The sequence below is a fragment of the Callospermophilus lateralis genome, chromosome 12 (genome assembly GCF_048772815.1).
Source record: "Callospermophilus lateralis isolate mCalLat2 chromosome 12, mCalLat2.hap1, whole genome shotgun sequence".
In the NCBI taxonomy this organism is placed as follows: Eukaryota; Metazoa; Chordata; class Mammalia; order Rodentia; family Sciuridae; genus Callospermophilus; species Callospermophilus lateralis.
The window spans coordinates 58,672,842-58,817,020 of NC_135316.1; the positions used below are offsets into that span (position 1 = coordinate 58,672,842).

General features: G+C 36.3%; 2 pseudogenes; both read left to right on the top strand.

The window, feature by feature from the left end:
- Positions 1-18,209: 18,209 nt before the first annotated feature.
- On the top strand, positions 18,210-118,893 carry LOC143411400 (ER membrane protein complex subunit 4 pseudogene; annotated as a pseudogene).
- Positions 118,894-128,664: 9,771 nt separating this feature from the next.
- On the top strand, positions 128,665-129,642 carry LOC143411401 (aldehyde dehydrogenase, mitochondrial pseudogene; annotated as a pseudogene).
- The last annotated feature ends 14,537 nt before the right edge of the window (positions 129,643-144,179 follow it).

Below are 144,179 nucleotides of genomic sequence, written 5' to 3' on the forward strand. Positions count from 1 at the left end.
TTTCTTGCAGTGTGAATCTGAGATATTACAGTTTCTTCCCTATATTTTTGTAGTACCCGTGCAGATTGTCTATATCTCACCTTGATGTTGAGCTTCCTGACCCTGCTGGTGTCCCTCAATGAATGCTACTGCATCGTGGGTCTAGGTCCTGCATAAGTTGGAGTGGGTGGATCTGGGCCTCTGGGCTTGACCTCCCAGGTTAGTCTGCTGGTTGGAAGGGGCAGTCCTGTGCCAAAGGCTAGGCTCTGGTGGTGTCTGCCCAGCAGGGAAAGGGGTAGACCAGGCCTGCTGTGTGCCTGGGCCCCATAGAGGCCAGTGTGGATGGGTCTGTTGTCACAATTCTTATTGTATAGAGCACAATTTTTCATATCTTTGTATACTTTGTATACAAATTATATTCACACCAATTCGTGTCTTCATACATGTACTTTGCATAATAATGATCATCACATCATTTCTAACCCCATGCACCCTCTCTTCCCCTCCAACCCATCTGCCCTATCTAGAGTTCATCTATTCCTCCCATGCTTCTGCTCCCTATTCCACTATGAATCAGTCTCTTTATATCAAGAAAACATTCAGCATTTAGTTTTTTGGGATTGACTAACTTCACTTAGCATTATCTTCTCTAGCTCCATCCATTTACCTGCAAATGAGATGATTTTATTCCCTTTTATTGCTGAGTAATATTTCATTGTGTATATATGCCACATTTTTTTATACATTCATCTATTTAAGGGCATCCAGGTTGGTTCCACAGTTTAGCTATTATGAATTGTGCTGCTATAAACATTGATGTGGCTGTGTCCCTGTAGTATGCAATTGGATCCATTGTCCACTATATTAACAGAGGTAGAGAATATTTTGTTCGAATCCTTCACTACCTTTCTGCTATAGAAAAACACTTAACCTTCCCTTTGCCATATGACTTTGCTAAATTTATAATTTAGTAAATTATAAACAATCCAATGTGACTTGACTATATTACTTGCTTTAGCCAATGGCACATTGATAGATGCAATGTGAACTTCAAACATGCTTACATAGTTTGATTTGTCTCCTATTATATCTGTCATCATGATGAGAAAATGATGCACCAATAATCTATCATTCCAGAATGGCACATGTGGAGCAGAACCAAATTCAACCAATAATCTAGAGTCAAGCCCAGCAGGATCCCAGCCCTCAACAGATTCATGCACCACAAAAATAAATGTATATTGTTATGAACTTGTAACAGCTCAGAAGATATTTTGAAAATTAATTGCTAAAACCATTTATTGTTGCAATAGCTGACAAATATACACAATGTTCCAGAATTAAAATTAATAAATCACACTAGAAAATACCTGTTAAAAATGTATAATTTCCAAACAAACAAGTGAATTATGTAGAAACAATCCTATTTTCCAACTACATGGCCTAAAATCTCAAGTAATTCATTGTTTACATATTTTTTATCTTATATGTATTTTTTAAATTTTATATACTTTTCATTTTCAGAAAAGAATGCAAATGTCAAAGAAAACCAGAGGAAAAAATTTCCTTTAAATTCTTCAGTTAGGCCACAAATAAAAATTGGCTGAAAACATTTCATTCTGTCCTGTTCTAAAGCTTTAGATTGAAAACTAAACTATTTTCTCAAAACTAGTCAACCTTTTATGAAAAATGACAGATTACTATAGAAAATGTGTTTTAATTGTTTTGATAATAGTTGTGAGGATAATATGGTTTAGTATAGGGATAAAGATGAAAAGTAGTCATTTACTCTGTCTAGTAACTCACTGAGACAATTTTCATCTCAAGAAAATCTAAAATCTAATAAGTTAATGCACTGACACATCTAAAATAACCAATTTAATCATTTTAGACAATTCAATAATCAATGAGAAATTCTGCAAGATAAAATATGTAGTAGGAAACAGTACTGAATGTTAAAGCAATTAAAATGTTCAGATCATAGATTAATCACAACTTCTTAGCACCAGAAAAAGAAAGAAATAAGACTCCTCTGTCTTTACCATGTCTCCAGGCCTAAAAGCACAAAGATCCAGAACTTCCTAGTGATCTTCATAGTAAGTCTCCCAATTGCCAGATAGGAACCAAACCATTAGGCAATTTAAAGGACATTATCTAGTTCTTCTCAAATCATGAGTGCCTTTCCTATTCAGAGCACTTTTTCTGGAATCAACTCTTATAGAGTCTAGAAACCTATATTTTTCTTCACTCTTCATTTCCTCTGACCCCTTTTGGTCTCAAGAAAATCTACCCAACTCCCCAGAGACACTCATTCCCTTTGATTTATCTTTAAAATACATTTTCCTTTTATTTATTTATTTTTGACAATAGATCTAACAGTCCATTAGACCCAGTGCAAGATTAAAGGCAAGAATAATTCTGCCGCTGTTGCAAAGAAAAAAAAAAAGACAGTATTTAAATTTCTAAGTTAAAATAGTCTGACCCTCCATATCATGCCAGAGGTGTTTGGGTTCACTTAAATCACATAGCAACATAAGAGATATGTATCTTCATACATATCTTGTCCTTCAAAGACATGGATAATCAAAGAAGTTAAATAAATTGTCCAAATTTACACAAGTAGTAGATGGTGATCCTAGAATTTGAGCCATGTATTTTTCTTTAATAAGAGCCCATGTAAGTCAATCCACTTTTTTATGGGTAAAGAAAATGAGGCTAGAAGGAGAAGGTCAACAGTTGGGATATAACCTATCTTTTTACCTCAAGGATACCTAAGGATTTGGTCCTTGATTAAATCATCACTGTTAAGGCGACACCAAAGAGAGGAATTCCCTGAACTGAGACGGTCTGCACTCACCCACTGTCCTCTTGTGACCACATGTATCAGAAGTGAGGATCGTCTGACACATTTGCAAGTTGTGCCTTGAAGATACAAGACCTCCATTATGTTATTCCAGCCTCTCTTAAAGCTAAGTAACCATGGCAATAGGTAAGCGTTATATTATCTTGTGAGTTTGATTGTCAATATTAATCCAACACCATATGACTGGTCAAGAACAGTGGATTTTGCAAAGGCTAGAGAGACTGATGGTGTGACACTGTTAGTTCACTGCAGAATTTTGATGAAAATACAGCCTCATACCTTCTAATTCAATGTACTCTTTGCTACACTGCTACTATCCAGTATATCAACCTCAAATTAATTCAAAGCTAAAATGCATGCATTTTTACTATGTAATTTTATATCTATATCCATATCTTATTTGACCTCCAAGATCTATGTCAACTCAAACACATTTTAAGAGGATTTCACAAAATATTCTGTAATGCATATATCATTCTCTTCTTTGTGATATTCCAAACAACAGATCTTTATATGAGGCTTTTTTATACTTATCTTCTGACTTAAATTGTTTCCTACTTATTTCACATGTTTTTCTGCCTTTCCCTGCCAATTAGATGATGAAGAGTTCAAGGACAATAAATATATTTCTTTACCACTTTGAAAATCATGCAGCTCAGAACTCAGCATAGCAATAACTTAATAGGGACTTCTTGAATAAATGAAACACAATCAAGATTTTAAATTTGTAGTAGAATATGTTCAGACATTCAAAATTCAAAAAAAATTAATTGAAATTCAGTAATATAATAGGCCTAATTAAATTAAATTCTTGTTAGAAATTTTATCAAGTAGAAATACTTCACACTAAGAAGAAAATCCTGCACCTCCATTAAAAAAACTTATTAGATACATGAGCCAAAAGATACGGTCCTATCATCACTGTCGATTTCCAAAGAATATTAATTTCAGTTTGGCTAAGCATTGTCATATGATGAAGTTTAGAAATCATTTTTCTCCAAAACTATTGTATCATTTTCTTCCCTAGCTTTTTGGGTGAAGCTGAACTCAAGAAGTTCATTTCTGTTTAACTAATGGCACAGCCATTGCAGGACAAACTCTTCTTTACTTGCAGGTAGCACTACTACACAACACTGTAGTAGGGTTTGCTAAAGCAACAAATTCTGAGAAGCAAGCACTAAGAACATTAATTTCCAAAGCATTTCTTAAAACAGTAGGATTTTTTCCCATTTTAAATAGAATATGACAGATTTTTTTCTTCCTTTCAAGTAAGCTATCATTATTTACTGTGAGGCTAAATTTTTAGCTAAGAAAATCTCTTACTTCATTCCTTAAAGATGATCTTCAGCATCAGGGTGATTATTATGAAAAAAAAAAAAAACATGCTGTCTAAGTATCCTTACCAGTACCAGGCGGCCTGATCAATTTTTCTAATGATTCTTCATAATTTCCAGCACTGAATCCATTTGTAATCTAAAGAGAAATTGGCTAGAAAACAGAAATTACTGCATTTCTTTAAGAGTTCTAATATATAAAGTCACACCAAAGCAATAACATAATTTAACTGCATTAAAGGAAATTACTGAAATTGCCTCCATTTGCTACTCTAGAAGTATTGGGAAAGATGAAACTTGCATATTATGTCTGTAACCTACATTTTTTTTATACAGGAAATGGGAAAAGAACATTCTCTACAAATGGTATTTATAACAATCATTTGAACAAATGGTAAAGGATTCTTCTGGGAAAATTAATTGAATAAATATAGGTGAATCTCTTAATTGAAAAATCGAAGTACAGTAAAATCAAATTAGAAAGATTAAATTTCTAATGCATTGAGCAACTTAGAAGAGTATTTCTCAAAAGTATTTCAAAAGATACTTGTACCATCATCTCGTGATATGCTTGTGAAAAATTGGAAATGATTAAGAGAGGAAACTAAACAGAAAAATTCTGTTAAAAACAGAAAATTATAAAAACAAGGAAAACAATCCCATTCACAAGAACATCAAAAAGCATAAAATACTTAGGAATAAACTAAGAAGGTGAAAAATTTTGAGTACTGAAAACTAAAATATTGATAAAAGAAATTCATCATGATATAAACAAAAGTAAAGACATTCCATTTTCATGTATTAGGAGGCTTAATGTTGTTAAAATGTTCATACTACTCAAAGTAATCTGCAAATTTGATGTAAAATCTATCAAAATAAAAATGCTATTTTTTATAGAAATAGAAAAAAAAACCAATACAGACAGATCTACAGACAAGTGGAACAAAATGGAAGGCCCCCAAATAAATCCATATATATTTCATTGGTTGATCTTCTACAAGAGTACCAAGAATACACAATGAGGAAATGATAGTCTCTTCAACAACTGGTTTTGGGAAAATGGATACCCATATGCAAAATAAATTAAAGATTTTAATGTAATATTGGAAAATATAAAACTCCAAGAAGAATATGTAAAAGAAATTCGACAGGATATGTCTGGATGATGACATATATTTTATCACCAAAATCGCTGTCAACGTAAGTAAAAATTGACAAAATGCAATTCCGTCAACTAAAATCTTCTAAACAGCAAAGAAAACAATTAAAAAACTTAAAAGACAATCTATAAAATGGGAGATAATAGTTTTAAACCACTTATCTGACAATGGACTAAAATATATAAGGAACTCCTGCAATTCAGTAGCAAAAACATTAATAACCAGTTTTAACCTGGGCTAAGGATTTGAATACACATTTTTTTCAAATAAGAAAGACAAATGGTCAACACAGATTTATTTGTTTTAAATGCTCAACATCACTATCAGGAAAAAACAAATGAAAACCATAATAAAATATCTCACATCTATCAGGATGGTTATTCTGAAGAAAATAAGACACTATTGGGAAATATGTGGAGAAATTAGAACCACTGAACACTGTTGGTAAAAATGTAAAACAGTGCATTTATTTTGAAAAACAGTATGGAGATTAAAAGAGTGCTACCATGTAATGTAACAATTTTACTTTCTGAGTATTAATTTAAAGAAATTGAAATAAGGATCCTGAAGAGATATTAACAATTTTATGTCATTGTAACACCATTCACAATAGCAAAGATATGAAAATAACCCAAATATCTACCATCATATGAATTGATAAAGAAAAATGCAGTATATACATAAAATGGAATACTATTTAGCCTTTAAAATCAGGGTATTCTGCCACATGCAACAGCATGGATGAAACTTGAGCACACCATGCTAAGTGAAATGTGTCAGTCATAGGAAAACAAATATAGCATGATTCTATTAATATAAAGTATCCAATATGGTCAAATGTGTAGAATCAAAAAGTGGAATAATATTACCAAGGGAGATTTGCTGTACAACATTGTAGCTATAAACAATAATGTATTATATACTAAAATTTTGTTAGGGTACATCTCATGTTAAATCTTCTATTATAAAATTAATTATTATTTTTTTAATTAATTTTTATTGTTGGTTGTTCAAAACATTACATAGTTCTTGATATATCATATTTCACGCTTTGATTTAAGTGGGATATGAACTCCCATTTTTACCCCGTATACAGATTGCAGAATCACATCAGTTGCACATCCATTGATTTACATATTGCCATACTAGTGTCTGTTGTATTCTGCTGCCTTTCCTATCCTCTACTATCCCCCCTGCCCCCCTCCCCTCCCCTCTTCTCTCTCTACCCCCTCTACTGTAATTCATTTCTCCCCCTTATATTTTCCCCCTTTCCCCTCACTTCCTCTTGTATGTAATTTTGTATACCCATGAGGATCTCCTTCCATTTCCATGCAATTTCCCTTCTCTCTCCCTTTCCCTCCCACCTCTCATCCCTGTTTAATGTTAATCTTCTTCTCATGCTCTTCGTCCCTACTCTGTTCTTAGTTACTCTCCTTATATCAAAGAAGACATTTGGCATTTGTTTTTAAGGGATTGGCTAGCTTCACTTAGCATAATCTGCTCTAATGCCATCCGTTTCCCTCCAAATTCTATGATTTTGTCATTTTTTAATGCAGAGTAATACTCCATTGTGTATAAATGCCACATTTTTTTTTATCCATTTGTCTATTGAAGGGCATCTAGGTTGGTTCCACAGTCTTGCTATTGTGAATTGTGCTGCTATGAACATGGATGTAGCAGTGTCCCTATAGTGTGCTCTTTTTAGGTCTTTAGGGAATAGACCGAGAAGGGGAATAGCTGGGTCAAATGGTGGTTCCATTCTGAGCTTTCCAAGAAAACTCCATACTGCTTTCCAAATTGGCTGCACCAATTTGCAGTCCCACCAGCAATGTACACGTGAACCCTTTTCCCCACATCCTCGCCAGCACTTGTTGTTGTTTGACTTCCTAATGGCTGCCAATCTTACTGGAGTGAGATGGTATCTTAGGGTGGTTTTGATTTGCATTTCTCTGACTGCTAGAGATGGTGAGCATTTTTTCATGTACTTGTTGATTGATTATATGTCCTCCTCTGAGAAGTGTCTGTTCAGGTCCTTAGCCCATTTGTTGATTGGGTTATTTGTTATCTTATTGTCTAATTTTTTTAGTTCTTTGTATGTTCTGGATATTAGGGCTCTGTCTGAAGTGTGAGGAGTAAAGATTTGTTCCCATGATGTAGGCTCCCTATTTACCTCTCTTATTGTTTCTTTTGCTGAAAAAAAACTTTTTAGTTTGAGTAAGTCCCATTTGTTGATTCTAGTTATTAACACTTGTGCTATGGGTGTCCTATTGAGGAATTTGGAGCCCGACCCCACAGTATGTAGATCATCGCCAACTTTTTCTTCTATCAGATGCCATGTCTCTGATTTGATATCAAGTTCCTTGATCCACTTTGAGTTAACTTTTGTGCATGGCGAGAGAAAGGGATTCAGTTTCATTTTGTTACATATGGATTTCCAGTTTTCCCAACACCATTTGTTGAAGATGCTATCCTTCCTCCATTGCATGCTTTTAGCCCCTTTATCAAATATAAGATAGTTGTAATTTTGTGGATTTGTTTCTGTGTCCTCTATTCTGTACCATTGGTCCACCCGCCTGTTTTGGTACCAGTACCATGCTGTTTTTGTTACTATTGCTCTGTAGTATAGTTTGAAGTCTGGTATCGCTATACCGCCTGATTCACACTTCCTGCTTAGCATTGTTTTTACTATTCTGGGTCTTTTATTTTTCCATATGAATTTCATGATTGCTTTCTCTATTTCTACAAGAAATGCCGTTGGGATTTTGATTGGCATTGCATTAAACCTATAGAGAACTTTTGGTAATATCGCCATTTTGATGATGTTAGTTCTACCTATCCATGAACAGGGTATATTTTTCCATCTTCTAAGATCTTCTTCTATTTCTCTCTTTAGGGTTCTGTAGTTTTCATTGTATAAGTCTTTCACCTCTTTTGTTAGGCTGATTCCCAAGTATTTTATTTTTTTTGAGGATATTGTGAATGGGGTGGTTGTACTCATTTCCATTTCAGAGGATTTGTCGCTGATATACAGGAATGCCTTTGATTTATGCGTGTTGATTTTATATCCTGCCACTTTGCTGAATTCATTTATTAGCTCTAATAGTTTCTTTGTAGACCCTTTTGGGTCTGCTGTTATAGAATCATGTCATCTGTAAATAGTGATAATTTGAGTTCTTCTTTTCCTATTTTTATGCCTTTAATTTCTTTCACCTGTCTAATTGCTCTGGCCAGTGATTCAAGAACTATGTTGAACAGAAGTGGTGAGAGAGGGCATCCCTGTCTTGTTCCAGATTTTAGAGGGAATGCCTTCAGTTTTTCTCCATTCAGAATGATGCTAGCCTGAGGCTTAGCATAGATTGCTTTTACAATATTGAGGTATGTTCCTGTTATCCCTAGTTTTTCTAGAGTTTTGAACATAAAGGGATGCTGTACTTTGTCGAATGCTTTTTCCGCATCTATCGAGATGATCATATGGTTCTTATTTTTAAGCCTATTGATGTGGTGAATAACATTTATTGATTTCCGTATATTGAACCAACCTTGCATCCCAGGGATAAATCCTACCTGATCATGGTGCACAATTTTTTTGATATGTTTTTGTATCCGGTTCGCCAGAATTTTATTGAGGATTTTTGCATCTAGGTTCATTAGAGATATTGGTCTGTAGTTTTCTTTCTTTGAAGTGTCTTTGTCTGGTTTCAGGATCAGGGTGATGTTGGCCTTGTAGAATAAATTTGAAAGTTCTCCCTCTTTTTCTATTTCCTGAAATAGCTTGAAAAATATTGGTATTAGTTCCTCTTTAAAGGTTTTGTAAAACTCTGCTGTATACCCATCCGGTCCTGGGCTTTTCTTAGTTGGTAGTCTTTTGATGGTTTCTTCTATTTCCTCAATTGATATTGGTCTGTTTAGGTTGTCAATATCCTCCTGACTCAATCTGGGAAGGTCATATGACTTAAGAAATTTATCGACGCCTTCACTATCTTCTATTTTATTGGAGTATAAGGATTCAAAATAATTTCTGATAATCTTCTGTATTTCTGAAGTGTCTGTTGTGATATTGCCTTTTTCATCTCGTATGCTAGTAATTTGAGTTCTCTCTCTTCTTCTCTTCGTTAGCGTGGCTAAGGGTCTGTTGATTTTATTTATTTTTTCAAAGAACCAACTTTTAGTTTTGTCAATTTTTTCAATTGTTTCTTTTGTTTCGATTTCATTAATTTCAGCTCTGATTTTCATTATTTCTTGCCTTCTACTTCTTTTGCTGTTGTTTTGCTCTTCTTTTTCTAGGATTTTGAGATGAAGTATTAGATCATTTATTTGTTGTTTTTTTCTTTTTTTAAGGAATGAACTCCAAGCAATAAATTTTCCTCTTAGAACTGCTTTTAATGTGTCCCATAGATGCCGATATGTTGTGTCTGTGTTTTCATTTATCTCTAAGAATTTTTTAATTTCCTCCTTGATGTCTTCTATAATCCATTGATCATTCAGTAACCTATTGTTCATTCTCCAAGTGATGCATGGTTTTTCCTTACTTCTTTTATCGTTGATTTTCAATTTAATTCCATTATGATCAGATAAGATGCATGGTATTATCTCTACTTTTTTATACTGTCTAAGAGTTGCCCTGTGACATAATATATAATCTATTTTTGAGAAGGATCCATGTGCTGCTGAGAAAAAAGTGTAACTGCTTGATCTTGGGTGGTATATTCTATATATGTCAATTAAGTCTAGGTTATTAATTATGTTATTGAGTTCTATAGTTTTCTTATTCAACTTTTGTTTGGAAGATCTGTCCAGTGGTGAGAGAGGTGTGTTGAAGTCTCCCATGATTATTGTATGGTGGTCTATTAGACTCTTGAACTTGAGAAGAGTTTGTTTGATGAACATAGCTGCACCATTGTTTGGGGCATATATGTTTATGATTGTTATGTCTTGTTGGTGTATGGTTCCCTTGAGCAGTATGTAGTGTCCCTCTTTATCCCTTTTGATTAACTTTGGCTTGAAATCTATTTTATTTGATATGAGTATGGACACTCCTGCTTGTTTCCAAAGTCCATATGAGTGATATGATTTTTCTCAACCTTTCACCTTCAGTCTATGTATGTCTTTTCCTATCAAATGCATCTCCTGAAGGCAGCATATTGTTGGGTCTTGTTTTGTGATCCATTCTACTAGCCTGTGTCTCTTAATTGGTGAGTTTAAGCCATTAACATTTAGGGTTATTATTGAGATATGGGTTGTTCTTCCAGCCATATTTGTTTATTTATATTACTAAACATGGTTTGTTTTCCTCTTTGATTATCCCCCCCCTTTACTGTACTACCTTCAGCTGTTGGTTTTCATTGATATTTTCCATTTCCTCTTCCTATAATATTTTGCCGAGGATGTTTTGAAGAGATGGTTTTCTAGCTGCAAATTCTTTTAACTTTTGTTTATCATGGAAGATTTTAATTTCATCTTCCATCCTGAAGCTTAATTTCGCTGGATACACAGTTCTTGGTTGGAACCCATTTTCTTTCAGTGTTTGAAATATGTTATTCCAGGATCTTCTAGCTTTCAGAGTCTGTGTTGAAAGATCAGCTGTTGTCCTGATTGGTTTACCCCTAAATGTAATCTGCTTCCTTTCTCTTGTAGCTTTTAAAATTCTCTCCTTATTCTGTATGTTGGGCATCTTCATTATAATGTGTCTAGGTGTGGATCTCTTATGATTTTGCACATTCGGCGTCCTGTAGGCTTCTAGGATTTGGGATTCTGTCTCATTCTTCAAGTCTGGAAAGTTTTCTCATATTATTTCATTGACTAGATTGCTCATTCCTTTGGTTTGGACCTCTATACCTTCCTGTATCCCAATGACTCTTATGTTTGGTCTCTTTATGTTATCCCATATTTCTTGAATGTTCTGCTCATGGTTTCTTAACAGTTTTGCTGAGCTGTTTATGTTCTTCTCCAGTTGAAATACTTTGTCTTCATTGTCTGATGTTCTATCTTCTAAGTGTTCTACTCTGCTGGTAGTATTCTCAATTGAGTTTTAAGTTGGTTTATTGCTTCCTGCATTTCTAGGATTTCTGTTTGTTTGTTTTTTATAACCTCTATCTCCCTGTATAATTGATCTTTTGCTTCTTGGATTTGTTTATGTAATTCATTGTCAAAGTGGTCGAAGTGGTCTTTCATTGTCTGATTTTGCTGTCTAATGTCTTCCTTGAGACTCCAGATCATCTGAAGCATGTATATCCTGAATTCTTTATCTGACATTCCATCGGCTGCAGATATTACCTCCTCTAAAGTTGAGTTGAACTGCATTGCTTGTGGTCCTTTCTTTCCTTGTCTTTTCATACTGATCGCGTTTCTTTCTGCTTGGTGAAACTGTTGTGTTATTGATCCCCCCCTATATATTTATATTGCTCTTGTATAGTTGCAAAGTCTCCCTCGCAGGCTTTGGCGGTGGTTCTGCCCCTCCTCCAATTGGGGCAATGTGCCTACCACGCCGGCAGGCCGCTGGGCCTGTACTTTCGGTGGGCCTGTTCTTTCGGTAGTCGCAGGTCCACCTACCTTTCAGGCGCGGGCGGCGGCTCAGACCCTCTGCAGGCCGCTGGGCCTGTTCTTCTGATGGGTCACAGGTCTGCCTACCTTGCAGCACGAGGGTCTGCCCCTCCACTGGCCGCTAGGCCTGTTCTGTCTGTCGGTTGCAGGTCTGTCTACCTAGCAGGTGATGGTGGCAGCTCTGCCCCTCCCCCAACCAGGGAGATGTGTCTGGCGGGCCACTGGGCCGGTTTTGTCGGTGGTCACGGTTCCGCCTACCTTGCAGGCGCGTGGAGCAGCTGTGCCCCTACAAGGGTTGCTGGGCCTGACCTGCCGGTGGGTGGCAGGTGCGCCTACCTTGCAGGCGCGGGGGGTGGCTCTGCCGCTCTGCGGATTGCTGTGCCTGTTCTGCTGGTGGGTCGCGGGTCCCATAAAATTAATTATTAATAAATTATCTTAAATTCAGAGTATAAAAAAACTATGTGTAAAGGAAAATCAAAGAAATCCTGCATAATTTAGTGCTGGTACAAATATTTTTATATATCTCAATAGATTATAGAAATGTCCTTATATGACAAACTAGTAAATTTGTTACTGATTATAATGTCAATGTTCTCATTATGTTGAATTCAGTATAGCTCTGTTAAGGAAGGGAAGGAAATATATACTTAATTTATGCCCACTCAGACTGTATAAAAATAAATGTCTGAATGTAAAACAGCAGGCATCAATAATCTTGGAAATAAATGTAAGCAAAACTCATTGTAACAATAGAATATTAGATGTTAGTCTCACCAAGGATACTGCAATAAGGGAGGGGTGTGGTTTTGCTATTATAAGATGTAAATTATTTGATCTTATAATACTCAAGTGTCCTCTAAATTTTAGATAATTAAAATATAAAGCTAATATTAAATATAATATAGAATTATGAAAATAAATAAACTATATATGGTTAAATATCATGATTTTGAGGTATCTTGTTGGAAACTATTTAGTTTCAAAATGTCAATAACCTAAAAAAATCAGTGAAATAGATTTTTCTGTTTGTCCAACAACTTACAAAAAAAAAAAAAAATCAAAAAAGTAATCACAAATATCTTTTTAAGAAACTGAGTAAAAGAGGTATTTTTGGAATCAGTGAGCCTGAATGGTTTTGAAGGAATCAGTAAAATAAGCATGATTATATTTCAGAAAAAATTTGTGGCTACACTTTTTATATAATAAAATGCAAATCAGGACCTCCATTTATTTTTAATCTTGTTTATTTTACATTTATTCCTTTTATAATTTTTAAATATGCTTTAATTAGTTATACATGACAGTAGAATACATTTATATACTTTGATATACATAGATTGGAATATAATCTCTCATTTTTCTGAGTGCACATGTTGTAAAATCACATTGGTCATGCAGTCATATATATATATATATATACATACATAAAAAACAATGTCAGTGTCATTCTACAATCCTTCCTATTCCCATATCCCCCTCCCATTCCCTCCCTTCACTTCCCTCTACCTAATTTATTCTTCTTTAGTACCCCCACTTATTGTGGTATAGCATTTACATATTAAAGAAAGCATTTGGTCTTTGGTTTGGGGGTATTGGCTTATATGGTTAGCATAATATTCTCCAAATCCATCCATTTACCAACAAATGCCATAATTTCATTTTTATTTAAAGCTGCATAATATTACATTGAATATATATTCCACATTTTCTTTAACTATTTATCTATGGAAGGATACCTAGGTTGGTTCCATGGTTTAGCTATTGTAAATTGAGCTGCTATAAACATTGACATGGTTGCATTACTCTAGTATGCTGATTTTAAATCTTTTGGGTATAAACCAAGGAGTGGGATAGCTGGGTCAAAACAATTCCAAATTTTCTGAGGGATATCTATACTGTTTTCCATAGTTTTTGTAACCATTTGCAGTCCCACCAGCAATGTATGAGTGTACCTTTTCCCCCACATCCTCACCAACATTTATTGTTGCCTGTATTCTTGATGATTGCCATTCTGTGTGAAGTGAGATGAAATCTTAGTGTAGTTTTGCTTGGACTTCTCTAATTGCTAGAGATGTTTAATACTTTTTCATGTGTTTGTTGATTGATTTGTATTTCTTCCTATAGCCCATTTATTGATTGGGTTATTTATTTTTATGGTGTTAAGATTTTGAGTTATTTATGTATCTTAGAGATCAATTTACTATTATAGATGCATTTGGTAAAGATTTTCTCCCAATTTGTATGCTCTCTCCTTACATTATTGGTTATTGCCTTTCTGAGAAGAAACTTTTTAATTTTAATCCCATCCCATTTATTGATTCTTGATTTTACTTTTTGCACTTTAGGGGTCTTGTTAAGGAAGTCAGATCCTAGGCTGACATGGTGAAGATTTGGGCCTATTTTTTCTTTATTCTGCACAGGGTCTCTGTTGTAGTGCCTATGTCTTTGATCTACTTTGAGTTGATTTTTTGTGCAGGATGAGAGATAGACATCTAACTTCATTTTGCTACCTATGGGTTTCCAGTTTTGCAGCAACATTTGTTGAATAGCCTATCTTTTCTCCAATGAACGTTTTTGGCACCTTTGTCTAGTATAAGATAACTGTATTTGTGTGGATTTTTCTCTGTGTCTTCTATTCTGCATTGGTCTATATGTCTATTTTGGTGCCAATACCATGCCATTTTTGTTACTATAGCTCTTTAGTATAGTTTGAGGTCTAGTATTGTGATGCCTCCTGCTTCACCTTTCTTGCTAAGGATTGCTTTTGCTATTCTGGGTCTCTTATTTTTCCAAATAAATTTTATGATTTCCTTTTCTATTTCTATGAAGAATGTCATTGGGATTTTAATAGGAATTGCATTAAATCTGTATAACCTTTGGATAGTATGGCCATTTTGACAATATTAATTCTGCCTATCCAGGAGCATGGGAGATTTTTCCATCTTCTGAGATTTTCATCAATTTTTTTCTTTAGTGTTCTGTAGTTTTCATTGTAAAAGTCTTTCACTTATTTTGTTAGATTTCACTTATTTTGTTTGATTCCCAGGATTTTTGTTTGTTCGTTTGTTTTTGTTTTTGTTTTTTGAGGCTATTGTGAATTGTGTAACTTTCCTAATTTCTCTTTCAGTGGATTCATCACTGATGCATTTGATTTATGGGTGTTGACTTTTATATTCTGCTACTTTGCTGAATTAATTTATTAGTTCTAGAAGTTTTCTGGTGCAATTTTTTGATCTTCTACATATAAAATTATGTCATCAGCAAATAGTGATAGTTTGAGTTCTTCTTTAACTGTTTGTATCTCTTTAATTTCTTTCTTCTGTCTAATTGCTCTGGCTAGAGTTTCAAGAATGATGTTGAATAGAAGTGGTGAAAGAGCACATCCTTGTCTTATTCTGGTTTTTAGAGGGAATGCTTTCAATTTTTTTCCATTTAGAATGGTGCTGGCCTTGGGTTTAGCACATATAGCTTTTACAATATTGAGGTATGTTCCTACTATCCCTAGTTTTTCAGGTGTTTTGATCATAAAGGGATGCTGTATTTTGTCAATGCTTTTCTGCATCTATTGAGATGCTCACATAATTCTTGTCTCACCTTTAATGGTGAGACCAATATCAGCAGCACCCAATGAAAACAATATATAGTCTTAGACCTAAGAGCTTCCGTTTAATTTTAAACCTTGAAAATTCACTTATTTTGTTTAAAAATACTACACTCAGTCTTGAGATTTTTCTACAATTGCCTGATTTCACAGTTGTCAGTGGGCCTCAATAGATCAAAAAAGGCTAAACTTGAGAAATTTCCATTCTCAGTAAAGTCTGTCAGGTCAAGAGTAAACATCATCCCTGAAGAAAATTATAGATTTTAAAATCTGCCAGCTGATTACAAAATGTCACAAATGGATTCACTTTGACTTCTGGGGGAATTTATATATAAATATATAATAGAATTTACATTTATATAGAATATATATACGTGTGCATAGGGGGTGTGTATTCTGATCTCTAGGAAGAAAAATACAAATGAATGAGCTCTTTGATTATCTCAGCTTAAAAACTTGAGATATTCCAGGTCTCAAGAAAGGAATTTTCCTAAGTTAAAAACAGAGAGCCAAAAGTTCAACAAAGTAGTGCATAGGGGAGACCTACCTCCCCTATCAGAAGACAACTTACAGATATTTGTAGAAATAAATACAAATCCAGATAAAAATTTCAATTTCTAGCATTCAAAAAGAGATTAACTTCCTTTGAGATAAATCTTAATGAGAAAAGAATTTATCAAAATTTGTGGGATATAATGAAAGCAGTGTTTATAAAGTTGTAGCACTGAATGTATATATGAGAAAAGTAAAAGATATCTAAAATTAAAAGTATAAACTTAGGAAATGAGAAAAAGCAGAGCAAATTAAATTCCAAGTACCATAAGAAAATAAATAATAAAAAGTAGAATAGATATCAGTGGCATCAAAATAGGAAACCAATAGAGAAAAATCAATAAACCCCAAAGTTAGCTCTTTGAAAAGATAAAATAAAACATATGACTAAGTAAAAAGAGAAATAACACAAATTATATCTGAAATGAAAGATTATTGCCAATTTTTTCATTACAAGGATAAAAAAGGAATGCTATGAACAACTCTATACCCATAAATTTGATTTCTGATATAAAAATGAACCTCAATCTTTCAAAACTCATGCAAGAAAAAATAGACAATCTGGCCTACATATATTAAAGAAATTGAATGAATAATTAATTGCCTTCAATTAATTTCATGTTCATGAATAAAAAGATAATAGTTTCAAGATGAAGATCTTCCCAACTGTACTTATAAATTCAATGCTATCTCAATAAAGATCCCAGCAAGTTATTTTGTAGAGATTAGCAAGCTTACTCTAAAGTTTATATGCAAAAATAAAAGAAAATAGCAAGCAGAATGATGAAGAGTAAAGCTATAAGACTGACATTACCTGTCATTATTTAAATATGAGGTGTTAATGCAGAAATCTTTGGAGGTGAAATGATTTTATTGTGAGAATTGACTTGATCAGTCCATACAAGTTTGAATGAACTGATTGAGAGATAACTGGAGGCAGGTGGGGTCACTAGCCTTACAAGAATTCTCTTCCCTATTTACTTTCCCAACTTTCTTTCCGCCTTCCATGAGGTGAGGGTCTTCCTTGTGCCATTATGTTCTGCCTTACCTTAGGCCCAGAGTGATGGAGTAAGCCCACCATGGACTGAGACTCTTGATACCATAAATCAAAATAAACTTTCCCTCTTCTAAGTTGTTTTCTTTGGGTATGTTTGTCATAGCAACACAAAGTTGGCTAAAACAGAAATTGGTATTGAGAAGCAGAGTCATTGCTGTGACTAAACTTACCATGTGGTACAGAAACATTTGCAACTTGTTTGTGGGAACAATTTGAAAAGGTCTAAAAATAAAGGCTGGAGAATATTTAAAATATTTTAAGCAAAGCTTACTGGGTGATTCTGTTGGGAGATCGTAAGACCAGAATGCAGACAGTAAAGATAATGCTGATGAGGTTTCAGAAGGAAATGAGAACTTTATTGGGAACTGGACTTGAAGGCCACTCATCTTATATTCTGGCAAAGAACTTATTTACATTTTGCCCATGAAACTGTGTGAGGCTGATTTAAAAGGTGATAGACAAATTAATCTGGTGGAGAAAATTTCAAGGCAGCACAGTTTTCAGTCAGCGGCATGAATATTGCTGACAGTTTTTAGAAAGCTTTACTGTGAAAAACTGGAACAGAAAACAGAACTAAATAATTTTTTGTTTAATGCAGTTTGTCCAGAAGAGTGCATGTAAAACTAGTGCAAGGTAATGTGTTTGTTGAAGAGATTACAGCCCCAAAAGAGACGCTAAGTAGTTTGCAAACTAAAGTCATCCTCTATAATTCACACTAGCCATATTTCAAATATTCAATAGTCACATTTGGTAAGTGGCTACTGTACTAAGTAACATAGAGACACCATATTGTTATCACTGCAGAAAGTTACCTAAAGGTTCTTTAAAGGTTAAATTAAATTGTCAATCTGACTGGATTCAGAGATGCCAAGCATTAAGAGGCTTCTGGGTGTGTCAATGAGGATGTGTCTAAGAATTATTGGCATGTGGGCTAGTGAACTGGAGTGGAGACCCTCCCAAAGTGTTGGCAGCATCATCCAATTGTTTGGAGACTGGGCTGTAATAAAAGTTGGAAGAACAAAGAGGTAGCAGCAGATGAAAGCTCAATTCTTTTTGAATGGGTCTTTTAATGCTTTTGTGATTGCCTGAGGACGTCAGAGTCTTACTCATTTACTCTTCTAACATGGACTTTGCCAGTGATTTTCCAGGGAGTTCCAAAAGCTTTCAGTCTTGGACTGGGGTAGCAGCTTTGATCACTCTTGTTCTGAGGTTTCAGCATGTTGCACTGCCCAGATACTGGTTCCTCCAGCTGCGGACAGCCATCATGGACTATCCAGCTTCTGTTTATGTAAGTCAATCTAATAAATTCCCTTTCTATAATTAAACCTCCTGTTGATTCTTGTCCTCTAGAGAACCCTAACATATGCTCCCCAAAAATGAATATTCTGAACCCTATGTTGAGACTGACTTTGCATGCTAATACGATATGTTTTTAACAAAAAGTTGATCACAGTGATTCAAAATGCAATTTATATTTATTTTAAACAGGTTCACATGGAGATACACACACATTTGTACATACGATTTTTTTTTTTTTAAATAGGCATAGAACTTTACAACTGCAGGACCTCTCAGATTGAGTGTAAATTGAAGTGAACAGCTCTTATTCATTATCTATGAAAAATATATATTTGTCTGTTAAAAGTGGTTACTAAATTTCCAAATGCTCTACTTTCATATTATTAACCTTGCATTTTAAACAAAGCTTTTAAAATCCAAGTAAAGTAAACTTACAAACCAAATATTTGTAACATATAGTATAAGTTCAGTATAAGTATATATTTATTATAAGTCAAAACAAAGCTCTAGTATGAATAACCATATCATTGGAGAAAAATGAGTCCTCTACAGATTCCCAAAGACAGGAGAACAGGGTTGGAAGAACTGTGGATATACTGGAAATTAATAGATTGTTCTTTAAAAACATCAAAGCAGTATTTATTTGAAGATATTATTATCTATTTTATCCAGAATATTTTTCATTAATATTTCATTTATATAAATCACTTTTAAAAGGACATAAAACAGCCTAAAATTAGAGGACATTTTCAAAAAATATTCCTTTAATAAGCAATATTAGGGGTGATAAAAACAATGGAGCCAGAATGATAATTAATACACAAATAATATAAGCATATGCTAAGATAAATGGTCGTGTCAGAATTAAGGGATGAAGAATATTAACTTTTAACATCAAAATTTTTGACTGCTTCTTGGAAAGCAATCTTGAAAAAAAAATGTTTTTAAGAGACAAAAAGAAGAAGAACAACAACAAAGAAAGGAGGTACAAGTAGGTACATCTGAGGAACACTCTGAAAAAAAAAAATCCTGCTAATATTTTAACCTGCTAAAAGAACATTTCCATGATGCACCATATTACAGATTCCCTTATCCCCATTATTAGCAGCAACACTGATGGCTGTCAAGGACGTATCTACAGCAATGTCTGTCACCCACCTCACCACTCTTTTCTTGTCCCTTCATACCAGGTTTAAAGCCCATGCACCCCATTAGCCTGATCCTACCAAGACAACACTCCCTGAAGAAGGCAACCTCCCCTAGATCACACTTTTCTTTGCTCATGACTCTTGTTATATAAATGTTTAATCATCCTTAGGAGTTTTTTATACAATTGTCTTTAGAGCCATGTTAAAGTGTTGGACACTGGGCAAGGTCCTATAGGATCACTGGAGTATATATTCCTTGCTTGGGTGTGGCTATGGGGCTCTCCAGACTTCATCTGAGGGAACACTGACATGACCCATGGTACCTTACTGAGCCTATTACCCATGATGTTCCCCTCACAAACAGGGTGTAGGTGCTGTGCTCTGTCCTAGGATGCCAAGGGGATTTTCTCCAGGCTCCCTAAGAGTCAGAAAGGAAGATTTGAGCCCTTAGTGCTGCCTCCCAAGTATCAAGACCAAGTTTCAGTGTCTTGGAAGCTATTAACTTGCTATGTGGCAACAGAGAAAATAACTTGAAAGTATCTGGTCATCTGGTCACCCATGTACCCGTGGGTTCCTGAGCTGTGCTTTGTAGTCACCCTTGTTCCTTTAGGGGGATCCAAGCTTACCATGTGGTTACCCTTGTGCTCTCCATGTCCTGAGCTTATCATGTGATCACACATGCATCTTTGTGGGGGGAGGTGCGGAACTTACCATGGACCTTTCCATGGATCACCCTTTTACACTTATAGACTTTAACACTCAAGGACCATATTTCATGTCTCTGATCCCATATCCTGAACATAAGCAATTCCACATTTTAGTGAGTTGTCAGTATCTCTCTGGCTGAATTACCCATTCATTTCACAGTTGTAGTCATAAGTCCTTGAGTCCCAAAATATCTGTGCACCACTTCTCTACCAACGGGTCTCATTGGGACTATCAGAGTATCAGAGCTGAACTATCATCATTGTTATTTTCTTCTTGCACACCAACAGTTTCTATCCATGAACTCAACATAGTGATGGACCCTATGGTATCTACAGACATACCCTTTGTGAATTTGGAAGGAAGAATCATACTGGCTAGCAGGGAAAAGGCCTACAAAAGAAACCAGCATTGAGGATGCTTCAGGACAAGCCATTTTCATAGACAGCAGAGATCTTCTGAGTCCCCAGTGTCTCATAAAGCAGGAGTCCTTAGTCAGACCTGTCTTCAGAAAGAAAAATGTTAACCCACTTTGTGTCTTATTTTTAAAACATGCTCAGAATCCAGTGGGCAACTTGTCCCTGGGAGACACATGTACACAGCCTCCCCTCAAGAGTACAGAGCTATTATAATGGCAGGACATGGGGGACTCAAAGGTCAGGCAGAGTGGAGGCCCTCCAGAGAAGGCTAAAATGGGGCATCCTAAAGGCTCACAAAGTCCTCTCATGAAATCCAAGCAGTGGAGAAGGAAAAACATCAGTCTTCCTCAGGGACAATGAAGCAGAGAGCAGGCCCTGTCTCACCATGCAAGGAATGTAGCTGTCATGGCAAGAAACCATTTCCAGTCCCAGACAGTTAAGACCCAGAGGGAGGTGGGGAGAAAAGCAAAACATTGGTAAGTGACCTCTTGCCCAGAACCAATTTGCATTCACATATTGCCTTATGACCTCCTCCATAGGGAATTTCATCATCATCATGCCATTTCTCAGAAAAAGGCCTTATTCCTATGTGTGGGATTAGAACCTAAACATAAGATTTGAGGGATGTAATTTAACCCCAATACTCACTATTCCTATTTTTTCTATTTTTTTTAATCCAAGGAGTTGAATTCTGTCATGTCATATTTCTACATCAATCCATACAATCTCATGATGTCTTGGTTCTGTTCATCAAGTGCATTCTCTGGGGTTTTTCACACCTATATTCATGGTGCAGTTTGGCCTGTCAATTCTGGTTGCTTTCATTGTTTTATTTATGTACCATCTTTTCCAGTATAACAACTGGGTAACACCAGCCTCATAAAATAAATTGTGATTTGTTCCCTGTTCTTCTACTTCCTGAAAATGACTCTATAGAATTGGTATTAATACTCCTTTAAATGTGTGATAGAACTCTTCAGTGATATCATCTATAACTGAAGACCCTTTTGGAAATTTTCATGTTAGGAACTAATTTGCTTAAGTGATCACTGGACCATCTGATGTCCATGTTCTTGTGACTGTTCATGCTTCTGCACAAATTGGCCTATTTCACCAGATTGTAAAGTTTGTGTATTTAAACTTGTTCAGTTGTGCCGCAGTCTGGCTGGGCACAAATCATGAGCCACTCAAGCAGGAACAAACTTTATTTCTGAACTCCACCAGCACACTTCACACACGCTCCCCAGGAACTCTTCTGGATGCCATGCGGCTCCTCCAGGAATCACCAACCGGAAATCCCTCCTCCCCTCCTCTGGCACTTCCCCAACCAATGCGAACTCTCCAGGAATCCCCGGGAGAACTCCAAAGTAGTGCGAGAACTCCAAAGTAGTGGGCTGAGGCGGACAGTAAAGGTCTAATATACAATTGAATCAATTTAGCATCATCTTAATGGCTTGCCTCTCAACCAATACTATTGGCAAAATGCCAGGGGCCATTCTGACTTGGCTGTGGCTCTCAGCACAGTTGTATGATCCATTTTCTGTTATTCTCTTGAGATAACTGAGGCTTCATACTTTACAACAGCAACAGGTTTATTTGGCTCTCACTGTGCAACTGAGGCCTGCTCCTATTCAAAATGTGTGAAGGTGAATGTCCTGAGGTGCTGGACCAGTGCCAATGACCTCCTGTGAGTTCAGAACTTGCATGGATCCGAACATTCTTACCCACCTAACTGCACATGTGATCAGGAGGCAAAAGGAGGCCATAGGAAGTTGTGGATAAAAGGAGGCCTCAAGAACAGCAGGTATTTGAAGCCCAAAATGGAAAACTCAGCCATAGGGATGGAATCCATAAGTTAGGCGCTACTTGATGGAAGGGACTCAGCATGAAGGGGGTAAGTATTCATATATTTAAATAATTAAGTGAAACAGCCCTTCCTTCTTCTTACCAGTGAGTAATCACACTGCTTACAGGGGGATCATCAACATCTGCTTCTAGGAGCCTCAGCCCAGCCCAGCAGGAAACCTATGCTTCTCAGATACGATTTCTCCAACAGTTGTGATCAGCCCTATCCACAAACCTCAGGGAGGGGCCTAAGACAGGGAGAGGAATTCCTTTTAGAAAAGACTATCAGCTAAAAGTAAACCATGTATACACTGGCTCAAGAGACTCGTTCCCAACTGGTTTAACTGTTCACTCTAGATAAAAATAAGTGAGTCCCCAATAACACTAGCTAAAGGAAAGTGAGTTACCATGCACATTGGCTAAGATGAATGACACCCCATCTACACTGGCTCAAGGTAAGCAAGTCTCTTATTAAACAGGAGATGGAGGCACAGTGGTCCGGGCCTCGGAGAGAGGAGCTGATGGGCTCCATGCCACTCCCTGAGGCCCTGAGCCCTCCTCCCAATTTCTTAACCACACTTTTTTTAATATCTTTGGATATAATTTTTATATCAATTTTATTATAAGGGTTGTTGAGAAATAAATGTACCAAAAAACATCTTTACCATGCCAGAAAGATGGGAGAAAGAACAGAGAAGAGGAGGGCAGGAAAAACAGTCTCTGATATCTCTTGAAGGTGGGAGCAGAGGAGAATCCTGATGTTCAAAAGGATCCACTGGCACCTGAACAGTCCTGAGCAACAGAAACCCGACCAAAACACTACCAACTTTTAAGACTTATGTCAAAGCAACAGTGATCAAGACAATGTGATATCGGTCAAAGTATATATAATTAGTGGGATTGAATACAGAGCCCAGAAGGAGATGTACATAATTATAGTCAAGCCATCTTTGACAAAATGTCAAAGGCAATACAATAGAGCAGAATACAATATTTTCAACAAATGATGATGAAAAAACTGGACATGAACAAACAAAAACCAAAATGAATCTAAATGAAACCTTATATCATTCATAAAATTAAACTCAATGTGGATCATAGAATATATAAACACCCTCAAAAACAAACAAGAAACAAACAACACAATAATTAGTGTGTTGTTTTAAACAGACATTTCACCAAAAGGAAATAAAATCACAGAAAGGAGTTCAACCCAATTACACATTAGGAAAATAAAAATTAAAACCATAGTGAAATACTACTATATGCCTATTAAAATAGTTGAAATTAAAGATATTGAGCATACCAAGTACAGGTTAGGATGTGGAGCAATGAACTGTTGGTTTAAATGTAAAGTGGCACCTCTTTGGAAAATATTTTAGTAGTTTCTTAAAAATTTAAATATATACCTACTAGATTAAATTCCTAGATATTAATTCATGAGAAACTAACTAGAAACAATCCAAATGTGCATTAATAGATGGATAGCTGACAAGTTGTAGTGTAACCAACCAAAGTACTACTCAGGGGGTGTGATATATACAATAGTATGGATAAATTTCAAAAGTAATTATGTTGAATGAAACAAGTCAGAAAACTACAAAGAATATTACTCTATTTATATAAAACTCTAAAAAATGCAAACTAATCTCTAGTGGCAAAAAACATATCAATAATCACTGAGGACTGGAACAAAGCTTATGGTGTTAGGCGTGAGATAGGGGTACTATAAAAGTGTTTGGGGGAAACTTGAAGGTTAGATATATTTCAAAACTTGTTAAATTTACATTTTAAATGTGTGCAATTTACTGTATGTTAATTATACCTCAATAAAGCCATTTTTAAAATGTCACAGAATTGAGTTAGCGTAAAAATAAATACAACTCCAGGAAACCTGCCTTCTTTTCTATCAAATAGTATGGCCTCCCCTGTCGTTTCTTATTATAGCATTTCATTACAGTTCTCGGAAAACAATGTCTACTGAAGCATTCATCCAGAGCTATATGAATACAATAAGTATTTCTCTCCTCACTAATACAAACACTTATTGTACTTTCTTGCTTTTTAAAATTCATACAATATTTGCTCATATAAAAATCATTCATTTTAGATTTACTCTATGAGGGGTGCTGTATTAAAGATTTCAATGTTTTTATTGGTCATGTTCAAATTAAGGATGCCAGAAAATGCCATCACATCACTGTACTAAAACTACAACATTAGAATAGTTACATGGAATTGTTACATGGAATTTTTACACAATTGTTGACTCCATGAAATGTCGACCCCTATCAACTGTTAAGATTTACCGCAATAGCTATTGCTTAGTAAATGCTCAATAAAATCTGTTTAATCATTAATAACTATGTTAATGACATACATAGTTCATCAATTAATAAAAACAGAACAACATGAGATAATTGAAATCAATCTATTGTTTAAATCTTCATAAAAACCCTATGACAGATATTATTAGCCCTGCTTTACAGATGAGAAAATTAAGACACTAAGATCGCACAACTAATGAGTGTCAAAGTCCAGCATCATTCTAGAACACTTGATGTTTAATTAAATGTTTAATTAAACTAAAAATTATTTGTTTCGATTATGCTGGATAATATGCTCTCTGAAAAGCCTGATTTTAAAACTCACTGATTCAATAATTTTCTTTACCTTGGCATGGTTTCCTATAATTATTTCTAACATCAACATTGATCATCTATATCACTCTACCTTGTTTGTTAGTTATTGCCCTAAAAACCAACACTTACCTCCAACCCATTTAAATGTATTTCTTTTAATGGCTTGCAGCATTAATTGGAATCATTCTCTCGATCTTCGTCTTCCTCATCCTAGTTTATACTCACTCCTCTTATCCTCCCTCTCATATTGTCTGCTACTACCTCAAATGCCCCCCATCCACCATTGTTTTCCTTTTTACCTTGGTCTGTATCGTTCCATTCTATCTTTTCTTTCTTTTTATCAATCTTTTGCCTTATCTATCTTCATCTCCCTTTCAGCACTCATATAATGTTATAGCAATTTTACTCTTATAACTAATTATTCAACCTGTTCCAGAACCTACCACAAGTTGATATCTAGGTTAAAAAACAGTAGTGGGAAAAAAACAACTTTTTTTTTTTTTTTACTTTTCATGGAATGAATAGTATGTGACTTGGCTCTGAAGTGATTGCAGTAAATAAGGTTCAGTGACATCTCTCAAAGTGAACTTGATACTGGAATCGACAGAGGTCACACACTGAGTTAAACTCTCAATACTTGGATATTTGCCTAATCTAGGGCTCAAAAGAGAAAGAAGCTCAAGAAATAGTCCCTTGCATAAAAAAACAATAACTAACCTAATAGATGGGTAGACATACAAGCAATATGAAAAAGCAAGAGAATAAATCATCTCAAACAGCCCATAACCTCGTTGAACTCACTCCACTGACATCACAGTGAAGGAAATGATAGAAAAAGAATTAAGAAACTTCATAGTTAAAATGTTCAATGAGCTAAAAGAAGAGGTAAGTAGTGAAATACATACAAAGAACTCAAAAAACATAATACCACATGAATAGAGGGAAAATGCAGGAACTGAAAGATCATTTCAATAAAGAGATTCTGAAAAAGAGTCAAGTTTGGAAATAAAAGATTCAATAAAATCAAATCAAAAGTTCAATAGACTAGATAACTTTGAAGATAGATTCTCAAGCCTCAAAGAAAATATATAATCTTGAAAATAAAATTTACTATAAGGAAAAGATGTTAAGAGACCATGATCAGAATATTTGAGAAATCTGAGGATAACATCAAGAAATCAAACTTAAGAATTATTGGAGTAGATCAAAACTTTAAAATACTAGCTAAAGGGATACACAATCTTTTAAATGAAATAATATTAGAAAAATTTCTAAGCCTGAGCAATTATTTAGAAATTCAAATACAAAGTGCATATAAGAATCCAAATATACAAATCACAGTAGATCTACTGTAACACACAGTATTACAAAAATGTCTGAACACAGAATAAGGATAGAATTCTGAAAGCTGTGAGAGAAAAATGGCTGGTCACATTCAGATGTAAACCAATTTAGATTTCAATTGATTTTTTTAACTCAGACTTTAAAAGCCAGGGGAGCCCAGAATAATATATATGAAGCTCTTAAAGAAAATAGGTGAAAACAAGATTATAATACCAAGCAAAATTAAGTTTCAGAGTTAAAAATTAAAGTAAAAACTTCAATGATAAGCAAACTAAAAAAAAAAACATGCAATACAAAACATACCCAATGCAATATTATATTAATAAGAAATGAAGCCAGGCACAGTGGCACACACCTTTAATCCCAGCAGCTTGGAAGGCTGAGGCAGGAATATTACAAGTTCAAAGCCAGTCTCAGCAACTTAGCAAGGAACTAAGAAACTCAGTGAGACCTTGTCTCTAATTTAAAAAATATATTTAAAAGGACTGGGGATGTGGCTCAGTGGTTGAGCATGCCTGGGTTCAATTCCAAGTTCCAAAATAAGAAAAAGAAATGAAAAATTCAAATGAAAACCAGCATAGAGATACATTATTCTAGAAGAACAGAAAATTAAAGGAGAACCAAATCCGAATTAAGCATCAGAAATGAATCAAAAAGGCAGGAAATAAAATTATATAAGTGGTCTAAATTCTTCAATCAAAAGACATAGACTAGTAGACTGGATTAAAAAACAAGACCTACCAATATGTTGTTGGCAAAAGACTCACTTTATAGGCAAAGATATCCACAGACTGAAGGTGAAAGGATGAAGAAAGGTATGTCATGCAAATTGTACCTATAAATAAGCATGGATAGCTATTCTCAAATGAGACAAAGTGGACTTCAAGCCGAAATTAATCAGAAGAGACAAGAAGGTCACTTCATACTGATTGAGGAAATCATCCAACAAGAAGATATAATAATTAAAAATATTTATGCCCCCCAAAATGATGCATCTACATTCATAAAACAAATTATTCTCAATACTAGGAATGGAATAGACTACAACATAATAATGCTGGGTGTCTTCAACAATTTCTGTCACCACTAGATAGATCATCCAGGTATAAACTAAGATTCCACATATCTAAAAAATACTATTGACCAAATGGACCCAACAGAAATTTATTATTTTATACATTGATAACTGAATTCACCTTCTCAGCACCACTTGGAACATTTTCTAAAACAGATCATATTTGAAGTTACAAAGCAAATCCTAGCAAATACAAAAATTAGAGATAATTCTGTGCATCCTATCAGATGATAAAGGATCGAAATTAGAAACCAATGACAAGATAAAAAATAGAAACCACTCTAACACCTGGAGATTAAATAATATACTTCTGAATGATGAATGGATAGCAGAAGAAATCAGGGGAGAAATAAAAATATTCTTACAATCAATGAGAATAGTGATACAACATATCAAAATCTCTGGAACAGTATGAAGGCAGTTCTAAGAGGAAAAGTTATAGCACTGAGTTTGTACATTAAAAAGTTCAGAATATAATGAATAAATAATATAATATTACACTTGAGACAGTAGGAAAAAAAGAAAAATCCAAAGTCAGTAGAACATAGGAAATAATTAAATCAAAGATGAAATCAATGAAATTGAGGGATAAAACCACAAACGATCAAAGAAACAAAGAGTTGATTTTTTTTTGAAAAAAGAAACAAGATTGATAAACCCTTAGTCAAATTAACCAAGACAAAGGAGATAAGACTCCAATAAAATTAGAGGTGACAATGAAAATATCAACCACAGACACCAACCACAGAAATCCAGAGGATCATCAGAAACTATTTTGAAAATTTATATTCCAATAAGCTAGAAAATCTCAAAGATAATGTCAAATTCCTAGGGACATATCACCTACCCAAATGGAACCATGAGAATATAGAAAACCTAAACAGATTAAAGCAAGTAATGAAATTAAAGCAACTATCAAAAACCTTCCAAGAACAACAGCAGCAAAAGCTAAGGACTGGATGGATTCTCAGTGACATAACCATGTTCTACCAGATATTTAAAGAATAACAAATACCTCCTTCTCAAATTATTCCAAATAACAGAAAAGGAGGCATCACTGCCAAATTCTTTCAATTAAAATGCCAGTATCAACCTGATACCAAAACCAGACAAAGACATATCAAGGAAAGAAAACTTCAGGCCGATATTCTTGATAAATAGATGTGAAAATTCTTAATAAAACATTAGCAAACTATATAGAGAAATAAATAGAAAAGATAGTCTACCATGATCAAGTGGGTTTTATCCAGGAATGGAAGGTTGGTTCAACACATGCAAATCAGTAAATGTAATTCACCATATGAATAGACTTAAGGACAAGAATCACATGATTATCTCAATAGATACAGAAAAAGTATTTGACAAAGTGCAACAACCATTCATGTTTAAAACACTAAAGAAATTAGGGATACAAAGAACTAACTTCAACATTGTAAAGGCTATATATGACAAGCCCAGAGCCAACATCAGACTGAATGGAGAAACTGAAAGTATTTCCTCTAAAAACAGGAACAAGATAAAAATGCCCCCTCTCACCATTCCTATTCAACATAGTTCTCAAAACTCTAGCCAGAGAAATCAGGCAAGAGAGTAAATTAAAGAGATATAGAGGAAAAGAAGAGCTCATATTATTTCAGCTTGCCAATGATATGATCCCATATATAGAAAACCCAAAAAAAAAAATAGCAGACTTATAGAGCTCATAAATAGATTCAGCAAAGTAGCAAAATACAAGATCAAAACTCATAAATCAATCGTGGTTCCTATACTCCAATAACAAACCTGATGAAAAAGAAATTTGGAAAACTATTCCATTCACAATAACCTTAAAAAATACTTGGGAATAAATCTTATAAAGGAGGGCAAGGACCTTTATAATGAAAAGTAGAGACCACAGAAGAAAGAAATTCAAGAAGACCTTAGAAAATGGAAAGACTCCCCATGTTCTTGGAGAGGCAGAATTAATATTGTCAAAATGGCCATATTATCAAAATTGGTATACAGATTCAACGCAATTCCCATAAAAATACCAATGACATTCTTCACAGCCCTCAAAATAGAAATTCTAAAATTCATTTGGAACAATAAGAGACCCAGAATAGCCAAAGCAATTCTGAGCAAGAGTGGTGCTGGCAGCATCAGAGTATCAGACCTTAGAATATACTACAGAATTATAGTCACAAAAACAGCATGGTACTGTCACCAAAACAGACATGAAGACCAATGGAATAGAATAGAATACAGAAATAAACCCGCATAAATATTATTATCTGAAATTATACAAAGATGCCAAAAACATTCATTGGAAAAAAAGATAGACTCTTCAACAAAGGGTACTTGGAAAATTGGAAATCCATATGTAAAAGAATAAAACTTGACCTTTGTTTCTAACCCTGGGCAAACGTCAAGTCAAAGGGGATCAAAGTCCTAGGAATTAGACCAGAAACCCTGCAACTGCTAGAAGAAAATTTAGACCCAACACTTCAACGTGTCAGCTCAGGAACTGACTTCCATGACAAGACTCCTAAAGTACAAGAAGCAAAATAAAAAATCAGTAAGTGGAATGGCATCAAACGAAAAAGATTTTTCATAGCAAAGGAAATGATTAAGAACATGAAGAGAGAGCCTACAGAATGGGAGGAAATTTTTGCCAGCTGCTCCTCAGGGTATTAATATCTAGAATATAATCAAAAAACATAAGACCAAAAAAAAAAACAATCAATGGACAAAAGAACTCAATAGACATTTCTCAAAAGACGAAATACAAATGGACAAAAAATATATGAAAAAATGTTCAACATCTCAAGCAATCAGGGAAATGCAAATCAAAACTCCATGATCTTACATTTCACTCCAGTCAGAATGGCAATTATCAAAAACACAAACAATAATAAGTATTGGTGAGGAAGTACACTCATCCCTTGTTACCGTTCTGGAAAGCAGTATGTAGATTCCTCAAAAAAACTAGAAATGTAATCGTCATATGTCTCAGCTATCCCATTTCTCTGTATATATCCAAAAGATTTAAAATTGGCATACTACAATGAGTCAGTCACATCAATGTTTACAACAGCACAATTTATAGAAGCCAAGATATCTGGAATACCTAGATATCCTTCAACAGTCAAATGGATAAAGAAAATATGGAATAAATATACAATGAAATATTACTCAGCAATAAAGAAGAATGAAATCATGGCATTTGCTATCAAATGGATGGAACTGGAGATGATAATGTTAAGTGAAATAAGCCAGTCCCCAAAAGTGAAAGGTCATATGTTTTGTCTGTTTTGGAAGCCAATTCAAAATAAGGTGAGGGGTGGGGATAAATGGAAAATGGAGGGGATTCTATCAAAATAGAACAAAAAATCAATGGAGTAGATGAAAGGGACTGAGAGGAAGAAAGAAGGGATGGGATAAGGGAAGAACAGCATAATTAGTCTGACCTAACTTTCCTATACACATAAATGAATATGTCACAGTGAATCTCACTACCTATTAAAATACTTGGGAATAAATTTTATGAAGGAGGGCAAGGACCTTTATAATAAAATGTATAGAATACAGAAGAAAGAAATTCAAGAAAACCTTAGAAAATGAAAAGAATTCCCATGTTCTTGGATTGGCAGAATTAATATTGTCAAAATGGCCATATTACCAAAATTATGACACTAAATTATTAAAAAAAATAATTAACTATTAAAAAAGCAACCAATAAGCAGAAAGATCAAAGAGAAGGGAACAGGGTGAGGGAGAAGGAGAGGGATAGAAAAAATATTGAGGATTGATTTGGAGCAAATTGTTGAGATTTTTAGATGAATATTCGTCACTAAGCCAATAATGGAAACTGTGTAGGAGGATTTCTTTTAACTTGCTTCTCTGTCAATTAAGAAAGAGAGGAAAAATGTAGCAAGCAAAATACTAAAAGATGACTTGGGTAAATGCACTCCAGAAAGAGTCTATAAATAATGACAATACAGGTTACTGGCAAGCAATGTTTAGTCACTTATGACACTGTTTATTAACATGTGATTTTTACAGAGTGATTATTTACTAGTCAGAGGTACATATGTTTTGATTTCTACTCTTAGTAAGTGTCCCATGAGAGAAACTGTATTATTCCTAGCAATCCTGAAAAAAAGGGAAACTTTAGTTTCAAAAGAGCAAGGTTTTGTGTTCACTGCTATACTCTTGTCAGAGTCATATAATTCCTTCCTCTTCAATGCCACATGTTTAAATAACAGACTCAATTCATTCTCTCTAGAAAATAAAAACTCCAAAATCTTCATTCAGCCATAACCACTTCCAGCTATTGGTGAAATTATTCTACTTATTTCTCTATTTATGCATGCAGATAAATGACCATATAAATGAGTGGATAAATAACAAAAATATCTTAATTGGAATTATGTCAGGTAAGATATTTAATAAATATCATCAAATTTACTTTCTCTTTAATTTGAACCACAAAGAAACTGAAGCAATTATAATTGCTCAACTTCAATTAAATATTTTTATACAATATTAGATCCTGAAGGATATATTTAAAAACCATAAAGAAGTGTTAGAACTCTACCCTTATTATATGATTCCTGCTAGTGTGCACAGGGGTCATCCCTCTTTTATCTTGAAATATCCCCAAATGGCCTTGACTGTCTCAGTCAAGGGGGTATTGGAAGCAGGCTTTCATAACCTTATGTCTACAGACTTCCCAAAAATCTGTGAGTGGGAAATCATGCATTTATGTCTGTGAATACACAAATTTACATTTTCCCTAGCCATTCAGTGCAATTTAGATTTTCCCTTAATTATAAACTTAGACATAAATCACAATAGTGTTACCATAAGGCGAGACTGTCACTAATAGAAATAACTCACATTTCCATAATATTCTTCTTTCATTTCTTAAAAACAATGCTTCATACTCATTAGTGCTTCATTAACAAAGAAGCACTTAGATTTCTTCAGTAAAAGTTATTTTATACAATTTTGTAACTATATTCAATATAATTATTTTCCCTTGTAAATTTACACGTTTTATTTGATGCATTTTAAAACATCCTAAGAAGGTATATACACAGGCTTCAGCAGCCTGCAAAGGGGTTAAGGTATGAAAAAGGTTAAGAATCTCTGCTTAGAATGCTTTTATCAGTACCAGCCACCAATTCTCTTTACCTGGATTATAGGAAACAGGTTAGATCCCCTCTTGTTTCTGGTAGAAATTGATTAAGAGAAAAGGCACAACAGTCACAATCCCCTAACAGACAAATTCAGAGCTCATCATTTCCAAGGATACAGCTTCTTTATTCTCAATAAAATAAAATCACATTCCACAGACGCCAGATCCCCGTATCACTGGCTTACAGATGGGTTTCCTGCCAGTCAACAAACGCAGCTGCCAGGACTTCTGCTCTGACATTCTGATAAGGTTGTAGTTATGCCTTAGAAAGTAACAACATTCTTAAGGGAAATGATTGTTTCACCATGGCCTTCTGACACTGCCCATATGCAATGAAGTAGTTAAGTCAATCAGATCAGAATCACAGGGTCATTCTACTTTACTTCAGTCAATAATAAGACCACTTACCACCTGCTGTTTTTTATATCTTATGACAGTGGTTCCACCTTGCAATGTTTCTACTTCCATAAGTGATGTATAAAATAGACCTACAATCCTAAAGTAGGTTTGTATGCATTACACATAATCTGTATGTGTGTATTGTTTTTGATGTTTAGAATTTGTATAATTTTAAATATACACATACCCTTTTGTAAAAGATGGAAATGGCAGTGTTGGTTGTATACTAATAGCTAAATATTTATATTTTTAGTATATGTATCAGTCGGTTATTTTCTTTTTCTTTTTTTTTGGGGGGGGGGTGGGGTACCAGGGATTGAACTCAAGGTCACTCAACCATTGAGCCACATCCCCAGCCCTATTTTGTATTTTATTTATAAGCGGGGTCTCCCTGAGTTGCTTAGCGCCTCACTTTGCTGAGGCTGGCTTTGAACTCAAGATCCTCCTTCCTCAGCCCCTGGAGCTGCTGGAATTGGGATCACAGGTGTGTGCCACCACACCCAGCTGTTTTTAGTGGCAAAACTCAATATGTATTCCAATGCAGTGCAAAAACATGACCATAATAAATAGCAAAATTACCACCTACCTTTATTATACTGTGAGAACATGAAACAATAGAAAATATAATCTTCAACATTAAACTGTTTTATTGTTCTTTAAAAGAGTTCAAGCTTTGGTTCTAAATCAGGCTTCACACTTTTATCAGTCTGATATCTCTCTCACCATGTCAAACTGGTTTTGGTTAGCAATATTTCATTAAATCCAAAGAAAAAATCATTTAAAAAAACAATTTCATATATACATGTGTGCATATAACTAGAATTAAGGACTGGTAGATTGCCTAAAGATTTTTATAGACATGAAAATGTGCTTTAACTCAGTGGATGTTTTACTCAAGAAAAGAGGGGAAAAGGTATATATATATATATTCATGTGCCCTAGTTTCAATTTTTTTTTGTTCCTTGCATTACTGGTATTTACTGCTAGTTTGTTTTTGTTTTTTGGTTTTTTGTTTGTTTGTTTGTTTAAACAAACATACACATGCTACTGCTGGCCAGATTCTCATACTTAGGAGCCAAAGGACAGAAGGCAGGAAAACTCCAGAAATGGGATTCAGACTGTCCTCCACATCCTACTCTGCAAAGTACAGACTGTTCATACAATATTAGTTTATTTACTTGTACTCTGGAAGGTACTGCCTTATGCAAAGCTTGCCATGAATATTAATTGAAATAATAAATAAGTAAAATATCTTGCAGAGTAGCTGTCCAGTAAATATTAACTATATTACCACTATATTTAACTATTAAATATTAACTATATTACCACTTGACCCTTTAAATGATATCTTGAGGCATTTTACAGCAGGCATTTTACACTTTAGTCAACCTCCTTAAATAAAAGATCACAAAATAAAACACTCCCAGGTCCTAGAAAAGTGTAAAACAGGACAACAGAACGGTGAAATGAAGAACATGATCCCAGCTACATTCCAACAAATCCTTATCATTAAATAACTCAGTATAGGCTAAAAAGGCAACATTCAGTCTGCTTGGCAAACCAGCTATGGTTGATGAGAGGAGCTCAGGGGAAATGAATTTGTCAGTCATGAAATTTCCCCCTTTGATATGAAAGATCTTCAAAAAAAAAAAAAAATCCCATGACCCAATGTTAGTCTATTGGTATTGTCATTTTTATCTGCATTTTTAATTATTAAACTAACTCAAGTCCAGATGCTAATGAATTTGTTCGGGGTCCACACACATATAGTGCATCAACCCTAGAACAAAGTTCTGCTTCTGTGAACAATATAACCTTTTTTTCTTTTGTGATAGAGTTCTGCATGAGAGAAAAACAAAACAGTAAAAAAAATGAGATACAGGCAGTACAAAGTTTCTACCTTCCTCTAGGTACTTGTCCCCTACCTAGACGCATGAATCTCTCTCATTATCACTGCAGGATAGCAAAACAAAGAGAAAAATTCTCTAGTGGATATTTTCTTTATATTCTTTAACTAAAATAGGAAGTTGTTTTTTTATATTTCTGCCTTAAAAATGTGTATATAACAGTTTTGTTTCTCTTATTCATTATTATCTGCTTTCTTGTGAAGTGGGAGAAGTAAAAATCATGTGTTCAGCCATTTATGACTATTAATGCCACCTAACAAGGGAGTTTAGGTATGTGAAAAGGTTAAATGAACTTGATTCACATACATCTACTCTCTGTGATTGCCATTTGGGGAACATTGAGTTCCTGTAGGAAGGTAAATTTTAAGCAACATTTCTCAAATAGGCCTGGGCCATTTCCTGTGCTGAGTGATTTTACTTAAGATATCTGCCTGGATTTGTGGAAGATGGGAACCAAAGACTGGTGAATATGGACTTCATTAAGGCATGATCATCCTGGACTTAGTAAAGTTTCAGGTTTCTGATCAGCTGAGAGTACTCAGAATTGACAAGGTATGGGGTAAAGGACTCCATGAGGATGGAAATGACAGAGACAGCTTTATATATATTATAGTATTATATATATTCTCTTTAAGATACTAGGCACTTAGTGAGGCTAAGAATATTCCAGAATAGCCAGAAAAGAGAAAAAAGAATATGGGAGATAAAGCCATACCTCTATAGTGAACAGCTTGCCAAATTAGAGGCAGGCATAAAACCTGATAGTGAGTTGGAGATATGAAGCAGATTATCTTAAGTGTTGTGTGTGTGAGGACCACCAACTAACAAACCAACTTGGTACCCCCACAAGTAAGAATTCACTGTAAAGCAGGCACTACCAAAGGAAATCTGGTCCCAGAAGTTAATAGAGTTTCTAGCATCAAGTCTTCAGGCACTGGCTATTCTCAAAGTCAGGTGTTGGGCTAGTTTAATAGTTCTGGGGATTCCACCAGTTTTGGAGGTATAACCCAGCAGGCAGATGCAAGAATAAAGGCTGTGATCTGGCACTCTAGGTATGAGGCATCAAGTGGCAAGCAGATTGTCTGGCAGGATCCAACTTGGAAGGTTAAACTTAATCACGTATCAATACAGAAACCCAGTCACATAAACTGTACAAATGTATCCAGAGACTTTGGTCCAATGAACACAGATCTTTCCAAGATTCATGCAGGCATATTGGTTCCAGGTTTGCAGCTGCTAAATCATTCCCAGTCCCTTTACTATTTACACAGATCTAAGCTTTTTACAAAAAGACTTCTACATATCATCAAAGATGGCAGGGATGGCTCATTGTCCACCAAAGATTCCAATTCCCCCATTCATAATATGTGCCGTACTATGAATAGCTGCTGCCAACAGCAGACGCCAAACCAAGGATCATATTCCTTAGTCATCCTGCTTCAAGTTGTGTCATGTGCATGGCTTTCACTCAGAAGAAGGATGAATGTCATTTCCAGCCAGGTTCTCTAAGAACTGTGCCTTCTCCATCCTCTCATTCTCCATTTGTCAGTTGGATGAAGAGGACTATACAAACCGAGGGGAAAGCTGAGCCACACAATACAGGAAACCTAGCCACCTTATTAATCAGGAGGAAGCTGGCCAATGTCCAGGAACACTAGTATTGAATCATTATGTGAATGAAACATAAACTTCTATCGTGTAAAGCCAGTGAGAGGTGTGCCATCAGAGTCACACATGCAATTAAAATCAGAAAATAAGAAAATTGGGGCAAATGGGAAAATGTGTGAAACAAAACTGAATGTTAGTTTACAAAAATATATGTCTAAGGTTTGTAGTGTTTCCCTCAGATGCAAACAAAACAGATGCTAGAACAAGGTTTACCTGGTTTTAAGTTTCTCACACGGGTCCTCATAAAGAGAAGCCTATGATGTAATGAACCACTAGAGGATGGGTTACAATGTGTGTTTTGGTGTCATGGACTCTGCCTCTGCAAATTACTGACTGAGTAAACTCATTCAGGTTATTTAACCTTTCAAAGCTTCCATTTCCTGAACTGTAAAATGAGGATAAGAAAAATATTTCATAGTATTGTTGTGAGAATGTAATGAGGTGATCCACATAGAGTGGTAAAAAAGTGCAGTCCACACAGTGCTAAATGAGTGTGCTAAATGAAACTGAGCCATCATCAATATTACTATTAAAAAAAACCCTAAATCTGGCTATCAGAAATGATAATGTGTTCTGAATCATAGTATGTTTCTGAAATATCAGAATAAAGAGATCCAGATCCTAACTGACATTGCCTGACACCTGGGAGAGATTAGGAGGTAGGGTGCCAATCAGATGTCACAGCTCAGAGCTGTTCTGTGCCCTGTCAGAAGTTGAGTCTATGCCTCGCCCCCTGTGTATGTGTGGCAGGGTTCCAAGCTCCACCTGGTAGTGCAGATAAGGCTTCTAATGCTTGGTTCCTGCATTACTCAGGATTAACCCAGAGCATGTAAGTTATCAACACTGGACTTGAAAATGAGTGAAATTAGGGAAAACTATGCCTGATACCAATAAATCTTCTGGGACAAGAATTTGAAGTCCTTCAACAATGCAGTTAATCTGCCCACAGAATTACAAAATTATATAAAATTGTGTTATTTCCTAGTCTTTTCATCAGTGCTATGAGCTTTATTTATTATTCTTTTCAAAGAAAATTAGATAGTGTTCTGATGACCTCAAAAAATCCTAACCAGGTACCACAAAGAAAGGAGACATCTAGCCTAGGATACAGTCTCTTCCCACAGACATGTCCCCCGCCCCTCTTAGCCTGGAAGAATTAGACAATGAACCTCACAGCCCCGCCACACACACACACACACACACACACACACACACACACACACAGTCCAACTCTTTCGTCATTCCTCAAAATGTGACTCTGTTCAGCATTTAACTGTCTTCCCTAGAAGAATAAATTGTGCTGCCCTGAAATAAACACTAATCATTTAGTCCACAGAGAAAAGGCAACAAACAACCAAATATCCACCCATCACAAGGAGCTTAAATGAAGCATGGATTTAAGCTGCTCTTATGAGTATAACCCATGATCTTTATTAGAGTTTACTTTGCATAATTACCTCAGGGAACTATGAGAAGCTCAGAGCTGTTTCTGAGTCTTGATTCGTTTTGTGCTGCTGTACCCAAGGAAGTAAATATAAATTGGAGAGTTTTGCCAAGCTGCCTGGATTCTTGAATTATCCCCCACAAAGAGAGATTCGTAGCATCCTGGAATCCTTTGAGTATGTGAGAATATACTAGGAGCCCAAGGAGAAATTAACAGCCTATTTCTCTGCCTTGGAGAAAAATAGAAAGTTGCTGAGGGGGTAGTTAAGATTATGACAGTGAGCATTTATACAGATTTGCTTCCCCAAAGCTAATCTAGAGAATTCAGAACAGTGTCTTTAAAATAAATATTATTTGGAAGAACCACAGGCTGAACAGGGAAAAAAAGGAAGCTGTCTTAAAGGTGGGACTCTGCTACAAATTGTCCTCAGGGTTAGCCACCAAGAATGAGACAGTGCTTTAAGGGCTGAGAAATATATGGGAAATAAAGGAAGGACCTGAAAAAGTGAGAGTTTGAGAAGATAGCAAAGCCAAGAAATCAGAAGCTACTCCCAAATAAAGAGAAAGCCCAAAGAAATGCCCACTTAGCTCTCCCAGGACACAAAGACACATGAGACAAAGCTTTTCCAGTTTTAACTTCTAATAAGAATGCATTTCCAAAACCTAATAGGTTTGGAAACACTAGGAAAAACAAGAGGTTATATCTTAACTCTATGACTTTCAAACTCTTTTACCATGCCACCCTGTTTCTCATATCCGGTATGATTTTTTTTTCATATAATTTTTTCTTAGATCTCTTTATTCAGATTTTCTGAAATTCTCAGCCTAACAATCACGGGTCAAACTGTACCCATGTAGCTTATAGTGAGTGGGACCCAGGATCAAACATATCCCATAGCCATCAAAGAACATTTGTAATTATCTTGAATATATAAAACAGGGGGAAAAAAGTCAGTAAGAAAGTTTCAAGATCTGGATTCCTACATGAATCCCTAGGAATTCCTAAAGTCTAGCCTAATACTATAACTGAGTCACAGATGGTTTGGGGCCATTATTGTGTGTCTGTCTGTTCAAAACCATTTCCTTTACCAAAGCAGGGTTTAACATCTTGGCATTGTTAGAGGATAAGGCAATCTTCAGAAATTCCCTGGGAAGAACAAAACAATTCATTGACATGCAATAACAAATTTGGAGAATTCATATAGCAAATCAACCAATTGCTATGAAACAAAAAGGATGGAGGGGAATGCTGATACATGTGAGCATGAGGGAAAGATAATGATACAGGTAAATATAAGCAATGTGTGAATGAATTGAATAAATGAATGAATGAATGAGATAGGTTTAAATATAAAGAGTTCAAAGAGATACATAAGCCTCCAGTACTAAAACTTCACAGAACAGACACTGAGTGATGCTTAAAACCAAAGGTAAGAGGATAATAGATGATCAGAAAAGGGAGACTAGAAAGTAAATACTGTGCTTGACTAATTCTACTTCCAAAACTTTAATCAATGCAGTAACCACTAGATCTGAAACCATGTGAAATTATTAATATATAATACATACAAAAAACACCTAAATACACACACACATATTATATATACATAAATTGTCTGACTTGCTAAACACTATCCCTCTTCTTATATCTTTTCTGTGTTTGCATAGGTGACATTGTAAATGACTTTGAAAATAACCCTCACTTCCATCTATTGAACATTTTCATTTCTCGGTACGGCTTTCTGAAATCCCTCACATAATTTTCAGATTGATTTTTGGCTGCCCTTACAAAGCCTGCTAAGATTTCCACAACTGTGAATCAGTCAGAGTTATGTGATTAACAGTGCCACCATGACTTTCTAAGTAGCTTCACATTTATTTGTGATTGGGGTCCAAGACCCAAAACATTTCCATGCCCCTGTGTAAAATGTGAACTTAAGGCTTTGCTGTGGTCCTGAATTCTTTCTGCCAGGTTCTTCATTCACTTCTTAAATCTCATTTAAAAACCTTTGTATCCATGCATCACTGTCCTTTCTCTTCATATCTTTCCTCTTTGTTTTTTCATTTGCCCATGCAAATTGTTTTTAGGTATTCTTTGTGTACTAACAGCATAAAGCAAGGTTAAATTATATGGCATTCTTAATGCCATTTCGAAGGTTCACAGCTCTTTTTTGGGTTCTTTATGGCTCTGAACATTCCCCAAAGAAACCTCACAGTGCCCTGCCCCCACAACATTTGGTGGTTCATATTTGGAAGCAATAGTCAGGGTCAAAATCTGTCCTTTCCTACTGAGCACCAATGTTTGAGACCCTGTGACTGTCTAGTTGGATTGACCACTATAATTAGCACATGCTATTCAGCATACCACCCTTTTATACTTGTATGTCCTAAAATAAGCTTCTGCATTATTTTACATTTTTTGGATATCAACATTTATTAACACATTGCCAGTGAATCACTCAATTTAAATTTAAATGCCTTCCCACAATCTATAACCTTGTGATAAAAGATACTGTTTAAAATTTAAAGACATCATGAAAATGGACATTAACTGAAATTCTGTCGACTAACCAATTGAAGAAAAATCTTTCCTTTAAATGGAGAAGAAGAAAAGCAGTGATGTAATTCTTCATAAGAACAGTGTTCTGCTGCAATTTGCTTGAGTGAGAATTTCTAAAAGCCTTGCAGGAAGGCTCACTTTAGAAAAGCAAAATTTCACTAATTTAACAGGCTCACAAGCCCACAGAGACATAATTACATTTTCCCCTCTTCAACTTATAATTTCTTCAGACTCTCAGGTTGCTACAGAAGAGATATAGAGATCTGGCATATCCAAAAATGGGACTCCCATTTGGTACCTTCTGATTTGCTTTTCATTTCCAGCAACAGAAGCCCAGTGTGAGCCAATGGAGCTGATGCCAGAAATTCTATTTCAGTAAAAATCTGGACTATCCTATATGTTCAGTATAATTTTCACTTGATCCAGCATTTAAAAGCCTTTACAGTCATTCAAAAGCAAATTTGCTACAATTTCTGCTATATACCTGGTATATATTTTGATTAAAGATCCTGTGAAGAATCTAGTTTAATAACCACTATAAGTTTCATTTAGAATTGGGCAAAAATATTTCCCAGCTAAAGAAATGTTGCAGTGATTGTATGTTGCTATGCACCATCAAAGTAGTTTTCCTGCTTTCTGGAAACAAAACAACTTGTTCGTTAACCCCATTACCCAGGCAAGGACAAAAAAACTTTTTTTCAGCTGGTTGACGGGATTCAGGTATCTTTGTGCCAACAGAACTCAACGGAACAAAGAAGAGTTGATGAAATTCCACATTTTCTAAGAGGAACCTCAGGCTGTGTGAACCATTTATTTTTTAGTTACAAAAGCTTGTCAAGCTCCAGAAGCTTTAGTACCTTCAAATGGAAAATAAAATTGATACTGTAAGGGCTTAGCCAATTGTGTCTTTTTAAAAATATAAGGGGGTAGACACATTCCACACAGAACAGAGATCAAGTACCCAGGAGTGGAGAAATAGATCAAAAAGAACATTCTGCTTTATAACCATAGGCAATTCTTAATTCCATAGCAAGCCTATATTACCAATCAAAATTTTCCAAATCATGACATTTGGAGGCTGGAAGATATCTCCCAAATATCTCCTGCCTTACTTGAGGTTAGCAAGTATTACACTACTAGATTTAAAAGAAAAAGAAAAGAAAACATAGGATGTACTTTGTGAACTACTTCTGTTATTAAAACCACTCTAGAAGATCAACTAAAGAAACTTTCAGTTTTAAGTGATGTAATTATTCAAAATCCAGTGATATTTAACAGGGAGCCTTAGCCCATTCAGCTTTAAGCCAAAAGCAAAGGATTCTTCATCCAGGCTCCAAGATTAAGGCTGCATCAAATTCATTTCACTCAGACTTTTAACATAAAACTGAAATTTATGAAAAGTTCAACCTGTCACTTTTCAGAATGCTTCCTTATGACCCTGTATTGATGACTGATTGACACAAAGCAGGGAAAAAAGAGGTGCTATATTGAAATTATATACCCTCAAAGAACTAAAATAATAGATCCAGCATATAGTCCATTTTCATGATTTATTACATTATAAGGAAAATGAATATTAATTTCAGTAATTATGGTAACAAAGTAATGAGGTAATTACCTTGTGCTAAGGCCAGATAAAAAAAATTATATATCATTTCATGGAAAGAATGAAAAAGGTATGAATATGTTTCTAAATTATGACCTAGGAAATTAATAAATATAATAAAATAATTTCACCTTCTAGCAACTGATAGAAATAACCAGAGACACAATAGAAATTTAGAAAAATATCCGAATATCTCCTCTATACAATGTGAAAGAAACATTCCTGTGCTGCTCTCAACCACACCTGCACAAACAGATGGTAAATTGCCACCAGGAGCTTGGCTTGGAAAGAAAAGAAAAAGGAAAACCATTTTTTTTTAAGTATCTATTTAAGTGTTTTAGAACATAGCATACATCCTATATCGAAAAAAAAGAACAGGTTTCTTTTTTTAAAGTCAATCTTTTTCGCACTATAAAAGTAGTCCTACTCATAGAAGAAATTTCAAAAAAGTAGAATTTTTCAGAAAAGGAGGAGGAACTTATAATCTCTCTCAAAATTTCACTATTCAACCAAAATATTGCTGTATTTCTTTTTTTTTGGGAACACCCTAGTTTTTTATTGGTTTGCTTATTTTTATCATTTCGACTACATGGAGCTCAATCTTAATTAAGTTCAAAAGTGACGGACACTTACCAAAGTTTGCAGAAGTTGACAGACAAGATAACCTAAAATCTGAAAAAGTACATATATAAGAGGTTTAAAAGATCTATATGTCCATGGTAGATAACACAACTTGGGGGAAAAAAAGAAAAATATTTACTCTGAAAAGTTCTGAAGGCAATACCAATCAGGCATACACACACACACACACACACACACACACACACACACACACACAAAGTCATGTGATTCTTAAAACAAGGATCTATTCTGGGAAATGTGTCATTAGGCAATTTTGTTACCATATGAACAGCATAGAGTATACACAAACCTAGATGGTGTAGCTTATTACAACCCTAGACTGAAGTGATACAGCCTATTGCTCCTAGGCTACACACCTGTTCAGTATTTTCTTAAACAGAATATAGTAGGCAATTGTAACACAATGGTATTTGTGTATCTAAACATGTCCAAACAGGTTTGTTTATACCAGCATTACCAAAAACATATGAGGAATACATTCCACTAAGACATTACAATGTCTTAAAGCTCAGCTTGGATGCAACCTTCTTAATGTTTTATCTTTGCACGATCCATCAGCAGTGTCATTGATCCACGTGAAATCCATTAGCGCATGTCTGTGTTTCACCATTTTATGCCTCCAACACAGCCAAACTTATCCAATGAAATACTCAACATCTTCATTTGGAAATATGCAACGTAATGCAAATACATCTCTAAAATCAAGTTCACTAGCTTTTCCCCAAAACCCAGCACTCAACTCAGGGAGTAGCATCACTATCATTCAGATTATCAAGGCAGAAACTAGATGTTATCTTTATTGGTTTCCCCCTACCTTTAGATCCAATCTACCTTGTCCATTTGATTTCAGCTCTTACATTCTTGCATCTGTGCATGTCCACTCCACTGTTCTATTCCAAGTGATAGGGATAGCATGGTGGTCTCAAAGAAAACTGCTTGGGCTACTGCCACAGCCTTCTGACTGGATTCCAAGACCTCCCTTACCTCTTTATAATTTGTTCTTCTCCATGATAAGAGCTATCTTTATAGAAAACAAATCTGATTGCATCACTTAAAAATTTTCAGTGAACTACCAAGAACCACCAGGTTTTGTCATGTCTGGCCCTGCTTGTCATATTCTTCCCTTGCTGGAATGACAGGCATATTGGACTTCTCTCCAGTCTTCAAGAATCAGTCCTCTGCTGTCATAGAACCTCAGTAAATATTGCTTCCCTATCTGGAATAAGTCTATTCTCCTATCTAGAATAAGCCTGCTCATGTATACACGTGCACAGATGCACCTGTGCCCACACTCAGAAACTAACTTAGTTAACTTCCATTTATGCTAATCCAGTCCTTCCTAAGAGGAGCCTTTCTCAGTGCTCTGGCAAGTTCAAGATGCTTTATTACATACTTTCATCTTGCATGCTCATTTCTTTTATAGCTTTAGTTAAAATATCATTTCTGTGATTTTCTTACTTAATTCTAACTCTCAAATAGGGCTCTGAGCTCCCCAAGGGCAGGACCATGATGATTTTATTCATTTCTTCCTCAGCATTTAGTAAAGTGCCTCATCCAGAGGTAGCACTTCCTAAAGGTTTGTTAAATAAAAAATAACAAAGAATTTACAGTCTTATTGTTGAGATGTTTTCACATAAAAATAGAATGATTTAAAATTTATAAAGCACTTCCCTGGGTATAATCTCATTTAATCTACACAACAACCCATAAGATGAACCGCTAGCAATGTATTACCATGACAAATCTCTGCCCCTTATGCTACAGAGGTTCATCTCAGCTTTCTAGTCCAAGTACAGGTATTTCTGCTTTATGACCAAATATGCTGTATTATTAGTATTTTAGTCAGCTTTCTCACTTCTGTGAGTAAAAGATCTGAACAGAACAATTTTAAGGGAGGAAAAGTTTATTTGGAGGCTTACAGTTTCAGAGGTCTTAGTCCAAAGAAGGCTGGCTCCATTCCTTGGGGTAGAGGTGAGGCAGAACATCTCAGCAGAAGAGCGTGTCAGAGAGAAGCAGCTCACATTAAGATCAGGAAGCAGAGACAGAGAGAGACTCCACTGGCCAGATACAAATATGTACCCCTAAGCTATGCCCCAATTCCCACCTTCTTTAGCCACACCCTTCAACTTCAGTTACCACTCAGTTAACCTCCATCAAGGGATTAATTCAGTGATTGGGTTAAGACTCTTACAACCCAATCATTTCTCCTCTGAACCTTCTTGCGTTGTCTTACACATGAGTTTTGAGGGGACACCACATCTAAACCATAACAGTCAGGGTCCTCCAGAGAAACAGAACCAATAAGGATATATATAAACATAGATACAGATGCAGACATATTGGTAACAAGAAACAGAGATTATAGGAATTGGCTCATGCCATTGTAGAGGCCATGAAGTCCCGTGACATTCTGTTTGCAAGATGGGTAACCAGAGAATCCAGTGGTATAATACAGTTCCAGCCTCAAGGTCTGAAAACAGGAGTGTTAAATGTCTACAGGTAGAAGAGAAGAATGTCCCATCTCAAAGAGAGAGAATTCACCTTTCCTCCACCTTTTTATTCCATATGGGTCTTCAGTGGTTTGCACAATGCCCACACACACTGGGAAGGGTCATCTGCTTTCTCAATTTACCAATTCAAATGCTTATCTCTTCCATAAAGATTATCACAGACACACCATAAAATAATCTTTTATCAGCTACCTGGGAATTCTTTAGTCCAGTCAAGTTAACACAGAAAATTAGCCATCACATATGACTTTATGAAAAATCTCATATGCTTATTGGGAAAACAGGATTATTGTGGCTTCCAGTCAAAATCTATAGGAATCTATAATCAGATGATAAAAAAATCACAATTCTGACAAATGCCCTAGCACAACTAAGCATACACTGGCATTTGTATTTAAAAGCATCCTTCTTATTTCTTTGGGTTTATTAAAGATCTATCTTGAGATACAGATCATTGTAGAATTCACTTCTAATAAAGGCTAATTGTGTAAAAATTTAAAAATCAATCCAAGAAAAATCTGTTTTTATTGTTTTTTAATGTGGGAGAAATGTACTCTTGCTGCTGCTTCCACATTTACAACTTCCCCAGAGGGAATCATATTGTGAAAATCATTCCATTTCTTGAAACCACCAAACTAGAAAGGTAGTTTCTTACAGGAAAGAAAGTCATTTCTGTAGGATTTTCAGCTATGTTCTTAAGGTTTTTCTAGTTTCTAAGACTGAGTCCTCAATAGTAAACAATGTTTATAATGTGATAGTTATAAAATATTAATTTTCTCTGACATAACATAGTACACCCTCCATGTTTTGCTGAACTATACTCCTCCTATTAACAAATTGCATATGAACCAATCCACATTAAAGATACATACATTACAGGAGAACAAACCGTACACTGTTCTTTACATTAACTGTATATCTGAGTTGAATGGAATTGTCAACCTTATTTCATTACTGCAATTTCATTTCATTATTGAAAGTGTATTTCTTAAACTTACTATTTGCAGAATCAAAGAAATTCTTACTCTAACAACTGTGAACCTTGTTTATCAAGATGCTTGATAAACAATAATCATGTACAAACCTTATCAAAAGAGAAAACATCATTTTAAAAAGTTGATATTTTTCCCTCCCAAAGTTGAGTGCTACTTTCTGATAGACACATAACTCAATAAACATAAAACAAACACCATTGGGGTAAGTTTCTCTGGATCACAGATTAAAAGACTCATTTTGATCTTACTGAAATTCATATGCTGGTTTATAAGGACAACATCTTCAAAGTAATATATATTCAAAATCTGAGTCTAACTGGTGTCTTACACTTTGGAGCTGTCACATAGTTGACAAATAAGAAAAATCATACCGAGTAGAACATTTCTCCATGACCACAGTGTTATACATACTAGAGGTCAAAATCTTTTTTGAAACATGTTGTCATATGCTCAGACATTTCACTTGACATATGACTTATCCTTAAAGAAAATGGATGGCATTTTGCTGTGGTTATTCTGTTGAAATTTTGTGAGATATTCTAAAATTAAACCCCTTTTTGTGAGATCTTCTAAAAAGAAAACTTAATTTCCCTAAATTCTTCTTTAAATAAGGTAGATTACAATATATTCCAAAATCAAATATATTTCACTCTTTTAACTACAACATATACAAATTTGCTTAATATTACATATATACAACAATTTATAGAAAATAGCAAGTTTAAAACATTTATGCCTCTCTAGTCAACCACCAAAATACTAATAGAAATATCTAAAACAACAAATTACAATAGTTATCTAACTACAGAGCTTCAAAAACAGTGAAAATATGAAAAAAAAAACACAGATCAAAATTCCATACTCTTGGTGGCTTTGAAAGACATGTAAAGGATAACTGTCAGAATAAAAAAATAAATGAGAGGTGCATATTATTGCACACTTCTTGAAGAAAGAAATGATCTTAAGTGTGAAGCCACAATGACTAATAGAAGGAGCTGACTAGGTAATAAGGGTCTTAACTATACTAAAGATTAATGACAATGGGGGCTGGGGCTAGGGCTCAGTGGTAGCGCACTTGCCTGGCATGTGTGAGGCCCTGGATTTGATTCTTAGCACCACATATAAATAAATAAAGGTCTATCAACAACTAAAAAAAAATTTTTTAAAAAAAGACTAATGACAAGATCTGAGAAAGAGGATGTAAAGGGGCCTCATAGAATAGACACAAATATAAAAATATTAATCTTATATTTGTATATATGTAAATACTCACCAAACTACAAAGTAATAGGATAAAACATCCTGTGGATGTCAGTCATCACATTTTCACTATCATTTCAGTATTTAACCAAGGGGAAAAGGTAAAAGTGGCTGTGGTGGTATGAGCTGAGGCAATAGATGTAATCAACAACATACTTTCTTTTTTTTTAAGAGAGAGAGAGAGAGAGAGGATTTTTTAACATTTATTGTTCAGTTTTCGGTGGACACAACATCTTTATTTTATTTGTACGTGGTGCTGAGGATCGAACCCAGCGCCCCATGCGTGCCAGGCAAGCATGAGCTTGAGCCACATCCCCAGCCCAACAATATACTTTCAATCATCACTCTTCATCACACCTGTGAAGTGCCCTTTTTGCCAACCATAAGGGAAAATGAAGAGACCTCCACAATTATCCAGCTGTCTGCTGACCAGGATTAAATTAGACACCTTTTACCATAGTGCTGGTCTACTTTGCAATAAAAATGCTTTCTACCAACACCACTATGCGTGTGCTTATTAAATGCTTTTATGGCTATGCCATTATTGTTATCCCAGTATTAAATCATTTCAGTTTTTCTTCTAATCAAGAATTACATTTTGTGGCCAAAAACAAGTGAGGTAATGTACTGATGTGACAACTCTAATATTTCCTGTTATTTTTATGTATCATGTAAAACCATGTAATACCACAGAAGAACATACTTCGTGAAGCCTGTTATTGCACAAGATTGTAAGTAACACTTTGCAAAGTTAGGATCCACTTGTCCAGGAGAAGTAGCTATGGTAGATGTTCTGAATCCATAATCATATGGTGTATTTTCTCTTAGAGATAGAATTCATGTGCCTGGAAGAAGCAACAATTCTTACTACATATTATTACAAAAGTTTGCTTCACAACATATACCTTTGGGGTTTACTGGTTTTTCTGTTTTAGTATCAAGGTTGAAGAATGCTCCCAACAGGGATCAAAATTATTGGTTTCACTGAACTTGAAATTGAGACCATCATATTCTCTCATTTATATATGAGAGAAAAAGAGAGGATTACTATAGCATATAGCACAATGACTCTTGATTTTCAAGGAGGGATATTTTATGCTACACAAAGAAAATGGAGAAGTGCATCTCCTTTCTACTAATACTGCCTGGTGATAAAAGGTCATAAGTTAGTACAAGCAGGATTAGCTTATAGTCCTCATGATTAAGATTTGGAGTCACCTCCAGAAGACTTCTACAGTTGAATAATAAACTCAAAAAAGTAACAAGTTATGAAATCAACATATAAAAAAAATCAATGACTTTTCTATAGACCAATAATGAATCCAATGAAAATGATATCAGGAACACAATTCCATTTAAAAACACCTCAAAAAATGGGAATAAATCAACTAAGGAAGTAAAAAACCTCCTTCATAAAAACTCTAGAAGACAAAAGAAAATAATTGAAGATATTAAAAGATGGAAAGATGTCCCATATTCTTGGATATGTAGAATTAATATTGTTAAAGTAACCATATTGCCAAAAGTGTTGTACAGATTCAATGCAATTCCCAGGAAAATACAAAAGACATTCTTCACAGAACTAGAAAATAGAGTTTTAAAGTTCATGTGGACAAATAAAAAGACCCAGAAAAGCCAAAGCAATTCTGAACAACAAGGAAATAAGAACAAGGCTGGAGCATCATAACACCCATCTCAAATTATACCACAAAGTTATCATAAAAAGAAAAATCATCATGGTATTAACATTAAAAAAAAATCAAGGCCCATGGAATAGAAGACACAGAGACAAATCCACATAGATACAGATGTTAATCTTGACAAAGGTTTCAAAAACATACAATGGAGAAAAGATAGCTTTTTTAACAAAAGCTGCTGGGAAAACTGAGTATCCATATGTAAAAGACTGAAATTAGATTCCCACCTCTCACCCTTCACACACACCAAAAAAATCAACTCAAAATGTTTCCAAGACCTAGAAATTAGACTAGAAACTTTGCAATTGCTAGAAGAAAACAAAGGGTCAATCCTAACATGCAGTCACAGTCATGAACTTCCTTAATAAAACTCTTAAAGCAGGAGACAAAATCAAGAATAAATAGGTTGGATGGTGTCAAATTAAAAAGCTTTTTCACAGCAAAACAAACAATTAAGAATGTGAAAAGAGAGCCTATATAACAGTAGTAAATCTTTGCCAACTACTCTTCTGACAGAGAATTAATATCCAGAATATATAAAGAAACCAAAATATACACACATAATCAATCAATAAATAAATGGGCAAATTAACTAAACATTTCTCAAAAGAATAAATGCAAATGGCCAACAAACAGAAAAATGTTATCATTCTTAAGAGTCAGGGAAATGCTAATCAAAACTACTCATAGATTTCATCTCACTCCAATTAGAAAGGCAGTCATTAAGCATATATTAATAAATTGTGGCAAGGATGTGAATAAAAAGGAATATTTATACTTTGGGGCTGCAAATTAATACAACCACTATGGAAATCACTATGGAGGTTCCCCAAAAAACTAGTCATGGAACCATCATATGGCCCAGCTATACTCTCCTTTGTATTTATCCAAGAACTAAAATCAGTATACTATAGCAATACATGCACACCAATGTTTATAGTAGTGCAATTCACAATATTCAAGTTATGGAACCTGAGTATGTACCTGCCAACAGACTATTGGATAAAGAAAATGTGGTATATATACATAATTGAGATCTTCTCAGCTATAAAGAGAAATTGCTGGTAAATAATAGAACTGGAGACCATTGTGCCAACTGAAATAAGTCACTCAGAAAATCAAGAGTTTAATGTTTTCTCTCATATGTGGATGCTGAAGAGACAAAAGGAATTTTAAAAAGGATCTCATGAAAAAAGAAGGGAGAACAATAAAGTAGAGGAAGGAGATCAAGGAGAGAGGAGGAGAGAGGGAAAGGAGTGGTACCAGGAAAGGAAATTGACCTAATTATTCTGTGTGCATACATGAATATATCACAATGAATCCCCACTTTTATAATTATAATGTACCAACTATAAACAAATAAGAGACCAGTAGAGGAAGAGGGACAGGAAGAGTGAGGAGAGGAAAAGTACTGGGGAATAAAATGGAACAAATTATGTTATGTACAGGCATGAATATTTCACAATAAACCCCACTATTATATACAATTATAATGCAATATTAAAAAGTTTTGGAGACCATCTCAATGAATACATTGGGGGAGATTAAAAAATGCAGGAAACTAACTTAGGTGATGACTTTGTAAGAAGAAAGCAATTGAAAGAGTAAAGAAGATATGAATCTTAAATATAACATATATAATAATATAATATAAATAAATTATTTTTTCAAAAAAAGATATCAGATTGTAGAAACTATACTTTTTCCCTTGCCCTTAATATATAAAATATTTGTACTTGTATTAGTAAATTCTTGTCCCTTTCCCCTTATAATTTACAAAAACATATTGTTAGTGACTAACTTACAATTTCATACTTGGGTTATGGAATATCAAAAGAGGATTGTGATTAAACTGGAAAATCAATCAACATTATTCAAAGATGGTACAGTGACGGATAGAATTTTAAGTCTTTCAGAAAAAGATTTCACACATTTGAAGAACAATTGTATCATGCTCGGCAGAACATGTTCTTGATCTTTAGAAAGTTTTTCATTTTTGAAAGTTTACGTTTGAGGACAAGAATCTTGTCATGTTATCCATCATTGTATCCATGATATGCTTAGCCTCATCCCCGCCATAAAGCACGAACTCATAAATATTGAGGGGACATCAGTATGGAACCTACATCATGGGTTGAGGCTAAGGAACTTTTAATAATATTAGACATAGAAGTTCCATTATAAGTAAGAACAGGGGGCTGGGGATGTGGCTCAAGCGGTAGCGCACTCGCCTGGCATGCGTGCGGCCTGGGTTCCATCCTCAGCAACACATACAAACAAAGATGTTGTGTCCGCCAAAAACTAAAAAATAAATATTAAAATTCTCTCTCTCTCTCTCTCTTTAAATAAGTAAGAACAATAATTACTAGTTTCTGCACAAAAACTAAAATCTTTCTAGAATAATTTTTATCATCCATTTCCACAAAACTTTATATTAGCAGTTATTGAAATTTTTAGGCTTTTGTTTAAACAGTAGTTTTTACTGTCCAGTTGACTGCAATAAACATTATAGCGAGTTATCTATTAGTTCATCTGATTGGAAGAGCTACATCAATCCAAATATTAATTAGTACTTTGATAGTTTTAATTACATTTATTACTATAGTTAAAAGAATTTTCAGTAGACTTTATTCAAGCTTATATATTTACACTACTAGTTAACCTTCACTTCTATAACATTATTGACTGACCAAACACAAATATATCACGGAATACATCTAATTCTTTTGCCATTAACAGGTACATCATCCACTCTAGCACTTTAAAATTAATTATTTTTATTTAATTCAAAAGCTGCATTGATTCTACGCTTGTGAATAGCACTTTAACAATGAATGTATCGGCATGACCAGATATCCTGCAAAAAGTACATTTCAAGGCCATCATAAAAGAAAGAGAAACCAGCTAAAAAGCTAATACAATCATACAGATGAGAAATTATGTTAATCTGATCTAAAGTAATGGCAGTTGGATAATGAGAGAGGAAATAAAATGTATTTATGAATCCAAGTTGCTGGGCTACGTGGCCACTTGGACCTGGAGAACAAAAGAAAAGGAGGAGTCTGGAATAACTTCTAGCTGTTAAGTTATTGTAACTATAATGGAGTATGTTTCCACTGAATGAATTTGAGAGGTCAGTTGTACACATACTGTGTTTTAGGTATCAAAATGTTCATAAACCAGTTATATTATAAATAATTCTCTGGACTAGAACTGGGAATTGTTGTTGTCTGGTTACTAATATCTGAAGAAATGAGTTAATATTTACTATTCCCTTCTTCAATGTAGACACACAGCTGTACTGATCCCACCTCAAGATAATGTGGATGCTGGTCCATAATGGGTGGCGGGGGGCATGGAGGAACTTTGGATTGGGCAGAGGGGAGTAGGGGGAGGTGAGGGGAATTGGGGTTGGAAAAGATGGTGAAATGAGATGAACACTATTACCCTAGATACATACATGATTGCACAAATGGTGTGACTCTACATCATGTACAACCACATAAATGAAAATTTGTGCTCCATTTTTTTGTACAATAAATCGAAATGCATTCTGCTGTCATGTATAACTAATTAAAACAACAGCAATAACAACAAAAACAATGAGGGTGAGTCAGAATAGCCCAGCTAGTACTTTGCTCTGGGCTTGAACATGACAGGTTGGTTGTATCATCTGTACCTTCAGGCCTTAAGTAGCTTTTGAGGTGGCATAGAGGGGTTATCAGTGTAAGCCCTGTATCTTCATTTCCCAGCTGCTAAGGGCCCTCCTCTGCTCTGTTATAACCAGTGCTTAAATCTGGGAACTGAATTCAGCTCTAGTTTACACATCTGTTTGGATTAGCCTTCCTCTACCATTCTGCTATTTATTGGATCATGCCACCCACTGCCTCCCCAAGTTCCAGCTTGCTCTATTCCCCAGGCTTTTAGTCTCTGGCTCCCTCTTATGACCACTAATGCTTCCTCAAATCATCTTTCTTTCCAATCTCACATCCAAAGGATTCTGAGTAATATCTCCCTCTGATGGCTTGCCAAGACAGTGTAAAGAGAACCCAGGATGAAATGTTATACAAGGAAGGAAAAAAAGGAGAGGCTCCAAAAACAGAATGGACAATCAAAAGATAAAATGTATTTGACAAAGTAAAAGAAGTCTCAGTCTCTGAAGGGGAAGAAAATCCAGGAGTAATGGAACATAAGGAACTGCCTAAGGTAGAAAACATAGGCTGTGTTCTCTAGGAACTTGGTTATTATTCTTAAAATGTGGAAGACAAATTCCACAACATATATATCATGAAACTGCATGAACTCCACTTATTACAGAGTTCCTCAGAACCCATTCACCATTTCTCTTATTTTGCACTTCTAATAAGCTGATTTTTCATTCCATGTAAAATTATAATGAACAACCAAGACTAAATTGACAATAGTAAATAAAATATTACAATTTGACAGAAGAGAAGAACTAGGGGGAAAAGCAGACATTAGACCTCCAACAGAACAATCCAGCATCACTTAGTATGGATGTGAGCCACTCTAAACAACATTCTGGCAAAGAAATCATTGTATTTCAGCATAATACAGTAAATGAAATTCTCAAGGTGATTCTCGGTTGTCAAGAAAATGCTAAATGATGTTCAATAGGCTCAATTTTAAAGGATTATAAAGTGAAAAAATTTTTCCTGAACTTTTCTTAGAAGTTTTACTCCTTAAAATGTTAGTCTTCAATTACCTAGGAAATGCACGCATACAAAACACGTCATTACCTACCTGTGCCAAGCAAATGAAATTCTACTCAACGCAGCAGAAGAATGGTAACCTGTCATCAAACTCAAAGAGAATAAGACCAAATCAGCATTGGATAATTTGGGGACAAGCCATAAAATACCTTCTGCTTATTATTTTGTTCATTGCTGAATTTTCAGTTCGACTTTTTTTTTTGTACATATGGAGATTTTATTCTCCTAGATAACTTCTTTTTATTGCTATTATGAAAAGTATATCCTATATGGAATTTTAAAACAATGTTCTTCTATGAAATAGTCTTTATATTCTCTGAAGCACAAGCACCAAGTTCATAAATGTGAGTTTCATGAATACTGATTTCTAGGAATTCCTCTGAATTTGCAGATTCCTGACTCACTGTTCTAAATGCTCACCCTCAATGCTAACCACCTAAACCCATCCTCTGGGGCCACTCTAGGCCCTGGTCCCTCATTCCAGAAGAGTGGCTAAAATGCTTCTATCTCAAGTCTATTCCAGTCATGAAAAGGAGAGCAGCGAGAATTAATAACATACAGAATCTATTGTAAGTTTACCTCTTGTTATAGCCCTAAAGAAAAGCTTTCAAAGAGAAAATTTGTATTTGGAAAAAGAAAAAACTCTCATGAAGAAAAGCAAAATGTTTCTGCTTTATTTGTGCAGGATAGGTAAAAGTAAATTGATTATTGATTTTTTTAATGTCTCTGCTTTATAGAAAAGATTTATCTATCTCATATTTAAGATGCACCCACATAAGAGAAGTAGAGCATGCTGAAATTACTGTAACACTCACATGTCAGGACATAGTTTCTTCTAAATAAATTAATCTAAAATATGATAGCTAAGGTTTTTGAGTCATTATGAAATGACTCTGATCTCTCTCTTTAAATACATACAGTCTCCACTCCAGGCTGAATAGTTAAAACTAGCTGGGAGTTGCAACTTACAGAACATTCAAAATGAGTCTTCAGGGTTCTGGGTGCAGCTAAAGAGTTATCCATGGTGAGCATCAGAGAGGGTTGCTGAGCAGAAGTGAAGACAATGGGAGAAAACCAGGGGACACAGTGCACTGGAGAGCCATAAATAGTTCCATTAATATTTTGACCAACAGGTAAAGAGGCTTGCAATCCTGAGCATGTCAGCTTCATCTCTGCCTTCCCTAGATTCCAATCACTTTGGTGCCTACATAAAGCTGTCTAATAAAAAAAGTATTACTGCTAACTTCCTTAACATATTGTGCTTTTCAAGGTTGCCCAGTCACAGTTATGTTCTCCAGTTGCCACTTCTCAAGTGAATTAGTGTATCAGTTACCTCTGTCCCTCCCTGTTTTTTGCCTCTCCTATATCAGTCTCAATATTCTCTAGATGATAATACTGCTTTCCATCAGACTCAAAGAAATGGAATTCTACTTTAAAAGCAGCTCAGATAGTGTTAGGTACTAGTGAATCAATGGAACCAAGGTTTTTAAATTCATAATTGTATAAAATGGAAAAGTGACTACAATCATACAAACTAAATGTTAGGCAATTTACTAGGTGAACAGAAGTCCTTTAGATATACCATTCTCCATGTGGTAGCTGCTAGAAAAAGCACAAAAGGGAAGTATCATACTCATTACTAACCAGGTTGAAACAAAACAATTTGCCTGAATAGTAATACTGAATTTAAACCCTGGCTTGATGTGTACAAATTCTATTTTGGTTTGCTTTTCTACCATGTCATGCTGTACCTGATTCTTCTCCCCTCTCAATAACATTCTGGCTTTAGCCCCTAATATTCTCTAAATTTCTCCAACCATATTCTCAATAAGAGATAATATTTGGAAAATACAAAAAAAAATGTGAGTAACCAATGTTCTCAGCATACAAAATTGGTATTCTAATCTATTCAGTTTTCATATTCTATTTTCTGCATGTATAAATTGTTTTAATATACAAGTAATATGAACAAATTCTTTTTAAAAAAATTGATATCACAGATTAAACTAAAATCTTATTTGAATATAAAAAGAAAACTAAAGCTTTCTTTGGCCATCCCTCCAATAATACTCCCAACCCCAGTTTCTAGGGAATTATGGGTTTGATGTATACCCCTCTAGTCCATTTTTATACTTTTACATAAATACATTGAAATATAATAGTATATTTTGTGGGTGATTCTGAATATAAATATGTCATGGTGAATGCATTAATTTGCAGTTTGCTTTTTCACTGGACAATTCTCCTTCAAGCACTTGCACTCTTTGTTAGGTTTATTCCTAGATATATAGAGTTTGTTGCAATTTTAAATGGAATCCTTTTTTCTATTTCATTTTCTAATAGGTTATTGCCAGAATATGGGAAAGCAATTGATTTTGATATGCTGATCTTATATTCAACAACCTTGCTGTACTCTTTTATTACTTCTGAGAATGCAGTTTTTTTCCTACCTTCTTATGACCTTCAGAAGAACTGGATGCCACCTGTCATTTGTATTCCTGAAAAACAGGTAATTTTATAAAGGTTCTGAAAATATCAAAATTCCACTACAATGAAACTGTGATACCCCATGAGGTTCTTCATAATGGGAATTGGCCTGTCATGCTCTACTGATTTATAACTCTGTCAGATTTTCCACATACTTTGTGACTGCATCTCATATATGCCCACAAGATAATTGCACTTTCTCTTTTTCTGTTTTTTTTTTTTAGTGTCATAGTATAATGTTATAATTGTTCTTTCAAGGGCCAACATCATGTTTAATTCTTCTCTGAGGACAATAGTGATGCTAATAATGATACATACTTTTTAGGGAAATTCTGCATGAGATTTGGGGGGAGAGCAACATTCTTAAGCTAGTGTATTGAAAGTTAATATAGTGTCTCACTATGATTCCCAAGCACAGCAGTATTAAAATAAAAAGAAACACACACACAAAAAGAAATAATCCCTATGGAAGAGAAGTAACACCCTACAAATTGATGATATTTATTAAAACTCTAAATTAAAATGATTTTCATATATCTAAATCTTCATGCCAGTCCTAATTTTCCTTTATATTGTTCCAATAAGGTCCAGTGGGTAGTGACAATATCTACCCATATAAAATGACTCAAGTAAAAATCATAGGCCTAGTTCAGTTGGTCTAATAGTTAATCATCATGAGCTGTGCAGTGGATTCATCAGTGATAATCTTTAGCAACCATACAATGCCCAAAGTTAATACACTAGCCATTCTTTTATTCTCTGTTGATAATCGGTGTAGACATAAAATCTAACAGAAAGTTTGCTAGCTTTTTTAAAATATTTCTTGTCTCTCTTTTTCTTTTTCTTTTCCCCAAAATGGTCTTTCAGGAAGCATTTTGCTAAATCACAAAGAAGAATGAATACCAAAAAAAAAAAAAAAAAATCCCAAACTGATAAAGTTTTCTTAAAGAAATCTTAAATAGCAACTAGATTCAAACATCTACCCTTACCTCCCAGTGAGGTTTAGTGTTTGCAAAATGCTCTGCTGAAATAATAACCAAGACCTATTCTTTACAAATGCCTTCGAGAAAAATCAAGGCACAATGGATCTGAGCTGATTCAGACTCTCAATGGCTTCAGAAGCATGATGATGTCATGATTCCCCTAGTTTTATCAAATGTGTCTATTTTTGTGTTAGTAGGTATGAAGTTGAAATTAGCATTCTCCAAATTGCATGTTAATTTTTTGATTCCAAACGATTATTACAGAAATAAATATATAGACTTGACACAGACCATAAGCTCACAAGTAGTTAGCTTTCTTTTTCTTACCTGATTTTAGAATGTCAATCTGGCCGTGACTCAACTGGTTTTCTCACTATTGCTCCTACTGGAAAGCAAAAATGTTATAAGGTCTTTGAGGCTAGTAATATAACATAAAAGTATTCTCTTCCATCATATTTTCATACTTGGTAGTTAGGAAGCACAAAGGTATACTTTGTTATACATTGATCTTTTCAAAACATTTGACTACCTGAAAATAAATTGATTTATTCTCAAGAAGGCTATTGAAACAAATCATGAATAGAACAGAAGAATAAATTGTATCCCTTAATGGGAAATCTTGGTAGAATGTAATAGGTTTAATTGTAAAGTGCTTCAAGAGTGCTAACAAAGAATTCTTACAAATGCATTGTTAAAATAATTCAACAAAAGATTTAATCATTAGAATAAGAGACAAATCAAACATACAGTTTCCTTCTCTTCATGAGTAGAGGCTTTAAAGTGTTTTAATCATTAGCCTTATATTTCTTTACTTTTTCATACTTATCCTATTACTAAAGTATACTAATGAGCAAAGAGTAGGAAAAGGGGAAAAGAATGAGAATATGAATTCATGCTCTGGTTCTTCAGAGAGAAAGAGAATATTGCTATCAGGTGCCTTGAATACAAGGAGAGAACTGAAAGATACTTCGAGTAGTTCTTCCATGCTCTGAGAAGGTGACCAACATAGGAGAAAAGTGACAGCTCAATAGCATGGGGCACACCTCCCAGCAGTGTTTGTTGTTGTTATTGTTATTGGTTCCTTTTAGTTATATCAAAATGAGTCCTAGTGTCATGGATAATTATAAAATCATGGAATATAATTTGTTCTAATTCAGTCCTCAGTGTTTCTACTTTCTCTCCCATCTCCCCATTCCCTTTCCTCGACTCTACTGATTTGTTTATTGACTTATGGATTTTTTTTAAATTGGTGTCTTATGGATGTACATGATGGTGAGATGCACTGTGGTATATTCATATATGTATATAAGAAAGTTAAGTCAGATTCATTTCACTATCTTTTCCTATTCCCAACCCACTTCCCTTCTCTTCATTCCCCTTTGTATACTCCACTGATCTATTCTTTTGGGTTTTTTTTTTGTTTGTTTGTTTTATGTTTTTTTTTTTTTTTTTGTACCCTGTCCCTCTTCTTTTTTGGTTAGCTTCTGCATAAAAGAAAAAAAAATTCAACCTTTGACTTTTGGGGACTGATTTATTTCACTTAGCCTGATAATCTCCAGTTCCATCCATTTACAGTAAATGCCATAAAGTAGTTCTTCTTTATGGCTGTGTATATATGCCACATTTTCTTTATCCATTCATCAGTTGAAGGGCACCAAGTTTGGCTCCATAGCTTGGCTATTGTGAATTGTGCTGCTATAAATATTGATGTGGCTGTGTCAATGTAGTATGCTGATTTTAAATCCTTTGGATATGTACTGAGGAGTAGTTTCTAACGGCACAAGACTCAGTGGGTACAAGGTGCCAAGGACCATGAGCTAACCACCACCACAGCCATTTCTGTATAATGACCTTCAAACTCAGTGACAATCAGGCTTTGGGAACCTGGATCATCGGATATCCACAAAATGGTGGTTCTTAGAGTACAAATGAATTACAGTGGATCCTCCGGTCCTGACTTTTTCTGAAAACAAACTATTGGAAGTTCAAATCAGAAATAAGAAACAGACAAGAATGGAGAGAAGATAGAAAAAGGACAGTGTAGTTTGATTAACACCTACGCATGTTCTCTGGGACCACTTGAGCATCCGGGAAGTCACAAGAAAAGACTTCTTGAGGATGAAGTAATTGCTCAAACATAAGGCACTGAGGATACCTGAGATCATGCAAAATTCACTTGTCCATTTTACAAAGGATGGAAAGAAGCATGATGTGGGGTTTACATCAAAGGTAAGGAAGGGTTCTAAGATCCTGGGAATCCTGAGACTTCTCAAGTCTGTGTCCCTATCTCATTTGCCTATATCTATACCAGTTTTCATAAATGCCATATATTCTTGATGTCACATAATTATGCAATAAATCTCCACATTAAAATAAATTCAATTACTAATAGGAAAAATAATCCTATAGTAGCAAACATTTCTCAATATACAACACTAATTTTCCCCCCTTAAAATTCTGTCAAAATTCCCCTCCTTCTAAGAGCTTTATCCTATAAAAGGCAAAATTAAAATCTTTGCCCTCATGAAATCAGGGCAAAGACAGTAAGAGACTTTTCTGGGTGAGTATTAAGAACTCCTTCAATGCTGTGCTATGGAAATTGAGTCAATAGTTTCCTAGTCATTTTTAAAGTTTTTTTGTGTGTGTGTTTTGCTTTCCTTCATTTTGAAGGAGGAGAGATGTAATGCAAGCACTTTAGAAAAAGAAGGAGAAGCATGTCATCATTCTGTCAAAATTATTTAGCTTGAAAGGATTCATTATTTTTAATGCGTATTCATCACACACTCTGTGATGGTTCAAATGCCATGACTGGAGAATGCAAACTATTGTTAATATGCATTAAAGCTCCGCCTTGCCAACTGCATTAATTGTAATTAACTGACAGATTGACAGTTACATATTGATGGATTGTGTGGTGAAGGCTCCTTTAATGTTACTATGTATAGTGTGGATGCATATTCACAGAATAAATAATTAGCATATTTCAGACTGATCACATCTAGTCTTGTATTTTTTTTCTTGCATAAATACAACAAGGATAGTAAAAAATTCTTGCACAAATTAAGAATAGCTACTTGAACAACAACCATTTGTCCTCCCATTTGTGTCTCTAGCTGCTTTAAAGTAATAAGTGAGTTATCTATTCTAAAAACGAATAATATATGACATAGCATTTTAAATAGGAAGACTTTTTTATCACATTCACAAGCTATCAAATTTATATGCATTAAAATGGGCTTAGATATGACACAGCTGCTCATTTTATTGGTTTCTAAACTTGAGTAGGATGGTTGGTGGAGAGAAATGGGATGACAATTGGAACTGCATGAGTCCTGGAGTCAGGCTCACATGGGTTAAAAGATGCCCTATCACAAACTATTCACTCAACTATTTGCTTTTCTCCTGAATAAAATGAGGATTTTATATATATATATATATATATATATATATATATATATATATATATATATATATAGCATAATATATTGTATATTACATTATATATTGTCTTGTTTACTATGCTAAATGCTTTATAAAATTATTCTCTAATCTGGAAATCTAAACTTTGAGGAAAATATATATATATTACATAATATATTGTATATTACATTATGTATTGTCTTGTTTACTATGCTAAATGCTTTATAAAATTATTCTCTAATCTGGAAATCTAAACTTTGAGGAAAATATATATATATTATATTACATAATATATTGTATATTGCATTATATATTGTCTTGTTTACTATGCTAAATGCTTTATAAAATTATTCTCTAATCTGGAAATCTAAACTTTGAGGAAAATATATATATATATATATATATATATATATATATATATATATATATACACATATACATATATATATGTTATATATTACATAATATATTGTATATTACATTATATATTGTCTTGTTTATTATGTTAAATGCTTTATAAAATTATTCTCTAATCTGGAAATCTAAACTTTGAGGAAAATAAAAGTTTAGATTTCCAGATTAGCATAGTAAACAAGACAACAGATACTACATAAATCATAGTTTCTATTGGTACCAAGACAGAATCAATAGAAGTAAGACTTTCTGTAGTCAGGTGTGGTGGCACACACCTGAAATCCCCACTACTTGGGAGGATGAGGCATGAGGATCCCAAGTTTGAGGCCAGCCTTGGCAACTTAGTGAAGCCCTATTTCAAAATAAAAATGACTGAAGATGTAGTTCAGTGGTAGAGCACCATGTGTTCAGTCCCCCATATGAAAGAAATTAAGGATGGATACTACTAATTTTCACTATAATTTTAAAAATGGATTAAGGAAAGTCAATGCAGAGTCAGTAGTAAGTACTTTTTTTCCCCACAACTATTTTCAGCTTTGTTCAGTTCTTATTCCCTTTTCTCTAATTCCCCAAGTTTTGACTTCCTTCCTCAAAAAGATCCTGAAGTGGTCTAGAGAAAGGATTAAGACAAAAACCCTACCAATAAGTAACATGTTCAATCTTCCTGTAAAATAGGAATTGACAACTGCTGATTCTACTCTGTTCTACAATAAAGCTTTATGGTTTTTCCCCCTCAAATACCAAACCTTAACATGGAATTACAAAAGTAGGTTCTGATTGCTAGGCAATTGTATTGTCAGAATTAATGCTAGAGTCTTTGCCATACAGCATGAAGCATCTTCCTGATACTCTAGAAATTTTATTAACAAGGACTTAAGCAAATCAAGGCATATTATAGATTCCTTGCTACTTTTAATTAGAAAACATTCTAAAATCCATAGTTTGCATAATCTAGTGCCCTCCTGAGGCTATTTGTTCCAGACAACACCATGCTTGGGAATTGGAAAATCTAATAATGCATACTAATGAACTATGAGATTCAGTGTTCCAGACTAGCACCCAGGCAATCAAAGAATATGTCATTTGCTTAATTGTACAGATCATTGGGAAATAGTGAGGAGGTAGTTTTTCAGTACTCTTACCAAGTTCCACTGCACACACTATAGATAGTCAATGCTCTAATCTCCTGCGGTTAGCAGTGATGCAAATTTAATCAGTTTTCATTGATATACTGCAAAACTCTTGTATGTTGTTTAAATAAGATTGATTTGTTTTATTTTTCTACAGCTCTGGTCTTATCTTCATGAAGCCTAGATTTGTATAATCCCAAATCTTGCCATGGAATTAAAGTTTTGTGCTTTGAAGCCAAGTCCTGATTGTTAGAAGTAGAGAAAAGTGAAATGAAAAACTAGAGAGAGATCAAGAGAGCACAAGAGATTCGAGTCCACTTTATTTCCTATAAAGCATTCTGCAGATGACTTAGATGCTGCTAAATACATGATACATTTAATACATACATTTATCTGTATCTTAATTTTGTGGACTTTCAAATGCTGATACTCATACGAAGTGATGGCTTTGTTCATTTCAAAGTACAAGGAAGAAAAAAAATAAGACCTATCAACAGATATTTCACTTTAGTTCCTCTGAATTCCAGTGTTGAATACTTTCACATAAAAGCAAACAAAGTTGCACATCATCTCAGACAAGTCTGACAAACAAATCAGGAAGTCATATGGTTCTTTCCCCTCCCCCCCATTGTTTTTCAACACTCACATTAGTCAGGCTCATATTTAAACTGTAGTTGACCTTCCCGAGAGCCAAAACAACACACGTTAGAGGACCTACAAGAGTACTTGTACAGGTTTCATGATTTCAAATCTGGAAGAATTCTAAGAGATGACTCAGAGCAGGTGTGATTAATTGCTCATAAAATTTGTGTTGTATTTTTCCTCTCTGCAGCAGCATTTCCAAGAAATCATGAGAACTGTTGCAAATGCAATCTCAAGGCAAGCAACCCATTCATCTCACACCAGAGATGAGTACATTTTGAATTATTCTGGAACACCTGTGTGTACTTGCAGAGTTATCTTCAGAGCTTAAAATCTAGAAATCTAATGACCATTTGACATGTGATGGGGATAAGATGACCCAAGAGGTCAGCTATCAACATCCCATTAGCCAAAAACAAGTAGTCTTGGGCAAGATGGAGTCATTAGAGAAAACATTCCAACATTCTTTGGCATCACTCTCTAAATACTATATGTGAGGCACTAGATGAGTAATCTATTAAAATTAATATATTTAAAGGCAAAAAGATCTTGGATTCTGTAATGTGCAACCCATGCAAAAGAGCCAAACCTGCCATTATTGCTTCTCTACTTATTTGAGAATAATATAAAAAACCCTTTACTATAGCCTACCCATATGATATACCTATGAAACCAAGATAAAGAAATTCTAGCTTTGCTACCCAAAAACCAAGAACTGGATTGATAATCAAGAATCTGGTCTTCCTTGGAGAAATAATATTTCCTCAGTTTATTCAAATATAAAGTGAAAATAATAAGAAAATATTTTCATAATAAGAATTCAGGGAAATGTTGATTGTGAAAAAATACAGGAAAATATAAGTATGTCAGTCATTATTAAAATGCAGGATGAAATTCATACCCTATTATTTTTTAAACCAAGAAAATATCTTTTTTAGCAGGATGGCATTTTTTTTACTTCATTAATTCTCATTGTTAATTAATGCATGATCAACTGTATATTGGAGTACTGTTGCTTTTAATTCTCCTGTCTCCTCTTGTTCAGCGCATCTCTGAATTAGTACTTCATTTCAAATGAATAACAACTGTAAGATACTAGTAGCAGTTGATGTCCTTTTATACCCCCCTCATTTTCTACCTTAATTCCTAAACCTTGCACTCAGCCTCTAATGCAGTAATAAGAAGTGGCCACCTGGCAGGATTAGAAGAATCTTCTGGATTTTCCACTCAGGAAGAAATTTGATAATAGCCTCCAATGGTAATTGCAATATGTCCCCATTCCAGTCATTGTCTCTGCTGCCACTGATGACTTCAAATCTTTACCAGAAGAGTATTTCAGAATATACATGAAAGAATTTAAAGATGCTATGTGAGGGAAACAAGAAAAATGCTCAAGGACTCTATTCTGCAGAAAAATATTCAGTACTAATAGAAATTCACTCCTACACAGAGGCTCTTCAAGAACATTAGAGGCATTCATGGTGCAAGTGGAATCAAATGCAGCAGCAACCATAGCATTCAGGCAGTAAGGCAGAGCAGAATCCCAGGCACTTAGGCTTTCTCTGACCACCATTTACAATCATCCTTCACCTTCATTCCTACCTTAGGGCTCTTATTCCCAATTCTTCTCCACATAAGCCAAAGTATAGAACCTGCTTACTCTGCCATATAGTCTTAAGACTAAATAAATTCTATAGAGTCTGAATAGTCTCAGGGAAAAGGGATTAGAGAGATGTGGATATGCTTGAATGGAGTTTTAACACAATGTATATGCAATTTTTAGTTGACTCCCAAACTCGTCTCAAATTAGCTAAGCTGTGTTTCAGAAGATGCAGTGAACAATATGTTTCCCTAATGCTCTCCACACTAAGGATATAGATATCTATACTCATGAAAATATTTCATTCTAGTAAAAGAACTAGGAGAAGAAGGGAAGCTCATGTTCAAGGTAAGTTCTTACATTTTTCCCCTTTTATACATGTATCATGTAATTTGGGGAGTGGTGACACAGAATGAGAGAGCAGTGTCTGAGATTAGGGTCATGGTTGTGGCATACTTGGTGCCTGGGAAAGTTTTTATACAAAGGTGCAGTATGCCTAGCTGCTGTGGTAATGCCCTACATGAGGAGGCTCTATGCTAAAGTCTTATCAGTCTCAACCTTGACCTCAGGCACACAGCTCCTGGGAATAAAGGAAATCTCTTGCTAGACAACCACAATGTTTCACCAGCTCTGCTGTTCTTGAACCTGCCTGCCTCACTTTATTTTTTTTTCTTTTGGTTTTGCTGCTTCTTAAGAGCATATGGCCAACCAGAGGTCTAACCACAAATGGAATCACACCTTTCTCATAATATGTCATGACCAAGGGCACAAGCATGGAGAAAGCTGAGAGATCAAAGAAAAATCTGAGTTATTCACATTTCACAAGTCTAGCTGCTTATTAGACCTGAGCAGACCCCAAAATCCTGACACCCCAATCTTTTAAGGAATCCATGGGAATAGTGGCTGTGCCAGTAGGTTTTCCTCTAAAAATGCTGAAAGTCAAGGTTTTAAGAAAAATCTTGATATGGCAATTGCCCCCATTTCTGGCACTTCTGAGGAATAAGTTCCTCTCTACTTAATCCTTGTATAGATTAGAGGAGTTTTAATTTTTTAACCTTCAAACTTTCATATTTATTTATTTACTTATTTATTTTACAGTAGGATGCATTTTGACATATAATACACAAATGGAACACAACTTCTCATTCCTCTGACTGTACATGAGTCATAGTCACTCCACTTGTGCAATCATACGTGTATGTAGGGTAATAATGTCTTTTCTTTCTACTGTCCTTCCCATCCCCACATCCCACCCTTCTCCTGATTGCCCTCTACAGAAACCAAAGTTCCTTCATTCTTCTCTAACCCCACAACCCACTATGGAGCAGCATCTGCTTATCAGAGAAAACATTCAGCTTTTGGTTTTGGGGGATTAGCTTATTTCACTTAGCATGATATTCTCTAGTTCCATACATTTACCTGAAAATGCCATAATTTTGTTGTTCTTTAAGGCTGAGTAATATTACATCGTGTATATGTACCACATTTTCCTTATCTTTTCCTCTCTAACAGTAACTTTAAACAATATACTTTCTTGAGAGCTACACAAAGCTCCTAACAATGCACATTGCAACTGTAGAATGTAACTGTTAAATAAGATGCATAATGTTGCTAGCCCTGTAATTTTCCTGAATAAAAAGAATAATGCTTGCATAATCTTTAGTCTGATGAGACATATATAAATAAAGATTGCTGGCATAACTCTTTAGACCTCCTTCTCTGTCCAAGAGCAGTGCTCTACCTGACCCCAGCTATATCTTCACAATCTGAATCTTTGAATCTTTATTTGTCTTATCCCCCTTTGCCCTTTGCCCAAACATGCTAGATTGGCCACCTGGTCATGGCAATGTATGTGAACTTTCATGTTCCAAATAATCATACCCAATATAGTCAAGCCATGGGGTAAGATATGCAGAATTGAAAGTCACAAATTAATGAAGTTGGTCCATAGAAGGCTCTAGATAGGAAAACTCATTCTTGGCAGGACACACTTTGATTATCTGTTTTATTTCCTTCTCCCACTTATTAAAACTCATTGGAATCTGAGTTTCAACATGTCTTTGAGCCTAATTTTTTACCTGGACTGTGACCATATGCAGAAATCATGTGCACCAAAATCCCAGCTCACCTCTGACTCTCCTGGACTTTCAATCATCTCTCTAGGGACCAGTAATGGTAGAGTCCATCAACCCCTGAAAAGGAATTCCAAGCTCCAACAAGAGTAATTTATCCTCTGAAGAAGCTGTACTTGACAAAATAATGAGAATTAGAGGATCAATTCAAGGTGGAAGGGGAGGATGAGCAACAGGGTAAGAATTCCAGGTTTTGACCCACTAGATTCACAGGATCATGTTCTTTCACAAATTCAACTTGTTTATTAGGCCTCATGCTGGACAGAGTAATAGCTTCCATTTATGTGGTTAAGGGGAGGGGTTAAAGTTAGAAAACTCTACACAGGAATCTTTTTACTATAAAAAATTAACAAGGTGGCTGAGACAGGAAAAGGCACTATCATACTTCCATATAAATCTCCTCCAAGAATTGAAAATTCTTCTTTACAAGAACTTAAAGTACCAAAAAATAAAGGCTTAAAATATATCCTATGTCATTCCTAAATACACATTGGCCCTAGGAAGTCCTCACTTCACATTCCAGAACTCTGACTGGGACACAAAGATCCCTGGACACTTTTATCAAATCCATGCAGAAAGTTCTGGTCTTAACATAAATCCCAGTATCTAATTTGACCTGAGACACTTTGGTCTTTATTTCCTTAAATATCCATGACAAAACATAGAAAATAATAGAAGATCTAATTCTAACCATGTCATTTTCTTCTTTGAAAAAAAAAGTGTCTAATTATAAAAAGCTTTTTACCTGCCTCTTTATGGATGATTGTGTTTAAGCCTCTGTGTTTAGCTCATTTAAATTTTCTCTTTTTCAAAATGGGCATTTTTTTTCCTGAACTTCCTCTATGCAACCAAAACTTTGCACACGTAAGTCTTTTCTTACAAGAAACTGACAGTCATGCTAAATTGAGCCCTAACAGATGGCTTTATGGTGCTGTGAACTAGTTTGGACCAGTGATCATATTTTATTCCAATCTATCCATCCCAGGTCTTCTAAGCATGCACACCTGCCCCATAACTCACCATCCAAGCCCTCAAAGAACATTTTCTTTGCACCCTCTGTCACCACGTTCCATTCACACACAGAGTCACACATTAAAAAGAAATAACTCACTTGTGCTTTCTGCAAAATGATTCAGCCTCATGGTACTGGGTCAACAACTGGCAGTTTTCCATTTCAGCTGCCACTCTGATTCACTGGATTGGTCCCTGACAGTGCAAGATGCCTTTGATCTCTGCTCAAGTGGCTCTAATCTTATATCAGACCATAGGAGCCCAGGGTTCCAATTACTCCTGTGGCACTAAAGCACCCTGGCTTCTTAAAGGGGATATTTTGAATAATACAACTGATTTCTCATTTTGAAATGATCACATAATCCTTTAATTGGATACCAGTCTATTTTAACAACAGAAAAATCTAATTGTTCAGCAGTAACATTAGACTTTTAGAGGTGAAAGGAATTATCACCATTTTCATCAGTTGGCATCCTGAAGAGGTTCCATAAAGGTGCCTTTGCTGTGGGGCTCTGTAATAGGTGAGGCAAAGCTCTAGCAAGGTCATTCTGATACTTAAAGGAACAAACTGCTTTGACTGCTCCAGATGGATATGGCTTACACAAGATTTTATGCTATACAGTAAGGTTCCCATGTGTTTAGTGATGTATTTTTGCTGCATTGACCAATTAGGAAGGAAATAATATATTTAGGAAAAGAATCTCTGCTTGACTCCTTAAGTGCTTATTTTATGACACACAAAAAATTAGCATACGGAAAACTACCAAGACAAAGCCGTAAGATATTTTAAACTTCTTTTTTGAGTTTTGTAGCAATTTTCTTTGTTATGTTTTCCAGTGTGTTTAAGAGCATGCAAAAATTGATTTAAAACTATTGGCATTCTACATAAAACTTGAACATACATTTGCATCCCAATTTAAATGTACACGTGTGCTTCTTTGTGTCATGCATATGCATTCCCATCAGTGTGCCTATCACACATCATCAGCTCTAGTGAGACTGGCTCTTCAGAGCTAAGAATCCTGGCACCATATACAAGGTTGAAAAAGCTATGTACTTAATAACTTTTTATTCTTAAGATGTTGGATTTGTTAATAGAGAATATAAGCAAATTTGGAGCAAATATAAGAATAGCAAAGCATTTGGATGCTTAATTGATATATTGCTAATCTTACTTTTAAATTAAGGTATTGTCATTTCCTGTTCAGATTTTTAACCCAAATCATACAATTTTTTTTTAACATATAAATCTTGCAACTGGTTAGGAATGTATCATATTTTTAGAGAAACACAGTATAGAAACTATGAGGGTATGAGTCAGACATAGAAGGATTAGAATCCTAATTTGCAATTTAGTAATGTGTGAACTGGAATAAGCTACTTAACCTCTTTGGGTTAATACTACTTTTTAAAATCATAAGGATAATATCTGTTCCATAAGTGTTGTGAGGACTGAAAAAATAAGATGTGTATAAACTAGTTAGCAAAGCAGCTGTCATATATTCCAGCTTAACAAAAATAAATACATTTTGCAAAGTTCACTACCTTTTTAAATTATTCAGTAACATTCCAAATATGTAGCTGACATTGAAATTATTTTAGCGACATTTATGAACATGTATTGAGCACCTACCCTGTTTTAAGTACTATTCTAATTATATGAACTATAAAGAATAATGCAAGCTGCTTCCTCCCAGTGAACTCACACATCTATATAAAGAGCTCCTTGAATCACACTGAAAGTATTCCTACCAAATAAAGAAAATTATGTCTGACTTTTCTTCGCAAAATTTTCCATTTAAATAGGAATGGATAGATGAAGAGAAATGAAGCATTTCAATAGTTCTAGAAACTAAGAATATTGACCAGCGATCTGCCAGATATGAGTTAAATTTATGAAGTCCTGAGACAGAAAGTACTTAAAGAAATGGAAGAGGTCAAGGAAGAGATTCTATCCAACAGTCCTCACTAGATAAAGCTCTTCTCTCTGCAAAAGCTAAGAAAAACTCTACCCCGACTCAGGAGCTTTCTGGGGTAATCAATGTCATTTCTCTTCCCTTTTCTAGGTCACTCATTATCTCCCCCATCTTTTTCTTTCCATGTGCACTTTTTTCTTAACTGATCATCTTGAAATGATCTTACACTTACAGAAGTATTACAAAAATAGAACAGATTTCCCATATACCTTTCAAACAACTTCCCTTAAGTTAACATCTGGCATGGTACAAGTAACCAAACTAAAAAATCAGCATTGGTACAATGCCACTAACTACAGTCTTTTTTCAAGTTTCACCCATTTTCATACTAATGTCTTTTTCTGCTTAATAATCATTCATTAAATCACAGCTAATTGATATTGTGATTATATTGCAATTAATGATCATGTCTCCTTGGTTTCCTCTTATCTAATGCATTTCCTCAGTATTTCTTTCATGACTTTGACACTTTTGAAGAGCACTTGTTATTTTGTAGCATAATTTCCTTAATTTAGATGTCTCGTGATCTCCTGTTAGATTGAGGTTATGCATTATTAGAAAGGATACTAGAGAGATGTGCCTTTCTCAGGGAATCATATCAAGGGATACAGGATGTCAATATATCTTAGTTGGTGATGTCAGCCTTGATCACTTGGTTAAGGTGGTGTCATTCTGGTTTCTCCACCATAAAGTTACCATTTCCCCTTTTGAGTTTAGTGTTTGTTTAGGCCTCCCTTATATTCTGTTTTTCTCATATTAGAAATTCTCTTTCTCCCATACTTCCAGTTGCATTTTCATTAAGCTCAAACTTGATCTCCCAGTAATCATTCCCAAGGTCACTGGGGACTTACAGAAGACACAAGTAATGTGCAATGAGACAAAGACATCCAAGTATTACCTGAACCTTCCAACGGCAAGTTACAGATGCTCAGCTCAATCCAGTTTAAGGAATTAAGGTAATTTAATAGTGGATCTGTTCGGGAATTGTTTTGCCTCATATCATTAAGTCTCTCTCCTCTTCCAACTTTGCTTCTTTTTACTTATTTCATTTGCAGAGTCTGTCTCTCCACTGGAATGGAAAACTACGCATCAACAATTCCAGATTCATACTCTCTCAACCTAACACCACTAAGGATAAGAACATTACCTAGAATATATCATTCTGTTTTGGGATAGAATTTCCAGTGAATCATCATTACAGTGTCAGTGATTCTGAAAGTACAGTATCTCAGAATCTTCCAATAGACTAATATTAGTCAGCTCAGGTTACATAGTATTTTCTACCTACATTATCTTCCCAGGATGTTTGGGGAAGTCTCAACCATTCATATACCAGTTCAGTTAATGATTCAGTTTGGCTATTTAACCTTTGCAGGACCACTGCTGACTCAATTTCCATGGGCAGTGGAATAACATATCTTGATAATTTTTATCTTTTTCTTCTCTGGAATTTTGTGATCTTTTATAATAAATACACATCACACTCTTGAAACATTTTTATTAAATGGTAATTTAGAAAGATGAATATGTTTTCAATTATTCATTGTAAAAGCTCATTGATGCTTTGAATGTCTCCCATCATGGTTGTCAGAGAGTCTTGTGAGCGGTTGATGGTTTTGAAGGTGTTAGAGACTCTATTAAGAGCCCTTATTGCTGTGATCTTTCCCTATTGGAATTACCAATGCAGCTACCACTGACAGAGTGCCTTAGAGGTGATGGTGAATGTCAGCAGGTGTAACAAGGATCTGCCTGAGATCTGAGCTTTCTTATGGGGTCATCTTCATGGCTTGAATCACTGAGGCTTCTATTCCTCACCTTCATCCCAATGTGCCTTGCCCCTTAAGAGAAAAAAGTATTTATATATATCATATAAATATATACTAAGCTTTCACTGTCTACTTAAAATTTACTGGTAGACAGACCACTCACTTTTCTGTAACACTACTTGTTTGAGAGAGAGCCATTTTTACCCAATGGAAAACCTAACAAGAAACTTGGGGAACCAGAAAATCTAGAAGGATGCTTGGGGAAGTCACAACCCTTCTTGAGACTATTATCCATCTGGGAGGTTAATCTAGGTGGAAAATACTTACATAACCGGAGCTGACTAAAATTAGTCTATAGGCATACCACTTGGAAGATTCTGAGATACTGTACTTTCAGAATCATTGACATTGTAATGATGATTCACTGGGAATTCTCCCAACAAACAGAATGATATATCCTAGCAACAGCAAAGCCAAGAATCCATTAAGAGGTTTTTAACAAGCACTACCACCACACAAGGAAGAGTAGACACTTGCCCATGTATTCTGTGGCTTTTATTAAATCAAGACCAAGATGGTAACAATGCCAGACCTAGATATTTCAGTTTAAATTATATCTCCCAGTTAAGGAAAAAAAAGAAAAGCTGGATCTTTCTTAATGTCAGCCAAAGTCCCTAAAGCATCTGACAAATCTGAATAATGCATGGACAAAAATAGGATTATTTAGACTGGAAAATCATTGGCAATTAGAAACTTTAATCCTCATATACTACCAAAAAGTAATCTTACATTAAAATAAATCAAATTAATATAATCTCATATATTATACTTTTGGGGAAGCACACAGTAGTGTATTCTATAGTACTATGTGTACATATATATAAATACATATATAGATTTATAAGAATATAACTGTACTCATTATCAGTAGTAGTGGTGTGTAATCAAATCTATGGTCTATGTTCTATTTTATGTTTTTTCCTATGTGCACATATGAAGATGTTTTTAGATCCATGATAACTAGTATACTTGATCCTCAGAGGCTAAACATGTCTGCATTATGGTTCATTCAAATTCCCTTGGCTAATTCCATAATTATTTTAATTAAGCATAATTAACTATTACTTAAAATAACTTTAATTAAGCTACCATAATTAGTTAAAAGGGCACTGTGATTTTTAAGGGCTTCATAACAAATCTTTTGTTCTTATATCTATCTCCTTGGATGCAGCAGACTCACATGACTTTATGAACTCCTCTTCAGGGAAAGCAATGGGACTCAGTTAATCACTATCATAAACCAACATTGAATTAACTTCCTTTTTGTCACCCTAATTATCTAGATGTTAAATTACAAGTGATTTCTGTAATATTGAGTTTATTGACTTTTATAAACTCACATAAAACTCACACAGTAAATAAAACTCCAAATGTAGAGGACAGACAATTAAAGCACAAAATTGTTTTCTTACACAGACATTTAGTGGTAATGATTCTGAGATTTTCTCTGGTAAGTATTTCAGTTGAATAAGAAAAAATAGAGGAAAATGTCATGAAAACAATTGTACCCCTCATTCCTGAGCTGTTGACTGGTGTCTTAGACAAAGAATGGGGCCTCAGGGAAAGGTAATTCTGGGTTCACATCCTGGCTCTTTATTTAACTGAAAGTGGGGTTAGATGAGGTCCTTTAGCTTTAATTTTCTTCAGCTTTTTCCTTAAATTAAGAAAAATTTAATTTTCTTCTCTTTAAAATAAAAATTATTCTTGGAAGATATATTATGAGGATTCAGTAAGGTTATATTTGCCAAGTACCTGGGACTCAGTAGATACAAAAAATGGTGAATTTTTTTTCCCTTCAGCCTCTTTGTTTCTTATCTTCTCAGATATCATCAGTTCATGACTCAGAATGGTTTCCAAAATAGGTGGAGGAAAATCAGAGATGACCAAAAGACCACAAGTACATAAATACACAAAAACTATTCCCAGAAGAAAAAAAATGTCAAACATCGACTACCTCATTTTCTTCAATATATAACTACATTTTACTATAACTCTAATGCTCTCTCTGTGGATTGAAGTTCTATAGAGCCACAGGAATTATAAATAAAACTGTGTAATTTTATGGCATGTGTGGACACACAGTCATGGGTGAACATTATTTTTATGAAGCGTATATATTTCATCAGATTCTCATACATTCACAACTACTGGTCTAGAAGACAAAGTTCAGGCTTCTTATTACAGAAAAGAAGCTCTTACCACATTCCTCATAATTCCCTTTCTTGCTGATTCCAATTACACCGAATTTCTTTTGGTCTGACTCCTCCACACATCACAGTTTCTCTCTTCTGTGATTCTGATCATACAATTTCCTCTATATGTGGTACTCTCCCTTTCAGTTATCTCCTTCAGAACTTTTCCCACCAATTAGGATTCATATAAAGAGTCACATTCTCCAGAAGCCTCCTTCAAGCACCCATCCCCAATTTATTTTTTTAAATAAGGAATCTCTACTGAGCTACCATATTGAAGATATGAGCAGGCCCAACTTAATGATAATTCTAAATGCACATCCTAAACACATTGCTTTACCAAATCTCATTCTCATTGCCTCCTATTATTAATAGCACCTAATTCAACATCTTTAGGTAAATGCTAGATAATTTTATTGTCATAGCTCCATTACATAGTATAATACAAGCATACAGAAATCCCTCATAAAGATTTCTTAAATGAATGAATGGCAATATATCATTGTGATTAAGAGCACTCAGCTTTGAGTACACAAATATGTGATTACCCCTCCCAGTTGCACTACTTGATATATGGCTTTGCCAAAGTCTTCGAATTTCAATTTCTTCTTCAATAATAGTAATTATATATTGTTAAGCAAGATAATAGGTGATAATGTATGCAAAGTTTTTAAAGTCTTTAGCACATTTAGAAACAATAGAAGGAAGGTAGAAATGTAAGCATGTGTGTACATACATTATAGATGTAATTTCATGTTTATCAAGAGATAAAAGAATAAAAATGCTGGAATTGGGAATTGACACTCTTTCTTGTTGTATCAGAGAATGGATTGGCATTTCCTAGGAGATATTTAAGAAGTTCATATGGTCATATATCACATCCTGGAACCAGTATAGAAGAACAAGAAAAACCTGACATCAAATAGGCTTCAGTCCTAAATCCACTACTTTCTAGTCAAGAATCTGAACAAATCACTACACTTTTCTGACTATTAGTTTCCTCACTTACATAATAACAGCTCAAGTCTGCGGGTTAAGTGAAATACCTACAGAATGCCCACTATGAGGTTTTTACCCAGTAGGCAACAAGTGAGTTTGATCTATCCTACTTCTGCCTCTCCCTGAGCTCAGTTATGGGCCAGATGGTAACCACACTGAGTTCACTCTTCATGGACACTACCTCCCTATTGGGGCAGGGAAAAGAGGAGGGTAGCCTAGGATTAAGTCCAAGGCCCTAAATACTGATTGCAGGAAAAATGCCCATCCATTCTGTCACCTTTGTTCTATTCAGGATTTTAGGTGGCACTAAGAGAGGGTTTAAAGGAAGCACAATGGAGCAGGACTTGACAAATTAGTGTAAAGAAACAAAGAATAGGGAAGTCTGTGATTTGTTTCCCATAATCTCATGATTTACTCTTATGCAACAACTATAGTGAACAGAAAAGCCTTCAAATCCATCAGCCCCTCCAGGGCATAGGTCCAATGCTTTTGCCATGTTTCATGAGCCCTTGGTTTCTCAGTTCAAAACAGTTTGGCTTCAAAAGTTCTATGAAACATTTTTCCACCTCTGGTTTTAAAAGTGAATTTTAACCCTCAGCTTGTAAAATATCAGGAATATTCCCTTACCTGTTCATCATAATTTCTCCCTGCTTTTTTACTTAATAATACCAGGTTAAAAAAAAAACAAATGTCCCAGAAAAATATGTTTAGGAGCCCTCTTGCCCTCTTCACTATCATATTGTCTGCTTGATGTTGCCAGTGAAACATTGGGACCCTATGCCAAATGCTTGTTCTTTGTGTCTTCCTAGGTTTCTGCCCCTGTGTCTGTCTTCTAGCCTGGTAGAGTGAGCTAGACATGAGCAACTGCTCCTTCATTTATTCTTGAAGAGTTTTAATTTGTAGAAACTGGAAATGCAATAGCAAGCAAAAGCAGACACAAGATCTGTTCTTACCTAGCTCATAGGCTAGTGGGAGAAGGTAGACTTAACCAAAGCATCATATTAAACGTGCAATAATTTGAAGTCACTTGAAGTAATTTGAAGTAAGTTGAAGTGTGACATGCTTCAGCCAGTCATTGTTGAGAAGCATAAGAAAAAAGAGGAGTCAGTATTGCTACTATGTGACCTATGTTGTCAATCTAGCTGGGATGTTAGATTAGTGTTTGATTAACTGAGCACTGGATAAGTGTTATTGTAAAGGTGCTATATTTTAAGCAACAAGCATTTACAATTGGTCACTTTAAGCAAACCAGATACGGCTCCATAATATAGGTAAGGCTTATCCAATAAGTTGAAGGACTTAAGAGAAAAGATTGAGCATGGTAGCATATACACCACTTGCAGTGAGATTCTGTCTGAAATTTGTAAAATATAAGGAAGGAAGGGAGGGAGGAAGGATATTGAAGTAACCCAAAGAACAAGGAAATCTGCTTTCACACTGAAACAGAAATCCTGAGTTTCCAGCCTGCTAGAACGGCCTGTACATTTTAGTCTCAAGAGTTCAACATCAACTCACCTGACTTTTAGCCATCTGGCTTGCATGAAATATTTTGGAGTTATCAGTTCTAGCAATAACAAGAGCCAACTTCAGAACAGAAAATATTCCTGTTTCTCTGGAGATCCCTGACTAATATACTATACTTTCCTATAATGCACTCATATGCACATGTACACACCCACACACATGCACCCAGGAAGCAATTAGTGAGTTTGATCTGCCCTCCTCACACCCCTCCTTGAGCTCAATTATGAGTTGGATGATAACCACAGTGAATTCACTCTCCATAGACACTGGTGGAGCAGGGAAGACATTAGAGTAGCCTGGAGTCAAGTTCAAGGCCCAGGGCTATAAATCAAAAGTCCAAAACCTAAACATCAAAGGTGATTCTACCCTGATCCCAGAAATAAATTTTGACTTATTTCAGTGTTAGGTACTGAACAATCTGGGAAAACCTCTTTGGCACACATAACAGTGTACCGAATGGAAGATTTCCTGTTGTCTCACGGATTTAGCTGAAGCCCTGGAGCAAAGGACAAAAGTTGTAAAATACTCCAACAATATGCCAAAACACTTACGTGCAACTTGATAAAAGCTGGCCAAAAGCTAGTTACACAACCTTTTACTTATCCTCCACCTCCACCAGGAGAAGAATCAGTAAAGACTGTTAAGTCAAGAATACTTGATGGAGCTGGGCATGGTCACAGGTGCCTGCAATCTCGGTGGCTTGGGTGGCTGAGGCAGGTGGATCACAAGTTCAAGGCCAGCCTCAGCAATTTAGCGAAGCCCCAAACAACTCAATGAGACCCTGTATCAAAATAAAAATAAATAAAAAGGGTTGGAGATATGGTTCAATGGTTAAGAACCCTTAGGTTTAATCTCTAGTAATCCCCCCCACACAAAAAAAAAAGAACCTAAAAGGAGAGTTGTGGAAGTGATGTATGCTGGGGACGTTCTCTCACCACCCACCCCCATGAGGTATCAAGCCAAATGAAAGGGCCTCCAAGAAAAAGACTGACAGAATCTGTCTAGTAAGATTGATATCTGAAAGGTACAAAGGACTGAAAAGCCCAAAGGTGAGTGGGTAACCAGAGAAGAGGATAGAGAGGGGATGCTGTGGAGGTGGCCTGTATGTCCAGAATGGGTCAGGGGCCAGATTTACCCCATGGGTTAAATGAGTGCTGCAAAGAGAAATCAGTTATGAGCCATCTTACATGATTTTGACAACAAAATTTACAAGTTTACAATTTTATAACAGCAAAAGGCTTCCTATAAGGGCTGGGGATATAGCTCAGTTGGTAGAGTGCTTACCTCACATGCACAAGGCCCTGGTCAAGCTCCCCAGCACCAAAACAAAAGAAGAAGAAGAAAAAAAAGACTTCCTACTTTACAGCAAGCAGCATGTGATGAGAGTGAATCAGAGAATAATGTGGTATTACAAATTCCCCTAAGATATCAACTTAGAACTCAGAGAAGTGAGCCAGAATAGAAAGAATTACCTTTAGAACATCATCTCACAGAGGGTACCAGATCACAGAGGGTACCAGTCAGATAAGCAATTGTCCTTTTCCTCTAATTTCTGTGCCCCCTTCTCTCTGATCTCAGAGGACCCAGAAATAGCAAAGTGAGTAGGGAGGGATTAGGACAAAGATGCTTGTCTCATCCTCATCCCCCTCTCTGCTGCAGGCTTCTGAGCTTGATAAGGAATTTAAAATTAGACAAATGGGAGTAGACTGATTCACACATTAAATTCACTGAAAAGATACAGATCTGCTACTATTCAAAAAAAAAAAAAATTGGGTTTAACAGGAACCTTACTAAGAGAGCAGTTTGCCCTCTTAGTGTGAAACTTGACTCCACGAAAGTGTAGCTTCCTTTGCTATTTCATTTTCTTTATTTAATAAATGCCCCAAATTTCCATTTTATTCAGGCCTTCCATACTAACCGATTTCCAGTTAGAATTCTGTCTGATCCTAACATAATTTTTAAAGCACATTTAAATAAAATATACAATTTTGAAGTAGAGATGATTTTGTATCTTTCTGCATGCTAATAATTATGTCTGAATACCTAAAACTGGTAAAAAAAAAAAAAGGGGGGGAGAAGATATTTTTCATATTTTTAAATGAGGAAACAAAAGAAAACTATACAGAAATTATTATTTTTAAACACATTATTATATATAGTACATAAAAATGTCTATTTACTAATAGAATCAGACTTAAGGAATCAGAAAAAGGAACATAGCTACACACTCACACTAATTAATAACTGGTTATTATTCTTACATCATTCATGTAACAACAGAATAGAGAAACAACCAGGGAGACAGACAGACAGACAGGGCCTGCTCTCAGGACATTGTTTTACACTATGAGAGATTTAAAGTTCTGAAAACATGAAGACATTTGAAATAAGGGTAAAATGAGTACAATGGTGAATTTAGGGGTGATCGGCAATTATTTTAATTAAAATATAATAATAATACTTTTTATAACCCTTTAAATGTTTGAAAAGCACTGCACAATGAATCAAATAATCTGATAATCCTGGCTCTTCCATTACTGGTTAGGAACTTTAGACAAACTACTTATAATCTCTCTGGGTCTCTATTCCACTCATCTAGAGTGAATTAGACAGTGTTTAAAATTATGTCTAAATATATATTTCATAAGTCAATTTTATACTTTTTCCCTTCTTAAAGTTACATGCCATTTCTCTTTATCCTTCCTCCTTCTTCCTGTGGCAAAGAAAGTTATGCAATGGCAGACAGGAAGTGAGGAGGCTTGCAAAGAGTGCAAATAGAATCTCAGACACCACCTCTCTCCTCTCTCCCAATGGTACTGGTTTGTGCCGATTTGTTCTTTTTCACAGTCTTCTTTTTATCTCCTATGGAGTGGCCCTCAGAGAATAAACTTACTTGGTCTTTCTCCTTTGGGCTAGAAAGGAAGTGCTATAAAGTTCCCATTGGCCATTACTATTAAGCAGATCTCTCCTAATGCACTAAAGCCTTCTCTCTAGTGGGTCAATGTAGGGCTCTTAGGAGGCAAGGTGTAAGTTGTTTCTAGAAGTGTGGGTAAAAAATGAAGTGCTATCAGATCCATTTTTTTTCTTGCACTTGAAAAGAGAAATCTATTAACTCAATACAATTTTATAGACAACCCCATGAGTTTTTCTTATTTGGAATCTTGACAGCAAATTCAAAATATTTTATAAAAGAGCAAAAAAAATTTTTTTGAAGTATAATATGGGAGTCATTCTACCATATGGCAAGCCTTATTATAAGCCATATTATTTAAGACAGAAAGATATTGAAGCAGAGAATAGAGATAAATCAAAGAACTATCATTGCCAGAAAAATGTGAACAATTCATAAATAGGGCTTGGACAATTGGTTAGAAAAATGGAATAAAACTGGATTCCCTGCTTCACCCCATGAACAAAAATTCCAGATTGTTTAAAGACCTAAACATGAACACTAAAATATTAAAAATATTTAGATGGAGAAAAAAAGAAGATATTATTTCTAAAAAGACCAAAACTACATCACAAAGGAAAAAAACTAATAAGTTAGAACACACTGAATTTCTGCATATTAACTGGCAATATTAAAAGGGGAAAAAATAGATGGGCTGGGGTTGTGGCTCAGTGGTACAGTGCTCTCCTAGCATGTGAGAGGCCTTAGGTTCGATCCATAGCACCACGTAATAAAATAAATTGATAAAATAAAGGTATTTTGTCCAACTACAACTAAAAAATAAACATTTTTAAAAGGAAAAAAGAATAGAATCCCTAGAAGATTAACCAATTTAACCTAGAAGACATTAATATCCAAGGCAAACAAACCAATAGAAAAACATGGGCATGCTATTTAAAAGGTAATTCATGGAATCAAAAACACAAATGATCAATAAATATGAAAAGATGTTCTCATTCACTAGAAATCAAGGCATTTAAAAATAGTAAGTCAACGTCATTTTACATCCATCTAATATTACCAGTATTAAGAAAGATATAGAGTAATAGAAATTCACATACTATTACTGGGAATAAAATTGGCGATTCTGAACAACAACTTAATAATATCTAATGAATGTGAACGTGCAGAGATTTTTTTGCACCCAGGTAATCCACTGGGACAGACTACCAGCAGCAACACCATGAAAACAGAAAAGGTCTGAAATTTAAAGTAAACAAAAAGGAATTCACTTTGGGTGCTCACATGAAGACCTGCTGGATGAAATAAAATCTTTGGTTTGGCCCTAGGTACTCTTTAATCTAGCTGCAAGCTATATTTCCTACTCAAATGTTAATCCACAGCCAATGAGAATCACCTGAAGCTAATAAGCAAAAAGAGCAGAGCCTCAGGACGTCAAATTCAGGAAAAAAGAAAAAAAAAAAAAAAAAACCTCAGGATTGATCATGAACTGAAGAGTGACAATCTAACACATGTTTGGAACGATCATGAGGACAGGAAATTATCATTCTGTCTCAATGTATTTGCTGCCAGAATTGATGCTTAATAATAGACTGGGGAATGGGCAAACCACCAACAGAAAACAGTAGGTGAAAAGATCACACCAAAAAAAGGAAATGATGAGATTACTAATATGAAAAGTTTGCTCAACAGAGTTCCTATCACTAGAGAAAAACTCACTGGTAAATCTTAAGAAAAGAAGGTACTGTGGGATTTTAAAATGCTATTATAATTTCCCTGTTGCTGATGTTTATTTTGTTTCAATAAAGCTTTTTTCTTATGCTAAAACATCTCCTTTTTACCAATAGGCATTTTTATACAAGAATTATGTAAGTAAAATGTTTGCCTTCTTATTACTTATTTTTCGATGTCTGGATGTCTACACAGTTTCTTTCTTTTTTTTATTGGTTGTTCAAAACATTATAAAGCTCTTGACATATCATATTTCATACATTAGATTCAAGTGGGTTATGAACTCCCATTTTTACCCCTATTACAGATTGCAGAATCACATCGGTTACACATCCACATTTTTACATGATGCCATATTAGTGACTGTTGTATTCTGCTACCTTTCCTATCCTCTACTATTGCCCCTCCCCTCCCCTCCCATCTTCTCTCTCTACCCCATCTACTACAATTCATTTCTCTCCTTGTTTTTTTCCCCATTCCTCACAACCACTTATATGTAATTTTGTGTAACAACAGTTTCTAATAGAATAATGTACAGAAAAATAATACATCAATACTAGAGAAATGTAAAGGCAATAAAAAAATCATACACCACTCCCAGCCCCACTTTGTAAATAAATTAAATACCTTTGCTATGATTTTGTAACATTCTTTATAGAGATCTGTAACTAAAAAATTCCATCATCTAATCTTATTGCTTATTGTAGATTGTTGCACATAACTTGATGTGGAGAAGAACACTATCACGTTTTTATTTTCTCTTAGAAAACAAAAGGATTCCATTTATATAAATGACATGTTAAAAATCAATCCAAATATTTTAAAAATTCTTCTTAGAATAGTCCTATAGTGACTGCCAGGTAGAACAACCTAAGTTATTCAAACACACTGTACCTATTTCTTTTGCTTTTTTCTCACAATATTTGAAAATGAAAGAATTTCTGAAACTTCTTCTCAAAGTTTATCATGAAGAAGTATTTATCTCACTTGCTAAAATTCTGTTTGTTAATTTCTACATAATATTAAAAAGTACAACTGGTGTTCTTCTCAAGTGTACCATTGAGGAGTATATAAAAGCCACCAGACTTTAAAAGTTACATCCACTCTAATAGAAATAAAACCAGTCTCACTAAAATAGTGTTTTTGTCTAAAATGTTTACTATTTTTACTTTAAGTCTATGTGTTAGTATTTTGATAATGTTATTTGGCAAGTTTTTTGTTTTATTTCCCTACAATAAGAACACCTGAATTTAGAAAATATCATCCAACTTAGAGCCATGAATCAGAAGTTCTGACTCAAATGTGCTGTCTGTGTCCTTAATTCCCAATCATCCCCAAATGCACTGGTTAGCCTTCTTGGTAAACAAATACAGCTGCTAGGTTTCTGAACGGGCTCTCTTTTCAGACGATGTTCTTTTTCAATGACAAATAAAAGCTCTAGAACTAAAATAAAATCACTCCCTGCAAACACAGCAGGGGCTAGGATTTGATATTGTCAATATTTTGTCCAAATGCACCTCTCAAAATGAACAAGGTAGAAAAATGGAGCATACATGGGGAATCACTGGTTCAATTCCAGGTATAATTGCTGACATGACTACTGTTACCATCATAAAACACATAGAATTCTAGCATCTCCAAGGAACACAAATAAAAGACTGGATTTTGGGTTCAATTTTGTAACATTTTTGTCTGTTATTCTTCTTGACTTATCACCAACTTGCTTCTGCTACTATTATAAAAGAAAAAAAAATCATGCCTCCACCTAAATGTAGTAGTACCTATTCTTCCTTTTTCCTCTGCATCTCCTGAATAGCCACTTTAGAAAAATCACAGAATGACTGTTCATACAAATATTTCCCATAAAACCAACCTCTAAGACCCCTAGTAAAAGGAGAATGTCAGCATTAAATGCACTTTAATAGTTCATCAAAAAACAAATTAGCAAGATCACAATTACCTTTGAAAATTGCTAAAGCAATTCTATGAAAGAATGAGCCTTTATTTAAGCTATCTCATTTCTGACCATGAAATCTGACCCATCAGTATCACTTTGATTAGAAAATATTGTTTACACAATAAGGAATCACATCTCTGAGAGTGAAAGTAACTATGTAAGTAAATTTTTACTATTCCTACAACTCTTTCTTTAGGGACAACCCAAACAAAACCACTGACTTTTGTAGCAGACTCCCGCTGCTCATGGTTACCATCCACTTGAGATAATCACTAACCATTAATTCATTAATCACATGAATCCATTCAGGAGGGCAGAATCCTACTCAACCTTGAAAGGTCTCACCTCGTACCACTTCTTTGTTTTGTCTTGTTTTTAAAACAGGGTCTTGTTATCACCCTGGCTGGCCTCAACTTCTGGGGGCAAACAATCATCTGCTTTAGCCTCCTGAGTAGCTAAGACTATATGCATGGACCACCATGTATGACTGCTTAATCTTCCATTATAGGAATTAAATTTAAACATGAGTTTTGGAGGCAATTAACCATAATCATACCATACCAAGTACCTCTGGTGAGGACTTTTGCTTTTTGTAGAAAAATAATATTTAATTACTAGTAGAGAAGAAATGTGCCTTGACTGTGCCTTGCTTAACCTGGGAACCATGTCTCCATGAGCCCATCATGAACAGGATTCCATTAGCAACCTCCATTTCCTACAGTTGTGTTTTAACTCCTTTCCACTTGCAAGTCTGAAATCTCCTTTAGGATAGAAAAGCTATAATTTCTGCCTTTTTAAAAGTAATTCATGACCCTGATTTAATATATTTAAAATGAGGGCAAAACATTCAGATGATGTGTCAGGTTTATAGAAGCCAGTCCTTCCTCTCAAGAGGATGTTTAAAGCAGCTTCATAATGCTATGAATTAATTCTAGCACACTGTCAAGAAGAAACAAATAATTAAGTACCCATTGAAGCAAAACAAATACTCCAATTTTAATACAGCACATAAAACACCACAACTTGTCAGGTAATTTAGCATGTTGGAATTCTTTCAATATAACTGACAGTAGCAGCCCCAATTCTCAAGGTAATCTGGAAATTTTATCATGTATTGAAATGCAATTCCTTCTAAATGTTGAATCCTGCACATTTTAACAGCAGTTATTTCACAGCCTCATACATATTCTCATTTATTCTGCTGTCAGAAGCAAGCCAGAGCTCAGCAAAAGGATCAGAGAAATCCCAGAACTGTATTCCCTTCCCCTTCAGAAAACACCCTAACTAAAATCACTTAACATTTATAAAGATCTAAAATCATCAGAGCAAACAATGGGATTTTACTGACTTATATATGACAACAACTGCAACTAAAGATGTTATGAATAATTTTTCTCATTAACAAAAAATTAAGAAAAAATTAATGAGTGGAACATGTAAGGGTGAGAAATAACTTGAAATTTTTTGGTCTCCATTTTAGTGAGTTATCCAAGTACCTAGGACAATGTTTACACATAGTAGGCATTTGTTAAATGAAAGAGTACATGAATTAATAAATTCATAAATTTGAATTCTACACTGACCTCAACTCTACAACTACTTTGCAGTAGTTTTTCTTAGCTTAGAAATTAAGTGAACCAAATGTACCCACCCCCTTTCAATCATATGGCAGCAACTTAGGACCCAAAATAATCTCTTGCTTCCTCTCTGCCAACCTTCCCCCACCTTTAATTCAGTTATTAGGTTTGGCCTATATATTCTTGGGTGAATTTATGTGCCTCATTAGTTCAAGGAGCCCTAGCTACTGTAACTAATAAATCTAAAAATTCCCAAGACCCAACATAATTAAAATTTCTTTCTTACTCACCTAATAATACTCAGCAGGAGAACAGGAGGAATAGCCCTTCAAGGAAGCCACAGGAACCAAAGATTACATAAGTTTCACACCTTTACCACAAAACTTATAAACTCATCCTGACAGTCATCTCTATACAAACGAACTGGAGGAAAGAAAGTCTGATAGTAGGCTTTTATGGGTCTAACCTGAGAGTGATGAGCATCACTTCTAATCACAGGCCACTTGCTGAAACCCAGTCAGCACCTGCATTTAATTACAAGGAGGTCCTTCAAAATGCAATCCACAGCTGAGTAACCACTTCCTACCAACGTTAAAGAGATGGGCACAAGGGAAAGCCAAATATTTTGCTTGACATGTCATGTCTCTGCCACATTTTCTCATCAGAGACATGAAATCCTGACCAGGATGGCTGCGCTTGATGCTGCCAACCTCAGACCACCTAAAAGTTAGCTTTGAGACATATGTTTAACAAAAAACATGCAAAATATTATTGACTCTTTTTTTATTTTGCTAAGTAATTTCAAAAATACATATTATTTGTGACATCATCCAGTAGCCATCCAAGTGTCACAATTCACTTGACAATATAAGCTGCTTATTTTGTGTGACCACTTGTTCAGACACCTAGGAAATAGTAATAGGAATAAGCTTTTTTAATCTTCTGTTGTGGAATATGTAATTTTGATATCATGTCCAGTTTAGATTAGTGAGGAAGTAGGTCAAGAATGATCTTTAATGCAGTCATTAATCTTGGAGGTGTTGTACACCATCAAAATGATCTTGTTCGTTTTCCCTCCAAACTCTGATCATAACCCTGGCTGAAATTCATAGTTTCAGAAGTAAAATTTAAAGAGTTCCACAAAGATATTTTTTAAAGGTTTTAATGACATCAATCTCTGACTCTGGCCCTGGTCTTTTAACTGGCAATTCAAAGAGAATTGAATAGATCTAATAAAACTATTTGAACTCTTTCAAAGTGGTCAGTAATCTAGAGGAAATGCACTAGTTAGAAATAACTCGTGCCTAAGCTATTTCAAAAAGATTTAGTAAAGGACCAGGTCATCACCTTCCAAGTGGAAGTTATAACTAATTCGTTCCATGTTTAATGAAAATCATCTGCCACAGGAAGAAAGCAGGAGCTATGTGGCTGCTCCTGCTATTGAAAAAAGCTGAAGAACAAAGTAATTTACATCAGAAGCAATTTGGAGTAAAATATCTGTGTCATAGTAAATGGTAAAAATAACTAAGATCTAACCCTCTCTAGGAACAGATTAAATCTTATAATCATTGAGACCTCTTTATAAGTCATACCACAATCTTTCCCATTTCAAATAGAATGAAAAGATAAGGGAGCCTCTCTCTTCTCCATGTAAACGCACACTACTACAGTGTCTTCTACACACCAGCCTGAATTTTATGCATGTCCGTGCAAAGAAGTTGTCTCTCAGAAATTCACAATGCAAGAAGTCTATAAATGAACTCTAATATTATATTAAATTAATAGTGATTTGGTGAAGTATAATCAAGGGCATCAAGACTGGAGAGAAAAGAACATATTAACAGAGCTGACAATATGTTGTGCATAGCTACTTGGTCCAATTTTACTTTTGATCAATCAGAGTGGTTGGAAATAAAGAGACTGGGCATATCTACTAAAAAATGGCCTCAAATAACAGGAGCCACTTTAAGATGAACTTTAATTCCATTGAAAACGTGACTTTCTAAAAGGCCAAAACTGCTCCTGGTTACCATAAACAGACTCCACCATGACTTCAGAGTTAGGAAACTGGAGGCCCCGTGTTGGTCTGCACAAAATATTGCACTTGCAGTTTGCATCGTGTGATTTGAAAGAGAAATATGCTGGTTCTCCACTCAGGAACTATGTAGTGAATAGCAAGTACTCCCAGGCAGATAGCCACATGCTGTGGATTGATTTTCACTTGTGAGCCTGCTCCAACATGCACTGCCCCTAAGCTTCCTGGGTATTCTCTGGGGACTCCCCACTAGACACTCAGCAAACCCTGTCTGCCTCTTTCAACATAACACATTATAGTAAGGACTGAAGCTGATCCCCCAAAGATAGCAGCAATATAAACTTGGAAACCCGTCTTTCCTCTCCATATTTACAATTTTGTTCCCTGGGTTAGCATGGCATGACACTCATTCTTGCTAGCCTCCCCGGGGGGAAAAAATCCTCCTGTAATCTTGTTCTGGTCTGTTTTTCATTTTATATATAAACATTACGCCCAATCAGCCCTGAGTAGCAGGCAGCATATAAACAAAAACAGATTCTTGCTCCAAATTACTCAATGTTATTTAGATTGGAGGGACTTTTAATTTTCCAATGTGCAGTATTATTAAATAGTCTCTATAAACTAATTATTGAAACCAACAATCTTAGTAAGGTAATTCAGTATCCTCATTACTTTGAAAAACTTCCGCACAATAGATATATGATACTTCACACATAAACTCTAATTACGCTAATTACAATGCAAGGGGAAAACAAGCCTTGTTTTGTAAATGCCTAATAAAATTGTGGAGCATTCCAAATGAACGCATTAGGCATTGGTTAACCAACAAGTCTTTTTGTCAGGTTATTTACAGGAGCCAAGAGAAATAACCTTTCTCACATATTTCCTTTGCCTATAATTATCCTACCTGGCAACAAACATTTAAAACTAAACTTAAAATTTAAACTGGGGGAGAAAACAGAATAAACTGATGTCTGTATTTATAGAACTAATTTTGTTTAATTATCTTTGACAAAGCTAATCAAATAAAGTCACTATTTTCTATCAAGAGGCATCTTACCCCTTATAAAATCAGGCTTTGATCAAGTTAGGGAAAGGCACAAGAAAGACATTGGTTGCTGTTTATGAGTTGACTGCAAGGAGGCTAAGAAGTATTGAAAGAAGTAGCTAGAACCCTTAATGTAATGGGGCTCTACAAAGAGACAGAATATTTGTTGGGCAGGCCCCAAAATGGCTGTAGTTAGACTCCTGGCCCAAGACTTTTGGAGGGCAATTATGTTTTCCGTGTGTAGCCAGGCCTGGGTAATAGCTATGTTATAATTAGTCAAGGCCAGAAACATTCTGACTCAGCATATAGATTCAAGGCCATAAACATTAACTTGTGAGCATGTACCACCACCACCCTTATGGAACCTGTTGGCAGGTGCCTTCTTTGTTTGAGCTGTATATAAAAAGGGCCTCATGAAAATGGTCAAGGGAGCTGGCTAATGGCTATGGGCAACTCCAAATAAAGGATGACCAATATTCCCATCCTGCCTTACATCTTCTTTCAATTGATGGATCCTAGAACCTTGTATCCTGAGTCAGAGCCCCCACATGACAATATTAAAAAAGGACAAAGAAAAACAAAGGATAACTGATAATGATCCTGTAATTTAAAAATATATATATTCTTATTTTTAAGTGAAATCATTATCATTCATGCTATGATTACACATCAAGTAAACATGAGTCATGAAACTAGTGACAAAATATCTAAAAATGCCTAAAAGTATAGAAGCAAAATTGCTGGGGCCAGACTGTGGCATTTGGTGGCCCGTACGGGGAACGAACCCGCGACCTTGGCGTTATCAGCACCAATGCCGCAGTCTGGCTGGGCACAATTCAGGAGCCACTTGTCAAAAGAAACTAACTTTATTTTTAGAACCACACACGCCAAACAAAACAGCTCCTCCGGAAAAACCCTCAGAGCCCAACTGCCACCACCGGCTTCCCACAAGCCACTCTCACACCCACCAGCCTCTTCACCTCCCACAATCCTCCTGCTCTTGAGGCCGATTGGCTGGGTCACATGGGCGGAGCCAAAAAAGTCCCTCAATGAGCAGCTCTGTGGTCTGAAAGGGCAGGGAAACAGCCCAACGAGCATCACCGCAGAGGAACCAATCAGCTAGATATTGCTAGATGTTGCTGGGGCCGCTGTGAGCCAATCATCAGCTGGTAGTCTGAAAGGGCAGGGAAACAGCTCAATGAGCATCTCCAATGAGCATCACCGCAGAGGAGCCAATCAGCTAGATGTTGCTGGGGCCGTTGTGAGCCAATCATCAGCCGGCAGTCTGGAAGTTTGCTGGCAGCTGGAAGTTTGCTGGGGCCCCTTTGGCTGTGGCTCTCAACATCTCCCACTCTCTGTTTAAACAACAAGCATGTGGCTTAGGGACCATGCCTGCCTTAGGTTGTCCAATAGTACATATGGTCCTTACCCGTTAGGTTGGTACCATTGCAATCGAATCTTACCCATCACTGACTACCAGTCCAGTACATAGCCACACCTGTGGAGAGGTCTTTGCCTCACCTCTGTTGGCCCCCAAATTTTAGCTGAACGATCATGACAAGCAGAAGGGAGGAAGATACACCAAGCCAATTGACGGCTCCTTTTGGAAAAATTGTACCACCGATGATATCATCAACAAAAATACCCCAACACTACCACAAGTCGCTGCATTAACAGATACTTCACAATGCATACAGGTGAGTTCACAATGCATACAAGTGATACATAGTCCAGGCAAGTTCTGTAATCATAAAGTAACTAGATAGCCAAGAAAAATTCATGGGTAGCATTTATAGTACACTAAGTGACAGGGCACCTCAGCAAGTCAAAAATCACAAAGCAACAGAGACAAAGAACCAACAATCACACATCTACATGGCATCAGTTTTTGGGCAGAAGCAAGCAAAAGAAAACAGTGCAAACTCTGGTGGGAATGGGCACAAGAGACATCAACAACAGCCAGTGTATGCTGTCAGGGAGGCTGTTCACAGCTGACTAGTGCTGTGAAAACAGCACCTGACATGAGAGGCGATGTTGTGCGGCCTAACGGTGAGAGAATACAAGGACACTACACTGAGAACTGAAGTCCCTAAATCAGTCTAGACCTTGTGGAATGGGCCAGACAGTCTTTGTTGTAGCACAGAGACTCGTGCAGAGAAGAAACCAGTAGGAATTGCATCAAAAGTCGACGGGACAATGAACAGAGATGAAGGAGCCAACACCAGATGAAAGTTAAGAAATGGCAGGAATCTCAGAATGTAGGCCACCAGTTTCTGAACACTACTTGTCTTCACCCATTCAGGCTACTCTAACAAAATACCATAAATTAGGTGGCTTATAAACAAAGACATTTATTTCCTATATTCTGGGGGATGGGAAGGTCAGAGTCAAGGTGGATTGAGTTTCTGATGAGCACCTGCTTCCTGGTTCAGAGAAAGCCATCCTCTTAACTGTGCCCTCATATGGTGGAAGGGGCAAAGCATCTTTGTGGGGTCTCTTCTTTAAGGTTACTAATCCCCTTCATGACTTGGTTACACCCCTAAAGCCTCATCTTTTGGTATCATCTCCTTGATGCTGGGGGACGGATTTCAATATGTGAATTTGGGGTGAAACAAATATCCAGTCCATAGCACAACTCAAATACAGCTAAAGGAGCACTGTGATGTGAGAAAAGCATTATTAGCAATAAGACTGTGGTTCTTAATTACTTTTGCCCCATAAGAGAAGCAGGGCCTCCTGGCCGATTGGCTGATTCCATTTGAGAGAATGTGTACAAGATGAGCCTGAAATAATACCCTGTTAAAGAAGAAGCTAGGACGTGTTAACAGGACCAGTAAACGTTATGAGGTTTCCACTTAATGAAGAGGAAACAATTTTGCAGCAAAAAGGAAAACAATTGCCCTTGGATGAAAATCAACAGATATGTATTAATCTACTAATCTATACTATTTAATTAATGAATAATTAAAAATGAACTGACCACCTTCTAGGATGGCAAATGAAGAGAATCAGCACTTAATCTGCCTTTCCTATAAGATTATCCCACTGGGTAAACGAATAATAGACAAGGGAAAGTATCTGCTTATAAAGATATCCCAAATAGTAATTCTTTTCGACAATAGACTATCACTACTTACAACTGCTCCCTGTTCGATAAATTAATGGATCTGTATATTGAATCTTAATGTCTACTAACAAAAACAGAGACCATCATACATTATGTGCCTCTGATTGTCTTGACAAAATGTCACACGTAAGTCTAATCAACCCTCTGGATGCTCCTCTGTTTTTCAGGAAACAGAAAGAAAAGAGGAACATGAGAACTTCTCCAAGAATACACAATTAGCAAAATCCAGACAACAGGAAACTTTGTAGCATAGAGAGTCTGGACCACATAAACTATAGCAAAAAAAAAAAAAAAAAAGAAAGAAAGGGATGAGATGTTGGGCAAGGGGAGTTACCTATAGATTAAACAACAACCTAAACATATCCATATTCTTAATTTACAAGGATATACTGTTGGGTAGAAAATTTGTAAAATACAAGGATGGTATTACTCTAAAAGTGAGGATGGTGGTTACTCTGAGGGATGTGTTGGATGTGTTTGTAATTGGAACAGCCCTTACCAAGGAATTTCCAGAGTGACTGACAAAGTTCTATGCCTTTGTCTAGGTGGTAGTTCCAGAGATGTTTTCTTTATAATAATTCACTAGCTATAAACAATATCACAAAAAAAGATGAAAGAAAATCAAAGTGGCAGCAGGCCCATAGCAGTGCAAAGCCATTAGCAGCTGTGGGTTGTGTTGCGGGTTCTAAACATCAGAAGGGGGTTGAAGTAAGACTCTCAAACGCTCACCTTCCACCTCCAATGAAGCCTGCAACGATTCTGAAGTGGAGCCAAACAGCAGGTGGTTAGTAGAGAGTGCTGTTTCCCTGTCTCTGTTTGTTCAGATTTCTTTTCACAGAATTTTTTACTGGACTAGGTTACAGTATTTATTATATGTCCCAGTATAAAGGAAAATAAAAACTGTCCTGGGAAAATTATACTTTAAATTGAAATGAAGAAAAAAAATTAGTCAAAACATTCCATCACCTCATGTAAAAAACAAGAAGCTAGAATTGAATTATTTCAGAGGATTTTATTTTTTATTGGGCTTTACTCTTTATATATTCCTAACTTTTATAACAATAAAATAGCTTTTTTTGGCATGAGAATATATCATAATATATTCTATAACAATATATGAAAGTATGATTTGATGAAATGACAATTTTAAAGCCTGAAGCAACTACAAAAGCATAACACAAGACAGAGGACGATAAAAGAGGAGGCTAAATTTTTTGAGTTGAATCAAAAACCCTGACATGGCTGTCACTCTTGTGTCAGTTTCCAATACATTACATAGACCCTAAACCTCACATTACAGAAGGGACAACCAAAACAGTGCTGAAGAGGGGATTATAAAGGGTAAGGAAGGGTCTGCTATGAGGTAAGGCACATTGGGTTTCCAAAACCCAACTGAGCTTTAAGAGACCTAATTTTCCCCAATACTGAATTGACACAGGCCCAAAACCTACCCCCAAGAAAATCTCCTATTTATGAGGCATAATGTCAGTTTTAGATATTAGGTATCCTCCAAAAGTTCATGTGTGAGAAAATGCAAGAAAGCTTAGAGGTGAAATGATTGGTTGAGGGGAACCTTAACCTAATCAGTTCATTAATTCACTCAGAGGGATTCAGTGAGTGGTAACTATAGGCAGATAGGGTATGACAAATGAGGTGGGTCTTTGAAGTATATATCTTGTTTGTGGTAAACGAAGTGTCTGCCTGTCTTCCTGTCTCTCCCCGACACCTGCCTTGCTTCTTGGTGCCATGTACCCTGCAGGTTACTTCCACCATGATGTTCTGCCTCATCTCAGGCCTGGAGGAATGGAGTTGGCCATCCATGCACTAAGACTTCCGAAACGATGAGATCCCCAAATACATTTTTCTTCCTTTAGTTGTTTTGGTCGGGTCTTTTTGGTCACGGAAGCAACAAATCTGACTACAACAGGTACCCAGGATATGAAGATGTGGTCACAGTCCTCAGGGTACTGACTGTCCCAGGACAAGGTAGGGACAAGGTGGGTACTATGAGTGCTATAAGAGGACACACACAGCTGGGATGTGATTGAAGAGCCACAGAGAAGCACATGAACAATTAAGGGTCAGAAAGAAAGAGCGTCAGTTTGCTGCAGAAAATGAAGTTGAGCCAAGTAAAATGAGGAGAAAGGAAAAGGAGGTATGGCAGCAAAGGGGTCAAATTCGCAAAGATGGAAAGGCACTTTGTATGCTCAGAGAAACTTGAAGCATTTGGTATTGCTAGAGCTTTCTAGCAAGTTTTCAGGCTGCAGAAGTAAGACGAGGCCTTGAGATGACCCTAATCTGCTCTGACTCCTGCCAAAGGGAAAATGTGATCAGATTCGCAATATACTACTCTGCTGGTAGAATGGAGAATGGTAAAAAAGAATGAGACCGGAGTCTAAGAGACTATTTTATAAGCTGTTGTAGAAACTCAGGTCAGAATTACCAAAGTAGCAATGGGGACAGACAGAGAAGAGATGGAAAAGAAGAAAAGTAAAGGGAAAAAATCAGCTGGACTATCTTTGTTTTTTTAAAAAAAAAACTGGAGTTAAGACATTCTCATACCCGAAACTTAAGTGTAAAGTGAATTTTATTTTATTTTAAAGCATGTTGCAGAAAAACAATTAGCCAATGAATGTGAAAGAATACGTTCAAAAAGCAGGAATTTTCAAATAAATACACAAAGTTTTTCTTTTACTATATTAATATGTTTAAATCTTGATGTTTGGCATAGGTTAGGAGACCCTGAATTTAAATACTGACTTAAGATGCTTTATGAGTAGTAGATTTTCTACATTTTAGAAATTCATTTAATTTTTCTTCTATTAAAGGAGACTTGGAGGATCAAACGAGTTGATGAATGAGAAAACAATTTCCCCCCAAGAAACAAAATGAGGGTTTTTCATATTTACTTTTATTTTGTTTTTAGTTAGCACATAAATGTACATATTTATGGGATTCATTGTGATTATTATGTACATATTGTATGAATAATCAAATCATAGTATTCAATATATCTATCATCTCAAGCATTCATCATTCAGAATCTTCTAGTTTCTTGAAATATCTACTACAGTATTGTCAACTGCAATTGCCCTACTGTGTCACAGTACACCAGACTTATTCTTCCCAACTAATTGTACCCACTGACCATTCTCTATTCATCACCCCTTCTTTTACCCTCCCCAGGTCTGCTGACCACTTTCCACTCTGTGTTTCTGTAACAGGAACTTTTTTGAGATCCCACATATTAGTGAGATCATGTGGTATTTGCCTTTCAACTCCTGGTTTATTTCATTTATATTCGACTTTATATTAACAAAAATAGAAGGTTCTGTTTAAACTTTTCCTAAATATAGAAATAGTAAGGCACCAATTCTTTTTCTGAAGCAAATGAAACTTCTATATTACTTTCCAATTAAGAATAACGGTTAACTTGATTAAACACTATTTTAAGCATATACATAATTTTTCATAAATTATGTATAATCTTCACAATAACAACCAGTATGTGGCAAGGCTGGGATTCAAAGCCAATTTGTCTGGTGCTGGTCTGTGAGATCTTGCACCTTTTTATTAACAATCATCATTATGTGACTAGAGGGAAAAAAATTATATATGAAGATGAATAGCCTTTTATATAAAAGTATTAAGCAATTAAGACTATGAATAAAACAAGAAAAAAACAATAAAAAAGATAAAATGCCTTATAAGCATAAAGAAAAATTTAGATGAAGAAAACTTTTTAATGCAATTATAAAGCATAACCAATTATTGGGTGAAAAGAGGTCAATTCTTATTGTTAATTTATTAATTTATAAAGGTACATAATTTCCAGAAAAATAACAATGTTTCTTTATTGGCAACTTATGATGATTTTTAAAAGACAGACATAAAAATAAAAGGAATATGAAAGCCAAGAAAATTCTAAATAATGGAGTGTTTAACAATAAGATATTAAATCATATTTAAACCTGATAAATAAAAATATGTGACAATAAATTTTAAATAATTATTGAGCTATCAGGAAATAAATCCAACTGCATAAAGCAACTTAGCATGTCAAAAAGATAACATTTTATATAACTATAGAAAATGTATTATTAAATAATATTGGGACAATTGGATATTCATAAGGAAAACTACAATTGAGATATGCTGTCCTTTCCAACATAATGGATCCAAGTAAGACAAGGATTTAACTGTAAAAAGGAAACAAAAAGAGTAGAAGAAATATTTCATAATCTCACAGTGGAAAAAAAAACCTAGCTTAACCAAAGAAAAAGAAATATAAATATATTTTTTAAAGAATTATAATTTAATACAGGAGAAAAGATTTCACAAATAATTAAAATTAAAAAACAAATAAAAAAACGGACCCAAAGTATCATAAGTACTTAATTGCTTAATAAATAATGATCTTTCTAAATCAAGAAAATATCTAATAGCATTCTCAGAGAACAGTAAACAAGAGATAAGAACCATCGATAAAAAGAATGAAAAATAGAACTTAAATATATGTAGTCTTTAACATTGTCAGACGACCAACAGAGCTACCAGGTGCTAGAGTGGGTATATTGGCTTCCCATCACTATAACAAAATTCCTGAGACAAGCTATTTATGAAGCAAAAAGAAGTTTAAACTGTAAGTTTGACTCACAGTTCTGGAGGTTTTGAAGACAGAGCAGCCCCACTCTTTGGGCCTCTGATGAACACAACATGGCAGGTGGGTACAGCAGAGCAAATGACTCACATTGTGAGTCAGAAAGAAGAGAGATGAAGAGACTGAGGTCTCAAATCTCTTTCAAGGGCATGCCCCCAGTGACCCAAGAACCACTTGGCCCCAACTTCCTAAAGCACCATGGCACCTCCCAATTCTGCCATCCAAAGAACCAAGCCTTTGACCCTAACTTGAACACTTATACAAACCACAAGTCAAAATGAAAGTGAGAATCAAGCCTTTAAAACACATACTGCAATAGTACCAGCAGGATGCTAACCTGGAGAAAGTGTTGACTCCTGAGCCATTCTCCCCAGTGGAACAATGTCCGGGGAGGCTGATGGATCTGCACAGAGGAAGCCTCCCAAGCCAGAGGACCCAAGGCTAGAAGATGGCAATGGAGAAGAACTGGGAACTGGGGTGCTGAGTCAGAGTTATATCTTCAAATACCCCTTCACACCCAAAAGGTACCCTTAGAAAGGATACGTGAAGGAGGTCTCAGGCCAAACGCCCCAGATAAAGAGACTTCTAAATGAAAAAGCCTGGGCTAGGAACACAGATGTGCATATGAGCATGGCCTGCCTAGCCCTGCGTCCCTGACTGCAACTCACTGAGCCCTCCCACCCTCACTGGCTGTGCACCAAGTCTGCTGCTGGAGGGCACCTTCCTCCCTCAGGCCTGCCAGACTCAGCCTCTTGACTCACCTGTGGCCAGGCCTGAAAAATCATACAAGGGTTTTTAACCAGGAGTCACATTCCTCAAACATCTATCATATTAAGAGAATGGGAAAAAAATCAAAGCTTTAAAGCTATTAAATACTGTTTTTATTTGCAATTTAGTAAAGTTCAAAACAGTAGAAAACTTGTGTGTGATATAAGTAGGTGCAATGCTCCCTTATATACTTTGTTCATGGGATTATAAATTGTGCTATTTTGTTGTAAAAAACAGTCATGCGGTAGAAAATTGGAAATCTTTATCAAAAGTAAATATACAGGGCTGGGGTATAGCTCAGTTCGTAGAGTGCTTGCCTCACATGCATAAGGCCCTGGGTGCAATCCCCAGCACCACCACCACCACCATGACAACAAAAGGTAAATATACATATAGCATTCCACCAAGCAATTTTACTTCTAAGAACTATTCTTCTCTATCTACTTGCACATGTATGAATATACAAGTTTTTGAGAATATTCACTGTATTATTGTTTGTAATGGAGGAAAGATGGAAACAAAATAATTCTTATAATGAAAAGAGTTAAATTCATACCCACGGGTAATATGTAACTGTAAAAAAAAAAAAAAATTTTATACATACTTGGGTTTTATAATTTTCAGTAAACATTCTTAAAGTAAAAAAAGAAAAAAAAACTAGCAAGGTGAAACACAATATGTATAATGCTGCATTTATATAAGGAAAGCAGATTAGTTAAGCCCTGCTCAAGTTTACTTCCAGGTCTGACACTTCAAAATTGGTTCATTACTTGGTTTTCTCATTAAAAAAAAAAAAAAAGTATAATGGTAATCCCTAGGTCACAGAGCTGCCGGAAGGATTAAATGAATTCATGGGTGGGTAAGACAGAGAATGCCAGCACACATTGGTCCATACTTGCCAGCCTCCCTTGCACCACAATGTGGGCATGCAGTTAAATTCTAACCAAGGCCTGGAAGGTCTTGTGCACAATGTCCATCCTCTGTGGTAAGTCTTTTTCCTGCTAGATGCCACATATGGAGGGTGGCAAGGCCTCTGTTGGTAGGCATCCCTGTGACCAACTATGGACTCCAATCTCCTGACTACCCACACATATTGCTGACTTCAATCACCTTTTTTTGGGCTTGAAGAATAAAACCCTTTAGAGTCAAGTGTTAGAACAGTTAGTGTAACCTTAACTAATGAGGTGAGCTCTTTTTGCTGCCATTATCATAATTATTGTTTTTATCATTAACACTTTATACATCTCTGAGAGGAATTTAATAAATTAATGATCATGTTTGCATCTGGCAAAGGTATTGTGAAGATTGCACGTTTACATGCATATATCATGTCTATATTCAGCAGGCCACGCTGTGCTATGCAATCAATGAACCCTGAATCCCCGGGCCTTCACACAATAGAGATTTGCTTCTCACTGACATCAGTCTGATGAAGGCCAAGAGGCTCTGATGCCTGCATCTCTTCCACAAAGTGACTCAGGGATCCAGATGGCTCCTATCTGCCACCTCCTTTATTTACTGCAATACTCATGGGATAAACAGAGTTGGCAAGGATGCATCCTCCTATCAGCCATCACTGCTCATTTCAGTGATATGATCCTACTGGGTTGCTGAGAATTCAGAAAGGTAGTTAGTTCAGCCATGTGCTCTGGGAAATTAAATGGCTTGATGAACGCCCCCTGTGCTTCCCCCTATGACCTGGAAATTGGTGATCTTGATGAGACAGGCTGAGGGAACTAACTTGGCCCTTTGCCATGTTGCCATGTTACCTTGATTCCTTTGCAAACATACAGATTAGAAATCTGTCCCTAGAAATGCATGGTTAGTAACACTTAAGCCACTCCAGGTGCATCAGATAGTTGACATAACTACCAACAAATAAAAAGAATTGGGGTGTAGTTCTCTAGTCTTATTACTTTACACTCATAAGAACTTTTATGTGCTATTTTAATTTCTCTTTGTTTATTAATTTGTAACCTATCAATAAAAGTGAATGGGTATTTCCTGATCTTCAGGTCAAATATTCCCTGGGAATAATGTTATTAACTAACTCTTTTAAAAAATTAATTTCATTTCTAATTTTTAAATGAACACACCAGACTGAAAACTAAATGTAAATACCAATCACTGGATCTTATTTTGCTGTCTCTGCCTTCATGTTAGAGACATTTATTGCTGTCCCTCCCTCCACCTCCACATTTCCCAGCCCACTTTCAATTGGCAGGGCCAAGTGACTTATTCTTGCCAAAGGGCTATGAGCAGAAGTAAAGTGTGTCATTTCCAGGCTGAAGCATTTGGAAGTCAATAGACAGCTCTGTCTTCTGCCACAGTGAGCTGGAAACTTCCTGTTTTAGATGGCAGAGCTACAAGGTACTGGATCTCAGAGTCATCATTTGGAAAGGAGATGCTCTGAGAGTTACCAGATCTGGGCTGCATTTTGCATGACTGAGAAGTAAATCTGCACATATTAAACCACTTGCACCCAGAAGTTTGTTTGTTACCACAACAGCCTTATCTGACTAAATGACTTCTAACTTCCAAACATCTAAAGAACCTTTTCCATTGTAATTCAATAACCCCAGCATGTTAAATATCTACTATATATAAATAGGATAGGTAAGTACATAAGCAATATTGCTTGTATACAGTGTACACAGAAAAGTATTAAAGGCTAGGCATGGGTAGAATAAGAAGATAAATACAGCATTATCTCTCCATGAGTTTCCAAGCTAGTTTAAACACTTCTTCAATAAATATTTGCTGAATGTTTATTAAAGCATCTGCTAGACAAAAGAATACAAAGGTGAATAAGGCAACAACCCTGCTCTCGAAGGTCTGTCAGACCAATGCAGACAACAGACTCTCTCACTGATCATCACAAACTCTCATGAAGGGTGGAGGCAGAAGAGAGTGTGAACTACTGGTGAGCACAGAGGAGTATGAAGGGCTCTAGTTCATAGTGGGGTTTCCCTAAGGAAGTGATGCCTACACAGCAGAAGTTAGGCACATTCTGGCTCATTATTTTTTATAAAGGAGGACAGCAATCCAATCTACATGTCACTTCTCTACTCAGTTGGAATTTGATGTGTGTAACATAGTTGGCCCTTGAAGGATTCAGGAGCAAAATACTCACTTCACAGTCCTCAGAATTTCTATTTGCTTTCGACCATCAAGGATAGATATAAAATTCTTATCAGTTCTCGCTGTGGAACTCAAACCATTGTGAAGCTCACCATTTATATGCATTTACTCAAAATATACTTTCCATCTGCTGCATTTATATAATATGCTTGCTTCTAAAGTATCCCTATACCCTGCATTCCTATTGTTTCCTATAGGTTGTATGCACATAGCAACATGGCTTAAGATGTTGGTGGTGTGTAGAATACATGGCCCAACAGTTCACTGTAGTGGTCAAGAACTTGGTTTTGGAGTCAGATTTTCCTAGCTCTTGACACAACCAGCTGAGTGACCATAGACAGGTTATTAAGTTCAGTGAGCTTCTGTTTCCTCACCAGTGGGAAGGAAATCTTAAATGAACCCATCTCAAAGAAACCATTATGAAAATTAAATGTGCTTATATAATCTAGGTACACCAGTAAGTGTTTGGTGAACTAGTTAATTGTGAGTATTGTTGTTTTGTTGTTAACTCCAGAGAGATGTTTTACACTGGAATTAATAGTTCTACCCTAAAATGATACTTTTATGATAATAAAGCAATAAATGTAACAAAGCTCCATGTTTGAAAAATTATAAGGCCTTAAAGAGAGTGGTTATTTAATAATTAATAAACTAAAAACTAATAATTCCTCAGCATTTTCATGGAAGGCATTTGGAATGGTGTTGAGTAGCAATGGTACTGAACAAAGCCAATCCATTCAGCAGCTGGTGTCTCCTTTGTAAAAGGGATTCACTTCTTGCCTGTTAAAATAAGAAGGTCTGTTGAGAAGACTATGAATATCAACATCCTATCCATTTCATGTCTCTTAGAAGGGCCATCTCTGGAACATGTTCTTTTATACCTGAATAAGAAACATTGATTGAACAACCTTAAGGTCAGGAAGTCATCTGGAGAAGTTTCCTAACTCTAGTCCAATTAATTTTAATAGTTTCATTTTATAGATAATTCAACTAAGTTCCAGAAATGTTAGTATTAATCAAAGCTAAGAGCAATAGTAGGGATTGGAAATGAAGATGCCTGTCTCTTGGTAAAATAGCCTTACTAAACTTGACCATAAACCCTGTAGTAGTTGTTATTACAAAGTGTGATACCCAGAAAACTGAAGAAGAAAATAGATTAGTTAAGTGACTACAATCCTGAAAATTAACAATCTGAATTTTAAACACCATCTGGCCTGATTTTCTCAATGTTATCCTCCAAGTCATGTATTATTTTAGGTTTTCTCATACTCTAAACAGAAAACCAAAGCACTTTATAAGGATATTAATCCTACTTGCTTCTTGGGGATGCAATAATAATCGTAAAGTTCTTTGAAATAGCAAGTACTAGAAGAAAAAAATGTATGATTCAATGTTCTATTCCTATTTCAATATCAAAGCCCAATGCTGTGCATTAAGGACAGAATAAAATCACTTGAAATCAAATGGTTGATGAAATTTCCCAAAGCTCAGCTGTATCTCATTATATCAGATCCTTTAGTTACTAGGGTATGCAACCATTACAAAAAAAAGATTACACTGTCTATTCAGAAGGCAGGCTGACATTCTTCCCTTCACTCTGCATTATCTCAAACATTTGGCTCTTAACATTATTCCAAACCATCTTAGGTTTAATAATGTGTGTGTGCCTGCATAGGTGTGTGTGTGTGTATGTGTGTGTGTGTGCGCGGTGCTCAAAGCAAGGTGGGAGCTCTCAGAATGTGAAAAGCCCATTCTTCTTTTCATAGCAGGAATTCTTTTTTATCAGTCCCTTTTAAATTTTTTTTTCAAAAAGTTTCACTCTGCTTCACTTAAACAAAAATAAAAATCCAAGATTGGGATAGTAGGTATTATAATAAGGGAAGGTGAGCGATAACAGCATTTTAATGTGAAGTCTTTCATTTGAAGGACCCATCAGTCTCATTTTTGGTGTTCATTGCTACTCTACTGCAGAATACAGAAGCCTTCTGCAGTATTCCAATAGGCACCAGCCACAAAGCTTCCAGGATTTATATGAATTGTTCCCTCTAGTCTGTGACCTAATGAAATAGTACCCAACTACTATATGCAGTTATGTAGAAACCAACACCATCAAACTCAGGTGTCAAGAGCTCCATATTTTTCCCTGTGACTCATGTCAAATTCATCTCCTAAATACAGATTCAATAATGGAATTAATTCATTATTTCAAACATAGCCATAATAAGGTAGGGGAAGGTATCAGTAGGTAAGAGAGCAATTTAGGATTCACATAAATACTCTTGAATTTGACAACAGCCACATCTTGCTTTGAGTATCTCAAATAATCCAGAGCTCTTGGAAAAAACAGAGTAGGAGGTAAGACTTTATGAAAAAAGAGACTGAACATGAAGTTATGCACATTGTAAGAGAAAGATCTTGAAAAATATGAATGCATGTAAATAGACTTAAACTTCAATCTACTGAATATTTTGAGCAAGAGATCAACATAAGCTGTGTATTTCAGGAGCATAGATTATGTGTTGGAGTCATAAAGATTAGTCAGGAGGCTAATATATTAACTTGGAGAAGTTAATGAAGCTTAGCCAGATCAATGGAAAAGGGGATAAACAAGAAAGGGTGAATTCAGTAGACAGTAAAGAGGTTGTATTGAGAGAATGAGAAGAAAATTGGGAAATTTTCAACTTTCTGAGTTTGGTTTCAGTTTACTAAATAGAATGACTTATTGCAGAGTAATGTGATTTAGAGGTAGTGAATGCATGATATGTGTAGGAAGATGTATGTATTAAACATCTGTGGTGTGCCAAGCAGTTTTAGGAGCTAGTATTACAACACTGGGGGAAAAAAAAAACTGCACCTTCAATTGGGTAAATGAATGAAGAAACTGTGATATGTCCAGATAATGGAACATTTGTCAAGAAACGAGTTATCAAGTCATGAAAAGGTACTTAGGAACTTTAAATTCATAGTATAAAGTGAGAAAAGCCAATCTGAAAAGATTACAGACTACTTGATTCCAACTATAGGAAGTTCTCGAAAAGGCAAAACTATGGAAATAGTAAACTAAGATCAGTGGGGGAGGGGTGGTAGATGGGAAATCTCCCTTCCTTCTCTTGACTTTGCTGTGAACCTAAAACTGCTCTCAAAGATAAAGTCAATTTTAAAATGCACTTTGAACTTAAAAATGTAAATTTAAAGAAATGATCAGTGGTTGGGGAGAGGGATGAATAGGTGGAACACAGAGGATTAGGAGGGCAGTGAAACTATTCTGTAATGATACTACAATGTTGGATACCTGTCATTGTACCTTGGTCAAATCCCATAAAATGTACAACCAAGCAGTAATCCTAAGGTAAACTAAGGTCTTCAGATGATAATGATGTGTCAATGTAGGTTCATCAATTGTAATAAATACACCATTCCTGTACAACATGTTGATAGTGGGGGACACTGTGCAAGTATAGGGACAGGGTGCACATGGGAACTCTGTAATTTCTGCTCAATTTTTCTCTGAAGCTCAAACTGATCTAAGAAATAAAGACTATCAAAAAATTGTCATGAGGCTTGGGAGGCTGAGACAGAAGGATCGTAAGTTCAAAGCCAGCCTCAGTGAAAGTGAGGCACTAAGCCATTCAGTGAGACCCTGGTCTGTAGACAAAATACAAAATAGGGCTGGGGATGTGGATCAGTGGTTGAGTGGCCCTGAGTTCAATCCCCAGTACCCCCATTCCCCCAAAAAAACATGTCATGCCTTTAGGAAAGAGAGGAGAACTCCATACATTCAAGGAGGGGGAGCCTATTTTTAGAAGAGAAAGACAAATTATAAACAAAGGTAAATCATCAGCTGAATGTGAATGCAAGGGTCAGGGGGAGAAGCGACTACTATACTGGAGTGATTAACTCTGACTATAAAGAAAAAAAAACTATTTCATAATTAAACCTAAGATCATCATGTGCAGAAGATCATCATGGGATCAACAGTCACCATCAATTCATTTCAGTATCTGTCATGTTCTACAATTTTTAATAATGTATATGATATATATAAAATATAATATTGGATATATATTTTATTTACAACATATAATGAATTTTACATACATATTACATATATACATTCTATGGCTGCTACCCTGAGAAGACATTAGGAGAAAAGAAAGAGCAGAACCAAGAAGAATAGTTAGCACTAGATGGCAATTATCCAGGCAAGATATGGTGGCAGTTTAGACCAGCATCTCTGCAGTGGATTCTGCATTGTATTCTGAAGTAGAATCAACAGTATTTGCTAATGCCTTGGAAATGGGATATTAAAGAGAGGTATCATATATGACTCTGAGTTTGGGATTTAAGCATTTGCAAGTCTGAAATAGTCATTTACTGATGAGAAAAAGGCTGTGGGAGGAACAGGTTTGAGGATGAAAAAGGAGATCAGGAATTTGGTTTGGGTATGTTAAGGTTCTTGTTAGACATCCAAATGAAGATGTCTAACATGGGTTCCTAGAAATATGGGTTCCTAGAGAATTGATTCTGGAGACCACAGTTGAGGCCCAAGCCAGAAAATTAAATGTTGGCATCACTAGCACACAGAAAGCAGATAAGAACATGACTAGATATACTTTCCTAAGAAGCAAGAATTTAAAAAAAAAATCAACAACTGAAGCCTGCTGTACTCCACCAATACAGTATGAATGGAAAGATAGGGAATAAACAGAAAAAGGAGATTGAGGATAAATAGTCAATAAGTTACAGAGAAAGAGAAGCATGCATGTACCAGCCCTTGAACAAGGAAAGATTTGAAAGAAAGAATAAATGATCAACTAGTGAATTAAGTAAAAAATGAGGAATTAGAATTACCTATGAAAATTAACAATGTGGAAGATGCTGAGGAACCTGAAAAGAGCAGTTTTTGTAGAAGATAATGGGGAAAATCCTGATTGATTCAAAGGGAAAGGGGAAGGATAAAAAATGGATGCCTTGTCGATATACAAATGTCTTATTAAATTTTATTATAGCTGAAAACAAATAAATGTGATTGTAGTTGGAAAAGAATAGGGGTTAGAAGAGAGTTTTTCTGCTTAAATTGAAGAAAAATTTCCTTGTTTACCTTGTGGGAGTGATAGCTGCTCAGAGGAGATAATTCATGAAGCAGAAAAGAGAGGGATCAACTGCAGTATGAACTTCCCCGAGTAAGATCATGGTTCAGGATTCAGTCAGTGAAGCAGAGACTCAATAACTAATATGGAAATAAGGAATTTATTACAGAAATTAGAACTTTCAATTATGTGGGAGAGGCTGAGAAAGTGAAGGTCTTCAAGAGGAACTTGCAGGGCCAGAATAAAAGAATTACTAATCAGCTGCTTAGCCAGTCCAGGTGGATAATTTGGAGCTTGCAATGAAATTCAAGAAACAGAATTTCTAGCCAGCAAAGTAGGACCACAAAGGAGGGCTCATAGAGAGATTTATGGGAAGTTGTTTCTATGCAGCTACCACCTGTGTAGGATCACAGCCAGCATCTGGTGGTAGGCCCGGGCCACTTTTGGTCAGCCTAGCCAGCAGTTAGGAAGCTAAGTTAGACATAAAGCAGAGGAAAGTAAGGCCCAGCTGAGCCCCACCAGATAGTCCCACATCACTAACTGTCACAGTGTATGAGCACTACAACCTTCCAAAACTAGGTTGGCCACTGATTCACTCCGCCTCCTAAATTCTGCGCAAGTTCCTCTTTCAGCCACTTCTAACACAATCATGCAAGGGATTCCAGACAGTGGAGTTCCTTGACTGACAACAGCACAATTGAGGACTTTCACCTCTTTCAAATTAGCATCAATGACATACATTTCTTTTAATTATACTTAACTTTCAAATGAAGATAATGGCCAAAGAAGACTTCTAATTTATATGATGCAACTATCACACAATCAGAAACTGCTCACCCCCAAAAGACCATAGATAGACTTAACCCAATGTGGGGTAATATCCACTCCTCTTATACCAAGTCACATTCTCACTTTGATACTTATGACTTAAATTATGACATGTAAAATTAAACATTGTTCATCTTATCTTAGTAAAAGAAGGGAAGAAGGAATAAGAAATTTAAAACTGAATAATACATACACAAATGAATTAATATAATAAAAGAAAAATATAAAACTACTACAAATTTCACCACTAGTCCCATAGTCATAGTAGTATGTATAGTGTCTTTCTTCCACCTAGTCTCTATATACCACTTCAGGTGGTCATGGTTCCTTGCATTGTGAAGAGACACAGATCTTCATTCCTGACAACCCTTCTGGTTTGGGGTGGTTTTCTATTACTTATGTCACAGAATATATGAGTAGTAAAAGGACTTCAGCATTAACATGTTTTCTCTGCTGGCCCAGTTACATAATTGCTATTGTCTAGATAGTCAGGATTAATCACTTTCTTTTAACCTTTGTTTCACTGGCATGAGAAACACTTTAGTAGCAAGTTGACTGGCATTAAGAAAACTCTCAGTTTAATGGGAGAAACAATATTATATATAGGCTGTATATTATATAAAGGAAATTATTCAGAGCTTATTTCACTATGGAAGACATTGCTCCAGCCCCACAATGTGTTGCTCTAATTGATTCTTCAAAGGGATATTCCATTCTACTGGCAGATCAGCTCTTGTAAGTGAGGAGGATAATGGTAAGACCAAAAGTATGGTATTGCATGAGCATGAGCCCATTTTCTGTAATACTTGTTTTGAAAAAAGCAATGCTATGTGAAATAGCATGACAGCAAATATAGTTATGTAAATCTGCAGAATTTTTAATGTAAATCTGCAGGTGTATTTTTCAGAAAAATATAAGCAGAAAAAGGCAAATACATGTGCAAGTACATATTAAAATAATAATGAAGTTAAATTCTTTCAAGATAGAGAAGGTGCTGTATCATCAATCTGCCACCAAGTGACTGGCTAATTCCTCAAGAAACTGAGTCCAAATCAGGAGCACAGAGTTGATCTCTTCCATTGACATATTGGGCATTGAAGAGTGTCTGTAGACAATGACCATGGTGACGAGAAGTCCATAGTACTGAATCAATGCACATTTTCCACCCTTGGTACAGTGATCACTTGTTCCTGAGTTCACTGGCTGGCTGACATCCACAAAATGGGTCATTTCCTATGCCTACTAATTGAAACCTTTCTTTGCAATGGCTTTCCTTTGGTGAACATTCACATGGAACACAATATATTCACATCCTGTATTGCTTTTGTAAAGATCTGTCCACCTAATCCCATCACATACCTCTTCCCAGATCTCTTGGTTGCCGATTTTCCAATTATGTTCCTCCCAAATCCCTATTTACCAAGGGATACTATTATCCACTTACCATGAAATAATGTAGATCCTCCTACCTCTATCTTTCTTTAAAAGGAAAATGGCAGGGGGCAGGGAATCAAGATAGTGCTCAAAGTTTTACCTATTGGGAAAATTGTTTTGCGCCATTATTCCTGAAGAATACTCGAGACTAGGGTTCTAGGGCTCTGTCTACTTTTCAGAAATATCAGCATATTATGTAAAACTATATGTAAAATAGACCTTAGTTTTTTCTTTTTTAGTCATTAAGTAATGAGACAACTTCGCATGAGATTGAGAAGGAGGAGGCAAAGTGACAGGAGTAATGACCATGAGCATCTGAACTACTTGCCCATGCAACTTACTTGAGACTTTGATATCTGCTCACCCTGATCTCAAATACACACACACACACACACACACACACACACACACACACTATGTTAGATGAAGGAATGCTACTAAACACACTCAATATTGTTTTATTAAATAAATAAAATCAAATCAAGATTATGATGGTTTTCTTGGTGGCCCATAGTCAAGTAAAGAGCCAAATAGCAAGCCAAAAATTGTTTCTCAAAAGGAAAATAGCTACCTATAGAAAATGTCATACTTTTATTCTAAAATTCTCAATGTCTGTGATGTGATTCACTTATAGTTTTCTGCCAAAGGTCCCACAGAGCATCCCTATCACTTCAAGCCTCAGAAAATGCACATGTTGAGTCACACATCTCAGTGGTAGATTAGTTTTCTAATCAGCCATAGAGGTTCTTTTGCCCTGAGATGCACAAAATTGACGTATTTTCAAGTTATTTGATCAATAGGTTTGAGTAGCTTTCCAAATTAAAATTAAATGCTATATCTCAAATAGAAAGAGGTTTGTTAGGTATTATACCACTATCATTGTTGTAAAAGGGTTCACAGGCAGAGACTTTATTCTTCAATTTGGAAGGGATATATCAACATACCACAAGATGCCTAGAAATATCACAGAGTAGAAGACCTCTAAATTTGGAGGGATAGGGAGCGGTTATTTCCACTCCTCTGTTTTGCATGTGTTTTACCAAGTTGTCCAGAGTGGTTACTACTTTCCACTCACTAATCCAATTAGCATAATAGCATCAAATTAGTAGAGCAGCATGATACCTTAAGGAATGAAGAGGTAATCAAGGCCCCTATGGACAAAATTATAACAGAGAATTGGAGAGGAATTTTAACCCTGAGTAGGACAATAAAGGTGTATTGCTAGCTGTGCCTCTTGAAAGCAAACTGCTTCTGATGATGTTCATTAACAAGTATAGAGAAAAAGCACTCACATTAATCTCTGTGTCAGTCGAGTTAGAACCAAGAAACAGAGCCGGTGGGAGATATATATTAGAAGGGACTGGCAAGAAATTGGCTTGTATGATTGTCGGGGTTGGCTAGGCAAGTCTGAAATCTGTAGGGCAGCCTGTCAGGAAGGTAGTCAGGAACATGAAGGTATGTACTGACCCTGCTGTCCATAGGTGGGATTTCTTCTTCATGAGGGAAACTCCAGCTCTGCTCTTAAGGTGTTTTAACTGGCTGAATCAAGTGAATCTAGATTATCCAGAATAGTCTGCCTTACTTAAAGAGAGCTAGTCATTAAAAACATCTACAAAATATCTTCAGAGCAAAACCTAAAGATAATATTTCTGTGAATGACCAGGGAACATAGTCCATCTACATTGTATAACAAGTGATCACGAGATTAAATTTTTCCAGTAAAGGAACTACATGTGGAAGAGCAGATGGAATTGAACTCTTCACATGATTAAATTCACAAAAATTCCACTGTCATACTCTAAGATCCATCAGTCTTGGCAGAGGCCAAATAGATCAATTGAAACACTATATCCCCACATCCCTTTAAGTTCTTGATAGCGGCATAAATCTCTATAATCCCTTCAGGAATGCAAAATTTCAGTTTGATTTTTGAAGGTAAAGCCATTCTAATGGCTTCCACACAGCTTTTCCTACTATAACAACCCTCTCTCTATGGGTGTGGGAACCAGTATGCAGATTCTCCCAATGGCAAAGTGTGTCTCCATCAACTATAAATTCCAGATCTGACAAAGTAACCATTGGATTGATTTGGGACACTCCAAGATGGACACAAGACAAAATTCCATTAATTATCTTATATCCTTAAACGTTTAACCTTACAGTGGAGCACTGAGGTATTTTGAGTCTCCAAAAATTAATATCAGTTCAGAACCAAATATTAAAATGAATTCTCATTTCCTGATACACAGTCACTGCAGTCAGTAACCGGCAGGTTTCTTTAAATGAGAGAGGAAAATTTACAGTATAATTTTTGGCAGTGTAGCAGAATTCTTCATGAAAGGAATCCAGTCTTGCTTTTCCTTAAAGATCTCTACTACTTTGAACTGGCTCAATCTGGAAAGTGATTGAAAGGCTATGTATTTGTCCATTTTCTGTTGCTATCAAAAATACCTGAGGTTGGGTCATTTGTAAAGAAAAGGGATATACTTAGTTTACAATTGTGGAGGTTCAAGGGCATGCTGCTGACAGCATCTTGGCTCTAGCGAGGACCTTGTGGCAGATGTCATCGCAGTGATGGAAGTGCCTGCAAGAGGGAGAAGTCTCATACCTAGACAGGAAGCCCAAGAGCACCGTGTCCCCCACAAGCTCCCATGTTGATGCAGAAACATTCAGAGGTGAAATGATCAGATTTTGAGAGCTGTAACCTAACCAGCTCATTCTGGTTTGAGTGGGCTGACTGGGTGGTAATTAGGTACATGGGGCATAGCTAGAGGAGGAGGGTCACTGAAGGTGTACCCTGGAAGGGTACATCTTCCTAGTGGCCCCTTCCCGCCTCTCTCTCAGCTTCCTGGTTTCCATGAGGCGAGTAGCTTTCCTCCACTGTGCCACTTTTCCTCCACTGTGCCCTTCAGCCGTGATGTTCTTCCTCATCTTGGTCCCAAAGCAATGGATTCAGCCAACCATGGACTAAACCTCTGAAACTGTGAGCCAAAATAAAATTTTCCTCCTCTAAGTTGTTCTTGTCAGGAGTTTTGGTCACAGTAATAAAAGCTAACCAACACACATGCTGAGGGTTCAGTCTTTTGAGTTCCCATCCCTTAAAGGTTCCACACTTCTCAATGTTACCACACTGAGGACCAAGGTTCCAATGCATTAAACCTTGAGGGACAAACTCAAGCCATATCTTAACCATAGTATGTTGCAAATTTCCTTTATAGTGACTAAAGTCAGACAACTGCTCATGAGACCTAAACTTTTTCCCTTTTAGTTGATGCCCATCTATTTAAGTCCTAAGGATGCCATAATAATTTGCAAAAAAAAAAAAAAAAAAAAAAAATCAGTGGGTCAAACCATTCTGATTACTATTTTAATTCTGCTCTTTACTACAGTCATACTACTTTGTCTCATCTGACCACCTGAACATCTTCCTAATGACCCTTGCCCATTATCCTCATTCAGTTCTCATTATTCACATTGACTTCTGAATAGGCACCCTGAATTTCTATTATCTCTACTGAATCAGAGAGTTCATTTCAATGAGAGCATTTCCCACTCTCTTTTCTGATCTACAGAGAATAACCTCCACATATTCTTCTCATATATTCTTACATTGCTATTTCTCTTTTTTCCACCTGTGAGAATGCCTACAGTTCTCACTACCTCAAGTGACATATCTCCTTTTAGTTGATCCTACTGGACTCTCCTAAGTGAGAGTGACTGCTCTTTCCTCTAGGCTATGCATTGTCAATGGAAGTAATGTCACATGTGTATAAGTTTGCAGTGCTGTTCCACACAATGAGTACCTTATAAACAGGAAGCTGGATGTCCAAGATCAAGGAAGCAGTTGATCCAGTCTGGTGAGGGTCCTCTTTCTGGTCTACAAACAGCTATTTTATCATTGCCTCTTCAAAAGTCAGAGAGCAAAAAGAATAAGAACAAGCTCTCATGTCTCTTCTTATATGAGTACTATCCCTATTGTGGAGGTTCCAACCTCATGACCTCACTACCCCCTGAATGCCCCAGCCCCTAATACCATCCCATTGACTGTTAGGATATAAGCAGATGAATTCTGGGAGAGCCACAACATTAGTTCCTAACAGGCCCCAAGGGGCAAACATTGATTGGGGAGGCAAAGAACAATTTGCTCTTTTAGTATAAAATAGCTAACATATAAATAGACATACAGTATACATATGGCACTAAAGTTTGAACAAAGAGGGATTATTAGAAAAAAATATACATATCTAAAAGGTCTCCTTTAGAGGAAAATAGTGGGGGTAGGGGGAATCTTAAGAAACACTGCCCCAAGCTGATGCTGTGTCTGTGTGTAACTGAGTTTCAGTCCTCCTAATGATTGGTATTTGTGCACTTACAGGTGTCTATCTCCCGCTAGACCATAAGACCTGGAGCACAAGATCCAGGTCTTATTATTTATAGCCCTGACTTCAGCAAAGCAGATGCTCAGATATAATGCTGAGCAAATTAATAGACAACTCATGCAAATGCCTATTTGCAAACACAGGAAGAGATGTCTGTCTGGGAAAAGAATCCTCACCTAACACTTTTGTCCAGTTTAGACAGTAGTAATCTCAGAGCCTCAAAAGCCTCCCACTCTCAGTCCCTAAATCCTTCTTTCTCTTTCTCACAGGATGTTTTTGGGGGGAGCACTTAAAGGAGAAGTGTTCTCATGAAATTACCATCCCTAAGTAAATTATGTGCCCAGAAAGTCCCAAGGAAAACATCTGGACTAATTGTTCTCATGCTTTCTCCTCCCCGCCCCTTGTAGGCATTAATTTGAGCCATTTTAGAATGGTACTGCTTATAAATACAGTTATTCAAGTCATCACTAACAACAGCACAAGGCCCTGCCCCAAATTACTTCCAAGTGAAAAATAGCCAAGGTCCAGAGACTGTGCCCTAACTGATAGAATGTGTCTAAGAGAAAAAAGCAGAAACATTGCTATCAAATTGGATTTTCTATGTCCCAAAGGCAGTGTTATTTTTGACAGGGTTCAACACAAAATACTTCCACAAATGAAAATGTATGATTCCTAGCACTGCCTTTACCCACAGTCTGTGGTAGGGCAACATCAAAGAGCCACTGGGTGCTCATTAAAGGCTGCCCTTGAAAATAAGGAATCGTTCTCCACCAGCCCACAGTAAATAGAAAGACGGAGCAATGTCTTCAAGGGTTTCAGAACAAGCAGTTATCCAGCCAGCCACTACTTGCTGCCAGCAGCAACTGTCTCTCAAATGGGAATGTGCATTTGGCCTCTAATAAAGAGATTCTGTGTACTTGATGCAGCAGATGATATTACAGTACAAACACAACTCTAGTTGCGGCTGCTTTTCTTCCTCAGAGAAGCCAGGCTGGGGATGTGTAGGTGTAAAGCAATTAACCTTTTAATACAAACATGGAGATTGGAGCTAGAATTGACCCAGGGAAGAGCTGATTCCGTTCCGTTGCAAAGAGGACAGAAGCCACTGGAGCATCCCTAGCTACTCTGTCTCCAGGAAGTGAAGGGCATCTCAAGACACCAGGGTGTCAGGAAGCAGCATGAAGCATGCAGCCCGGAGGCTTAGGTCCCACAGGCTGTCTTCCACAGCAGCTCAGAGTAGGCATGCCACATTCACAGGTTGAAACAGAACCCACAGTGAGAAGAGATTAATCAGTACTCTGGCAGGGCTGGGGGAAATGTGACTGGGCCCCTGCTCCACAGGGAGCTCAGATCCTCTGGATTGAAAAGGGAAGTGACAATACCAAACATGACACCCAAATGAGGCATGGAAATAGAAAAGATCTGCTCCTCTGTTCAGCAGTTTATATATCAGAAACTATCTTTGGCATTAGGAATAAGATAGCATGAGAATTTTTAAAAAATGCCACTTATGCTCATGGGGCTTACAGTCTAGGTTGAAGGAGAGTTAAAAAATAAATAATCAGTGTTGTTTAGAATTAAGGGAAAAAAACATGGGAGAAAAAAAAACGTTGCTTAAATTGAGAATAAGGCCCTGAGCTCTAGAGGGCCTTGCTCCAAACCTTGAGTTTCAGACACCTGGCAGACAGGGAGCCTAAGGGTATCTCTTCTTGGGCTGGTGTTGTGGTTCAGAAGTAGAGGCTTGCCTAGCATGTGTGGGAAACTGGGTTCAATCCTCGGCACCACATAAAAATAAAATAAAGGTATTGTATCCACCTACAACTAAAAAATAAGTTTTTAAAAAACAACAAAAAAAAGAGTATCTGTTCTTCTGACCTGATTTCCTTTGGGAAGGAGTCTATGAGGATAAGGTTTCCCTCAGGTACCTGGGGGTGGGGGGATGAATGTTTGGAGATGAGAGCGTATCTAGAGAGCCCAGAGACTCAGTGCTTCGCCCTGAAGAAAGGAGGCCACAGGCAGAAGCTAAGAATCTTAGTAGCCTGGCAATATCAGTGGCTTGAGTAGGCACCAAGTTATAAAAGGGAAATTGAGAGTGAAGGAGAAGCATGGATCCCTTTCACAAGGAGTAGCCAGGGCATACAGAACTGAGGACACCCGCAGCAGTAGCCTAGGTTGGTGCCATCACTGCTGGGATCACTCTGGGATTCCACTGGCAACCGTGTCCAAGGACATTACCTAGGGAGCTTGAGCAACAGGACATGGGAGAGACTCCAGAGGTTTCTGTAAGACACCTCTTGTTCTCCCAGCTGTGTCCTTATTCAGTGTGACTGTGACAGGAACATGCTTAGAATATGAGGAAACTACCAGTATTATGTACCTGGCCTGTGTCAGACATTGTGGGAGAATTTTTTAAATGCATATTAACCTTCAAAATACTCTATGACAGATATCAATAGCTCCATGCTTTAAATAAGAAATCTGAGGTTCAAAAACTTGTCCAATATCACAGAGTTATTAAGCAGCAGGGCAACATTGCTGATTTCAACGTTCAACATTGAGATTTCTGCCTACGGCTCTGGAGTATGGAATAGTATTTCAGAAAGGAGTATTACAGAGTCACTAAAGTTCTTCTCTATTAAGACCTATACTTCTATCCTCGCTCAGCTCCCAAGCTACATCAATATCAAAAAATTAAATAACAGTGATTTGCTTATATTTTTCTCTCTCACTTCCTAGTCTGAATTCTCTCCTCTGCATTCAGTGAGAATCAAGGCCTTGCTTTGAGTTCTTAACTACCTTTCACAGGATGGATAGTTATGAAAAGTATCAAATATTCAGGCATTTTGGTCTGGCTCTGTTAAACAGTCCCCAAAACTACTTTGTGATCCATCTCAAGGTACATAGAATTGCTCTAATCTTCTAGGTAGTAAAAAGTTTCCTATAAGAATAAAATAGAAATCAAAATTTCTCAATTCTTCTTGTTTATTCACCCTTTTATTATGATATTTTAATTCTGTGCTTGTTTGGACAGTATCCAGAGAGGTCTTTATCACTTATGTGTTAACATATTTAGGGTCTGGATTTGAGCTTCAGGATGCCACTAAGAACACATTACTTGCTACAACCATATTTAATATTCTTCCAACAAGTTTGAGGCCTATAATACTTAGGATTATAGATTACCAAATTTTTGGAAGACTGCATTTATATTATTCACAATGTTTTTACCAGGAATTCACTTTACTATGCAGATCCAGGGATTATATAGAGATACTTATTACTAAAAGGTTGAACATTGCATAAAATGAAAATGCCAATTTGCAATTAATCTTTAGGAACGGTTTCATGTTTCTACACCTGATGCCTATTATATAAAATGTATTCCTTTGTTACTATGTAATAGGCTCCTGTCTTCAGGAGAATATGTTGAACCAATGTAAAAGCTCACCACCAAATTAGTGTGACCAATTTGTCACACAAGAACCTCAGTATGAAATTAGTAATCTTTGCTTCTCTTTAAACATTTAAAAACAAATTTAGAGGTCAGAATGAAATGATCTAGGATCAGCTGGTACGTGTGCAGGAAGCCCTAAGAAATCTTGGAAAGATAATATAAGCAGAAATCAATTCAGGAAAAGAAAAAAAAAGCAGTCTTATAAAACCCATCAACCCAAAAGCTCTCTGGCTTCTCTGCACTTTCATGGGCCATATCCAGTAAATGTTTCACACTCCTCGACATGAGAGACAGAAAACATGCAAACAAACCATAAGGTTTATATACTGGGACAATGAATTAATATATTAGGCACCCAATAACCCCAAATCAGAACCTGACTCCTGGAGGCATTCAGGGGAAATCACGTAGCCCACCCCAGTCTTCATATCTCATTTGCAGCCCCAAGGAACCTCAGACCTTTCCTAGTCTGTTCACTTCTTCACATATTGCTTTCCTACCAGTGAATGCAGAGTTACATACAAGCCATGGCAGTACATACAGAGATGCAAATGGAAACCACATAAAACACTTTGTATAAAAATACTTATATTTCAAAAATTATACCTATAAATATCTAAGTTTGTGTTCATCTGAAGGTATATTTTGTATTCAAATAACATACACATGATTATCCATAATAGATTGAGTTGAAAAAGCAGTAAATACCAATCACATTCCTTTCAGTATGCCAGGTATGAGTGAATCCAGCAGGCCTGCCAACAAGCTGTGTCTGCTTAGCCTTTTGGCCACCTTAACCTACAGAACAGTGCCTGGCACAAAGGAAGAAAATCAACAAACATTGAATCAAAAGGAATGGCAGGAGGCACCTTGGGACTGGCAGATAGAATGCCTACATTCATTTCAAAACTTTCTTAGCTACAAAATGGGAATGATATTCTCTGCTTGGCTCTGCTTTGTTCTTAGACATCTTTCTGACGGTAATAGTAACCATTTCAGTGGCGATAATAACATCAGTAGAATTGGCTTCAGCAGCAGGAACAGTGGGAATAAAGTGGAAATTACATTTACTATAAACAGTACACTGGAATGGATTCATTAATTCATTCATTCAATTGTTCCAGGAACCATATAGTTGGCTAGATACACAGAAAGAAGGAGAGTTCCTACCCCAGGGACTAACAGTGAGAAAAATAATGCAAGACACTAGAATAAATGTTTATAGATTTACATTTGTCTGCATTTCTTGTCCACTCTAATTCTCAGAGAAGGGTAACTATCCTCTTCAATGTATTTCCTTTTCTTGCCATCTAAATCAGAACAAGTTTTCTTGTCTTAGGTGACTTTTCCCTTCCTCTCTCATTAAACTCGGTCTCCTTTAACATACGATTCATTGATTTACCTGCTACATAACAAGTAATTTGCTAAACCTTGGAGTTCAAAGATAAAAGAGTACCACTGCTCTCAAGCAAAGAATTTTCCCATTTCTGGGAGAACACTAAAGTCTCCAAAGGGATCACTTGAAGAGAGCTATAAACTCGTTTCGTGACTGAAGTCTCAGTATTGAGGGGTAAAGTGTCATATCTAAAATTTATCGTTAAATCTTACAGCAAGGCTAGGCACATCTGTAATCCCATCAACTTGGGAGGCTGGGGCAGGAGGAATACAAATTTGAGGCCAGCTGTAAGCAACTTTGGGAGACCCTCAGCAACTTAAAGAGACCCTAACTCAAAAATAAAACATTAAAAGTACTGGGGACATAGCTCAGTGGAAAAGTATCCTTAGGTTCAATCCCCAATACAAAATAATAATAATAATAATAATAATAATAATAATAATAATAGTAATAATATTTTAAATTAAACAAAAAAAGAAAGTTAAACAAAAAAGAAAATGAACATACATACAGAGAGGGAAAAAACTATGCCAAAATGTTTACAAAACTTGAATGCTAAAGGTATAAGTTTATTATATTAACACTTCAACTTTTATTCTATGTTTGAATTATTTCATTATAAAAAGTGAAGGAAAATAACAAAACTTTCAATGGAATCAGATCACTCTTGCTCCAAAACAGTCTAGCAGTATGAACTGGGGTAAGTTACTAATCTTTCTAAATCAGTTTTCTCATATCTAAAATGCAGCTAACCATTTCCCATATCAGCATGGATTATTGTGCACATCAAATTGGATAGAACATATAAAGCATGAAGCAGATTCTGGCTACTTAAGAAAAATAAAGAAAATGTTAGTATTATTTTATTTTAAAAGTACTTATGTGAAATGATGTGGTATTTAAAATATACAACTCATTTCCATGACTATGCAAACTAGATGTCTAGAGAGTTCTTTTGATACAGACCACCTAAAAATAATTTTTAAAATCCTTATTTAGCATTTTAACCTCATTGGTGAACTGACTGGCAAACTAAAGGAAACGTGTTTAGATCAGAAAAATTTAAAAAGTAGAAAGCGTGTTTGCAGAGAAGTAGGAAAACTGGAAATTCAGCATTGCTCTAAGGATATATTCCAATCTCAGGTGGTTTCAAACTTGAGGTTTAATGGGTCCTGTCACCGAGGAGAACAGGATACAAAGCCTGGGGTTTCAAGAGTACAGAATTTTAGAAGAGACAATTAAATGAGTTTGGGCTTTCATAAGGCAGCAACATCAGTAAGTGATCTAAAGAAAAGCTCTGCTAAATAAAGAAAAGCTCTGCTGAATAAAGTGAGGTGGGGAAGACACTGTTCATCTCTTCCTCCTCTCTGAGTTCAGCTCAGAGTCAAGCCCGCATTCACAAGTATTTAGAACCAGAAATTATATCCCCATGGGGTCCATAAACCCCCCAAAAAATTTATTTCTAAATAGACTTAATTTGGTAGTATCCTGTAGTAGCTGGCAGAAGCAAACATAATCCTACATTTCCAATATGCTTTGATAAGTATAATATTTGGGAAAACTGGATATCCATATACAAATGAATAAAATTGGACTCTTGTCTTACACCATGTACAAAAATAAACTCAAAATGGATTAAAAACCTAAACATAAAATCTACAAGTAAGGAAACTCCTAAAAGAAAATATAGGGGGAAATCAACATGAGGGTGTGTCTAGGCAAACTTTTTTTAGATTTAGCCCCCAAAATCACAGGCAACAGAAGCCAATTCAGACAGATGGGATAACATCAGAATTAAAAGCTTCTACACAGCAAAGAAAATAATTACAGAGTGAAGAGACAACCTAAGACTAAGAGAAAATATTTTTATTCAGTATATCTGATAAAAGATTAGTATCCAAAATATAACATGAAACTTAAACAATTCAGTAGGACTGGGGTTGTAGCTCAGTGGTACAGCACTTGCCTCGCAGGCACAAAGTCCCATGTTCAATCCACAGCACCACAAAGAGAGAAAGGGGTGGGTGGTGAGGGGAAAGGGAAAGGGGGGGGATCTATTCTATAGAAAGAAAATGAATAGTCCTACTTAAAAATGAGTAAAGGAACCAAATAGACTTTTCTCAAAAGAAGATATTTGAATATCTAACTGATGAAAATCCTTGATATCACTAATCATTAGGGAAATGCAAATGAAAACCACAAAGAAATAAAAGGGCATCCTTGTGCCCTGTTGGTAGGAATGTAAATGAGTACAGCCCATTACAGAAAACAGCTTGAGAGTCCAAACACTGGTTGGGTAGTGTTTGGGGCCCAAGACAGAAGCTTGCTCTGCATGAGCACCTTGGCGCCCCCAGGAAGCAGCCATTGCAGAACCTCCCCATCCCAGCGTTGAGCTGAGCCTGCCTGGAGGAGGCTGCAGGGGTCCAGGTGTCCAAGGTCTTGGTCAGGGACACTCACTGTATCCAGTCCATTACTTGGACAAGCAGGTACTGAATACCAGTGTGCAGGAGACAGACAGGATCCTGGTGAAGGGCTGCTGTGATGTGGCCTTGAGTCCCCTCAGACCGATCCCCAGGAACCTCTGCATCATGCTCATAGCAGGAAATGCCATCTCCACCTTCCCTACTGGGATGGTGTGTATGATGGCCTGGTGACCCATCCAAGCACATAGGACCATTTCATTCACTTTCAAGATGCTAGAGAGTTCAAGCCAGAAGTTTCTTCAGGGTTTGGTTTTTCTTGTTGGGAACCTAAGGTGTTTGGCATGGGCTGTTTCCAAGTGACAATCTATGGGGCAGGTTAGCCTTCACTGAGCCCCCTGAGAGAATGGGGTTCAATGGTGGAGGACTGATTTTGTGAACCTGAGAAAGAAGCACTTAGTGCCTAAATATTTGGGCCTCATTTACATCCTTCTTTAAGCCCAGTGGCTCCTAAGTATTACTCTTAATTGCTCACGTTGAAAAGATCCAAAAAGCTCTTTTTCCATGGTGGGGAGACAAATCCTAGGAGGAAAAGTGTACATATTATTACAAACCAAAAAAGAAACTATTCCATAATCCCTGACTGAAATTAATGTAGAAAACGTTTCCAGTACAGAGCAAAAAAAAACCAGAACTCTGTGTAAGCAAAAGAATAGTTGCTGCTAAATCAAGAGGCATAGCAGCATCTCTATTCAATAAATGAAATGATGGAGAACAAGTTCCTCTTAAATCTATTTGCCTTAATATTTCACTTCTATGTAACACAAGTTGGGACATAAAAAGTTCTGTTGGAGACACTTGTGTAAGATGTGAGAAACTAACACTGGATTCAAGTTAAACATGATGGAAAGAAAAATAAACCAGAAAAAAAATGTTAAAAAAAAAGAACAGAACAAACAGTTTGTAGGTGCCTCAAAAAACTAGAAGTAGAGAATTGCCATATGACGCAGCAATTATACTTCTGGGTATTTAATCAAAAGAATGTCTGCCCTTCCATATTTACTACAGTTCTGTTCCCAACAGTCAGATTATACAATCAGTCTTAATCAGCCCATCAGCAGATAAGTGGAGAAAGAAAACATGGCATATATACACAATGGAATACTATTCAGCCTTAAAAATAAAGAAATTGTCATTTTCCAAAACATAAATGGAATTGGAGAATATTATACTAAGTAAAATAAGCCAAACAGAGAAATATCTTTATGTGGGGAATCCAGAAAAAAAAATGAACTCAGAGAGCAGATAGTGGATTGTATATTATCAGATGCCAGAGGCTAGAAGGATGGGGAGATGATTATCAAGAGCTACAAAGTTTTAGACCTATTATCATCAGGCACGGTGCCACATACCTGTAATTCTAGCAACTCTGAAGTCTGAGACAGGAAGATTTCAAGTTCAAAGCCAGCCTCAGCAACTTAGCAAAGCCCTGTCTCAAAATAAATATAAAAAGAGCTAGGGATATATCTCAGTAGTAAAGCGGACCCTGGATTGAATCTTGAGTACAAAAAAAATTTTTTTAAATAAAAAAAAAAAACACTATTGCACAGTATGGTAAATAAATGACATGAAATACTGTACATGTCAATGTTGCTGAGAGGATAGATCTTGAATAGTCTCATCACAAAATTATCAAATGTTTGAGGTGATGAATGACTTTGTTGGTTTAATTTGGTCATTCCACATTATATTAAAATCATAACATTACTTTGAACATAAATATGTACATCTATAATTGTTAATATACAATTGTTAAAAGCTATGTAGGCTGGGGCTGTAGCTCAGTGGTAAAGCAATCCCTCTTCTGAGTAGACACCCAAAGGAGATGAATTCACCACCTTTTAAAAACATCTACACTCCTAGGTTCATTGCAGCATTTTTCACAATATTCAAGATATAGAAACAACCTAAATGCTTATCAGTGGACAAATGGATAAAGAAAATAGGGTATCTATATGAAAGTGAGTGAAAAATTATTCAGTCTTTAAGAATGAGCTCTTGCCACTTGTCACAACATGGATGGACCTGGAGAAAATTGTGCTAAGTGAAATAAACCAGGTGTGATAGATCTATATTGCATGATCTCACCTTGTTTGTGGATGTTTTTAAGTCCAAATATACAGAGAAAGAATGAAATGTGATTACCATAGATGGAAGTGTGAAGATAAAACAGATGTAAGTTAAAAGATACAAAGTAGCAAGTACAAAGGATGAACAAGTCTAGCGATGTAATGCACAACATGAGGATTAAAGTTAAATTATATTAGAGATATTTGTTAAATAAGTAGATTTTAGCTGCTTTTGTCACAAAAACTGTAACTATGTGGGCTGGGCTATAGCTCAGTGGTAAAGTGCTTGCCTTGAATGTGTGAGGCACTAGGTTTGATCTGCAGCAACACATAAAAATAAATAAAGATCTTGTGTGTCTATCTACAACTAAAAAAAATTAAAAAAACAACTCTGTGATAAATATGTTAATCCATGTCACTATAGTAATCATTTTACTATTTATACATATTTCATGATATCATGTTGTAAATTTCAGATATACTTAACAAAATTTATTTTGTTTTCTAAAGAGACATTTGGCTTATTAAGGAAAAAAACTGACACAGAGTTACACCAAAAGTTCTTTTCAGCAAAAGGACTATGACAAAACCTTTTTATGGGAGTGTATGGTAATTGTGCTTAGAGACCTGAATATCCGGAAATTCTTACCATTAACCTTGTGATTCTTCCATTTACGTATTTTACAAACAAGGCTTTCTTGAACTGATTTCTATTCTACATTTGTGAAGTAAGCATAGGGACACCAGAAAGGACTTTATGCAGAAGGGTGTGTTGGCAAATGTAAACACAGATTTTGTTGAAAAAATAAATCCATAAATTCCTGGAAGCAGAATCTTGTCTTACTCACCACCATTAAAATATTTCATAAAAACAAGATTAATAAAGGTAATTTTTTACATCCTTAAAAATTATTATAATTATCGATGAATTCTAGCAAGTACTTTTCTTGCATCTACAAGTATGCTTTTATATTTTTGTCCCCTTTTCATTTAGTAAATTTCAAATATTTATTTCCAAATAATAAAAAAATCTCCATTATTGAAATGAGCTCAAATTGGTCATTACATATTATTCTCCTTTATATATTGCTTAATTCACTTACTAATACTTTAAGAAATTTTCATCTATGTTCATGAAAGAGATTGACCTAACAGTGGCCCATGCTTGTAATCTCAGCAACACGGGAGACTGAGGCAGGAAGATTTAAAGTTCAAGGCCAGCCTCACCAATTTAGTAAGGCCTTCAGCAACCTGTCTCAAAATAAAAATAAAAAAATTAAAAAAATTAAAAGCTCAGTGATAAAGTGCCCCTGGGTTCAATCTCAGCAAAAAAAAAAAAAAGCAAAACCCAGCAAAAAAAGAGACTGACCTAAGTTTGCCTTTTATATTGGAGATTTTTACATGTTTTTTCTTCTACTTAAACTCGAATTATCATTACTTTTATCCATAAAATTTTATTTTGGTCTAACAGATGAATATGCTTAAATATATTTAGTGACTACTCTCATATCTCTCTGCAATATCTAAGCCATTGAAATAGAAATATATGTCTACATCCTGCAAGGCTCCAGGTGTTTACAAATTCTTATAAGTTAGATATCATCATATTTACTAGTAGCACAGAATCAAATAATAAATGTGCTGATATCTTGATAGATAATCATACATAAACGTAAAATTTTAGTAGAAAACTATTTAATGAAATGATAAAAAAATAAAAATAGTAATATCCAAAAAAATTTAGATAGTTCTCATTCTCTAAAGATGTTTCAGTTATTCCAACTAATTTCTCTGTTGTCTTCATAAAGTTCTACAAAGTTGAAAAGGTAAAGATCTTGATTCTTCAGGTAAACTTCTTGATTCTTCAGAACACAGGCAGTACTGGTCCAGCCACTGCCAGGTTCACACCTTCTGTCAGGGAAAAAAACATGGAACTACCAAAAACGTGTTAGAACTGCCACAAACCCTTGTAATCATCTATATGAACTATAAAACATGCTATTATTTTATTCTCAAATTTTCATAAAGAAAAGATTAAGATTTACTACAATAGCCATCTGGTCTGTGCCCTGACTTCAGTCACATTGTTTACACACTGACTCTGCTTTCTAGAATAAAAGATTAATACTCACTCATTTGAATGCCTTCGAGACCCCAGGCATACTTGTAAGAAGTAGCTGGTTTAATCTTCACTTCAGTCCATGATGTAAGGTACTGTCAACATCCTCAATCACTATACATGAATTCAAACATTTTTATTGCCTCCCAAACTTTAGATTTTAGAAGAAGCTGGAGCCTGTATTAGCTTTTTCACTGCTATAGACCAAAAAAGAAAAAAAAAAAAAAGAAAAGAAAAGAAAGAAAGAAAAAACAATTTTAGAGGTGAAAAATTTATTTGGCTTACCGTTACAGAGATCTCAGTTTACACAAGGCCCACTCCACAGCTCTGGGCCCAAAGTAAAACAGAACATGATGGCAGAAGACTGTAGTGGAGGAAACCAGCTCAGGACATGGCAACAAGGAAGCAGAGAGCTCTACTCACCAGCGACAAAATATAAAGGCATGCCCCCAGTGACCTACCTGCTCTAGGCACACCCTACCTGCTTAGAGTTACCACCCAGTTAGTCCATATCATTGGATTAATCCACTGATTAGCTCACACTTTATGCTCCAATCAATTCGTTTCTGAAAATTCTTCCATTGTCTCATACATAAGCTTTTGGGGGACATTTCATATCTAAACCATAACAGAGTCACACATACAAATAGTGTGTTTTAGCCAACTCAAGTTGTGCCTGGTGGATCCTGTCTTCACTAATTAATTCTGGTGAACATACTAAAATTCACAAAAACTAAAAAAACAAATATTGGAAAAAAATGAGTTAATCCCTCCCCCAACAAAGACTGAGCACATAAATGATCTCTCACAAAAAGATAAAGAAAAATGAGAAATGCAAGCCAACTTCTAAGAAAATAAACTCTATATTGCAAAGCATTCCAAATGTTATAGAGTATATGGAATAAAATCAGAAAGATTCCAGAAAGCTTGTTATATGCTAGAAAAAAAAAATTAAAAAGGATGCAACATCTGGATACATAAAACTAAGTTTATATTTCCTTCTTTTTCATTTTTCTCTCTCTCTCTCTTTCCCCAAACAGTCACACCTAAAACAGACTGAACTTAAAGCTTTCACAGAAGGTACAAGAACCACAACAGTTTGTTGACAGAAGAGCCACAGCCTCTGGGGCAGAAGTCTCTCTCTCACTTGCACTTAAGCTCTAAGCCTGTAATGAATGGCTTCTAGTAGTACCAAGTCCATAGCTCACAGTTTATAGTGGTTCTTAAACTTAGGTAATGTTAAAATCACCTGAGGTACCTTCTTAACTATCCTTCCAATGCCAAAGAGTCTATTTAGCTAGTCTGTGATGGATTCTGGGAACCAACAGTTTTATACAAATCCCCAGAAGATTTTAATGTGCACCTGGTACTTGAGAATGGCTACATTAGACCTAAGCCTGTGGTGGGTCTCAGCACTGCAGCAGAGTCATGCTTGGAGGCTTATCACTACCTTGAATGGCTGAAATCAAGAAGCTGAAGCAATTCCCTGCATTCTTGCAGACCCCCTTTCCTGCCCAGAGTGCAGCACCTGCTGGGAAAGGTAGCTATGGGTCAAACTGGCCACTGCTGACAACTTATTTCAGACTTACCTGCTTTAGTATAACCTTCTTTGGGGGTCCATAAACAGTACGGGTTTCCTGGCTGTAACTCTGAATTAAACAAGGGGAAGGCAACAAAAGGAAAAGCTGAGTGCCTAATATGTGTTAGGCATTACATTTATTTTGCTTTTAATCCTTATAGCAATCCTATGAGTTTTCTATTTGTCAAAAAACAGAGGCTCAGGGGCATTTTTTTTTTCCCAAGGTCACAGGCTACTAAGAGAAACACTGGGGTGTTGATGCAATCTGTCTTTTACTGTACCATACTGCCCCCTAGGGCTTCAGGAGCCTATGGCAGGTATGGAGGTTAAGAGAATTTGAAATAACAAGAAGGCAACTGGCTTGACATCTCCCCTGGTGGACTTAATTGGCTGTGATTTGCTCTTTCCTCCCAACACTTACAACCTTTTTTGTGGGTACCACTGGCTTGGCAAGGAAATCTTGCTGCCTTTTGTTAATTGCCAGTTCATGTGCTTTCAGCTAATTGCCATTACAAGCAAGCTTAGGCAAGGCCAAGACATTCCCAATATTTTTTAATCCACTGCAGAGCCCCAAATTGCCTTACAGCAGTATTTCTCAAACTGTAATGTATGTATGAATCACCTGTGAACCCTGTCAAAATGCAGAGTCTAATTCAGAGGATCTGGGTGGAACCTGAGATCCTGCACTTTCTAACAAGCAACCAGCGGATGCCACTGCTGCTGGAGAGAGGATCAGACAGTGAATTGCAAGGAGCTCATTATTCTACAAAATGGCTTGTTAAACTGTACTTGAAGAACAAGCAGCTGTGGGTATGGCTTGATAAATCACATTTTGCCATAGATTTCATTTTTAAAATTTAAAATACAGTGTCTCCATGTTACATACAAGCTAACAAGACTATCTAGTCATTCCTTTCCTGCTCAATGAATCTTTGTAGACTGATCAGTTGATAGGACATCTTTATCTTTTTTTTCCCGGGGGAGGGGGGGGGTTGTGTGTAAGGGGGTACCAGGGATTGAACTCACATTGGCACTCAACCACTAAGCCACATCCCCAGCCCTGTTTTGTATTTTATTTATAGACAGGGTCTCACTGAGTTTCTTAGTGCCTCATTTTTGCAGAGCCTGGCTTTGAACTTGCAATCCTCCTGCTTCAGATTTCCACTGGGATTATAGGCCTGTGCCACCATGCCTAGCTGGTTGATAGGATATCTTAACGTGAAAATAAAGCACCTAAAAATACAGGTGGATTTCTTATTTAATAACACAAAAGGACATTAACAGGTTTTTCTCTGGTTTTTCAAATTAAGCATGGCAATCTATTCCTCCCACTACTGCTCCTGTTAGCACTAAAGTTCCCCCTCACCTGTGACCACAATGTCCTTGGGGCTGCCAGCTGGATGCTTCCAATAAGAAACCGATGGATCATTCTATTGATGTTCTCTGGACTGAGCACAACCATTAAAAACACCAGCCTCAGGGGAAGCAGACCTGAGTTCAAGCTCCTGCTGACATTTTATTTCTGAAGGTTAATTTCTTGCCTAGTACTACCCTAAAGCCAGGCTTGAAACTTTGATGCAATCCAAAAACAGTCCAAACTGCAATATATTCCCATACCATAGAGTAGCTTTTCTCATTCATGACAGTAACTAATGATTTTGTGTTGAAACTCAAAAGAATACTTGACACAATAAAACTTCATAAATAGTGGTTTGAAGAAGATATCTCTGTCCAGGGTTCACTTTTGGGTCTCCCCACACTCGGCACACACACAACCTGCCATTGGGCTTTAAACAGATATAACTTTATCCTGTTGGTGGCCTCAACTTCCTCAGTTACCAAAGGGATGGACGGTACCTTCCCTGGATGTCTTCATGAAGATTAAACACACATCTCCCTCCAAGAGTCCTGACAGCACCCAGTCACCCTTCTCTTTTATAGACTGTTTCCCTCTAGGAACCCCCCAAACTCTATCTTACCACTCTTGTTCAAACCCCCATCTTCCCTTATCTCTTTCCTTTCTAGAGAACTTATCTCCTGTTTTTTTTTTTTTTTAATTTTAGTCAGTTTTATTTTCTCTGTGATCAAAAGGCTTTACAATTACAATTTTAGAGGGTGAAAATTTTATTTGGTACTCAGAGATTTAGAGATCTCAGTCCATATATGGTTAACTCCATTGTCGTGCCCAAGGTCATGGCAAAATGTGTGGAGGAGGAAAGCAGCTCAGGATCTGGCAATCAGGAAGGAGAGAGAGACAGAGAGAGAGAGAGAATATGAGAGGGAGCACAATCTGCAGATCAGGAAAAAATACAAGCTCCAAGGAATCTTACCTGCCTACAGTTACTGCCCAGTTAATCCAGATCTGTGGATTACTGATCAGGTTAAGGCTCTCATAGCACAATCATTTTATCTCTGAACTTCTTTGCATTGTCTCCCACAAGAGTTTTGGGGAACACTTCATATATAAATCATAACAGTAATAAAGAAGGGAAAATGATTCGACCTTCACCTGAGAAAGAATAGCAAGATATTCAACATTTACAATAAGAAATTAAAAAAACTAATATGTCAGAAAATAAACCCAATCTTAAATGGAATTTTTGACCACGGAGTTATAAATAATTAATAAGTAAGTTTACACACTTACCCAATTTTCTGAAATTTTTGTGACGTGAATCCTTCTGTCAACAAGTCAAGCCCAGTGGATGGACAATATTTAGTTCTCTGTGAATGGCAAAATTAGGTGGGCAGATATTAACAAATTCTCTTAACTGGACTTTTTTCCCAGACTCCCTTCACAGACAGAAAAAAAAAAAAAGATCAAAGATGTTACCAACATTTAGATGACATTTGAGAAATAATACAGTGACCAGTACTTCAAATTGTCAGAAATACTGTTTGAGTTGGCCTGAAACTTACATCTCCCTATGTTCATTTTAAAAAAAATATATAAAAACACACAAGAAAGTGCCCTGCCCCATCAAATGTAGGTGATCCACTTGAAACATACTTAAGACCCCTCCTAAATGAATTTGTATTACTACCTCACATAGGGGTTTCTCTAAAGAGTGAAAGAAATGTCACACACACACACACACACACACACACACACATTTTAATTTCAGATGTTAACACTTTGTAGATATTCAGTAAATATCCCATTGAATTTATCTGGGTGGCTATTTCCATCAGGAGGCACAGGGAAAAGAGTGAGAGGGGTTTAGTTCACATGTTCCTTGACTTTATTAAAAAAAAAAAAAAAAAAAAAAAACTCTGACCGCAGCAAACATTTTATATGTCAGACAACCTTAGCTCTTATAGTCTTTCAAAATCTTAGGAGAGGAGGTATCAAATTCTAAAACAGTTGTCCATGTAGAGGAAATTGCATTCACTGGAAGAGAAAGAAAAAAAAATGATAAGAATAGAAATATTCTTATAGAAAGCCCCATCACGGAAAAAAAAGGAAAAAAATAATCATACAAAAAAGATCAAGTCATACCACCAAACAACAGACACTAAGATAGCAATGTTAAATAAAAAGCTACAAAAGGTACCTGAAACCAAACCTTACTTAAGGAAAAGTAGGGGAGGGGGGAACAATGATTTTTAATTCAGCAATATTTATCTTATAAATTTATATTTTAGATAGGCAAAGTAGAGATCTTCATCAAGGGAAATTTTATTAAAATGAAATTCATATGTAAACTATCCAACTAAGTAAAGTTATAGTGATTACTAGCAGACAAAATCCACAGCAAGATGTCAGTGCTAATTAAGTCTGTGGCAATCTGAAAACAAAAGAGAAAGACAAGAGGCAGCTAGCGACCAGCACAGGAGTCTGAGTACCGCTAGCTGCCCACCCTGCTGTGGGCCCTCTGCTGCAGGATTTTATGCACCAGCCTGCTGGCAACCACTGGCCAGTCTGGGGAGTCTGATCTCAGCAACCACCACCCAAGAGGTACAGTCTCCCAACTAGTCGCCCAAGGTCTTCAACAACCAGATCTTCATAAACAATGAGTGGCAGGACTAATGCCATTGTTAGGGTCTGTAAACAAGTCAGGATGGCGCCTGGCATTTTGCCAGAGGGAGTGGTTTGTGAAGTAATGCCAGCAAGCCATTAAGTGTGGAGATTCCTTATAGGTTGACTGCTGTATCTAGTTTATGTTAATTAAGATAAGCTGTGTGGAATGTATATATACCCCGCCTGTCCTACAATAAACGGCTCCCACTCCTGCTGTATCAATCTACACAAGTTGTTCGTCACCCGCCAATTATTTTGCTGCAGCCGGACTGCGGCACGCCATCAGCAAGAAAACATTCCCCACTGTCAATCCATCCACCAGAGAGGTCATCTGTCAGGTAGCAGAAAGGGACAAAGAAGACATGGACAAGGCAGTAAAAGTTTCCCGGGCCACCTTCCAGCTGGGCTTGTCTTGGTGCGGCAAGGACGTCTCTGACAGGGGCCAGCTGCTCTACACCTGGTTGAAGGTCAGCCACCTAATCCAAGTTGCTTGGGGGGAATAGCAACCCCAAGACAGTGACCCTGGAGCTGGAGGGAAAGAGCCCCAACATCAGCATGTCGGACGCTGATGTGTACTGAACAGTGGAACAGGCCCACTTTGCCCTGTTCTTCAACCAGGACCAGTGCTGTTGCACCTGCTCCCCAACTTTCAGGAGGACACGGAGTTTGTGAAGAGCAGCGTCATCCAGGCCAAGTCTTGGGTGGTGGGGAACCTTTTTGACAGACAACGGAGAAGGGGCCACAGGTAGATGAAATTTAGTTCAAGAAGATCCTTGGCTACATCCAGTTAGGGAAGCAAGAGGGGGTGAAGCTGCTGTGTGGTGGTGGGGCCCCTGTAGAACTCAGCTATTTCATTCAGCCCACTGTGTGTGGAAATGTGCAAGATGACATGACCATAGCAAAAGGAAGAGATCTCTGGGCCTGTGATGCAAATCCTGAAGTTCAAGACCATATAAGGAGTCTTCAGGACAGCTAACAATTCCAAGTATGGGCTGGCTGCAGCTGTGTTCACAAAAAATCCGGACAAGCACTTCAGTTGACCATGCGGGTCAACTGCTGTGATGTGTTCAGGGACCAGTCCCCGATAGGGCTACAAGATGTCAGGCAGTAGTCAAGAACTGGGTGAGTTCGGCCTGCAGGCATCCACAGAAGTGAGGACCATCACAAAGTTCCTCAGAAGAATTCATAAAGAACCATCCATTTTCCTTCCTCATCCAGTACCGGAGAGTCCCCCAAGATCATCAAGATTTCCAAGAACAATCTTTGCACATGAAAGGCTCAAAGGAGAAATCCCTCCCACAAAATCTCTCCAGTCAAGCAAGTCCTGGAATTCTAAATGATAAAGAGGGTGGGCTGGTGGGGTGCAACACAGTGTAGAAAGCCTGTTTTAAACTGCAACAGTACTGCTGGCTTCCAGGGAGATTGCTTAAAAAAAGAGATTCATGTTTTATCTTCTGTCTCTGGTTCACTTCTTAACTTGCCTTTATTGGAGAAGAAAATCCAACTGCTAACACCCTGCTTCTTTGTATCCAGGACTAACACACATTTAAAAAATGAGTAACTCTCAAAAAAGAGAGAGAGAGTAAGCAAGAAAAGATGAAAGACAGTTTATATTACATAGTTGCTAATCGATAAAATCTCCTTTTCTATTTTCCCTAAAACTTAAGAATTCAACTAGCAATTGCCCTTAATATACTCACTGAAAATTTATTCAATATTCCTTTAATTAGGTTACACACAATGAAACCTACGGGCTACAGTGAACATATTCAAAATGAAGATGCTTATTACAAAAGCCTATTATATGTAATTACATTGCTCAGGCCAGTAAGAATGGGAATCAAGGTGATTTCCACATTCTATATATACATGGGAAATGCCACAGGTCCAGGAGGCTTCTGAGGAATGTGTTTTATGCCATGTGCAGCCTAAGGCCCGTGAGAACTCCTTGGCCAGTGTGCTTAGTACAGCTTTGTTTGCCCTCCACATTGAGGCACAGGACTTCACAAATTTCATGACAAAGCTCAGGAATGTCTTCTTTTTGTTTTGTTTTGTTTTGTTTTCCACCCAAATTTACATGCACACCACCCCATTAATTACTTCCTTAGAGTTGTAACTTTGACACGCCACTTCCTGTTGGAGACCTTTGAAATCTATTGGAAAACTTTATCAAATCTCAAGCCAAGAAAGCATTGGTTAAGTATCATTAAGAAATGTTTTGGGTTTTTTTGTTCATTCATATTTGCTATTGAAAAACAAAACAAAAGCAAATGCTACTACTAGTAATGCAAGTGCATGATCAATGTGAATTGAAAGCAAAAACTAAAAATATCATTCTGTCTCAACCTAGTCCTAAGTAAGGAGAAGGAATCATACCTTTGACCTCAGAAAGGCTCTCTTGACCCCAGAAGAGTTAATCACCTACATTAAATTTTAAAGATTCCAGAAAACCATTCCTATTACTACCACATCACATTCCACGTTCTCTACATCTTGACTGATGCTTGAAATTCCACAATTAGAGTTCCTGGCCTTGCCTTTCAGTTGTCCTCCACAGAAATGCAGATAGAAAGGCAATGCCATTAGCCTTAGCAGTTAGTTGTATACTCACACGTTCTAAGCTTGCCTGGGAGCTGTTTTTTGCAGCTGGCAACACAGGAAGATTTGAGGAGAGCAGGAAGACCATTGCCTGGGAAAAATGCAAGAAGGACATTACTAAGGACACTGGAAGCAAACTGACCACTTCACAAGTTTACTTAAGGTTTCAGTAGGGGAAATTTTGTGCAAATGAAATTGTAAATGAACAAAAACAATTGAAGTAGATAAGCCCAGACAAGTGAATTAAGGTAAGTGAATTAAACACATTTCTCAAAAGTATGAATGGCCAACAAGTATATGAAAAAAATTTTCAACATCTTTAGCTGTCAGGGAAGTGAAAATCAAAATTACACTGAGATTTTATCTCTCTCAAGTTAGAATGGCAGTCCTCAAGAATGTAAATAAAAATAAATGCTGCTGAGGATGTGGAAAAGGAACACTTGTACATATTTATGGGGTTATACATTAGTATAACCACTTTGGAAAGCAGTAGGGAAGTTCCTCAAAAGACTAGGAATGGAAAGACCATATGACCCAGCTCTACCACTCCTCAGTATTTACCCCCAAACAAAGCCAGCATAGTGTAGCAATGCATGCACATCTATTTATAGTAGCACAATTCACAATACCTACATTATGGAATCAACCTAGGTGTCCACCAGTAGATTAACTGGTAAAGCAAATGCGTTGTATATATACAATATGGTTTTCTTCAACCATAAAGAAAAATGAAATTATCAAGTCAAGATATATATATATATATATATATATATATATGATAGAAAGAAAAAGAAAAACAGGAATCTCAAGAAAAAAAGAAGTGAGATCAGTTGGGTAGAGGAAGAGGATCAGGGGTAGAGTAAAGGGGAGGGCAACAGGAGATAGTGAGAAATGAAATTGATCAAATTATGTTATGTACATGTTTAACATCCCACAATGAAACCCACTATTCTGTACAACCATTATGCACCAGTAAAATTTTTTAGAAAAAAAAAATATTCTGGGGGAAAAATTGTACCTGTAGTGAGCATAGTTTTTTTTTCTTGTCATTATTCCTTAACCAATACTGTATAACAACTACCTACATAGTATTTACATTACATTAAATATTATAAAAATTAAAAATAGGTAAACCGAGACCTGCTCTCTTGATTTTACAGATGGAGGCAGGATCTGCCTACTGTACTTGTCCTCAATCTCAGAGACATGGCAGAGGGAAGTCAAGTTCCAGGAATGATGATCTGAAATGATGCTCTTGCCCAATGGAAGTTGCTATTGTAAAAGAGATCTTCTTAGAACCATTCTGTCTCTTAAATCTATGTGGAAGAGTTAATTTCTGAGGTTAATTTCTGGATAGGTGATTGGGAGCATGAATATAGGAAATAAAGGTCAGATAGTTTGTGTTTTTCAACCAGATCCTTTGTGCTATCTTGGCTTTCAAACAACTAACTTAACCCAAATGGGTCAGGGAGTCTCACCGACCCTCTTGGTTTTAACATGAATAGTGACACAGCTTGAAAGCTGTAGAAACCTGATATTTTCTCCCCTTCACCTCTGACTGCCGCTTCTATCTTGATGCAGGTAGGATTTTCTAAGTGCATGTGAGGCAATGAACACTGTACAAACTGCTAGTTTATGTCTCATTTGTTCGTGAAACAAGTCAAACCAATTGCAAATTCAAGTTTTCTAGGAAGTACCTTGTTTGGTCCACCTTGAATTAAGGACCCCTTACCCTATCAGAATAATCCAGCTGACAACTCTGCAGTAGCCAGGGCAAATTTCAGCAAAGGAGATCAAGATGGTGGGCAAACTAACAATAGTAGTCCAGGATCCTTTCTTGGAAACCTCTGCCCTGAAATAGTGAGGAAGTACTGGAGTCAGTTTGTAACAAAGCACTAGAGCCAGCTCTGCTCATCACATCCTAGTTCTGTATTCAGCAATATCATAGTTTTATTCAGCTTCTTTTGCTGCTATGATTAAAAGGACCTGACCAGAAAAATTGTAGAAGAGGAAAAGTTTATTTTGGAACCCACAGTTTCAGAGGTCTTAGTCCATGGAAGGCCGGGTGAGACTGAACATCATAGCAGAAAAGTGTGGCAGAAGGAACCAGGTCACATGATGATAGGAAGCAGAGAGAAACTCCACTGACCAGATACCCCAGAGCCACGCTCCCAGTGAACCACTTCCTCCAGCCACACTCCTCCCGCCTCCAGTTACCACTCAGTTAATCTCATCAGGGTTTAATACACTGATTAGGTTGAGGCTATAATTCAATCATTTCTCCTCCAAACCTTCTTGCATTGTCTCACACATGAGCTTTTGGGGACACCTCACATTCAAACCATTAAGAGCTTGAACTCAACCATGATAGAAGTATTTATATACTATGAAAACTGGCATATGCTATTTATCAGGGCTTTTTTTTTTTCTTTTTCAGACAGCCAACTTACTAGCACATCATTGTAACATAAGTCTCTATGATTTGTGTTTGGAGATCACCACACAGCATCTACCCATGCACTGTGAAGTACTGCAGAAACCTTGGTATTCTCTTCCTCATAAATATAATCCTCTAAAAGGAAGTCAGTGGACATTTGTCCAGGTGGTTTAAGAAAGACGTGCATTATTATGGATCAAGTACACCATATCTCTGATTCCACACAAAGACTCTGTTCACTATATTCGTTGTAAAGCTAGACACAGATCAGAAAATTAGCCACATCCATGGCAAAATTTTAGAAAGACAATAGTAGATGGAGAAATCTAACTGAAGGTGAAAGAAATAGGAGGAAGCAAAATGCTGCTATACCATGGGATTTCAAATGCTTGAGAAAGAATGAAGAGAAGAAAGGAAGGAAGAGGGGAGGAGGTATAGGGACAAGAGGGAAGGAGAACAGAAAATATAAAACAAGTAATGAGATATCAACCAAAGGAGACAACCCTCCATTGGAAATTTTTTTTAAAAAGACATTAAATGCTAAATACAGAAGCATTTGTTCATTCAGCAAATTGTACCAAGGCTGGGCATAAAATAGTTAATAAGGCATGGACCCTGCCTCAAGTTCTATGCAGTTTAATAGGAGAAGGACTCCAGTAAACTGACATTTAGTATTGGTAAATCCTATCATTAACCATCAAGTACTGAGGGAGACCATAGAAAATTTTCTGCCTTGGTAGTCCAAAAGGTGACATTCACCAAAAAAAAAAAAAAAAAAAAAAAAAAAAAAAAAAAAAAAAAACAACCATCTAAATCAAGAGCAGAGGAACAAACAAAAACTCCTCCAGCTTATTGCGGGGTGGGGCAAAGAGCGTTTCAGTTGGAGGGGGGAAAATTGATAAGAAGGGCCCAGTAGTAATTGGAAATGGGCTATCATGCATTGAAAGAAGGTCAGACCAGCTCAATAATGTCTAAGACAGGAAACTGGAGATGTAAGTCAAGTGAAGTCATGCAGGCCCTGCACAGCTTTCTTGGGATTGGAATTTTGAAGACAAATGGGGCTGTATTAAGGGGATTAAAGAAGATACTGCTTGAGAAAAACACCAAGTCCTGTTCATTTTACCTCCTGAATGGCTCTCAAACTGGCTTACCTCCATCACATTTTTTCCCTTTCGATGGGATTAACACTGTAACCTCCATCTGGCCTCTTGGACTCCACTCTGTTCCATCTCTAAACTATTTTCCACTGGGAACAAAGGGAGACAACCGACTAGAGGCTGTAGCAACAATATTGTTTAGGAGATTGTTGTGGTGAAGAAAAGAGATGAACCAGTTTGAGAGCTATTCAGGAGATACAATAAGCAGCATTAGTGGGTTGAAGGAGGTAGGCATTAGGAAGTCCCAGATTCTTGGCTTGGGCAGTGATTAAGTAGATGGTGGTGCTGTTAACTATGAGAAGAACATGAAAGAAAACAGGGTTAGTGGGGTAAGTTAGGAGTTTAATTTTGAGCTTGAGGTACTGTAGGATATCTAGAAAGAGATACATAGTCAGCAGTTCATTAGAAAATACAAGAGCATAATTACCATGATTTACAATTTTTTACATGTTGGATTTAAAAGGGCCCACAGGTGACTTTTTCCTCCTCTTCGTCCACTGGCAATCAAATGAGACATGTGCATAAACAGATGGACTTCAAATATGACCTTTGATTACCACTACATATCATGTTTGGGAAACATAGGTGGCCAGTTATTCTTGATTTAGAAGAATATGATAGTCTACAAAATGGTCCTTAATGATACCAATCATTTGGTATTCATGTCCTGTGTAGCCCTTGCCTACATTGGGTAGGAATGATTTACATGACTGTATTAGTAAGGGTTCTCTAGAAGAACAGAACCAACAGGATATGTGTTATACATTATTATAAAAAGGAATGGATTAAATTTGCTCATAGGATCAGTAGCTGGATCATCCCACAATGACCCTTTGCATACTAGAAAGCCAGAGGAACCAGTAACTGTTCAGTTCAAGAAGCTGGAGCCTAGAACAAGAGGGATCAATGATGCAGTCCCAATCTAAGACTGAAGGCCTGGGAACCACCTGGAGAATTGCTGGTGAGAGACCAAATTGGAAGAATGAAGGTCCTGGAGTCCAGTGTCCTTGGGTGGTGACAGCAGCAATCACTGCACCCACTCAAGAAAAGCTGAACTTTCATCCACATGGCTTCTTCCTTTTGTGCTGTTGGCTCCATCCAAGCCCCTAGCCTATTAGACAGTGCCACCCCCATTCAGGGAGCAACTCTCCCCTCAGTTTTCTGTTCCACATGCCAGTCATCTCTGGAAATAAAACTCATCAGCACACTCTTAATCCTAGGCATTTTTAATCCAATCAAGTTGGCAATCCATATTGACCATCATAATGACAAATTAAATATTGAAAAAATGACAAACGTGACTTCTGAGACTAGTTCAGAAAAGACATCACAACTTCTGTCTTGTCTTCTTCTCACAGTTCCCTCCTTCTGGGGAAAGCTGGCTGTTATGTCATGAAGTGACCCAAGGAGCCCTCCAGAGACCTCCTATGGTCCAGAGCCGAGTACTCTTGCCAACAGTCATTCAAGTAAATCATCTAGGAGGCCCAGTCAGACCCTCAAATGACTGAAATCCTAACCAATATCTTGACTATAACCACAAGTGAAACCCTGAGCAGAGCCACTCAGTCATGGCTGCTTCTAAATTCTCACAGAAACTGAGGAGTAGTAAACATGTACTGTTATAAACCACTAAATTTGAAAAGTGAAATTTGTTACACAGCATCAGATAAACATAGAAACCTATCTCCAGGTCATAGCACATATGCTAGAGAATTATAGGCATCCCTAGTGGCATCCTGCCCCTATAAAACTTAAGGTGGTTGTTCAGCATTCAACAGAATCATCTGAAAATACAGATTATGGATTCCACCCAGGAGTTTCTGATTCAGTAGGTCTGGATGGTCTAGTGACTTCCAAGGGTTTGGGGGCTGACAAATGAAGATGTGACCATGAGATGGCAGTAACATCTAGCAGGCTTTACTGGTGCTACACTTAGACAAGTTTGCACATGGGGCTGTCTCAGCATGAGACCATCCAGAGGCCACTATCTGAAAGGGGAGGAGGACAAAAGACCTCTTGAGGGGAAGGGGGGAGTCAGAGAGGGGGATTATATTTCTCAGCAGCTCAACAGGAAATCTCCAGGTCAATGAGCTCCCCACAGCAGCAGCAGCTTGGAGTCTAATTTATTATGACAGGATTTCTCTTATCTATTGCTAACAGATGTTGGGTGCAATTTCACAGGGTATGCAAAGCAAGCAGCCTCTAAATGACTAAGAATCTATTTATTTGGGCTATGTTGAAAACAACTAGGTGTTTAAAAATTGAGTTTGGCACTACTGGACTTCTGAGCTCACTGGTCCTAGCCTCTTGTGAGGAAACAGCAACACAGGGCCAATATACATCAGCCATCTTTGTTGCATTTACATAGCAAAGTCTCCAGGTGCTGCAGGTACTGCTGGTCCACTTACCTAACCACTGACACATAGGGACAGGTAAAACAGGCTTCTTTGGGGCAAGATGCACTGGAAAAGATGGGAGGCTCCATGCCTTCTTCCAAACTGACATAGTAAATGACATCTCCTCTCCTGGAGAGAAGTAAAAAGAGAAGAAGAAGCTAACAGAAGTTCTGCCCACATGGAAGGAAGCATTAACAGTGAGGAATGACTGTTCTTTCCCCTAAACCTGCTCCCAAGATGAAGACTGCATCCTAAGCAAACATTTTTCACTTGGACTTTCTTTTTCATTGGTGAGAAAAAGGAACTCCAATGAGGAATCTCTGGTTTTTCTATAAACAGAAACCAGTTTCATTATCCTGACAAACAACACACTTTGCCTGTGGGTGGTTAAAGCTGTTTATATATCCTAAGTTTAATTAAGTAATCTCTGACTAAAAATGATTATTTCACAAGTGTTCTCAACAGATTTCCCTTAAAGAATTTCAAGAAATACATCTATTTTTGATGTTGTAAAAGGTATGTAAATTGAGTTCTAATATTGAAGCTGTTTCCCTTAATCCGGTTTTTAGTTGCTTTTATTTCTCCTTTACAACATTCATGTCTCCATAATCATCCTGTCTTTCAAGCATTAATTCATTCATTTGGTCTTAATGACCATGTTCTATGCATTAAGAACAGCCCTGGGTGCTTTGAGATGATAGAGAAATTGAAGCCAGAACTGGGAATAAAAAACAAATGAAAACAGCCTTTTATTTATTTTTTTTAATAGTGAAAACTTACATAAAAAGAAAAAAAAAACCTTAGTTATCAGGAACATTTGATATATTAGTCTCAACTATTTTATTTTTCTTTCCCCTCCATTCACATTTAGAGAAATTAACATTAAATTGGCACAAAAATATTCAAAGAGGAAAGGACCACAGCTCCATCTTCCCAACAGCCAAAAACACTAGCTTGAGATTTAGTGACTAGAACTGTGTCACATTACAAGGTGTCACATTTGAAAGAGAGATACTGAACTTTTAGTGAGTCTTCAACTTTTCCCTGCTGGCTGAAGTCTCTAAATTCTCCCAGAGAAGCTCCAACCTCTTCATTCTGTCAGTGTTGATAGCATTTGCATAAGTACCTGTCATTATCCCCTACCAAGTGCTTCCTTTCCAACCTTGAAGGTTTCTTCTGGATTCATTATAATTAAAGAACTAATGTAGCCATTCAAGTTCACATTGTCAATGACCATGTAATCATCTTCCCTAGTGGCCAGAATTCCTTTCTCTTTATGAGGTTACAATTAAATTCCCTCCAGCCATAAGGTCAAAAGAACCTGGAACAGTTAGCCTTCCCAGTGACTAATTTCACACCTGCGACTCTGACACATATAAAATAAGACCTCTTAAATGGAAAGTGTCAAATTAAGAAATAATATACATTTGACTACACCTCAACTGAAGTCAATTAGACGTAAAAATTAAAGACTGTGGATTCTTTTCCTGTTACTGGAAGTGATCCTTGACACTCCACTCATCAATTTAAGACACATCTGTGTCCCTTAGAAATGTTAAAGTAATTTGTAAGTTAGAAGAGAATTAAAATGACCCAAAGCCTGGGAGAGTACTATCCAGGAGATTAAGATAACATGCTCATGTCTGTTCCTTACAATAACTTGTCTCTTGTTTTATTTTTTTTTTTCCTTCCCAAGATTTAAGTTCTTCTAAAGTGGATTTTATTATTTTTCTGCTACTGAGGCTTTTCATATTTTGTAAAGGATTCTAATGATTCACTCACTATCCATGGCTAAATGCCATGAACAGATTTGGCTTCTGGCTTCCAAGATGTATCACTGACCAATAAAGACTTCCTGTTTTCTTTCATCCTGAAATCGAAATGGACGTTCCTCTCCACATGCAGTTGTCAATGATTCTCCATTGCACTCTATACACACCACTTCCACTGCCAGCTCCCTGTGCCTTTAACCCTCTCCTCCAAGACAAGAAGTTGCTTTCTGCAGTGAGCCTACCTGCTAGAAGCTTTGCAAGTCTGACTTGTATGGGATCACTGTCAAGTCCCTGTCAATGCATCTCAAGGACATCCCCGATGATAAGACTGCCTCTGGCAGCCACTGTGCTCCTGTCTTCCCAGTTCAAAGGCTCCTAGAAGGGTGCAGGTGAACCCACAGCCAGCAATTGCAAATCCTGTAGTTCAGTCACCCTGAGATTCCAGGAAGTCAAAGTGAGCTGCTCACCAGGAGCAGGTGATCTTTTTACAAAAACGTGCAAGTGAGGACTCCAACCTCCAAAAGTGCAAGCAAGACCAATTCCTGCCTTTTTTGAAGTCGTTGTTGATAACTCTTGGTCTCATAAGAGAAATAACTGACATGACACTGATATCTGTTACCTAATGTCCCTTAATAATTTCACTTGATTTCCCTTTAGGTAACCATGCTTTTCCACTCTCAGTTCATGTGCTTTCAAGCATATTTTGCACCTTTTGGGGAGCACACACTCAATGATGAAGACAATGGACTGAGTAATATGCATTCTGGTTCTATTTGTATAGTTCAAAAAAAAAAAAAAAAACTAAGAAAAGGGCCTAACCAAAAAAGAAGAGGCTGGAAACAGAAAGGAAAAAAAGCAGCTTTCTTCATCAAGCCACACCTGAAACTATGATTACATGCAATAGCTGAATTCATTCATTTGTTGATTAAGCACCACTATGAACCACCCCCTCTGCTAGAGCCAGAGGCACACCGCAGTCCTTGGTCTCAAATCCTGCACTGTTATGTAAAGAAGCAAAAACCATTTGATGCCATAAGTGTTATCACAGGACGGACAAAGCTGTGTGGGTGCTCCTGGAACAGGAACCTAACTCAAAGGAGGTATCTGAGATATTTGGTTGAAGTTTTCCTGTAAACTCTCTAATTACTCTAAGTACCATCTGTACAATGTGGATGAGCCATCCCAGTTCTTCGAACTATATCAGGATAGTGATTTTATCCTCCAGTTCATCGTTTTCTACGTTACACCATGAGGTAGATTTTAGTGGAACTTCTGTACATTATAAATAAATAACCAAATATGCCCACTGAAACTAAAGTTTGAGAGGAAACTCAAATCTCTGCTTCTGATGGAGTGGAACTTGGGTAAGCTGCAGGCCTCCACAGCTGAGAAAACCCATTTTAGTGTTAATAGCTAATCACAGATGGGGATGCCTACCAGTGTCAGCTCTCAGGGTCCCAACCAGCAATGCTGGAGTCTTCTCCACTATGGTTGGGTGGCTGTTGCAGCTCTCACTGTGGCAGCTCTAAATGGCAGACTGTGCCTTTAAGTGTTGCATCAGACGCCAGCAGCTCACCACCAACTTCTCTCTGGGTTCTTGTCTCCCAGATTCAAAGAATGGAATTCATGGGACAACAGAAGGCAAGAGTGAAAGAAGTAGGATTTATTAAAGTGTGAAAAATAGAAACAAAACTCTGGCAGGGGCAAGAAGGGACCTGATAGGGGTTTTTTTTTGCCTGAATATGCTAGTCTAGGGGTTCATATAGCACTGAAGTCACACTATTGGTCCAAATAAATGCTAATCAGTGTTTAGAAAAGTACTGGTGCTCTCACTTCACCCTGCAATCCCCCTTTGGGTTTTGCCCACTTCCATCAAAATTGAGGTCCTTGGATTGTAGATGCCTGGGGGGTTTGGGGCTGCAGTGCTGTTCAGAGCAATATCTCTACCCTACCTGTGCTCACTACCTGTGCTCCTGCACACCTGGACTGCCACTTCACAACTCTGGGACAGAACTTGGCTTCACCACTTCCTAACAATATCATTTTTCCTAATCCTTTCATTCAATATTTCTTTCAGGTCAGACATCTCTCTAACTCCATTGCTCCAACCTGGCATATCACTTAACATATTGTATTCTAATCTGTATTAATAGTTTATCTTCTCTACAAAACTATAGCCTATAAGAAGGCATGGGTTTCTTTTTTAACTAACACATAATTATTGTAAATATTTATGGGGTGAAGAATGATTATTTGATACATGTTTAAATAGTTGTGATCAATTCAGGGTAATTAATATTTTAATCACCTTGGACATCTAATCTTTATGTTTAGAACCCAAAAATTCCTGCTGTCTTCCAGTTCCTTATAAAAATATAATAAATTGTAAACAATTATCACACTATTGTGCTGGAGAACAGAATTTATTTCTTCTCTAACTGTATTTTGGTACCTGTTACCCAACCTCCTCTATCCCCATTCCTCCCTACCCTTACTAGCCTCTACTGACCTCTATTCTACTCCCTTATTGTATGAGATCAAATTTTTTAGCTTCCACATATTTGAGACATGGCAATCTTGCTAACCATTGAATCCCAAGAGCTTGGTATCATTGTGCTTGAAAAATAGCAAACAATTAAATTCATTCACCAAAATCATATCTTTTATGAATCTACTATGGACATAACATTGTGCTGAGTGCCTGGAATCTGATGATCATAAAATAAGAACTCAGCCTCACTCTCCTGGAGCTGACAATCTGTTGGTTGTGATTGTGACAGTAAGGTGGTAGCAGCAATGCACTGAGCAGAACATGAACAGAATTTCAGTCTTCAATAGACAGCAGAGAGCAGAAGAACTGGCAATTCTGAAAATCAGCTGGCAAATGAACAAGCCACAGACATTATAAAGGATTTGCTTTCCAAATATTTTTAGGAACCAGGCCCTTAATGTCAGAAACGTGGGTAGCTGTTTCATATGTACTAAGAATGGACAAAGGAACATAAAAGGAAATAAGACATGAGAGGTTCCCTTGGGGACAGAGCAAAGGGCTTTATATCATATACAAAAGTGGTGATCCTTTTTAACCATTTACTAACCTGGAATCATTTTCAATAAGCTCTACTCAGCTCATGTATTATGTCTCTGCTGAACCTCTCAAAGATCCACAAACACTACTAATGAAAAGAAACATATAATGCATTTGATGAAACTTATAAATAATATAATGAACTGGGATATACAAAGGCTTCTGAAGGACAGAAGAAAAATTAAAATGTCAGAGACACCAGTCCAAACAATAAAATAACACCCAAATCATAAATTTATAAATGAAAGTATCTTAGAAACTAATCACACAGTAGAAAAGAGAAAATAATATAAGAACTTTACATTAATAAACTCAAATTAGATGAAATTTTAAAATATAAAAGGATAACCATCCAACTACTTTTTTTAAAAAAGAGAGAGAGAGAGAGAGAGAGAATTTCAATATTTATTTTTTAGTTTTTGGCGGACACAACGTCTTTGTTTGTATGTGGTGCTGAGGATTGAACCCGGGCCGCACGCATGCCAGGCGAGTGCGCTACCGCTGGAGCCACATCCCCAGCCCCATCCAACTACTTTTAAATTTCAGAAACTCAGAAAAAAAATATGATGAAAGGGCCCCACAGCTCTAAATAGGATATTTTGCTTGTGTCCTAGGCAAAAAAGAGGGTGCTCTTAAATGTGAGTCTGGATTGAATTTACAGCTAAGTGAGGTTAAAAAAAAAATCAAAATGTAAGTGGATTTGTATGCGAAAGAAAGAAAAAAAATGATGAGGAAAGGAATCAGGACGTCTCAGGGCTTCTGGGGAAAACCCAAACTCCCCAGTACCAACTGGTAGCTCAGTGTGGAGCTAAGTGGGCCAACCCACAAAACAGAACATAAACAAGAGAAGGGATTAGATAAATATGAAAGAGTTAAAGGAAATAAATATTCATGGTCTGGCCAGGATTCACATCAAGCTGGAAAACTTGACTTTGAATAATATAGAAAAAGACTTGGACACCAGAAGGGGAGGTGGATATTGACTGATTTAAGAAATGATCAAGAGTGGAAAGGATGGATTCCATATTTTTATAACTCCGCTCCTACTTTCTCTCATAATTCTGTTTCAGAGGGAACATTCCCTCCTCAGATGCAGTATACTGGGGCTATGCAAAAAGACAAAAGGGAAGAGGTTGACACCTCTCAGCATGTCATTGCTGAAAGACTGTGAGCTTCATGTCCAGTCTATGGGAGGTGGAAGCGTCTTGCTTTTATTACTAGGTGTGTGGTCGGTCTTAGGGGGAATCACTCAAATGTTCATACAAGATTGGACTGTAAATTCCAATATTAATGGAAAGTTATGTTGTTTAAATAGTGTAAATTATTTAGCATAGTGCTTGGCATGTAAACATTTTTTGTTCATAAACTGAACAGACATTTTAATTCTATTTCCTCCTTTAACCTGTAAAAGAGTTCAAATAATGGAAAATGAATTAATTACTGTAATACAGGGAGAATCCAGTTTTTATCTCTATATAGGCAATTTATTAAAGTTCTGTTTGAGACTATCAGACTTTGGGATGAGAAATAATGAGACTTATGTTTACTATATTTTGGTAATCCTGATTTGTATTATTATAATAGAACGGGAAGCATTTTGGACTAGTTAACATGAGCTGGTAATAAGAATTTTTTAATTCATAAGTATGTCCTCCAAGTAAGATAGAGTAATTGAACCAATAATAATTAATTCCCTGTCTCTGAGTGAGTCTTTGGAGAAACTGGTTTAATGAGAGAAAACTCACTGCATCAAAAGTGACATCCTGCTCTGATAGAAATGAAGGGCATATGTAAAGACTCAGCCCCAGGTAGGAGTACCTACTGGAAAGTGCTTTGAGACTTAATTTGCTCTCTGACTTCTCCCTAGCAAGAATAAGCTCCTGGAAATACAGAGCCTATAATAAATAGATCCATGCCATTTTCTCTCTCTTTTTTTTCCTTAGTAAGTTAATTGTTCCCAGAAAAACATATATCAAAAAATATGGACAAGAATTCATAATAGACTGTCAAATTCTTTACCCTTCCTCCTAATTTTGGTGCTATGGCTCTTTGCATGAAAAATAGCTGGAGCCATCTAGCACATCCTGTAAACAAATGGGGAGTAAAGTATAGAAACCTAGTAAGCAAGAGCTGCTGGGGAGCAGAGCTTCTCTTGGCATGAAGAATTGCTGGAGTCATCCAGTTATCTAGGGTTGACCTAGAAATGAATATGTCCACAGCAGATGGAGAGTGGCCAACTCGGTCCTCAGTTTTGCTATGCCAGTCTCTTAAGGTGTGACCAGAATTTCGCTAACTCATTTAAAGTCAGCTCAGATAAGTCTTAAGCCTATGAGGTTTCACATGATTCCTGGCCTCAAACAGCTAGGGTAAGTAACTTCCCATGTGCCTAAAATTTTCCCAGTTTTAGCACTAGAGGTCCTGTATCCTGA